This window comes from Onychomys torridus, chromosome 5, assembly GCF_903995425.1.
Source record: "Onychomys torridus chromosome 5, mOncTor1.1, whole genome shotgun sequence".
NCBI classification, from domain to species: domain Eukaryota; kingdom Metazoa; phylum Chordata; class Mammalia; order Rodentia; family Cricetidae; genus Onychomys; species Onychomys torridus.
Genome location: NC_050447.1, coordinates 7,162,588 through 7,306,766, shown reverse-complemented (window position 1 = coordinate 7,306,766; position 144,179 = coordinate 7,162,588). Strand labels below are relative to the sequence as shown.

Sequence of the window (144,179 nt, the reverse complement as noted above, 5' to 3'; positions counted from 1 at the left end):
GGCACACATATATACAAAACACTCATGCATATAAAATAAAAATTGAAAAAGAAAGGATACTGAGCTTTGTTAAATGTTTTTTCTTCATCAAATTTGGATGATCATGTGGATTTTCTTTTCCATTCTGATACTGTGATGCATCACGTCAACTTATTTGCATATTTTAAACCAGCCTTGCATGTCAGTGATTTGATCATTATGTATGCTCTTTGTGATATGGTACAAATACAGTTTAATATTTTATTGAGGATTTTTGCACCAATTATCATCAAAGAAATGTTTCTGAACAATCAATGGATCAAAGAAGAAGATATCTTGAAATAAGTGACTGTGGCAATATAACATATCAAAAAAAAAATCTATGGAATATAGTCAAGGATATTCTGAGACACTTTTAGCCATTAAAAGAGAAAAAGAGATGATCCTGGCACACAGTTACAATAAGAGCACTCAAGAGATACAGTGGGAATATTACAAGTTCAAACCCAGTTTCAATTACATAACAAAGTTAGGCCAGCCTGGGCTACAAGTGATTCTGTTCCCAAAGAACCAAAAGAAAAAAAAAAGTTCAAATAAATAGCCTAGGACTGTGCCTCTGGGACTATTAAAAGAAAATAGAAAACTAAAGCCAAAGTCAGAAGGAGGAAACAGTAACAATCATAACAAAAATAAATCAAACCAGAGAACCCACAGGGAAAACATCAATAAAGTGAGTTCTTTGAAAATAATAAATAAAATCAGCAATCCCATTGCTAAACTAAGAGGTGAAAAAGAGAAGAACCAAATAAATAAAATCAGAAATAAAGTGGAGACATTACAACAGATGCCTCAGAAATAAAATGGACCATAAGAGACTATTGTGAGCAATCATATGCCAATAAGTTGGATAACCAAGAGGAAACAGACACATTTCTAGAAAATGCTAACATTGGATTGGAAGAAACAGAAAACTTGAGGGGACAAGTAACAAATGAAGAGACTGAAGAAGTAATTAAAACCTTCCAGCACCACCAACAAAGCCCAGGGCCAGATGGCTTCATGGCTTTCATTCTAACAAACATACCAAGAATTATTACCAATACTTCTTAAAATTTTTCCAAAAAATATATAGCTAAAGGGAAGGCTTCCAAACACATTTTATTAAGCCATCATCTTGATGTCCAAGCCAGAGCAAGAAAAAAATTATAACTTATGTATTTAAAAATAGTTTAACATTTTTGTATTAGTATTTTGTGAGTGTAGCAAACAGAAGAACTACACATGGATCCAGTGCCTTTCAGTACTTCAAATAAGAATACATTGGGGGAAGTATTTAAAAATTATAAAAATCTGTCATTGAATGGCTACCACAATTACCACTTTGCTAAGGTCTGAAATATTAAGGATCTGCTTTTCTCTCTTCACCACATCTACTCAAGAATGGAGACCATTCTCAGCATTCAGACTGTCAACATTCCAGAAAATGTCCACAGCAAAGTTACTGTTCAGAACCCCAGGAGAACCCTCTGGAGAGACTTCAATCACATCAATGTAGAGCTGAGTCTCCTTGCAAAGAAAAAAAAAGAGGCCCCAGGTTGACAAATGATGTGGAAACAAAGAGACTGGGCCACTGTCTGCACCATCTGCAGCCATGTTCAGAACATGATTAAGGGTGTTATGCTGGGCTTTCATTACAAGATGGCACCTGTGTGAGCTCACTTCCCCATCAACATTGTTATTCAGGAGAATCGATCTTTGGTTGAAATTTAAAATTTCTTGGGTACAAAATACATCCACAGGGTTCAGATGAGAACAGGTGTTGCTTGATCTGTTTTCCAAGCCCAGAAGGATGAATTAATCCTTGAAAGAAATAATATTGAATGTGTTTCAAATTCAGCACCTTTGACATAGCAAACGACAACAATTAAAAATAAGGATGTGTCTTTAAAAGTAACAGTGCAGCAGGCTGATAAGTCAGATTTGAGTTACCCAGCTCCAGAAACAAGATCCTGGATTACAAGTACCATTTAGGATGTCCTTGGGTCCAATAAAAGACTTCTATTAAAAAAAATCTACTTTTCATTGTTTTGGGCAATAATATCTGTTGTGAGATTAGTTCCCAACAATAGAAGAATTGGATTGTTCAGATCCCCTCTGCAATGTTATTTCTACTTCACATGTTCTAATGAAAGTTGTTTAACTTTTTTTGCTTTGCTTTGTTTGCTATAATGCTGAAGTCATTCTTTTCAGTCTCACTAAGTCATATGAGGTTACACGCCCAAGAATTGATGTTAATTACAGTTAATAAGAATGGATAATATTTATTTTTAATAATGTCTTACTTGTAGCAACTGACTCTTGATATTTAATTTTAATGCTATTTTCTGTCCATCTAAATTTCAGAAACAATATGCACAATAAAATTAATTTTTTTAAAAACCCAGCTTCCCTATCTCCTTGATCACCATGTCCAGCCCAGGCCGCAGTTATTCTTTAATCAATACACACCAGTTATGTACAGTATGCCAGGCTCTATGCTAAGTTGTGAGAAAATAATATGTCATTCAACCAAATAGCCGCCAAGAATAATGGAGTTTATGGAGAAATATACAGACTATAGAGTCCTACAGTGGTAATTATTTGTTTATTTTGTTTATTCTTCTTTCATAATTTACAGAGGAAGATCACAATTTCCCCTCCCTCCACTACTCCCAGCCCTCTCTCCTCCACATCTTCCCTTCAGAAAACAGCAGGCCTCTCAGAGATGTTATCTGAACACAGCATATCAACTTACAATAAGACTAGATAGATATTTATGAGTACTAAGTACTAAGACTAGTTATATACCATGTTTGTCTTTCTGGATCTGGGTTAGCTCACTCAGGACAATCTTTTCTAGTTCCATACATTTGCCTGCAAATTTCATGACATCATTTTAAACAACTGAACAACACTTCATTGTATAAGTGTACCACATTGTCTTTATCTAGTCTTCTGTTGAGGGTTGTTCCAGTTTTCTGACCATTGTGAACAAAGCTGCTATGAACATGATTGAGCAAGTTTCCTTGTGATAAGATGGAGAGTCCTTTGGGTAAATACCCAAGACTGGTATAGCTAGGACTTGAGGTAGATCAATTCCCAATTTTCTGAGGAACCGCCATATTGTTTTCCATAATGGCTGTACAAGTTTGCACTCCCACTAACAATGGAGACGTGCTCCACATCCTCATCAGCATGAGTGATCACATGAGTTTTTAATCTTAGCCATGCTGATAGGAGTAAGATAGACTCTCAGAGTCCTTTTGATTTACATTTTCCTGACAGCTAGGAATGTTGAACATTTCTTCACTTCTTTAAGTGCTTCTCAGCCATTTGAGGTTTCTCTGTTGAGAATTCTCCCTTTGTATCTACATCCCTTTTTTAAAATTTGATTATTTAGTTTGTTGATGTCTAGTTTCTTTAGTTTTTTTAATATATATCTTGGATATTAGTCCTCTGCCAGATGTGAACATGGTAAAAATCTTTTCCTTTTGACCTACTGATGATGTGCTTTGCCTTAAGAAGCTTTTTGGTTTCATGAACTCCCATTTATTAACTGTCCATCTAAGTGCCTGTGTTATTGGTGTTCTGATCAGGAAGCTGTCTCCTGTCCCAATGAGTTCAAAGCTATTTCCCACTTTCTCTTCTATCAAGTTCAATGTGTCTGGTTCTATGTTGAAGTCTTTGATCCACTTGGACTTGAGTTTTGTGCAGGTTGATAGATGTGGATCTATTTGCTTTCTTCTACATACCAACATCCAGTTAGATCAGTACCATTTGTTGAAGATGCTTTGTTTTTTCCATTGTGTACTTCTGGATTCTTTATCAAAAAATAAGGTGTCTATAGGTGGTAGATTTACGTCTGGGTATTCTATTCCATTATAGTGATCATCAACCTGTCTGTTTTATGCCAGTACCATGCAGTTTTTATTGCTAAAGCTTTATAGCACAGCTTGAAATCAGGGATGGTGATAACTCTGGAAGTTCTTTTATTGGTCAGGATGGTTTTAGCTATCCTGGGTTTTTATTTTTCCATACGAAAATGAGAATTGTCTTTTCAAGGTCTGTAGAGAATTGTGTTGGAATTTTGATGGGAATTTCATTGAATTTGTAGATTTTTATTGATAGAATGGCCATTTTTACTGTGTTAGCCCCACCGATCCATGAGCATGGGAGATCTTTCCATCTTTTGATAGCTTCTTCAATTTTTTCTGTAAAGATTTGAAGTTTTGGTCATATAATACTTTCACGTGCTTGATTGGAGTTACCCCAAGATATTTATATTATTCATGGCTTATATGAAGGGTGTTATTAGCCTGATTTCTTCCTCAGCCTGTTTATCATTTGTATATAGGAGGGCTACTGATTTTTGTGAGTTAATCTTGTGTTCACATCACTGAACGTGTTTATTAGCTGTAGGAATTCTCTGAATTTTTGAGAATTTTTGAGACTGCTTATGGATACTGCAAATAATGAAACTTTGACTTCTTCCAATTTGCATCCCCTTGACCTCCTGCAGTTGTCTTATTGCTCTAGCTAGAACTTCAAGTACTATATTGAGTAGATAATGGAGAGGGTGGAAAGCCTTGTTTTATTCCTTGTTTCAGTGGAACTTCTTTGTATTTCTCTCCATTTAATTGATGTTGGCTATAGGCTTGTTGTAAATTGCCTTTATTGTGTTCAGATATGTCACTTTTATCCCTAATCTCTGTAAGACTTTCACCATGAAGGTGTGTTAGATTTTTGTCAAAGGCCTTTTCAGCATCTAATGATATGATCATGTTTTTTTTTTCTATTGGTTTGTTTATTTGGTGGATTACATAGACTGATTTTCATATGTTGAACCATTCCTGCATCTCTGGGATGAAGCCTACTTCATCATGGTGAATGATCTTTTTTATGTATTCTTGGATTCAGTTTTTGAGTATTTTACTGACTATTTTTGCATCTATGTTAATGAGGGAAATTGGTCTGTTCTCTTTCTTTATTGAGTCTTTGTGTGATTTGGGTATCAGGGTGACTGTGGCCTCCTAAAATGAATTTGGTAATTGTGGTATTTTGTTTATGCTCTCACAAATAAAGCTTGCCTAGAGATCAGAGTGTGGAGCTAGCCACTAGATAACCATAGAAGCCAGGCAGTGATGGCACACACCTTTAATCTCAGCACTTGAGAGGAGGAAGCAGGAAGATCAGGAGTTCAAGGCCACCCTGAGCTACACAAGAGCAATCCAGCCTAAAGGAGAAACAGAGCCAGGCAGTGGTGGCACACACCTTTGATCCCAGCACTTGACATCTCACACTTTAATCCCAGCACTGGGAAGGTAGAGACTGGAAGTGATTTGGCTGAGTGGAAAGAGGAATGTAAGGCAGGAGGAGACAGGACCTCAGCCTCCTTTCAGTCTGAGGATTCCTAGAGATAAGAAGTCTTTCTAGTGGCTGGCCGCTCTGTTTCTCTGATCTTTCAGCATTTACCCCAATATCTGACTCCAGGTTTTTATTATTAAGACCAGTTACAATTTGTGCTACAGGCAATGCTCCTTCTTTTTCTAGTTGTTGGAATAATTTGAGGAGTACTGGCATGAGCTCTTCTTTGAAAGTCTGATAGAATTCTACACTAAAACCATGTGGCCCTGGGCTTTTTTTTTTTTTTTTTGGTTGGGAGACTTTTAATTGTAGCAGGGTCCTATGCTGTTGTTCCCTTTGGGGGAGGGGTTCAAGTAGGCACAGAGTCAACAACACAGACTCTGGGAGAAAGTCAAAACAACAAGCTCAGTTTATTCAGGAAGAGGCAAGTCTTATATACCCTCCACACCATCCTGGGGGGAGGTCTGATGAATATGTATCTGCTGGTGTGACATGCTGCCTCTCATTGGTCCACATCATCTCTAGATCATGTCTCAACTGCTGTTGCTAAGGCCCTTAGGCAGACCCAGGTTGTCTCTCAGAGAGAAGCTTTTTTACTTGTTTGGGTCGGCTGGTCCTCAAGCCTGTTACGGATGAGTCATTCCACATTTAATGACTGTTTTTATTTTACGAGAGGTAAACATATGACCTTATGATTCTCTAGATTTCCTTGGTATCTGTTGTTATGCCCCCCCCTTTTGTCCCTGATTTTGTTAATTTGGATATTCTCTCTCTGCCTTTTAGTTAGTTTGCATAAAAGTTTGTCTATCTTATTGGTTTTCTCAAAGAACCAACTCTTTTGTTAATTAATTCTTTGTATTATTCTCTTTGTTTCTATTTTATTGATTTTAGCCTGGAGTTTGATTATTTCCTGCTGCCTGCTCCTCTTGGGTGTGTTTGCTTCTTATTGTTCTAGAGCTTTCAGGTGTGCTGTTAAGTTGCTAGTATGAGATCTCTCCAATTTCTTTATGTAGGTACTTAATGTTTTAACTTTCCTCTTAGGACTGCTTTCATTGTGTTTCCTAAGTTTGGGTATGTTGTGCATTCATTTTCATCGAATTATAGGAAGTCTTTAATTTCTTTCTTATTTCTGCTTTGACACAGTAGTCATTCAGTAGAGAGTTGTTCAGTTTCCATGAGTTTGTAAGCTTTCTGTGTTTCTGTTGATTTTGAAATCAAGCTTAAATCTATGGTGGTCTTATAGATGCAAAGGGTTGTTTCAAATTTCTTGTACCTAGTGAAGCTTGCTCTGTGACCAAGTATGTGGTCAGTTTTGGAGAAAATTCCAGGAGGTGCCGAGAAGAAGATATATTCTTTTGTGTTTGGATGAAATGTTCCATAGGTACCTGTTAGATCCGTTTGGTTCCTAACATCTGTTAGCTCCAGTATTTCTATGTTTAGTTTTTGTCAGAATGACAAAACTTTCCATTGGTAAGAGTTGAGTATTGAAGTCTCCCACTATTAATATATCAGGGTCAATGTGTATTTTAAGCTTTAGTAATGTTTCTTTTTACAAATGTGAGTGCTCTTGAATTTGGAGCACAGATGTTTAGAACTGAAACATCATCTTTGTGGATTTTTCCTTGGATGAGTAAGGAATGTTCTTCCCTGTCTCTTTTAATTAATTTTGGTTTGTTTGAAGTTTGCTTTGTTAGATATTAAAAAGGCTATACCAGCCTTCCTCTTAGGTTCTTTTGTTTTGAAAATAGTTTTCTAACCCTTTATTCTGAGGTAATGTCTATCTTTGATGTTGAGTTGTGTTTCTTGTATGCAACAGAAGGATGAATCCTGGTTTCACATCCATTCTGTTAGTCTGTGTCTTTTTATTGGAAAATTAAGTCCATTCATATTGAGAGGCATCAATGACCAATGATTGTTAATTCCTGTTATTTTGTTGGTAGTAGTAGAGGCAGTGTGTGTGTGTGTGTGTGTGTGTGTGTGTGTGTGTGTGTGTTTCTCTTCTTTTGGTTTTTTGCTGGTGTGAGATTATTTATTTCTGGTGATTTCATGGATGTAGTTAACCTCTTTTGCTTGGAGTTTTCTTTCTGGTACCTTACATAAGGGTGGATTTGTAGAAAGATATTGTTTGAATTTGACTTTATCATGGAATATTTTGTTTTCTCTATCATGGTGATCGAAACTTTTCTGGGTATAATGGTCTTGGCTGGCATCTGTGGCCTTTTTAAGTCTGTAGGAGATCTGTCTAAGCCCTTCTTCTAGTCTTTAGAGTTTCCACTGGAAAGTGAGGTATAATTCTAACAGGTCTGCCTTTCTACATTTTTCCCCCTTCTTGCTTTTTTCCCCCTTGCAGCTTCCAATATTTTTTCTTTGTTCTGTATGGTTATTGTTTTGATTATTACGTGGTGAGGGAACTTCCTTGTCTGGTTCAATATATTTGGTGTTCTATATGCTTCTTACACCCTTTTAGGCATCTCCTTTTTCTAGGTTAGGAAAATTTTCTTCTATGATCTTGTTGAAAATATTTTTTGAGCCTTTGAGCTGGCATCTTCTCTTTCTTCTATTCCTATTATTCTTAGGTTTTGTCTTTTCACAGTGTCTCAGGTTTCCTGTATGTGAGGAATTTTTCAGATTTAACGTTTTCTTTGACTGACATATCATTTTTTCTGTCATATCTTCAGTACCTGAGATTCTCTCTTCCGTCTCTAGCATTCTGTTCATGATTCTTATGTGTGTAATTCCTTTTCTCTTACCTATTTTTCCTTTTCCAGAATTCCCTCAGTTTGTGCTTTCTTTATTGCTTCTACTTCCATTTTCAGGTCTTGAAGAGGTTTATTTGTTTCTTTCAACTGTTTGTTTCTTCTTGGCTTTCTTGGGAGGATTAATTCATTTCCTTCAATGCTTTCCTCCATTTTTTAAGGGATTTATTCACTTCATCTTTAAGGACCTCTGTCATCTTATAAAGATGGTTTTAAGTTCTTTTTTTTTTTGTGCTTCAGCTGTGTTGGAATATTCAGGGCTTTCTGCAGTAGGATAGCTGGGCTCTCATGGTGATACATTGCCCTGGCTGTTGTTGATTGTGTTTTTATGTGGTGTCTAAGCAACTGGGTTTGGGTAATTATAGGTCTAGGTATCAATTTCTGAGTTTGTCTTTGCTGGGTGGGTGTTTTGATCCTTGGTATCTGTTGCCTCTCTGGTCTTCTGGTGAGTGTGGCTTTCACTTCAGTAGGAGATGTCTGGAGTTGGAGGCAGGGACATGACAGTGGGGGTGGGGCCTGGGGAGGGAAGTGGTGGCAGTGGGTTAGGTCTTTGGGAACTGAACCAAGGGAGGGGGAGAGTTCTATACACAGGCACCCTACCTGTTCTTCTGGCTGGTATGACTTCAGGAATCAATCTTGACTGCACCTTTTAAAAAAGCCTTTCCGGGGGAAATCAATACTTCAATTGAAACCTAATATTAATTTTCCTCTATGAATGATTTTTCTCCTTATTCCATGGCAATGGTTTTATCTCTATACATAGATACTTAGAATGAAGAGCCTCTTCTGGATTTATAGCTAAGTTAAATGACTAATGTCTGACCAATCAAAGGGGAGGCATGTGTGGGGCAGTAAAGAGGAAGAACCAAGAACAGGGTCTACTACCTGACTAGAAATGTGAGATGAGGGGCTGGGGAATGACTCACTTGGTAAAAAGCCTGTGTGGCAAGCGTGGGGGTCTCTGAGTTTGGATGCCCAGCACCATAAAAATCTAAGGGTGGGAGTACTAAGGATGCAGAGACAGGCTGATCCCTGGAGTTTGCTAGCCAGACAGTCAGCATGCTTGATATAGTCAGAAACCTTGTCCCAAAAAAGTAGTCAAAGGGGAAAAATGAGGAAGACACAATGTTACCCTCTGACCTCCACATGCATTAACATATGTTCATGCACATATCATGTACACAAGTAGAAAATAAAAGAAATATAGACTGATGAAAAGGGATTTTTCATCACTCATGTGTTTCTAGTTTGAGCAAAGCACCAAGAAATAAGAGTGTTGTCTATAGAGAGATAGCACATTCAAAAGTAGAGGTCTATGTACAGAAGATTCTCAATTCAGGTTTGAAGATGTTGAATATGAAGTGCTTGTGAAATATTAAAATAAAAATATCACAAAGGCAGCAGTGTGATGGTGGAGTTACATAAGAACCTGATCAGTAAGTGTCAATCTCAAATAATTCTAATAAAAGTCACACAAGAGTGAAGGGACTGGATAAAAAACACTCACTGTAAATGAGAAGATGAGAAGACTTGAGACAGAGCACAGGGGCATTGTGAGGCTTGATCGTTTAGTCGAATAGGCAAATGCAGCTAAGACAAGAAGCAGCAGACACAAGAACAGCAGCCTGCAGTGTGTCCTGATGTGATACAGAGTGGGAAAGAATATTTTAAGAAAAGAATGGTGTATTTGTTGATTATTATCTGCTACGATGGTTAGACATAGTAACCATTAGTAGGACTAGCAGAGGTCATTTCTGAAGAAAACTGGAGGAAAACCAGGGAAAGAAGGTACCAAACACTGTGCTACACACCTCCTCAGAAGTCAGGGTGTTGTAGAAAGAAAGAAGTGCTTTGCTACTGCTCCAAGGATCCTAGAATCCAGTCTATAAGGACAGTGAAAAGTAGATAGATATGATGCTGAAATATCACAGGAGCAAGGAGACCAGCAGCCCAGACAGATGAGATGCAAGAACAGTCAGGTGAAACAGTCACAGGAGGCTTGGAGGGCAGGAGTCAGGTGGACGTCAGTGCCTAACCTGTGGTGCTTACCTCCCAACATTCATCTATTTAGGATTCATAAGTGTGACAGCATTTAATGGGGTAGCAGAATAGGAAACAGGGTAGCTAAGACAATTGAGGAGTAGCAGCCAGAAGAATTGAAACCTGAATGTATGTTGACAAGGGAAAGATGGGAAAATAGCATTTTAAGAAAAGATTTCAAATTATTCTTTCAAGTGTGAGCAAGATCCACCCATGCCATATCACTTAATACAGTAGGAGTGATGATGTGCACACTGTTTATACACAGGTAAGAGGGATGATGTGCACACTGTTTACACACAGGTTATATAGAGTGATGATGTGTACATTGTTTACACACAGGTAGGAAGGATGATATGCATGCCATTTACACTCAGGTTATATGAGCTTAAAAGACCACCTTGAGCCCAGACTCTCTCTCTCCTTCTCTGCCTTTGACAACACAACTGCCATATTGCAAGCTTGCCTCTGACAAAGAATTAGAGAGCACTTGAGACAGAAGCCAACACATTCTTTTTATTTCGCGTTTTAAAATTAAAATATAATTACACAATTTTCTCTTCCCTCCTCCCTAACTCCTCCCATGCACACACCCCTTGCTCTCTCTCAAATTAATGGCCTTCTGGCTTCTTTTACTTTAACTCTTGTGCTATGTATATCCCTGAATATATAAATGCAATCTACTCAATCTGTAAAATGTACTTGAGCACATGATCTCAGAGCTGTCTGTTTTATCTTGGATAACTAACTGAGCACTCTCCCCTTGGAAAGACTGTTTCTCCTGCTCTCCCAATACAATCTTTAAGCTCATATTACCCAAAATACATGAACTTAAAGAGGCTTCTTACTCAGTCTGAGTTTAGTTGAAACACTCCAGCCTGCATCTCTAGAGCCTCTTCCAAAGACTCAGCACCAAGCCTGTTCTCTTAACCTATCAAAATGTGGGGAAATGAGCATACTTTGTTTTGTAGTTCTGCTGGGTTTGTGAAGATAATTCAGAGAAAGCATATATAACTAATGGAGAGAATATCCAGAGAGAGAAATGTCACCACATGGGATAATAAAAGACAGAACGTTCTTTCAACAATAGATGGGTACTGTAACATGAAGAAAGGGGTCGGGAGAAGATAGGGGCAACTTCAAAGCCATATTGTGTTGTCTCTTCTGCAGTGACGGAAGAGCAAAGAGTGGTAAATGCAAGCAAAGTCAGGCTTTAATGACACACTATCAAAAGCAAGAGCTGAAGATGAGTATATTCATATCTGCTGGAAGCTGTGGATTGAGCTGAATAACCAGAAAATAAGCAACATGGCTGCACATCTATATACAGAAAATAATCCCAGCTTGCCCCTTTGGAAGCATGGTCGTGGCCTGTGTCTGTGTTCATCAAAGCTCTGTGACTTTAGCAACCACATAACCATGAGAAATCTTGTTTCTTAAGTATAAAATTATTGAAGTCAGGCTGGCAGATACATTAGTTGGTAATGTGATTCAAAATTAAATCTCTAGAATCCATGAAAAAAAGCCACATGTGGCACTTTGCACTGGAACTCATGAAACTGGGAAGTGGGAGACAGGTAGACTCTGGCCAGCTAGTCTAGCCTAATGGAAAAGTTCCAGGCTAAGGAGAGACCCTGCCTCAAAAAACAAAAACAAACAAACAAAACCAAGATGAATGGCTCCTTAGGAACACTCAAAGTTGGCCTCTGGCCCCAACATGAATGAACAGACACATGCACTTGTACCCATACATATGTGTGCCCACAAGAATTCACAAAGACCACACACACACACACACACACACACACACCAAGAATGTGTTAATGCATTGCACGGTGGTTCAGTGAGATCATGGAAGCACAGCTCTCGCCACCATCAGAGCACCTTACATCAGAGAAGGCTTCAATGAAGTCTTCTTGTTACATGAACCCACTCTTGCAGGCTGAGGAGTTGGTGAGTTAAGAGTGGCTGATCTTTCAACTTTCACCCTGATGTCCAGCACCGAGGTTTCATTAAGACCAATTAGGATTCATGCAACATCTTCTGAGGACTCTTCACTGGAGAAACTTGTAGATTCAGAAACTAGACAAAAATGTCACATCTGAGCTCAAAGGTTGACAGCTTTTAGAAGAAACGGAAGTGAAAACAAAGCTCTTCAATGTGGTGATACTATATTTGTAAAATGTGATTTTATTTTTATGTTAATAAAGTTGCCTTGGGTTCAGAGCAAGCCATAGCAGAAGCTGGGTGGTGGTGGCACACGCCTTTAATCCCAGCACTTGGAAGGCAGAGCTAGGCAGGATCTCTGTGTGTTCAAGGACATAGCCAGCATGGAGACACATGCCTTTAACCTCAATACCAACCATAGAAGACCTGGAGGTCTGTATAGACAGGCAGTGACAAGGAGGTCATGTGGCTGGGTTTACAACCAATGAGAAAGCAGAACAGAAAGTCTATAAAAAGATAGGACACACAGAAGAAGCTCTCTTGCAGAGAGGAAAGATAGCAGAAGCAGTGAAGGGTAAGGTTTTCAGCTCTTGCTCTGAGCTCTTGGCTTTTAACTCTGCAATTGGATCTGTGTTTCTTATTTAACAAGACGGTTACATCTACACTTCAATATTCAATAACAGAAGGAACTGAGAAGTCCACTGTGCTTCAGTGAGAATAAAAAGGGAAATGGCCATTTGTAAAGTACACCAGGTTAGGCCTGGTTACAAACTTCTAGAACAAAACCCTAAGTTTTTTTTTTTTTTAATATGGTCTTGTTTTTCCCTTGAGTACTAAATTGACATCCATCCTCCAGGCAATCAATAGTGTGTGTGTGTGTGTGTGTGTGTGTGTGTGTGTGTGTGTGTGTGTGTCCATGCACACACCTGCATAGAGACCAGGGAAGACATTGGGTATCTTCCTCTGTCACACTCTTCCTTCTGTTCTCACAAAATTGAAGCTCACTATTTCTGCAAACCAGCTGGCTGGTTAACAAGGCTGGCTAACCAGCAAGGTCCTGGGGTCCATCTGTCTTTCCCTCCACCCTGATTCTGGGGTTAAGAAGCACATGTGGCCATGCCCGGATCTTTATGTGGGTGCTGGGGATTCAAACTCAGACTCTCACATTTACATAGCAAGTGCTCTTACCCTCCTAGCCACCTCCCCAGCCCTCCATCTACACATCGCTCAGGAGACGTTTCCTTACTCTTGAGTGAAGACTTAGAGGCTCTGCTGGATCTCCAGCTTCGGGGCTGAGCTCATGTGCAGGACGAGAATAAACCTATCCTGCTTTAGGGACTTAGTCTTACCGAGCTGTCCCTTTAAAGCAACAAACAAGGCAGCTGCCGTGGTTAAAGCAGAATTGTTTCTCACAGCAAAACAGTGAGAAACACAGTAAGTCTGGCACAGTAAGTTTTTAGATATGTTCTCACAAGAAAGAAAAACATAATTCTTCAATTCTTTAATCATGAGAAAAACTATATTTTAAAACTATATATGGAATCCTAGTATTATATAATTAACATTCGCAACTATAGAAATGTGTTTCAAGAATTAGTTGGTGTTTGAGAATATATACATATTTCATATTTTTAAATGAAAAGAATATTCTTTTCCAGTGCTGTGGTCCAAACCCAAGGCCTTGAGCAGTCTAGGTAAGTGCTGGACCACTGAGCTGTAGCCAGCCACTACCCCTGTCATACTTTAGGTAATGGGAACAAGCTCAAGCCCCAGAAAGCTGACTCTAATGGAACCCTGGGTCTCATGAAACACAAATAGATTTGGAACTTAGAAAGCATTCCCTTATATTCAACATTTATTCTAAGTTTACACATATGAAAACATCTGTAATGTCTACAAAATTCCCAGGTGTTTGAAACCATTAATAAATGAAAATGTTTGCAGAATTCCATGCCCTGGGGCAGGACATAAAATTTATGCTCATTTAAAAAAAAACTGAAGAATTTCTTTATAAGTAAGTCATACACTTTGAAAATAAAAGGATATGTACAATTCATGAATTGTGGAACAAAGCAGAATCTGTAATCTTGAACTACACCATTCAAATAATGCTTTAGCTTTATCACATGCTATTAAGTTGATTATTTTGTTGCTTTGAGTTTAATGAATATTTCTTTGATCCAAAAATTTTAAATGCTATGTTTTTGTGTTAGTTTATCAAAGCAGCATTTCAGCAATGTCTCTATCCTCTTCAGGGCTAAAGAGCCAAATGCTATTGTACACACACAGAAGCTACACTAAATATTCGTGTCATACAATATCTTCTTCAGGACAGTTATCTTTGGGAGATGTTTTAAATGGATGTTTTGACGTTTAAATGTTTTCTATCATATATTTAGATTTGAATTTAACCAGGTTTATAATACACTTATCTTTTATATTTTCAAAGAAAGGTTTTACTAGATTGTCCAATTACCAAAATTATATACAATTTAGGATTGTAGATGATTAATTCTGTATCATGACTAAAGTAGCTTGTTTTGAATAAATAAACTCTAATATATTTACATTACTATTTAATTAAAAACATCCTCAAATGAAGCATGTTTTCATCAATCAAAGGTTAAATGTTCATTTACGTATTTTTGTCTCAGTGGTTTAGCTACATGTTTAGCTAAATGATGAGTAGATATCCATTAAGGAATTAAATTTTGCTACAGGGTGGTCTTGATATGAGGCATAGCCAGGAAACTAGCTTAGTTTTCAAAACACCTAGTGCACACAAAGGAGTTAACTTGACAGCTGTGTGGGCTTCAGTTCTTGGAGCTTATCACATCTTTCATATTTTAGTAATTGTCCCCATAGTTAAGGAATTACATTTTCTCACATTGTATATATATATATATATATATATATATATATATATATGTGTGTGTGTGTGTGTGTGTGTGTGTGTGTGTGTGTGTGTGAAATTATTAAGGCCACTCCACATAGTTAAAAGGGAGGTTTATTTTGTGGGGTAACTTACAAATGAAGGGATAGGTTGTAGGGTCTAGCAAAGGTATGGCGCAGTCCGGCGGTGTTCTCTGGAGAACTCTGCTCAGTCTACCTCCTGTGTCCAGGGTCCCTGAACCAAGCGAGCGTGCGCCCCTCCTCTCTCTCTTGGGTCTTCCGCTTCCTCCTCCGCCCTGCCTTGTGGGCGTGACCATTACCGAAGCCTCAGTGGGGGTTGGAACTTCCAGGCCAATGCTGGGATGGCTATCCACTACATCTCCCCCTTTTGTCTAAATAAGAAAGTTCTAACCTAATACAAGACTGTATACAAAGAGATGGTTATCAAATATTGTCCAGGAGTAATGAGGGATAATGACCTAGATAAGTTGGAATTACAATAAGTGCAAACAATATCAAGCAAAAAACACATAATAAAATCCAGGGAAGTCTAGGGCATGGGTAGGTGGCATGTTACAAAGATCATTCCAAAAGGTGTTTTATCCTAAAGAACCTGAGTCTAATACTTAATATATCCTATCTAAGATATTATATATGTATATATACTAAGTTGTAACTATAACTGCTAATCTTCAACCTCATCAAAGACCTGAGTAGGAATATAATAATACCTAAGAAATGGGAGAAAGACACAAGTAACTTTCGGGAGTCTTGCAAGAATAGACAGAGACAGCTGGCAGCCTGGACAGTCACCTAATGTTTTTCAGCATCGTTGGTGCTTTCAAATTGGCTACAGGTCTAGAGTATCAGACAGACCATTTTCAGAAGCAGGAATTCTGAAAGATCATCTTACCCTGTCTTGGCAAAGTATAGTGGTCGCTTTCCTTGTGTCCCGCTTGTCCAGAAAGGACAGCATTTGTACTGTCAGTAATTGAGGCAAGGGCAGTTCTTTGCCCAGTAGGCCATTTTTTGCCAAGAAGACAAACTTCCAAATGGAAATGTCTTAGAAGCCCAACATTCTCTCGGGATCAAATTGGTGCTGCCAGGAGCAATCATGTCTCACGTCAACAGAATTCTAAGTTATTTAAATGCCATATTTTCTAGGTCCATGAAGTGTTTGAAGATTACCTGTCCATCTGACCTATGTATTTATAAATCTGGATAACCTAACTAACATAATTATAGAGATGACAAGCATAGGTGACAATAACTCTGTAAGTCTTATCTACCTAAACAACCTAAGGACTAAGGCTTCCTATAAATAAAGCAAACAGTCTGTAAGCAAATGTACAGTAAAAGGACAATGACTTTAAATTGTGACAATACACAAAATATCTTTAACAGAGGTAGGAATGTATAGTGCAATATGCAATATGATAATAATCCTAAATATATATCAGTATACAGAATATCTTAAACAGAAGTAGAACATACATACAGTATGACAGATATAAATTTACATTTGTATCAATATACAAATATTTCAAATAAGAGTAAAAATATGTGTACAATAATAACAAACATAGTTCTGTATTTGTATCAATATACAAATTATCTTAGATAGGAATATAAAAAGTTTATATTTGAATCAACATATAAGAATTCATAACAGTGCAAATTATCTAAGGCTGCTATTTTATTAAATTTGTTTACTAATGTATATGATAGTCTACCATAATATCTTATACCTATCCATTCCATTTCTTCTTTTCCCTTTTTTTTTTGAGACATATTTTCTTTCCTTAAGGAGAGTAGTGAGTTTAACAGTTTCTTCCATCCCCAACCCTAGAACCATTATCTATAACCCTAAGAAATATGAAACCTTAGGGATAAGGGGCGTCGTTTTCTTAGAATTGCTTCCTGCTGTTTAGGGGGCGATGGTATCTCTGTTGGGTATTGTGAGAAAGCTCAGATAGTTAAATCTCAGTTAGACTAACTGTAGAGTCTGCAGCAACTCTCAGAGTAATGGGTAAGATTGTCTGAAATTCTGGCAAGAAGTGTAGTATGATGATGAGTACCATGGCATCATTCTGGATCGGGTAGAGTTGTTGTTGTTGGGGCCCCATCTTCCTTCTGGAGACTTCAGAGATTGCTATTGGAAAAAAACTTATTTTTTATCAGAATGGAAGGTTTGGATTTAAACTTCCAGGCCAATGCTGGGATGGCTATCCACTACACACACACACACACACACACACACACACACACACACACATATATATATATATATATATATATATATATATATATATATATATATATATATATATAGAGAGAGAGAGAGAGAGAGAGAGAGAGAGAGAGATACAAACTGAGTTCCCTTAATCGATGTGATCATTAACTACTGAGTCATCTCTGCTTCAGTCATTCTGGTTGTGAGGTGATTTCATGATATAGACTGCTTTTCATTCTTTTATAATTAAGTGCCACTTCCATGCACCCTCTAGTCTCATTAGCTCACCCTTCCAATTGCATCAAATGAAGGAAAATGTATTAGCAAATTACAGCACCATGGCTAGTTCAGGTATCACAGGAAACTGACGTTACTACAGAAAAACCTCGCACATGTGCTATGAAAACCACAGTTTAAGTCACTGCCCCCAAATCAGGCCACCTCTTTTCAGTTAGTCTGAAAGACACTGAACCCCAGGAAGCCCACGGTCTTACAGATGGTGTCAAGTGTTCACTGACACTGACCCTAGGCAATGTGCACAGCAAGTCTGTTCAGCAGGGCATCAGCAGAGCCTTGGAGACTCAAAAACTCATACAAGGTAAGGCTGGATAGACGGGGGCGGGGGGAGGTCTGGTAGAATGGCAGGGCATGGCCCACGCAGCTGCATCATGATTCAGTCTTTAGGACCAGTGGAGGAACTCTGGCACATTCATGCAGTGCCATCTGCTAGCAGGTGCTGCCCTTCTAGGAACTGTACATGCAACAACATCTTTTGCAGGTGAATTTACTATAAATGGAATAAAAGAAAAACTGATCAATTAGAGAATTAAAATTAGTTTATGTGAATTAAATTGCAACCATTCACATCTACACAGTAACTTTAAGAGAAAGTGGCATGGGGATGAAGCTTGAAGACAGCAAAACCAACTGATCAGTGTACCATTTGGGCAATTTATTAACCATGCATTTTAAAATAAGTCTCTCTCCCATATCCTGCATTGTTCTCTGGGTTCCTTTTTTATGAAATCAATATGCTTTTCCTTAGACCCAAGCATGCCACATTTCCGTTGCTGATGTAGTCAAAGTTTTCTCTAGATGCTCTAGTGTTCTATGGTCTGTATATCATTGCTTTTTTAAAAAAATGGGCCTGACTTCTCCCCTGCCACCGAGTTGCACAGAGGTGGATGATTGGGTGCCTTCAAGATTTGGCCTCAGCCATAATCCACCCCATGGCCGAGGAAGGCATTGTTGCTGGAGGTGTAACGGATGTCAAAGGTGCTGTACAAAAGATGCTGAAGACTGCCCTCATCCACGATGTCATAACCCGCGGTGCAGGTACAGCTGCCAAAGCCTTTGACACGTGTCTAGCATGCCTTGATGTGCTTGCACCCCATTGCAATGAGCCTGTGGATGTCAAGATGGCTGAGGCGCCCTGTGCTGAGCATCAAGTCAACTTATTAAGGTTGATAACAACAAGACACTGGGGGAATGGGTAGGCCTCAACAATTGACCGAGAGGGGAAACTGTGCAAAGTGCTTGGTTGCAGTTGTGTAGTGGGTAAGGACTATGGCAAAGAATCGCAGGCCATGGATGTCATCGAAGAGTACTTCAAATGCAAGAAATGAATAAATAAGCCTTTTGGCTCACAAAATTAAATGTGCCTCATTCTTCAACTCCCACAAATGTACAATCAATATTTGTAACTTCTCTACTGTAAGAATTCTATTTCAGAAAATTTGCAACACTTACAAATGTGGAGCAAGGAACAGGTATGTCAGCGGGGAGCAGATGATAAATACTCATATTTTACGATAGAATTTGAATTTTATTTGGAATGAAAATTCACTGAAGATTTAAATGAAAGGAGTGACATAAAGTGGTTTGTGATATACAAAAATTAATTTAGTTGCCATGGACATAATGGAGTAGAATTGAGAAAAAGAAACCAAAAGCATGGACAATGTAAGAAGTTTTAAAGCTACTGAGAAAGGATAATCCAGGTTGGGCATACCTAAGCCATAGAGTGCCTGCTAAGTAAGCATAGGGATGTAAATTTGATCTGTAGATCTCACATAAAATGCTGGCAGTGGTGGTAGGAGCTTGTAGCCAAGAATTGGGGAGGTGGGAACAGGTGAATGCATGGAGCTCCCTGGCCAGCTAATCCAGATTAATTGGCAAGCCCTGGGTAATAATGAGGGAACTTGTTTCAAAAGAGCCAAGTAGACAGCTGTCCTGAGGAATGACATTCAAAGTTGATCTCTAGTCTACACACTGGGGCACACAAACACATGCATATCTGCACACATGTTCAATTGTATACACTTGAGCACACTCATGAACACAATGTAATAGATAGGTATAAGCACTCCCCTAATTATGTACCTAGACAGTGATCATCGACAGATGTTGAAACCACTGCAATTCAAAGAATTCGAAGGAATTCTTTTCAGTGAGTGAATTAGTATAACAGCAAAGCCACTAAAAAAAATCTTGGTTGGGGATTTAGCTCAGTGGTAGAGCGCCTGCCTAGCAAGCACAAGGCCCTGGGTTCGGCCCTCAGCTCTGGCAAAACAAAAAAATCTTTCCATTGCAAAAAAAAAAAAAAAAAAAATGGAACATTCATATGTTTTGTTACCTGATAATATAGGAACCAACCATGAAGCAGTCTTGCAAAAATTCATATCAAGGAGCCAAACAAGATGGCTCAGCTCATAAAGGCATTTTATTGCTAAGCCTGACAACCTGAATTTGATCACCAGGACCTATATCATGGAAAGAAAGAGCTGATATCCAAGAGTTGTCATCTAACCTCTACTCACACACAGACACACACACAGACACACACACACACACACACACACACACACACACACTTTTTAAAAAAGACAATGAAGACAGCTCCAAAGTTTCTGGACTGATGGAGTCTAGAATTACTATTCATGGAAGCTGACGTTGTCTGTGGAGGAGCAGGGCTGCAAAGGAGGATAGCAAGCTTAGTTTGGGCTAGGCTGGGCTTCAAAGACCAGCTGGCTCTCTGAATGGAAGTGTCCAGTCAGCATCCTAAGAAGAGAAGACAGTGCAGGGCAGAAAGCTGAGGTGTGAAAACACATAAAACTGAACAGAGAGAAAAGGGATAAGAAGAGGTCCCAGATACGTGAGAGACATGAGTTGCTGAAAGAAAGACACAATTTTCAAGGGATTGTGCCAGCGAAAGACTAAAACGAAAGCAGCGTTCATATACACATATGTGTATATGACATATATAATTTAGTATAGTATACGTCCCTAGCTAAAATTATGTTTTATATGAAATTATATTTACAATAAAATATAAAATGAATTTATATATAATATATAATAAAATTGATTATAAATTTATAAATATATATACCATTTAGCTATGGGTATATACTCCAGTGGAAGAGCATCCGCACTCAAAAAGAAATTCTTTATGTAGAGAAAGGAAGAATATTGAAGTTTACCCACTATTGTTCAGCACAAGTTCAGTATTACAAACTGAGCCCAGGGGTCCCTCTTCTCTTGTTCCTCAGATCCTCAGAGGAAGAGGTCAGCACAGAACAAAGAAATGAGGAGGGGAGTTTGTGCGTGGATGAGCTACATTGTTTCAGAAACTGGGGAGCAAGTGGAGTTTGAGGCAGAGTAGCAAAGGACACTCCAGAATAAACAGTTGTGTGGGCCACTCACAAGGAAGGAGAACTATGCCTCCTGGGACCAGGGCAGAGCCATCCACTCGAGAATGCAGGTACAACAGACAACGAAATATGAAGGACATTGAAAGGGCAGCTTTTTATTTGGGGCTGTTTGCTGGAGAGCTCCTCCAAACAATCAGAATATACGGCAAGGAGGCATAAAAATATTTTTTAGCAGAAAGACTTCTTTATTGTGTATTCTAAATAAATTCATAAACCATCTAGCACAAAAGAAGGAACCCTTGATGTTGAAGGACCAGGAAAAAAAAAAGACCCTGAGAGTCAGCCTCCTGGGGTTGAGGCAGAGGAGGGAAGAAGGAATCCTTTGGTCTGTGGGTGAACAGAACTAGAATGCTAAAGGTGTAAGATGGGGGCATGAGGTTAGGATCACTACTTATCATGAAGGGCAAAGGTGGAGAAGACTGAGATCAACTCACAGCGTCCCTTTGTGAGGATGCAGTCTGTGATGCGGTCTGAGTGTGGCACATGTCCCTGTGGGCTCACACCACACGGATGCAGTCTGTGATGCGGTCTGAGTGTGGCACATGTCCCTGTGGGCTCACACCACACGGATGCAGTCTGTGATGGGGTCTGAGTGTGGCACATGTCCCTGTGGGCTCACACCACACGGATGCAGTCTGTGATGGGGTCTGAGTGTGGCACATGTCCCTGTGGGCTCACACCACACGGATGCAGTCTGTGATGCGGTCTGAGTGTGGCACATGTCCCTGTGGGCTCACACCACACGGATGCAGTCTGTGATGTGGTCTGAGTGTGGCACATGTCCCTGTGGGCTCACACCACACGGATGCAGTCTGTGATGGGGTCTGAGTGTGGCACATGTCCCTATGGGCTCGCGTGTTTACGTTTTAACTCCCAGCTATCGTGATGCTGTTTTGGCAGGTTGTGAAACTTTCAGGAGATGGTGCTTCATTGGAGGAAGTAGGGTGCTGGAGGCAGGCCTGAAGGGCTGGCATCCCACCCCAGCTCCTGTTCACTCTGTTTCCTAAGTGTGGGTACACCACCTCATGCTCCTGCCAATGGGAGTTGTTTCCCTTCTCGATTACGTCAGAGAACGTTCCTGTCAAAGAAGCTGCCTGTGTTCTGCCTGTATTCTGAGAACCTGAATATGGCTGAATTAATAAAGAACGAGCTAGTTGAGTTGTTGAAGGAAATTTTCAAAACAGGATCACAATCAAGCTGAGCCATTACTGCTCACTGCTCTCTTCGAGGTCTACAGCAAGAGAGAACAGTAAGTGAAGCAGACCGCTGTGGAAAACGTATGCTTGGGCGAAGACGGGAACATGAATGGGCTCTGAGCTGTATGAAAGGAAGGTACGAAAACAACTGTGATTCTTAAAGAGAAACCTGGTGCCCCACACAGAGAGAGCAGGAGAGCTCCTCAAAGCAAGACTCCACCCACCCGTCAGAGGTGCCAACTCGCAAAAAAAAAAAAAAAAAAAAATGGAAGCACCTTTGAAAGAAGAGAGCCTAAACAGGGAATGCCACTGAGGAGGATCCCTGACCAACAACAACACAAGTGTCCCCACAGGGTCAGCACACAGGCCCATGAGCTAAGCTTTATGGGACCAGGCTCCCCCTCACGTAGGCCGCGGATCTTGGTAATATTGTCTCCCCAGTACTGGTGTTGCAGGCATGAAAGATGCAAGAGTGAGGGACTCCTGCTGGCTGGTATCAAGGTTGGAGAAAGCCTTTTAGATCGGGCAATATATAGCAGGGTCAGATTCCCTGCAAAGATGCCCTAAGATTTTTGAAGTTGGGAAAGTCTGTATTGCAATGGAGATCCAAGGTGCTGGAGATGGCAGAACCGTGGCTGGCTGCCGAGTAGAGTGAAGATGGCCCAGGAGAGAAGAAGCAATGCGCTGTGGGCAGTTGAGTTGGAGAGGTGGGACTGCCCAAGTCTGCTGCCGCTCAGATCATTCCATGAGGAGCCCACGATCCTGGGCTTCATGAAGACATGGAGCTTCAAGGCATGTGTTTTCCCTGCTCGATTTTGGTCTTGTTTTGGTCTCCTTGTTCTTCCAACATCCTTCCACTCTGTGGAATTCTACTCTGTGCTACTGTGTATTGAAAGTATGTAATTTGCTTTATGATTTTATAGGGATTCACAGCTAAAAACTTGTCATGTTTTCGGAAAGAACATTTTGGACTGTTAAGTGATGTTGGGATCATTAGAGACTCTGGGGACTTTTCAAAACAGTTTGGATGATGAGATGGCTAGAAACATCCAGAGGACAGAGGTAGAATGCTGGCTCAAATGGGAAGTGTCCCCACAGGCTTATGTGTTCGAACACTTGGTCCTGAGCTAGCGGTGCTGTTTGCAAAGTTGTGAAAGCTTCAGGTAGTGGACCAGCCCTATGGGAAGGAGGTAATAGAATATTCATAAAGGAAACAGAAGGAGCCACTCAGAAGGACCTTTGGGGGCCTTACATGGTCTCGGGAAAGTTCTGACTCCAGGGGACAACTTGGTGATAGAGAGAGTGTTTCGGAAGCAGATGACCTTTCAGAAGATAGGTCACACAACAAGTCTTGATGGGGAAAGCTGGAAATGCTCAGAATCAGCTTCATCTTCTTTGAGAAACAATAGTAAGTGCTGGGCTAGAGAGAGGGCGCCCTGGTTAATAGCACCCGTTGCTCTTTCAGAGGACAAATGTTCGATTCCCAGCACTTATATGGCTAACAGTAGGCTATAACTTGAGTTCCAACAGACCTGAGACACTCTTTTGCCCACTCAGGCACTGCATACATGTGGTACACAGACATAGATCAGGCAAAACATCTGTGTACATAAAATAACAATGACTCTTTTTTATTGAAATGAATCTGTGAACGGAGGCTTTGTAGCTCAGGATTATTACTGACTAGCTCTTAAACTTAAATTAATCCATAATTCTTATCTATGTTTAGCCATGTGGCTTGGTACCTTTTCTCAGTTCTGCCTTCACATCTTGCTTCCTCTGTGTCTGGCTGGTGACTCCTACTCTGCCCTTCTTCTTCCCAGCATCCTCCTAGTCTGGCTCTCCTGTTCAGTCTCTTCCTGGCCAGCCATTGGCCGGTCAGCTTCATTATTTACAATGAGCATAATCCACAGGATAAACCACTCACAGGCTTGGTGACTAGACCTGTTATATTACACACACACACACACACACACACACACACACACACACACACACGCGCGCGCGCGCGTGTGTGTGTGTGTGTGTGTGTGTGTGTGTGTGTGTGTGTGTTTAAATGACACAAGTAAAGAAAATTCAAACAATGTATTGGAATGGACTGTCTTAGTAGTAAAGAAAATAATCCTTCATTACAGATGATTCTGCATTCACCAGCAAAACTTAACAACATACTTAAGAGAACCAAACGGTCTCAACTGATATAACTATATAGCTGAAAAATGGCACTGACAATATTTGACTGTATAGTAACACAATGCCAAGCAGCCAACATCATAAAAGTACCGTTTGGAATCTGTCTTAATTACTTCAGCCACCCAAACAGCTGAAAGAACAATACTCTGTTTCCTGTAGTCCCAGAGGTTGGAAGTGCAAGGTTGGGGGTTCAGCATGGTCAGGTTCTGATGAGGGCCCTTTCCAGGATGCAGACAGCTACCCTTTCCTGGTCCCTTTAAGAGGAAAAAAAGTGAGAAAGCCCTCTGGTTCTCCCTCATTCAGGGAGATATTTTTTGTAATTTGCCATTATACTTTGTTAAGTTGTATTAATTCCTCAGTAAGTCAACGTTAATGCTTTAATATGGTACATCTGGATGCCTGCTTGATGTATGGTTTCTTCCTGTTTTGAAGGATTGTGGCCATAGTTCTTGTAGCAAAGTCTGAAGGTGATGATCTTATTTTCATCTCTTAAATGGCAAAAATTTATTTTATTTTGCCTTTAGTTTTGAGGTACTTTTCACTGGGTCTAGAGTCTTAGGTTGACAAGTTGTCTGTTTTTGCTTTCTTTCCTTTTAGACAGGTTCAGACATGGGGGAGTTGGAATTATGGTTTGTTTTGTTTTACTTTGTGGTGCTGTGAAACAGATACTCAGTAATATCTTTACTTTCAGTTATTGATACTCATCACTCCCTGAGGATATGGGGTGGCTTGACTCTTGAGATGCTGGGTAGTAGCAGTGAGCCACAACGACCGGGCATGAGATCTCCTGGGGAAACAGCTGATCTCTTCCATAAAAACTCGGGCTCAGTACCTAATGGCCTCAACAAAGGTCTCCCTCTAGATACTATACTACTCAGAGGTTGTGTGTGTGTGTGTGTGTGTGTGTGTCCATACATCTGTCTATCTGTCTTAATTAATGACTTAATGACTTGCAAACAGAAAGTCAGGATGTTCTAAACTAACAGAGTAATAGCTATAGAAAGCATACGAGGATTAAATGTCTTAAAACTACTGTAAAGGGAGCCTATGAGAAATAACAAGGGGAAAAGTTTCCATGTAAAATAAGTGAGCCATTTCTAGATGGGCAAATATAATTAAGAAGATGCAGGGAAGGAAGACAGGAGGGGTGTCTTACGAGTGTCCAAGGTGCCCCTCAATTTACATTCTAATAAACTATAGTAGGAATTGTAATAGGGAAAAAATGAACTCAACAAGGAACCAAAGCTCTAGTTTATACAGTGGACTCAGTGCACAAGACCCAGAAATCATTGCTGCAGTTATGTATTTCACATGTTCAAAAATGTAGAAGGAGGCCAGGCGATGGTGGTGCACACCTTTAATCTCAGCACTTGGAAGGCAGAGCCAGGCAGATCTCTGTGAGTTCGAGGCCAGCCTGGTCTACAGAGTGAGTTCCAGGAAAGGCGCAAAGCTACACAGAGAAACTCTGTCTTGAAAAAAAAAAAGAAGAAGAAGAATGTAGAAGATATATAGGAAGTAAAAAATTGCATCTCATGCACCTAACCTAGGATGGTCACTCTAAATATAAAGGCTCTAGCCATCTAGAGTCATAGAGAAATAGGTTGCCACATTGGAGGGAAAAATACGTAAAACCCAACCCTATGCAGCTTGCCAAAAGTTTTTGACAAGTTAACAAAATAGGTTAAAAGGAAAAGGATGAAAAAAGATACTTCATATCAATGGTAAACAAAAGTAATTCTGATCAGGGATAAAGGACTTCTGATCGCCTTCGTAATGACCAAAGTGTCCATTCAAGAGGTAAATTATAAACATTTATGCAAACAAGCTCAGAGCTTCAAACAATAAACGAGGTGTCAGCATGACATCAGTGGAAACCGGTAAGACAAGTCAGATCAATAAGAGAAGATCCAAATACTATGTAGCAAAGTGGCTGGACTTGCATTTAGACTGCACACTTCTCCACAGCAGAACACATATTCTCTTCTGCTGTACATGGAATGTTTGCCAAGATAGAACATTTTCCTGCCCACAGAAAAAACTCAAACATTTGCAAATTCAATTTGTCTTGAATATACTCTGACTACAATAAGATCAAGTTAGAATTACCAAAAAAAAGTTTTCAGAAAAAAATACTCTAAGTATTTGGAAATTAAATCAGACAGTTTTCAATAACTTCTGTTTCAAAGAGCTTGGGCAGTAGCTAGGGCAGGGAGGGGAAGTTAGAACATATTTTGAATGAAATGGAAAAGAAATCATATTATTTCAAAATCAGTGGATGTGGCCACAGCAGTAATAATGGCTAACTTATGAAATTTTCTGAAAAGCCGGAGGCCAAAGGAAGAGGCACAGGATGAGCCCTCTCCTCTGAGCTTTCTCTGTCTGTCTCCATCATGCACTTGTGACTGGGTCCTGTGTTATGCAAAGAACTATTTCTTCCAAAGGATTTTTCTCATTTTTATTATTTCTCAGAGAGGTCATACAATGTGTTTTGATCATATTCATCCCCCCTCAACTCCTCCCTACGCACCTAACTTTGTACCCTCTTTTTTTTTTTTTAATCCATCAAGTCCAAAGTATGCTGTCTGTATGTCCTTGGCTGTTTGACCTTCCAGTCTAAGATGGTCAGCTTTAAAGAAAACTAAATTAGTCAGTCTCTCTTTCTCCCCTTCCTCCTCTCTCTCCCAGCAACTATCACTTGCTCCTTAGCTAGAGTAGGACTTCCTGCCCACCTCTCCTCTCCATGCTGGGATTGTGTCTGGCTTGATCTTCAGCAGGTCTCATGTAGGCTGGCACAACTGCTGTGAGTTTAGATGTGCATGCGACCTTGTGTGTCTGGGAAACACTGTTTCTTTGGAGTCACACTGTAGTTAGTCATTTAATTTGAAAAGATCGTTTAATTCATTTGAAACCTTCAAAAAGTGTCAAGTAAGATGACCAAAGGGTAACATTTATTGAGAGTTGGTCACAGTAATATACATAAGGCCAAATTAGACTCAGCTGGGGTGATAGAAAAGAGAATTGTATAATGCCTGGATCTGGTGCTTATAGCTCATTCACACATGATAAAGTTTCTGACAGTCACCAACAATACATAGATGAAAGTAAGTACAGTATATGCATACTGCTTAAACAAGGTATAATGGCTAAAAATGATCCTTCTGACTCTGTGCAGGTGTGCAAATGGCTCTGATCCCCTGTTGCAACTTCCAAGGAGGCTTTACGCTTAGGAAATACCCTAGTATTGATCCTTGATTCCTACGAAATTAGATTTTTATAGAATATTATTTTAAGATCTTTTACATTCATTTATGCTGTGGAATGTTTGTTTAATAATGCAAAGACATATTACATTCTTTTATGTTGCATTTGTTTAACTCTTTGAAGCTGTGTTATTGTACCTGTCTAAAACACCTGATTGGTCTGATAAAGAGCTGAATGGCCAATAGCAAAGCAGGAGAAAGGATAAGCGGGACTGGCAAGCAGAGAGAATATATAGAAGGAGAAATCTGGGGGAAAGGAGATCAAGGAATGAGAAAAGGAGGAGAGGAGAACTTCAGGGGCCAGCCACCCAGCTACACAGTCAGCTTGTGGAGCTCCAGGAGTCCACATGAAGAGAGAGAGGAGGGATTATATAGGCCCTCTGCATGTGGGTGACAGTTGTGTAGCTTGGTCTGTTTGTGGGGTCCCTAGCAGTGGGACCAGGACCTGTCCCTGGTGCATGAGCTGGCTTTTTGGAACCTATTCTCTATGGTGAGATGCCTCCCTCAACCTTGATGCAGGGGGAAGGAGTTTGGTCCTCCCTCATCTTGATGTGCCATGTTTTGTTGACTCCCATGGGAGGCCTTACCCTTTCTGAGGAATGATTGGGGGTGGGTAGAAAGGAGGTTGAGGGAGGGAATGGGAGAGGAGGGAAGGGAAACTGTGGTTGGTATGTAAAACCTTTTTAAAAAGTAAAGAAAGGTATACAGAAGTAGAGAAAGGTAAAAGCCCAGAGGCAAAAAGTAGTCAGGATAATTTAAGAAAAGCTGGCTAGAAATAAGTCAAGCTAAGGCCAGGCATTCATAAGAAAGAATAAGCCTCCCTGTGATTTATTTGGGAGCTGGGTGGTGGGCCCCCAAAAGAACTAAGAGTGAAAAGAACCAGCTATATTAGATGGCTGATCTGCTATGGATAAAGTTTTTAATTTACCTATGGGGGAAAAAAATCAGAAGTTAGTCCACCTGTGAAACAAGAGTCAGGTACTATTTAGAAATTGTATAATGCTGTCCAGTGGTGGCACACACCTTTAGTCCCGGCACTCGGGAGGCAGAGGCAGGCAGAACTCTGTGAGTCTGTGGCTAGTCTGGTCTACAAAGTGAGTTCCAGGACATCCAAGGCTGTTACACAGAGAAACCCTGTCTCAAAAAATGACAACAACAACAAAACAAAACAAAAATAAAAACACCCTTCACCAAAAAAAGAAAAAAATTTTATCAGTGACCCAAGGAATGAGCTCAAGTACCCTATAAGGGATGTGATTCCTTGTCTTTCATGATGAATCACGCACGGATCAGGTCCAGTTGTATGTGTCAATATAGAATAAGGGAAGGGATGTAGCTCAGTGGGTAGGGTGTGTGCTTTGTGTGTATGAAGCCCAGGGATTATTTTTATTTTATTTTTTTCCCTCATACATCCTGATGACAGCTTCCCCTTCCTCTGTTCCTTTCAGTTCCCCCTCTCACCTCCCTCAGATTCACTTCCACACCCCATCACTGAACAGGGCACAGTGAGATACAACAAGACCAGGCACCAAACCTCATATCAAGGCTGGGCAAGGCAGCCCAGGAAGAGGAAAGGGGTCCCAAAAGCAGGCAAAAGAGTCAGGGACACCCCACACCCACTGTCAGGCGTCTCCCCAAACACCAAGCCAACAACCATAACATGTGCAGAGGACCTCGTGAAGACCCATGCCACTCTGCAGCTGTTGCTTTGGTGTCTGTGAGCCTCCATGAGCACTGTGAGTTAATTCCTACAATCCTTTCTCCCTCTCTTCTGCAGGGTTTCCTGAACTCCAAGGGGAGGGATCCAATGCAGACCTCCAAACTAGGCTCTCTCTTAGCCTAACACTGGCTGTGGGTCTGGGCATCTACCCAGAGTCATTGTGCAGAGGTGGCCTCTTGGACGATGCCTGAGGCATCAGCCTATGAATATAGCAGAACATCATTAGGAATCATTTCATTGGCGTTTTTTGTTTGGTTTTGATTTTTGGCCAGTCAGGTTTGGTTCTGTCCTAGTCTCTGGAAGCCCTGGGATTGTATTCTGAGCACTGGCTCCAGCAGGCATTATGGTCCTTGTTTGTAATCCTAACACTATGGAGGTGGATGCAGAAGGATCAGTAGTTCAAAGTCATCCTGTAAGTATAAGGCCAGCCTGAGATACATGAGATTTTATCCCAAAAAGACAAGTAGAAAATACTCTTGTCTGAATTTGATCATTTATAAGTGTTTGGCATCTTGGCATTTAGGATCATAGCTTATAATGGAAGCCTCATTTTGTAAAATTCAGTATTAATTTACTTTAGGTGACCTTACTCTGTGAGTACATAGCACAGGAAGGCCTGCCCCAACACTACTGACACCAATTTATCACTTAAGAGTGGGAGCTTCAATGAGTAAGATGTGATTTTAGAAGGATCTTCATTTTAGGAAAAGATATTAAAATTTAGGTATAAAGTCTTAAACACATTCTAGACAGGTTTCTGGGATCCGAATTACATGGAATTATGCCAGTGGCTTGATCATTATAGAATCCATCTCAAGAACTACTGAAGTGAGAGCTTTTAAAGTCTCAAAATCCTTAGTGTGATTTACTTTATAGTCATAGACTTCTAAGAAGGAAAACTGTTAGATAAACCACATGGGAACTAGAGTAGTGTTCACAATAACATGTACACAGTAGTGCATGATGGTGTCCCTGTACACAGTAGTGCATGACAGTGTCTAGAAGAAGGGTTAAGTTTGGCTCCAGGGCATTTGCTTTAGCTGAGGGATAGGCCAAATTTCTCAGTGGGCTTTAGGTTTATTCTAAAAGGTCACTTCTGTTGCTTAAAAACTCTAACTTCTCACATAAAAAGTAATTCAGAATCCAGGGTTGAAACGGACAGGCTCACCTAGCCACTAATACCACTTTCAAAGCAGTCAGTTACCAGCCTCAACCATCACCAACTTCCACGGGAGCTGGTGAAATCCGTGTCCAAATATGGTGAACATTCCTCTACTGCCAAAATGGGAAAAACAGCCTTATCTCCTCATCAAAAGCCATCCACCAGGAAATCAGCTTCACTGTTTAGTACCCAAATAGACGAAAAGCACATTTCATGTGCAGCTCCTGGGAGGCTTGTCCCAGTGCCAACTTGCGGACCTCCAGTAAACATGAAATCATAGCTCTTGATAATGTCAACATCTTTGTAGAACCTCTCTCGGTAGAACTTGCTCAGTTTGGGGGAAAGGTGATTTTATTCCTGCATATGGAGCTAAGGGGGGGCTTGTGCTTCTGCGCTTCATGTTGGAGACTGAATTCCTCCTCCTCTGTATTTCCACACCAGAAAGTTTGTGCACGAGTGTGTGTATGCTTGCACATGTCCTTTACAAATGCACACAGAGCTACAGGTGTCTCCTAGGCGACTTAGTCTGGGGTTACAGGTGGCCCTTCCAGGCTGTCTTGCCTAAGTCTGGAACACAATCGCCTGGAGAAGGACTCGGGTTTAGCCTGCTCTGGGATACCAACCCTACCATATGCGCGCGCGTGTCTCCATGCCACTACAGAAGCTCCAGAAACTTCAGCAAGGACCCGTGGGTGGCTCCTCAGCCAGCTTACACAAAAACCTGCCTCATCTGGGTTCCCCTCTTGTCTCTAAACCTCAGGGATCACTGTGGACCAGAGGTGTCTGTCATTGCTCCAGGATAGGGAAAGGAATGGACAGGCTCCCAGAGCCGGCTCCAGCCCACAGAATCCATCCCTTCCTGGGCTAGGTAACTAAACCCAGACCAGCGTGGGCGAAGCCAGGGCAAGATCCTCCCTTCTCACCTCGCGTGGTCCCTTTCTCACAGGGTCTGGGAGCCTCAGCCCAGTCGCCTTGAGCTGCAGCACTTTCGGCCCAGGCTGGGCATCCCGGCTGGGCCACCCCCACCCCGGCACGGTGGCGCTCTGGGTTCCGAGCCCCGGAGGCTGGCTCCGAGGGCTCCCCCCTCCCCCGTCCCCTGTCCTCCCTCCTTCTCTCCCTCTCCGTCCCCGCCCCGTCGCAGCCAGAGGCCACCCTGGGTCTAGGCAAGCGTTAGCTCCCGGGCCCGGCTGCCCCCTCCTCTCTCCCCCACTCCGGGCGGGGGCGCGCGAGCAGCGGTGACGTCAAGGGGCGCGCGGTGGCAGCACCTCCCCGCGCGCTAGTTAAAAAGAAGAAGAAAAGAGGGAGCGAAACATGAGAGGCTGTGTGAGAAGCAGCAGCCGCCGGCAGAGGAGACCTCAGCATCCTCGGGAGCCCAGCGCCGGCCCTGCCTCCGCCGGGCCCCCGGCCGCCGCCGCCGCCGCCCTTTCGGTTCCTGCTACTGTCTCACCTAAACAACTCCCATTGAGCGGACAAGCGAAGTTCCATGACTGTCTTCTTCTATCCTTCCTCCTCCTCTTCCAACTCCTTCTCCTCCCACTTCCCAGCCGCTGCGGAAAGCCCCTAACCCAACAGACGCTGGCAAGGCTGCGGACAGTGTCATCTGCACTTTAACTAGCTGCTCCGGCTGCCCTAAGGCAAAGTTGCGTCGCTCTGCATCTTTCTCCCCCCTGCCACCACCCTCTGCCTGGAGCGTCCCGCCGCCCCACAGCACTCTCCTGGAGCTGCGCCCTAGTGCCCCTGCTGGGCAGTGGCCACCCCCCACCCCCATCCTCCCGCGCCCTGCCACTGCCGCTCAGGGTAGACGATGCTGAAGATGCTCTCCTTTAAGCTGCTACTGCTGGCCGTGGCTCTGGGCTTCTTTGAAGGAGATGCCAAGTTTGGGGAAAGGAGCGAAGGGAGCGGAGCGAGGAGGAGAAGGTGCTTGAATGGGAACCCCCCGAAGCGCCTGAAAAGGAGAGACAGGCGGATGATGTCCCAGCTGGAGCTGCTGAGTGGAGGAGAGATTCTGTGTGGTGGCTTCTACCCACGAGTATCCTGCTGCCTTCAGAGTGACAGCCCTGGGTTGGGGCGTCTGGAGAACAAGGTAGGCACTCGCAGATGTGGCTGGCTGAGATGCTGGTAGCTGCAAGAGAGACCAAATTTATTTCGATAGTTCCTATAACTTTTCTAAGGTGGTTAGGTGTTTGGGGTGTGTGTTCCTCAGCGGTGTGCGGATAGCTCCCCTCCCCTAGAGTCCGTTGTGGGGATGTTGGTCAAACTTTGCCTGTCTCTAAAGAGACTTTTCTGTGGTACCCGCGCCCTGGGCTGGGTAAATATTTTTTTAAAAATCGGGATTAACAATATATTTTGGATCAAATGGTGCACTTGGTGAGGTGGAACTGTAAATTAGGGTAGCTGTGGTTTCCGGTTTATTTTTCTGGAGTAGAAAAGATTTGTTCCCGTTTCTCCACGTGCTCTAACTAGTGAGTGGATTGGATTCTAAAGGCTATCGAGGCACTGTTGGTTTATGATTCCAAGCCCAGGCTGAAGGGTCTAGCTTGCATGACAATGGTTAAACCAGCGGAAGGGAACTAACTCCTAGTACGTTAACAACTTGTAGATTTGTCTGGAGCCTCCTACTCAGTGGTTCCTCTGTCTTGTTGTAACCTTATAAACCCAGGTTTTCACCGGGACAGTGTTGTCTAGGAGGATTTTCTCTAGAAACTCATTTTTACGAGTGATGACATATGCATTTCCCATGAGTTGATTAGTTTAGCCAAGAAGTGTTGATTAGTTTAGCCAAGAAGTGTCTGCCCGGTGCAAGTCGTCCTGGGACTTGATTCTGCATGAGATTTTTTTCCTGGGGATACAGTGCTGTGTGCCGTCTGTGGGATCCTGTCATTAACAATCACTTCACGGGGGATAGACAATCAGGTGTCTCTGCTCCCCCTGTCTTTGCCCATTTTAGGTTTAATTAAGAATTCCTCTGTTACAGCCCTGCAGTTGTCAAGGTCTGAGAGACTCCGAAGACTTGTGCTCCACTCTTGCTGGCCCAGGCATTAAAAAAAAAAAAAAAAATGCCCAAGCTGAATCTAATTTTTATGCTCAGTTCACGGTAGATTTCACCCTATTATCATGTAAACAGCTCCTGCGAATCAACATATGTGTCTGGGTGGTACCTCTCACTTTGTTTTGTAACAAAAAGCCATATTGCATCATTTAATTTGCTCAAGTCATGCAAATAGGAAAAAAATCAATAGGACAAAAAGGGGTCGACTTATCCTCCTCCCCACTAAACTGCTGCCCACACACAGCGTCCTGTTGCTTATGGCCAAAGAATAACAACACCACCATTGTATTTGTTAGTTGGTTCACTAATGGGTGAAACTAGAGAACATCATTCTCTTTCAGTCCCCAGCTCTGTCCAAATGTTCATGCCTTTTGAGGGAGCGTTTGTCCGACTCGTTCTATTCCCAGATGAGTGAGGTCTGTCTTGCTGCGGGTTTCAGCTGCAGCTTGCTCTTTATTCTTCCCATATGCAGCAGCAGTCTGAGATGCGGGGACAGATCCTCCAGCGTTTTATTCACAACAATGTCATTAAGCCCCAGCCTCCTAATTGAATGAAGCTACAGAAACAGCTCAGTCAGAGCATCTTAAAGGCTTCCCCAGGAGTCCCCACCCCCATTCCCAAGGGGAAACTCAGAGAAAGGTGTAGAAATATTTACTCACCATGAAGTGCCCCTGTGTGTAGTGTATGTTGTGAATATAACGAGGATCCAGAGACCCCTGCAGTACTGACCTCTTCCAGAAACATGTGGAATGCAAACTTTGTTCTTACTAACTGTAGTGGGGAGAAGGGAGAGGGGCAGACTTAGGGGGTTTATAATCCTCAAGAGAAGATACATTAGAAAACAACTTGAAGAAAGTAATTCTTTAGGAAAGGTCTGCCATGTTAGCTGTGCACAGTCCTGTCAAGGCTCTTCCAATCTTCAACAAATTCTGATTCCTTTGGGAAATACTTGTGAGTCAAGTTGGGTGCTGCAGGCTTTGAGGCTCGGTTGCAAATGGTTTATAAGCAAACAATACCAAAAGTGTTCAAGGCAAGAGACTTGTTACACCATGCTCATGAATTCTTGATCTATGTTCTCAAATTTTAATAGTTTTAAAAGCATGTTATTTTATAATAAACGTAAGTATTTCCCTCTCCCTCACAGCCTTCCTAGATTCTAACATACGTTGGGGTATTATTTCATAAATGTGTATGAAAGAGAGGTGAGGGCTATTTGAAAGTCATTTGTTGTTTACAAAAACATCCCAGAAAATGTTTTTGCATTTCTGCAACTTTTCAAGAAAAGTACTACAGTAGCTTTTCATCAGGGAAGAAATTTCAAAGACAGATAGTAAGAAAAAAGTCAGAAGACTAAGCTTGCTCAGCTAAGCAGTTAAAGCCAGTTGCTAAGTTAATGAACTTTCTTTAGTGAACTAAAATTTAGTTCAATTCTGTAGACTCCATACTATGTTCTTATGCTTGAGCTTCTTGTAAGTTTTAATAATGTTATTGTAATACAACGAGATTGTTAACTATGATGAGACATAAGTGATACCAAAATTATTAGGTTATGTTCTCTTAGAAAAATTGCTGCAGATCCTAAATATAGCATGCTAAAAGGTTCTAATTCTCCTTAGCCAAATTGAATCTACAACCCACCCAAATACCCCATTTCTTAAATTTAACTTGTAGTCACAGAGGTGCGCTCTCTCTCTCTCTCTCTCTCTCTCTCTCTCTCTCTCCCTCCCTCCCTCCCTCCCTTCCTCCCTCCCTCTCTGTCTTGGTGGTTTCACAGCCAAAACTGTCAAGGAATGGGTGAAAAGTAATTGTTTTCAAGTGTGCCCTTTTACAATCATTTGTTTGCTCTGGCTCTTGCGGGGACAAAAGCTATTGTTGAGCACATCCAACTAAACAAATAACTCATCCTGGGGTCCCTTTAACAGCTGCCTCAGTACAATGATCTATTTACATATTAGGCTACAATTGAAACTGAACTCTTTAATGACATAATCCAGCACTATAGTCCAGAGGCGCGTGTGTTCTGCCCTACAGCTGAACAGTCTTGTAGACATATGATTTTTTCGAAATAGCTTTGTTGTGGACCAAGTCATCTTAAGGTGACATCTTAATATACTGTCATGTATTTTCTACTCTTATCCCTTCCTGGAGCCCATGTGGTGCCTCTTTACCCTCTTTGTTTAGTTATGTGATAAATAAAGAGAAATCTAGGGCGTCCTGCCCCGTGTTGGTGAGCTGTGGCTGTAGTTTTCTTCTGAACTCCAGCACTTACCTTCCTTCTTAGATTTCACTTTCACGTGAATGAAGATTTAAGGATGAGTTGCCAAATTTCAGCCACAGCTTCAGTCCTTCCCTGGCTGGCTGGAATCATGTTTGCAAGTTTTACACGATTTCCAAAGTATCTTTAGCTAAACTACTATAACTTGATGACTTTGTATTTGGCTTTTAAAAATCGAAACAGGAAATTAACTTAAATTTCTTCTTAGGATTCATGGTAATGTGAGGCATTAAGTTAAGAACCTGTGTGCCTGACATAGACATGTTGGAGGGGAGAAAGAAAAGACGGGGGTACCACCTCCCCAACACACACTAGCTCATCTGCCTAAACTAATGTTGTTGCTTGGGCTGAGTCAATTTAGTTGACTTCAGTAAGACTATTGGTTCATTGAAACCAAAGCCAGAATGATGGCTCTATCTATCTTCAAATAGGTGTTTACATTGCAGACCTCACACAGAGTAAAATGTTACCATCCTGCCGGGCCGGAACAGCATCAAACCTTAACAAGAATAATATTCTACTGGATTTCAGATAATTTATTGAATCCTATTTGTGAAACTTTTGATGAAGGGTCTTGTGGACAGGACACATTCCAAAAATTGTAAAAGACAAAATTCTGTAGGCAGTAAAAGCAAGCTCTTCCTGAAGAGCAGCTGGGAGAGAACATGGGATCATTCTGTGTCAGCTATTAGAAAAATTCTGTAGGCACTGAAAGCAAGCTCTTCCTGAAGAGCAGCTGGGAGAGAACATGGGATCATTTTGTGTCAGCTATTAAAAAATAAAGCACAAATAGTCTCCATAAAAGCAAAGGTAATTACAGCCCAGTTTTCAGACAGCAGAAGAGCTGGCTTCAGGTCCCTGCAGTTGTTTAGTTCTTGGAGGATTGCTGTATGTGAAATAAACAGAACCAAGCTGAACACTATTCATATTGAATAGATCTGGTGAGGTCTCCAGCCTGGACAATAAAAGACATTGAAAACATTCTTGGAATGCAGATCCTAAGTGTCTGCTGTATGTTTTCTTTTACAAAACTTGGACCATTTAAGCAATTGTCACTTAAACAAACTGATAAAAATTAAAATGTAAGTGCAACTATGATTAATAACTTTTGAATACTCTAAGTAGGTCTAATGTACACATCCTTATTTCTGAACTAGAGTTAGCCTCTTTAGACGGTTGAACACTCCGTGCAATTTGTTTTTAGGTGATCTTGTCCTTTAGATCGACAACTTTTATGACCCTGTGATATTATAATCCAGAAAAACAGAGGCTAGATTATTTCTTCAAATTAGCTCAACTTGTAAAAGAAATACTTGTTTTAAAGAACTAAAAATTTTCCAAAGTTTCAAACTTTTAATTTGAATGCATATTCTAGAGAAAATCTTAAGTAGTTGCCTAGATGAAAACAGTGCATGTTATGGCATTTTGTAGTGTGTGTGGGAGGGAAAATCAGTGGTTGATTTAGATTGCATTAATTTTATTTCCCAGATATTAGGTGCTCTCCTATACTTTTTGAAGGGCTCTTCAAGTCATGTTTCTAAGTGAATACTGATACTAAGATCTATTCTACCTACACGTAATTAACTTTAAGGAATCATCAAGTCCTCCAGAATCAAGCTTACTGAAATAAAGGACATACCATTGTAAGAATAATAAAAGTATTCGTTTTTATTAAAATTCACTACAGTATACAAAAGCACTTTCATTAAACTGTGTTTATTCATGTATATAAAATACCTAAGGAACTAGCTAGAAAGTTTTTCCTGGCTAAGATATAATGAATATTAAAAATGGGTCTTAAGCCCATTTGGTTCAGTTTTGGGTATTTTTATAGAACACGAAAGGCAGTGAAGAAACTTGTGTGGTACCATTTGCAGATTGGGAACGAGTAGAAATTCACCAAAATGTTATTTAAGTACAGTTTTGAAATCATGTTAGGGGCTTTCAGGAATTACATGGATTTATTTATTTATTTATTTTTACCCATGACACAACTAAGCCATGTTTTTAAATTATGCTTTGGACACAGTTGGATAAAAGTGCAGATTATTAAGGTAAATATGATTCAATATATGCTCTGGGGCAGAGTAAGTGAATCAGACATTCAACAGTCTATAAACATCTCAATTTTAACAGCAGAAGGACAGAGTCACACACTTGGATTTGCAAAGGCAAGAAGTGCTTCTGTGTGTGCCCTTCTGACCTGTCTTCCCGCCCTGGCCTAAACGTAGCATGTGTTCTTTTGAAAGACTCTACATTGTGACATTGCCCCTTTTTTCTGAATTAGACTTTTCTACCCACATGATTGAAAAGGGAGGAAGAAAACCGACAAGGCTCACTTTCCTCACGACTAACAAGACGTCTTTCTGATTTGTGGCTTACAGATCTTTTCTGCCACCAACAACACAGAATGTGGCAAATTACTGGAGGAGATCAAATGTGCTCCTTGCTCTCCACACTCCCAGAGCCTGTTCTACTCACCTGAGAGAGATGTCCTGGATGGAGATCTAGTACTTCCACTCCTCTGCAAGGACTACTGCAAAGAATTCTTTTATACTTGTCGGGGCCATATTCCAGGTAAAAGAAAAAAATGCATAAGTCAAAACATTGCCAAGCGTCCTTAAGATAACTGTTCCTAAAGGCTTATGTCCAAGACTCGTCAATTGTGTTCCTCCATCCTGCTTTACTTCATGGTGAACTTTTCCAAAGTCTGATGTTTTCATTGCTGTGGAATGGTATTACAGTGTCAGCTGACAAATGGTACGCTAACTTTATTCTAATGGCTTACATTTCTTGTTAAGAGAGTAATACAAGTGTTAAACTTTTTGTTCTTTGGGTTATCAGGATAACTTTATACATGCTGGGTTATTATTAGTAAAAACCTCCTTTTCTTTGTCTCACTCTGAATTATACCCTGGGACCAATAGATGTTTTCTTGCTGGATTTTTTTTTTAACCTACCGGCATCAATATCAAGGCCATTGCTTCTAATACATAGCAGATATGGGATAAGAGGGTGCCAGCTGGCTTTTAAGATACTTCTTTAGATAAAGTGTGACTAAGGATTCCCCAAAGGAACATCTAGCTAAGCATTTTCACATAAAATGACTAATTAGTACCCTAGAAACACCATGAAATGGATAGCCCAGCAAAGTCCTGGACAGAGGAGAAAAACTGAGCCCGGAGAAACTCTTCTGCTTTAACCAAAACCGTGGGAAGAGGAGACCGCAGTAGCTGCAGATGCCCTTCCTCGGGAGGCGTCCCAAGGACACCTGGTCACTGTCACATTTCAGACCCTAATAAACATGTAGAACTCAACAGGAGCTTCATCAACAGGTTATAACCCAGGGAGGGAAGGAAAGCTCCATTGCTAAAGTACCTGCCATACAATCATAAAGACCTGAGTTCACATCCCCAACACCAATGTGGAAAACATTTTTAAAAATGACAGGCATAGTCATGCACATGTTTGACCCAGGGCAGGGAGCTCAGGGACAGGCTGATCCTGGGAGCTCAACTCAGAGTCAATGTCTCCGTGGCCCACTGAGGGAGAGCGGCAAGGAAGGTAGCCAGTGTCAACCTCCGGCCATTACATTTATGCATTCACCCACATGCACACACACACACACACAGCAACAACAGACACACACATTTATAAATGGAGTAGTTGTCATTTTAATTAGAAAAATAAACATGGAGGGAGAACATAATTTAGCAAGACATATTATTTTTAGTTAGTCCAAGTTCACACCCAAATCACTACGGTGAACCATTTCTAAAACTAAATGGTATTTAAGAAAGAGGCAAGCCTTAAGTACAGTAGGATGTGGCTCAGATAATTCTTTGAAAGTTCTATATACATCTTAGAATTTTTTTGACCCACAAAAATGCAGAGAAAAAATTTTACTGGAAATTTCTTCTAAATTATAAACACTTTGGGTTTGCTTGCACCCTTTGCGTGTAGTGTGACACGTACCTAAACCATTTGGATGTGGAAATATTATTGTTTTTATAAACTGTTGCTGTGTTTCTGACTTTTCTTAAACTAGATGTTTTTTTCCCCTTTATCACATTCTTCAGTGCAAAGTGTAGCAGCTCCCAGTAGCCTCAGTGGCCCACAGAGACCAATAACAGGTTGGAGAGCATGGGGGTTAGCTGCAGTCTTCTGCCTTTACAACCCTTAGCAGAAAGTGATCCCAGCACTTGGCTTCTTCCCTTACTTTATCACTTCACAGAAAATGCAACATGCCAGGTTCACAGACTCCTTCACAGTGGGCTTTAGATCTTCGAAGCTATTTTAGCATCCAAAACAACAAAACAAGTCTACAAGATCAACTGAAAAGGCCCAGCAAACAGCTCAGAGCCTGAACAGCAAGCCCGTCACTTCCCAGATCAGCATATGTGGTGACGAATGACAAATTTATTTTTCTACAAAGTTTGTGTATATGTAAAACTGCTGAGGTGCATCAAGATGTCAAGTGCTCTTCGTGGCCACCCAGGCTGCCTGGAAAGATAACCACATGAAAGCTCCACTCCTGAGGTGGAAAGGGCAGGCAGGATGCTGCCTACAGACCCAGGGAGACTTTAGCAACAAGCGAAGGAACAGCCCTCCCTGGGTCACATGTCGATAATCATTTTAAATACTTGTGTCCGAAGTGAGCTGTAATAGCACACTCTTTGTGGCATTTATGTTCATTGATTTATTAGCCAGCTAGAGCACTGGAAGGTGGGCCACCTTTTCCTAAAGTGTGATGAACAGTGCAGGAGTCAGTCCATCAGCCTTGCCCCCAGCACAGAAGTGTGTCTAGACTTCTAGGGCACTGGGGCTTTAGAAATGATTGCAAGAACAACTGTGTAATCATTTCACCTTAAGTATGTTTTATGCTTTACTCTTCTCAGAAACTCAAACCTACAGGAAACATACTTTGAGATTCCATTTCATCTGGAAACTTGGTCAAGGTTATCTCAGCTGCTCCTACCAGTGCCCTCTACTCTCTACAGACCAAAATCCTGGAAGGAAGTGAGCTCGAGGGATGTGTTTTATAAAAAGAAGGAAAACTCTGAATGGGACCATAAATAAGAAGCAATTTCAGAAATCCCTTCCCTTGTCCTATACTGCTCAAAACATGAAAAAAAAATGTACATCATTGTCTTGGCTTTAAAAAAGTATGACCACTTCAGAGCATGCTTGGACACTGAAAGATAACTCATTTCTAGAAACTTAAATTCAGAAATGATCAGGTTCTACTTATTAGAAAAGAGATTCAAAAGCAGTAAAATTGAGTATACTCTCACTATTAATCAAAATGTTCTCTACTTGCGGACTTTCTGAGAAAGATAATTTCCTAAAGTTTCTCCCGTGCTCCAGTTGCTTCCCCTTATGGGTCTTTTCCTTTGGTCTGATTGAGCAGAGGGGATACTTTGTGTTCATTAAAGCTGGTATAATACACTCTACGAAAGGCACACTGGCATTGCTTTATACTTTGTACCTATTATCGTAGTGATTTTTATCACTTCTAGACAGTCATGTCCCAGCAGTATGTTCCAGTTGTGGGAAAGGTCTGCACCCAATTAGTTCAATTGGTTTAATCCTGTGGCTAATGAGGCCAAGGTCAAGGGTTTGAGTCCACTGAGGTTCTTCAACCCTGACTCCATCAGATACTTAACACATGTGTCTTATTAGTCCTAGGGAGGAGAAGCTAGAGAGAAAGGATGAATACGTCGAAAGCCTTCTTTCTAGGGACTCAGAAGTTCTTCCTCTTTTCCGTATCATGATGGATGAACAAAGCTTACAACTTCTCTAGAATACATTGTGAGAAATAAAGCTGGAACACACAATACACTTTGGGGGTATTTATTTTCCAAGTCAATATCCATCAGGCCTGGATTCACTATCTTGGAAAATGGCTACAGAACTGAATTCTTGATAAATAACCAAGAGTTTTACAAATACAGCAGCTGCAAAAATACTCTGCATAGCATGATGATCCATGCCGGGCTAAACACATTTCTCTAGTAAAAGGCTCTCCAGTGAAGTCTTAGAAGTACAAGGTGTGTGTTTGATCAAGAGTTAGTACACCTGGATACACAAAGTTTATGAAGATGCACTCTATCTTAAAGTTAAGATATTCTATTTGAAAATGAGTTCTCATTTCCTATTTATCCTCAGCTTACAGTGCTCTTAGAAGTGAAACCAGCCACAGTTCCATTCATTAATTTGCTTTAGAGATAGTCCTGGTTTGCAGATACGCCAGTCACTTTAAAGCAAACTTGAGTTTTCTTGTACTTATTTTTGCTCAAATGACTTGTTTTCAGCACTTTCAGTTTTCAGCTGTGTGCTTTGCCATTGAAGAATGAGAAAGGAAAGGTTATCTTTTGTGGTGAATTCCCAAAGAGGAGTCACTCTATGTTCCTTTCTGTTTGATGCTGGCAGATTTTCAAAGAAAGAAAATCTCCTTATTGCCCCTGCTACGGAAGATCCCCTGACTGTCATGCCTCCTTTCTCATGCTCTACACCCCTGTGTGCACACCCCCTGAGGGCACACACAGTACCCTCTACCCCTGTGTGCACACCCCCTGAGGGCACACACAGTACCCTCTACCCCTGTGTGCACAACTCCCTGAGGGTACACACAATACCCTGCATATCTGTGTACATAACTCCCTGAGGGCACACACAATACCCTGCATATCTATGTGCACACTGCCCTGAAGGCACACAGTACCTTGCATACCTATGTGCACACACTCCTGAGGGTACATATATTACTCTGTATACTATTGTACACATGCTCCTGAGGGCACATACAGTACCCTGCTTCCCTGTGTACACACACTCCTGAGGGCACACATTTTTCCTGGCCTTCTTCTCCAACTTAAGACATTTCCCAGCATCCTAGACAGAAATGGCTCTTGAAAAGTCTCTGTCAGCAATTTAAAGGTAGACATTTCACCCAAAAGTGAGGTCAAAATGTATCCCAAGGTTTATCATGTGGGACTCTTACACCCTCAGGGTGGTTTGTTTTGAGGTTTGGGCTGACCCAGGTTAAGCTCACTAGAAATGAGCTTTGAGTGTCTTGCAAACTCCATCGATAAGCCTCGCTTGGCTGAGCTCCAAATCTTGTTCTTAGAAACTTTTGCAAAACCTGAATATATTATATAATTTCCAAACTCCAACTAAGTTACTTGATACTTTTAACCCAAGACTAATAGGCAGAATGAAAAATTCAATTTGTTATATAAAAACCAGAACTTCACTCTGGTGAAGACAGGAGGTGAGAGGCACCCTTCCGTCTGGGTAAGCAAATGCTCTCTCCTGAGGTGACTCTGATAAAAACAGATCAAGCAAGGCTTTGTGCTGCGTGTATCTTGTTTGTTTGCAGTGTTAAAATCAGGCCTGGACGTTAAATTGCTGGACAAATAGGCCAGCAGTTATATCCTCTGCCCAGAGCCTGATAAAAACATACTTGGAAAGCAGAAGCCTTCAGAATACAGAAGCAGTCTTATTGACAAGTACAATAAAAACCAGAATTTTACTACCTCAAACTATAGGTTTCAAATTTTTCTATATTTTTCCTCCAGTCTAAAGCTTTTAATTTCAGATTCAAGGAGAGCTGTACTTTCAAAAAGTCTGTGTGGGACCAGGGAATGGCTCAGTCAGTGAAGGGTTTGCTGTACAAGCGTAAGGACCTGAGTTCAAATCCCAGTACCCATGTAAAAGCTGCACACAGAGAGTGGGCTTGTGCTCCAGTGGTGGGAAGAGGAGGCTCCTTGGGGCTCACTGGCCAGCCAGTGTGATGAAATCAGCGAGCTCCACATTCAAGGACACCTTGCCTCACAAACTAAGGAGGAAAACAGCAGGTGTTGGCTTCTGATTTACACACTTAATCTGTGTTCACACACACAGGCACAGGAACACACACACACACACACACACACACACACACACATTCACTTACATATACACACACACATGCACATGCACCAACAATTTTAACATGAAAGAGAAGAAAAATGATCTTTGTTTTATCACCTGTTCAGTAAATCCACCATGTAATTTTGTTTTGGTTCTGGGATGTGTCAGTTTTTCTTCTTAAGAAGATAGGAGATCATTTAAATATATTGTCCCTTAGAGAAAAAAGTACAGGAGAAAGGCTTCAAAGTATTTGAAATAAGAGGCTTGCTCTTAGCATCAATTCCTTGTTTAAAGATTGTACAATGGGTCATTAATTTTATGTGGATATATTTGTTATCTCCATTAATACATTGCATTAAGACAACTGGCAAACAATAGACTATGGCTTTTCTAGTTGTCATATGTTCTTTTTAGGAAAGTATTTAGTACTGTAGGAAAATTAGACTAATTAGTGATGAGGTAAGCTCGTAAATACAACCTGTAATCAGTGAGGCGGCTTGAGAAGAGTCAACACAGTGAGATTAACCCTGGGTTTTATAACGTGCGTTTCATATAACCTTTAAGTAGTAAGCACAGGGGCTGGAGAGATGGCTTAGTGGTGAAAATCCCTTGCTGCTCTTTCAGAAGGTCTGGGTTCAGTTCCCAGCACCCACATTGGCATCTCGCAACTGTCTGTACTCCAGTTCCAGGGGATCTGATGCACCTCTGGCTGCCTCAGACTCCTGCACACACAGTGCATGTAAACTCATGAAGGAACATACATACGCACCATACTAATGGATAAGTAAATCTTTTATAAGTACTCAGCACAAGATTACACTTTTATTGGAATTCTTGAATGTATTTAAAAAAGAAAAGGAAATCTCAACCCCTCCCCCATACCTTTTCATATTGTTGTAGTATGGTTTTCCTTTGTGAATATTCATATACTTTCTAAAATTCCTCTTTGGCCAGATGCCTAAATGAGCTGGTTTTGCTAGCACACTTCATGGTTCTAATGAGTCTTTCTCCACGTCTGTTTAAAGGTCTTCTTCAAACAACTGCTGATGAGTTTTGCTTTTACTATTCGAGAAAAGATGGCGGCCTGTGCTTTCCAGATTTCCCAAGAAAGCAAGTCAGAGGGCCAGCATCTAACTACTTGGACCAGATGGAAGAATACGAGAAGGTGGAGGAGCTAAGCAGGTCCATACAGTTTGACGCTCTTCTCCCCCCACCCCACCCTACCCTACCTCTCTCTGTCTCTCTGTCTCTCTCTCTGTTTCTCTGTCTCTGTCTCTCTGTCTCTCTCTCTTCTCTCTACTCTTTAAAAAAAAGTAACAAATCTGTGATTTGGACAGGACACACCTCTCCATGCTTATGCTCAGGAGCCATAGACCCCACACACATTAACTTATTTTTCCTCTCAGGGGTTTGCCCCTCTAAAATCAGCTTAAATGCACTGAATACTCAGACTCCTAATCCTATGTTATGAGCTTGGCTTCTCCATGACTCATGGGAATTTTATGGGCACAGTGTTCAACTTGAAGGATTGTTGTTAGCTTTATGGCACCATGGAAATATTCAACACATTTATTATTAGCAAATCAGTTTTTCTTTATATAAATGGATCTTAGAACTTTCTCCTTAAATGCCTTCTCATAAAGGCTCATTATTGTGATTAAAAGCAAATTTTAATTATAGTCACTGAAAGATGAGATAATGAGCTAGTGACATTTCGGAACAAACCATTTGTGGTCTCACTTCTCCTTTCTGAAAAAAGGATATCTTGTTATTTTTCATTGAAAAGATGATATGAATTAACAAAAAGAATCCCATTGGAGGCCGCCAGTGTGAGCAGCCCTTCCTGGTTTTCAAGACCATTGGTTCTTGGAGGAAATGAGTACATTTGGGGAGCTGTGCTGTGTGTCTGCTGCACCTCCGTCAGGAGGACTGACTGGTGTTCTCTGGTTTCTTTAGAAAACACAAACACAACTGCTTCTGTGTCCAGGAGGTTGTGAGTGGGCTGCGGCAGCCTGTGGGTGCTGTGCACAGTGGGGATGCCTCCCATCGCCTCTTCATTCTAGAGAAGGAAGGCTATGTGAAGATTCTAACCCCAGAAGGAGACGTTTTCAAGGAGCCTTACTTGGACATTCACAAACTTGTTCAAAGTGGAATAAAGGTTGGCGTTTTCTATTTCTTTATTTTGTTCTGGCTGTGTAGGCATGATCTTAAATGTCTTCTTCACTGGAGATTTGTTTTTGTAATAAAATAAAGAATATCTGCAAGGGGCAATAATGAGACCCCTGAGAGATGAACAGTCACAACTCAGAAGGACAGTGACATTTTGTTTGATTTACTGGCTGTGGAGAAATACAACCAGGGTGATATTTTGACATGCTTACCCTATGTAGTGTTCATATTTAAAATAACTTTTGCCTTTGGCTTTTCATCAATGAGCATAAAATTTTCTATTACATATTCACATTTCCGAGTAGAACAAAGATGTTATTTTGGAAATTGTAATTAATTCTTTTATCAAGCCTTTTATTTGTTTGGGCCATGAAAAAATATTTCTTGTACTATGACTTCTTTGTACAATGCTTTTACAAAGGTAAGTCAGACATTTTTGTCAATAATTAGTCATCTAGAATGTGTAAGCATACCGATCATTTCTTTCCCACTCACTCCTAATTTGACTTCTCCAGTCAAATAACCTAGGTAGGTAAATTAAGAGCCCTGAAGTTCACGTCGCATGATGCAGGTGATGGTGGCAGTGGGAGGCTGTATAGCAGCTGAGCACTCTGGAACTGAGACACACGCACCAACCAGTGACTGTGCAAGTAAAACAAAAGTCAGGAGCGTCAGGAAGGATTGGTTATCCTTCTCACTTTGTGACTGGAAGCAGAATAAGGGCCTCTACATCCTGAGACTTATAGATTTGTGTCCTGTTCTCAGTGGTGAGACAACCAAAATCAGAAGGGGCCAAAAAAAAAAAAAAAAAAAAGGTTGACTCCCAATATCTGTTCAGTAAATACTGGTTTAAAAAAATTAGAATGATTCAGTGAGAACACAGGTCAGTGGGATCACACTAATGCTGGGGTCAGTGAGAGCACACTAATGCTGGGGTCAGTGAGATCACACTAATGCTGGGGTCGGTGAGAGCACACTAATGCTGGGGTCAGTGAGAGCACACTAATGCTGGGGTCAGTGAGAGCACACTAATGCTGGGGTCGGTGAGAGCACACTAATGCTGGGGTCAGTGAGAGCACACTAATGCTGGGGTCGGTGAGAGCACACTAATGCTGGGGTCGGTGAGAACACACTAATGCTGGGGTCAGTGAGAACACACTATTGCTGGGGTCAGTGAGAGCACACTAATGCTGGGGTCAGTGAGAACACACTATTGCTGGGGTCAGTGGGAACACACTAATTCTGGGGTCAGTGAGAGCACACTAATGCTGGGGTCAGTGAGATCACACTAATGCTGGGCTCAGGGAGAGCACACTAATGCTGGGGTCAGTGAGAGCATAGGTAATTCTGGGGTCAGTGAGATCACACTAATGCTGGGGTCAGTGAGAGCACAGGTAATTCTGGGGTCAGTGAGATCACACTAATGCTGGGGTCAGTGAGATCACACTAATGCTGGGGTCAGTGAGAACACAGGAAATGCTGTACACATTGGAACCACATGGCCTTGTGAGGTACTGATGCATACTTCACAGAAGCAAACCTGGAGCTGGAATGTAGGTCGGTGGGAGTCTACTTGCTTAGCATGTGTGAAATCCTGGGTTCAATCTCCAAAACCACTAAAATGAAGCAAAACACAAGAGAAAAAACAAAATCACTTGTCCAGCAAGATGGCTCAGCAGGCAAAAATACTTGCCATGCGTACCTGCCCACCTGAGTTTGATCCTTGGACCCCACAATGGAAAGAGCAGACTCCTGGATACTATCCTCTGCCTCCCTGTCTGCACCAAGGAACATCCACATCCACAGCCATAAGGATACCCACAGACTAATAATAAATTTTATATATAATATATATTATACACATAGATATATCCTTTGGGACTGGGGATATAGCTCTGTATAGAGGGCTAACCTAGTGTGTATGAGCTCATTGGTTCAATCCTCAGTACTGGGGTAGGAGATTAAGCCTTTCCTTTGATACATACCTATGATCTCAGCCAAGGCAGGGAGATCATAAATTCAAGGCCAGTCTGCATTAGACAGTGAAATCCTGTTGTTGTTTGTCATTTTTATTATTTTTCAATTTCTCATTATTTTATGTGTAGGGGTGTTTTTTCACCTGCATGTATATCTGTGTACCACATGCGTGTCTGGTGTCTATGGAAGCCAGAAGAGGCCTGGCCTTAGAGATGGCTGTGAGCCACCACGTGGGTGCTAGGAATCTAACTTGGATCTTTTGGCAAAGTGACTATTGCTCTTAAAGGCTGAGCCACCTCTTCAGCAGCCACCCCCTCCCCCTTTATATATACATATCAGGAAGTGGGGGGAGGAGAAGGCTTTTGACAGGAAACAGCTTGGACACCAAGACAGATTATTTGGGTGAATCTATTGTTTGGACTTTGATAGTTTCAACTTTTCCCCCAAAAGAAACATCATTAGATTTTACAGCAGATAATCCAAAGCAAGCATTAGTGGGTTTCTATCTTGTGTTCAATAAATACTCTCTGAAATTGGTCTTGGGAAGTCTTTGTAGACTCACTGCAGATCAAAGATAAAGAGGGACAAGTGTGAGTGCTCCTGGCAGTGGTGGCTTCCTCCTGTGACAGTGACATGTGACTTGCAAGAGGACAACGGAGAAAACACCTTAAAACCATCCTTTGTGGTTCCGCTGATTAGAGACAACCACAGTTCAGTTTCCACACACCTCCTTCTGCTTTTTACATTAAAATGAAATCATCTCTTCCTTAGAAACAATTTTTAGCTTTTATCCTAAGCAATTTTTAAATAACAGTAAAACTAAATCTCTCTCTCTCTCTCACACACACACACACACACACACACACACACACACACACACACACATTTTCCTCTACTATATTCTGGGACTTTCCTAAGATTTGGAAACTTTTCTCAAAAACTTACTTTTGGGGGCTGGAGAGATAGCTCAGTGTTTCAAAAGCCCTTGTTGCTCCTTCAGAGAGCCCAAGTTTTGGTCCCATCAAGTCAGGTCTAAGTCCAGCTTCGGAGGATCTGAGGCCCACTCTGGCCTCCTTGGGCACCAACACACACACACACACACACACACACACACACACACACACACACTTCGTAAATTTCATTGAAAACTATCATTTAGATGTTCTCTTTCCTTCTTATTTGTCTTTTAGGAGGTTCCAACATCTAGTTTTCCCACTGTGAGCAGCGTCATGTATCACTCTTGTTTCTACCGCTTAACCTGGCTGGTGGACTCTTCTCTTAATATCCATTCATAAAAAGAATGTTTCTGAGTGGTGTATTTGTCATAAATATATGTTCTCAATTTGCTTTAAAACAGGCTTTGAGCTATTTAAGATTATAGTATAATTCTTTCTAATAATATTTCAGAAAAATGTTGGACTTAAAAAGACACATGCTTAAAAGTAGCTGTAAGAAAGGCCTCTGAACCCCAAAAATGTGTATATAAAGTAAGGAAAGTAATCATCTTATTTCTCCTTCAACCTAACTGCCTAAAGAACAGACGCCCCCTTTAAAGTCACAATGACTTTGAAGTCCTTCTATTTCAAATTACATGTGTTCATTGGGCTACTGAATGAAAGACCCAGTGGGCTGTTCTATTCTGTTCTGGCAGGGAAACATTTCATAATGCAATAAAATTGCCCAAGGCAGGACATCACAGTCTGGGGGACTGCAGTATGTTTGCACTGGAAGTCTCCAGGAATTTTGCAGAGCATGAGGAAGTCCTGTTGAATTTGGTATCCAGGTTTCCAGAAGAGCCCCAGAGCTTCTAGAGCTTTAACGTAAACCTCAGAATCCATTATTCCAGCTAATGGCTAGGACACATTTAAAGGGTGATGTTTTAAATTCTCTTAGGGTTTGACACTAATGATATCACTGAGATAGAAATCTGTCCCTTAGATATTTGAGTGTGTTTAGTGAGGAATGAGACCCTGATAAAGCAGTCTATGCAGCATGCACCTGTATCTCATTCTCTAGGGAACACTTGGACTGGACGTGCTCAGAGGAGGCTAGTGCCAGTGTACGGGGTGGATTCCATCACAGCCATGAAGGGATCAAGAATTACACCACTGCTTGTCTCTCAGAGACTTAGCAAACAAAGACCTCTCACAGATGTCTCTCAGGCCTCTTTGATAATAGAGGTGTTTTAGCAAGCTCATGTGTGAATTTTGTGTTTGTCTATAATTATTTTGTATAAATGATACAAGTGTGACTTTTCACAAGTCACTTTACATGCTATTTCTTTTCTGTTCTGTCAGTTTTAAAATCCTAAGTGGTGGCATAAAGCCATTTAACTACAACACGCAGATCACAGAATTAATAATACATTCTAACTCAGCCTCCACATGCCTAATTAAATGAAAATTATAGAAACTTCAGGGGAGAGCTAAGCCACATGACATCAATTAATGACCTGTGGGAGTAAATCAAATCAGACATAAAGAAGAATTACTGATTACAAGACTTTCTGAGAGCTAGTTCTTGCTACAAGAGTTCTGGAATGTTCTCTCTTCTAATTATCAATTTAGAATGGATAGTGATTTCTGGCCCATAATAAGGCAAGTTGAACTCAGTTGATCTTAAACTCCACCAGTCCTTGTAACTGTTTGTATCCAATGCCATCTACAATTAGTCAATAACTGAGATGCTTGGGCACAATTCTTCTCCACTTGGGTCCCCGTATGTGTGTGGTGTTTATGTGGTGTGTGTGTGATGTGTGTGTGTGGTGGGTGCATAATGTGTGTGGTGTGTGGAGTGTGTGCTATATGTGAGTGTGTACACTTGTGTTTGCGCAGGTGCATATGCACACTTGTGCGTATCCAGAGGCTAGACGTAGACATTGGATATCTTCCTTGATCACTTTCCACTTGTTTTTTGAGACCAAATCTCTCACTGAGCACAATGATCACTAATTTTCTAGACTTGCTGGCCAATGGGCTCTAGGGATCCACCTGTCTCTGTACCCACAGCATTAAGGTTACAGATGTGTGCCACTGTGCCTGGATTTTATGTGCTTGTGAGGTAGGAGCTTTGCTGATGGCAAGAGTGTGTTGCCTAAAATATAAGAGATCATAGTATCCTGGGGGGTTAACTATGTCCGGTTCACATGACAACAGTGATCTGTGAATAGAAAAAAGTTTTCTGTGGGAAATAATCCTGGAATTTACGATTAAAGAGTCCTTCTGAAATACAACTTATGAGTCCATCCACTACTAGTACTGATACTCAGGAGCTGGAGAACAGACACTGAACTCTGTATTGTCTGATTTTGTGCACACGTATTGTTACTGTTGATCTTCTGGACAAAGGGAACAAAACTGTACTCTCCAACTCCAAAAAAAAAGGTCTTTAGATGTCTGGCCTGTGACGTGTTCCAATTGGCTTCTCTCTGGGTTGAACCAGAGCTTCTGAAGTCCAAGAAGCAGCTTCCCCTGTCTGAACTCCTCAGAGGCCACAGACCAACAGTGTCAAGAATGGACGCTCATTTGTCATGCTCACCCAAGAGCTTTCAAAGTTCCAACCCCAAATCAGAATGAGTAGGATCAGGCTCAGATAGAATGCTTCCCCACATCATTTTAACGGCTGATCAGTTTCAAAGGGGGTAAGACTCATTTTCTCTGACTGGTCTATGCCCACGTGCCGTGTTCCCCAGGATCACTGAGAGCGAATGGCAGAGTACCAGTAGTCTTTCCCATGTGTCTTTTTTTACTTACTCACCCTGTGCATATGACTCACCCAGTTTGAGTGAGGAAATGTGTTAACAGTGGAGGTCTAAAACACTTGACATGGCATTTGGAAAAATAGTATTTTTTATAATTTTCATATGTGTGTGTGTATGTGTGTTCATGTGTGCATGTACACATGTACATATGCACACACATGTGTGGACATGTGGAACTTGCAGAAGTTAGTTCTTTCCTTCTACCATGTGGGTCCTGGAGATTGGGCTCAGGTCATCCATCAAGCTAGGCAGCAAGTGCCCTTGATCCACTGAACCGTCTCGAGGGGCTGACACCAAGCTTTGGAAATAGCACTTTAAAAAAGTACTATTTAAAAAAGAACCACTATGTTTTCATTTTTATTTATTTTCTCCAAGTTGGAATCTGGTGCTTGGCTAGTTGGCAAATTGTTACCGTTAGTAATCTTGTAGTTTGCTGTTGTTTCTGTAAATCCTACTTGCAAAAGACCTGGAACCCGGAAGGTACGCCAACATAATCTCACCAAAGTAACTTACATTTCTGGGGACCCAGAAGCCAGCCATGGCCTTGCAAATGTATAGAAGAAAGAAAGGAGCAGTCTGCATCTGACCCCTGCAGGGAACTGGCAGGCATCACTCACCATTTGGTTCTCATGAGAGATCAGCAGACAGAGAGGGTCACATCTTCAGCCCCCAGCTTGCAGCATGCATCAGAGCTGGAAGACTTGTCTGTCACTGGAGCAAGTGTCGCTGGACCCTTGTCCCTCTCTCTCTACTTGGACCCTCCCTTCAAAAGATGCTTTTGGAAGCAATCCCTTTATGGGGGGGTGGGGGAGAAGACATAAGGCTGAAAGCCGCTGATTGTCCGGGTGACTGAGTCCATTGAGGCAGGGCTCTTGAGAGACCCAGTCCTAGTGACTGGCAGTCCCAGGAACGTGTGGAGGATGACAGAGGGTGTTTGGGGCCAATCCTGCCTGCGCAGCTCCTGCCTTGTAATTCACACGCAGAATTACGAGCATTTAGAGTTTGCTGAAATCCAAGTTCTAGATTTCAGAATTTTTGTGTTTTCTGTTGTAGAGTCACAATCTTAGGGCAGCCCCTGAAATGTTGCTGTGTTACTGCTTGCATGGTAGGATTCAAAGCAGAGGAAAGAATCAATTTTCCTTTTCCAGTAGTGTTGTACGGCTGCACTACGTGTGTCCATGCAGAAGTGACTGGACCATGCGTAGAAAGCTTCCTCGAAGAAAAAGGGAGTACCTGGGCTTTCGTTTGAGAGAAAGCCCATCCTGTTGAAATAAAGCAGCAGATTGTATTTGTAAAACATTACAATGGGGACAACACCATTCTGAGAGGTTTAAAGGGTTTATATTTGCTTATATGTTTTTAAGATAGGGTCTCTGTAGCCCAAGCTAGCCTCAAATTTGTACCCTTCCTGCATCAGTGTTGGGATTAAAGATGTCAGTCAACACACCTGGCTTCATTTTAAGAATTTTTGCCATATCTGACAGCTGCCTATAAGTTATTAAACTGCACCTGAAAGAGATTTGCTATGATGACAGAAATGAACATATTTTTCACTCCTCTGAAAAGTATAAGACATTGTCTTCCCCAAACACAAACTTTTAAGCACCTTCTTTTTTGATTGTTTAGTAGTCCTGAACCAGTCAGTTAAAATGTAAACAAAGTGTTTTACTGCAGTGAGTTTTGGTTTTTTGGTTTTTTTGTTTTGTTTTGTTTTTATCAAGACAGTGTCTGTACCTTATTGGGTATTGTTGGTGCTTTGTATCAGAGTGCTCTGAACTTCATGAATACAACGTTATTTTCAATTTTTTAAGTGTTTAATCTCATTTTAAATCTAGTACCTAATTTTTTTCATAAAAAACGATCCTTGCTTCAAGTTGAATATCTCAAATCCAAAAATCTGAAATCCAAAATGGTTCAGAATCGGAGACCTTGTGAACTCTTACATGACACACTGGGAAGTCTCAGACTTTGAAGCTTTTTTCTGCACAAAATTATCACCTTTTACGAGGTGTTGTGGAGATAGTTCAGTGGATAAGCGCTCACTGTCCAAGCACAGAAACCTGAATTCACATACCAGAAGCCCCATGTAAAGCCGGACACATAGCACAAGCATCTCAAAGAACCTCTGTAGGGAATGAGAGGTGCAAAAGGACAGTCCCTGTGAGCTCGTAGGCCAACCTGGCATACAATGCAGAAAAATAGTGGAAAGCAAGAATTACTATCCTGTTGCTAAGATTGTTGTAACTAGTAGAAACATGTGTCAGGTTTATGACATGCTAAGTTGGTGTCATGTATAAATTCTCTCTCATCATGTATCCTGTCTTAAGCTAGAGTGACTCCCTTGGTGTTCTTAGACTGAGTAGGAGAGTTATGCTTTCTCTTATGTGTTAGGATCCAACGTCAGGGGAAGGTGAGGAAAGTTCCTACTTGAATATCTTTGTATTTACTCAAGATTTCAAGGGCAAAAGAAACTGTGAATCTGATAACTCTTGGGACAATCAGGTAAAATGAGGAAATTCCAAGAAATATGGACCCTAGAAACAGTCTCTGTCACCTTTGAAAGGCATCAGTCCTGGGGTGAAGTCCACTGTCTCCTTTAGGCTGCCGACCAGAAAGAGCAGAGCAGACCACTCAGGGTTGCTGGGTGACAGATGCCCCATGACCTATGATTTCATGAAGACACAACACTGGAAACCATTATAAATAGTGGGTGGTAGCATGCTATTCCCTTTTATAGATATTCAATGCATTTGTATGTTTAGTATGTGTGTGAGAGACCTAAGATCTACCCTTTCAGCAATTATTAAGTGCACAATGTAGTCCAACTCTGTAATCCTCAAGCAAGCCCTGATGTCTACAGAGATACTAAGCTCTTTCCTTTTAAGCACTTTTTTTCTAAGTCATTGCATAGATTACCTCTTCTGTCCCTAGAGGACCCCTGTGGGGAAGCTATTAATATGTCATCTCACAGATCAAGATGCTGGGGCCAGAAAGATGCTGTGTGAGATAACACAGCTACAGGCACCAGGGCCAGATTTCAGCAGCAGATTGTGTTCGAACCACGCCCCCAGGCTGCCTTCTTGATATTGATGAAAGACTGGAGCAGGTCTGCTGATGGTTGTTTGCATGGCTGAGGGCCTCAGACCTAGAATCAGGCAGATAGGTTTGACTTCTGGCTGCAGCACCTGCTCCGTCCTGTTAGTTAACCCCAGACAGGCTATCTACAACCTCGTTGGTTCAGTGTCTTCACCAGTTGAAGAAAGAAGTACCAGGGAACCGTTTACACACAGGCTCTCATATAAACATGAAGTGCTTTGGGAGCCTGAGCTAGTATAAGGATCTGCAATATTAACATGAAAAGAGGACCAGGAAGAAAGGAACAGCAGCCCCTGGCCTGACTTGGAGGCTCCAGGGACCACTAATAAGTCTGCTTTGTGGTTTTAAGACAATCCTCCCTTAAAAGATGCTCAAATGATACTTACAGAAAATTTCCAGTGGTATTATCATTTGTGTCAAAATCAGACTACAGTTCTATAGAAATAAAATTACACCGATACATGTGGAGTTTTCCTTGCCAAAAAACAATAAGCCTGGGATGTGCCTTTTTTATAAAAAATAATAATAATAATTTAAATGTGACTCCAGGAGCTGAAGGGATAGTTCAGTGCTTAAGAACACATGCTGCTCTTACAGAGGATTGGAGTTCAGATACGACCCCACTTTAGGTGGCTCACAGCAGTCTGACTCCAGCTCCAAGGAATATGACATGTGCTCTTTTGGACTCCATGGGCAGCTACACACATAGACACACTCATTCATACAAAATTAAAAATAGTTTCTGAAATTCAGAAGAAAATAAAGAAAAACAATACCTGCATTTCTCTAGCCTCCCCTTTGGACACTAGACAATGGTGATGCAGATCCCCCCCTCCATTCTGGAGTTCCTCTGAGTGTGCATGTGGTGGTGACAAAGCCCTGTGCAGCTGACCCAAGAGCTCGACCTTTCATCAGAATCTGCCTGCCTTTGTAGTAGTTTTTCTCAACCTGGATATTCTGGTAATGTGGGTCTTCTCTGTGTTTACTTTGGAACGTGCTTTGTGTCAATCTGCCATAGAGTCAATAAATCGTGGGATTTGCAAAGGAAATACACTGAGGCTGAAAACTAAGACCACACATATTTTTTGTCCATGAGCAGCTATTGCTCAAAGCACAGGTTTAGACTGTCAGAAAGGGTGGGGCCATTGGGTCAAATTACTTTAAGACTAACATATAATGTCATGTTACAGTGACTGTTTTATTCAACTGTTTTTTGTTTTTTGTTTTTTAAGCAGAGCAATAAAACCTTTAAAATAAGGTTTTTACAGCCAAGCAGTAGGGGCAAATATCAGTCAATGCAGTCAAAGGTGCTGGATGCCCATGGAAGAACGTACAAAAAGAATGGCCTCGGCTCTCCCTCTCAGACCTTGACCACAGAAGCGGCTATTCCTGTCACTTTCACTCAGTGTGTTAAGGGACACCTCCACATTCTGTAAACAAATTCACATTTGATTTGTTTCCACATTCCTATGATCATCTTCTGGGTTTGCGTCTATAGCAAGTGATTTTTCATAGTTCTCTGTGTGTGTATACACACACACACACACACACACACACACACACACACACACACACATATATGTTTATATACACATTCTATCAATGTATTTTTTATACATACCAAACATGTACAAAATATTTTTCAGTTACTACAATGATACCTTAGTGTAATTATTAATCTCTATCACTTGATATTTAGTTTTTTTAAGACTGTAAAATCTGCAATTATACCAAACTTTCATAATATTGAAATCCTCAGATGTGGGGACGTATCTGAAGTATTTTTAAAAACCAGATTATCAGTTAGAAATTAAAGTCATCTTTACTGTTTTCAGTCAAAACGTGCTTTGAGCATTCAGGTACCTGTTTATGAGGATTGTTTTATAGTTATAATCATGCAGAAGATTTGAGAAAACCTTTTCTGAGCCATGTCAACTATCCCCATCAGACTTTGTGAGTAAGGGACAGTGCATCTAGTTACAGTTGTGCTCAAAAGTATCACCAGAAAGGAGTTAAAATTTCAGTCCTCTTATCTAGCAAATTCCCTTTTTACTCTGCCTGGGCATGCTGCATCCAGTTTAATCATTAGCCTCATCTATGCACCTAATTAGTGTACAGACCTAAACTTCAAATCACAAAAAAAACTATTAAAAAGAATCTCAGGTAGTATTCATTTCCCTGTCCTCCCTATCCATGGCCATGCAAGGGTAGGATTGGACCTATGCTAATGGCTTCACTGCCAGAAATTAAAATTATTTAATTAGATGATAGAACTGAGTCTAGGAGGCTGAGGCTAACAGAAATAGTGCTGTGTCTAAAAGGACCATACAGCTCCATACACGGCTACAGAAGTTCTGAGAAAAGAGCATTCCTTTCAAATATTCAACTGTGGATAATGTTGTCTTTCTCTTAAAGATTAGCCAAATTATTTACTTTTTCTTTTTCTTCCTAATAAACTGTTTTTAAACCACCCTCTTAGCCTAAAGCACCTTTGATCCAAACAGGATCACAAACCTAAATCAGAGACATCTGTCCTCAGGCTACTTCTAGATAGGGACCACATCTGCACAGCAGCTCTGGAGCCAGCAGCCAGTGGGAAGCCACAGAACAATGTCTGAAGAGGGTTGGGGTTACATCCACAGAATGAGTGCAAGATACTCAAGGTTTGAAGTAAAATCAGAGTGCTGTTCTTCAGAGGAGTTAAAGATAGCTGAATTTCATTCCCATTAAATGCTAGACTTCCTGAGAACGATGTGAGAGGAGACAAGTATCTTTTGTGTGAACAAAAGTGTGAACACACCTGGTCAGGAAAAGTGAGGCAGAACCTGAGCCCACTTCTCCCCAGCCCCCAAGCATACACAGGTCACCAAACATCTGTCACAAGACATCAACAACTGTCCTGGACTGAATTCAGCCTGTGTCACAATCACAGCTTCTTTTTACATCTCCAGGAACTTGAAAGGTCAGATCACCCCAGGATGTTAATAATATATTTATACCCATCACCCTGGGGCTGACCTCAGGCTTCTGTGAGAGTTCCACCAAAGACTTTACCTAATAGTTGGGATAGTTCCTTAATTGCAGCCTACAAGGTGGCCTCTCTCAGTTTTTTTCCCCAGATTCCTGGCTTTGACTAAGTGTGTGTGTGTGTGTGTGTGTGTGTGTGTGTGTGTGTGTGTGTGTGTGTGTGTGTCTTCTGGCAAAATAATAGGTAAATGCAAAAAAAAAACAGTGACCTAGACATTTTATTCAGCTTTCCTTGGGAACAATTACTAGAACTTCTTCTAAGTAGATGCCTCAGTTGGTAAAGTGCTTGCCAAACAAGCAGAAGACCGGAATTGGATCCCCAGAATCCACATAAAAAAGCTAGTTTGTAGCCAGGCATGGTATGGTGACTCAGGCTTGTAAATCCCAATGCTGGGGAGGCAGAGACAAGGAGGCACCTGAAGCTCACTGGCTAGCCAGGCTGGCCAACAACATGATACCATAGATGCTTCTCAGCTCTAAAATTCTGTAAAGAAGAAAGCCATACAAGGTATAAGAGAATTATGATGAAGAGAAGTGGCCTGTGTGACTCATGTTTGCCTGGACTCAGGGAAGGTGGCCTTTGCTTTCTTCTTATTTAATGGTCCAGAAAAGAAACCGGAGGCAACCCTCCCTCAGGCAGAGCTCACTGGGCTCCTTAGACGCTGACAGATAGCACGCACCACCTTTCTGTGTGGTCAGCTCTGCTCAGGGTGGTTTTCAAAGCCCCACCTGAGGCTTCAGGTTTCAACTAACAACAGGGTCATGTCTTAAATGTTCAGGATAGCAACACAGCGAATGTCCAAACCTAGATTTGAAGGTGAAGACACTCAAGGACCTTTTATAGACAGTGTTTAGTGTGCTGGCAGAAGGGAAGCCTATGGCCATGTAGAGGTGGGGGGAGGCACAGCGAAGGAGTGTGCAGATCCCAGCAGCCATGGGCTGATGTGGTAGGAAGTACACTGTGGATCACTCTGAGTCTTACTGCAGAAGTCTTTGGCTGTTGACCACAGTGGAAAGGGGGATTGCTTCAGGGATTTAGAAGAATGACATGATCTGAACTAGGCGTTTTTCAAAGCAAGCTCAGTAACAAGCATGCTGGGAGTAGACAAGGAAGGGCAAGAGTGAAAAGGGGCCATGGGTCAAAGTCAAGCTTCGATCTCCTTCCAGCTCTGGTCTAATGCTTTGTGCGCGTGAGCCCGCCATCTTACCCTATTGCTGTGGATATCGCTCTGTATAAATGCAATGCTGTTTGGCCAGTGGCCAGGCAGGAAGCATAGGCGGGACAAGAGAGAAGAGAATTCTGGGAGGTGGAAGGCAGCGGGGAGACATCGCCAGCCCCTGCCATGACAAGGAAGATGTAAGGTACTGGTAAGCCACGAGCCACATGGCAAAGTATAGATTAATAGAAATGGGCAAAATGTAAGAGTAAGAGCTAGACAATGGTAGGCCTGAGCTAATGGCCAAGCAGTTTAAATAATATAAATGTCTGTGTATTTATTTTACAAGTGGGTTGTTGAACTAACAGGGCTTGGTGGGGGCTGGAGAGAAGGTCTCCAACTACACCATACCAGCCTCAATTATTTATCTACAGAACGAAGTCAATAATAACTACAGTTATTATCGTCAGTTTCTCCGGCTATAGGGTCAGTACTTGGAGAAATATTCAGATATTTTCCCTATTAAACATTTTATACAAGGGCATTTCCTGCATTTATACTTCATCCCTAAGACTTTTAAGAGGCAAGTTTTGAAAGTGCCTTAGCAACCTAAAATGTTTAATGGGGTCCAGGAAGAGGTTTTAAGTCACAGGGAAATATCAATTGGGGTAACGAAGGGAGCCATTTGTAAACAGCTCATAAAAACATCTATTGCTACCCAAAACTCATCAAGATACCTGTGCCCATGGTCCTCTGGGCTTCGAAGGTACAGTTAAAGACAGAAATGGGGCCCGAGCCCAGATTCACAGAAGATTAATGATAATGAGATCCAAAAGTATACATTTCTCATAAGAAAGATGCAAACAAGCTCTTGTGAGGAATTTGACTTTTTGAATTGTCCAGTAATGCAATTACTTCTAAAATACCTATAATTCACTCTCAAGAGTAGACTCTTTCCAAATATTCTCAGTAGACTCCCTCATCACTGGCATTTGGACAAATCATCTCAGCTTAACAAATCAGCTTTTCAAGCTGTCTGTTAAGCTACCAAGAGTAGTCTCTTCTCCTGCCTGCTTCTGTATCTACAGAAGTTAATTGGGCTGCGGACAGAGTAATGAGATGTGAAAAGCTGAATGGGGAGGAGAGTGGTGCTTGCTCATTTTCTTACACACTTAAGGGTTTTGGTGCTCAGCATTGCTTTGAGAGAATTCCCTTGGTGCCAATTGACCTGACTTATTCCCAAACAATTCTCTGTTTGGAAAGAATAATTTTCATTGTGGGTGTTCCTTGAAATTGTATGCCTTGTCCCCTGTTATTACAGAGATGTGTGCTGTGCGATTGAAAGTCCCAGGTTCATTTCCATGTCCTGTGTAGATTAGCACTCTATCCCACACACAGAGCCAAATAATCTGTCTTAATTTTATCCTATGCACATATAGTTTAAACAGTTTTTTTTATGTGTAAAATCCTTCTTTGCCTAATATTAAACCAAATTTTTCATATTGAAAGTATTAAAAAAAAAAAGGCAAGACACTTGTTTCAATCACAAAATAGCTTTTTGTTTACAATTTTTTTTAAAGTTGGCTTTCTTGGATTGGCTTAAATGGCATCTTCATGTTCCTTTGAAATCATGTGAATACATTTTTCCCTAGTGTGAGAGGGAAAAAGCTGGAAGAGGACAGTTCAAAAAGACTGTAATAAACTTAGTTGGTACATTCTTTTTATTAGGCAGTGGTGTCTGTTGGGGTTTCTGCAGTGTTTTTTTAAACCCCAATAAATCATTTAACCAATATTCATTCTAAGATTTAATTTGGTGAATAGAATATATGTGCTTTTCATCAGGGTGCACATCTTTTTAAGTCTGGAACTACCACACACAAAGAATTTAATTTTGACAGACATTTGTTCTCAGCATAAATACTTTGGGGCCAATTGTTGTCCCCCACTTAATCATGCCTCTTAAAAGTAAATTCCAGAACACTTAAAGCTCCCAGTGACCCCTGGTAAGGTGAGTTGTCAGTAAATTACTTTTATGATGTGCCCTAGGGACACAGGTCTGCCAGGACTTAGGGAGTGAGGAGTTCTTGCCTGGAGGGATTGGGCCCTTCTCTTTATCTGACCTTCCCACTACTAATTCCGCATTGCTGGTTGGCCATCAGCTGCAGTGTTGGTTATCATAGTAGAAGAGACCTCTACTCCTGGAGACCGTGTTCATGGCACATTTGTTATTTAACTTCCAGATGGAACTTGCTAGTGAGCATTTAATTTCTGTGATTAAATTTAAGTACTGAACATCTAATGATCTCAGAACAGATCGGGGTAAATTATGACTGCCTTGGGTGACAACAGGAACAGGCTGCATTCAAGTCTGCTCCTCTCATTTTGCTAATTTGAATTTTTGTGACATTCTAACATTTATGGGAACCAGGAGACATGTATGAAGATGCCATGTCAGAATTGTGTCCTCTTTTTGTTTTGATTTGGAGACAAATCATGGTAGTTTTATTTTTCTTCATCATAAGATGAAATGATGCCTTGGTGGCAAACACAGAAATTCATATTGTTTTAGATTATTTTAAATCAGACTAAAAGTATTACAAAATAATACTTTTATAGGATATAGAACACAAAATGTGGCTGGGCTGTGGTGGTGCACACCATTAATCCCAGCACTCAGAAGGCAGAGGCAGGCGGATCTTTGTGAGTTCGAGGCCAGCCTGATCTACAGAGCAAGATCCAGGAAAAGCACAAAGCTACACAGAGAAACGCTGTCTCAAAAAAACAAAAACAAACAAACAAACAAAAAGAACACAAAACGTTATTCATTTCCGGTTAATGGTTAAGGTATAACTTCTGTAGCCTTAGATGTCTGTCTCAATTTCATGAATATCTAATTTTCCTCTTGTCCCATTAGTTTTAGCTGGCATGGAAGGAACCATATCTCAAATTCTTTCATGCAGTCCTTTATAGCTTGGCTTTATTTTCTGTAAGTGTATCATATCATTAAGTGGTGTGTGTGTGTGTGTGTGTGTGTGTGTGTGTGTGTGTGTACATCTAAAACACTATGTGGTGGGATGAAATAGTAATGAAGGTAAGCATGGACTAAACGTAGACTATTTGTGTAACTGCTTTGGTTTATGCCCCAGACTATAGTATAAGTGAATCAGGTAGCTCAGGGTTTGCAGTTGATGTCAATCTTTTCAGGCAGACCAACAGTCCACAGTTAGAACAGCAAGTCGTAAGTACAATAGCTCTGCAGTGGGAAAGGGGAAATATCAGCCAATACTTTCCTATAATGGAAGTTTCTGGCTCAGGAGCAGATGTAAACAAAAAGGAAGCTTTCAACTTCTTTTACATGCCACACAGAATAACTCCCAAGTTATCAGTCCCAAATAGTTGTTACACTGGGTGCAGTCTTTAAATGATGGGAAAGCATTAAATTAATGACCTTATAAGTTTCCAAGCAGAGGGTCCCCCCCACAATATTAGCATCTGAGAGAGACAATAAGAGTAAAGAACAATGTAGAAATCACTCTCTGACAACACTGGACAGATTTTACTTGAGAAATTGGTAACCAAGCTCAAAGTCAGAAAGCAAATTTGCAAACAATAGTTAAAATAGATGTCTCATCAAGTTGCTGATGTCCAACCTTAGACTGTCTACTTGTCTTCATCCCGTCCAAAGTATTCATTTGTCATCACGTGCACTGCTGACGAGACAGTCAGCCAGATGTTTTGTGAGCTTGTTTTGTTGAAACTATCCAGATGATATGATCCAATACAGAGTGCTCCATGCTTTCATTCCTTGGAGATTTGCTGTTCATTTACCATTAAGACCTGGACCAGAGGTTGCATTAACACTGTGAGATGCCCAACAAAATGATCCATCTCTGAAACAATTTGTGGCCCATCCCAGAACCCAGGATCTGGAATCTGGAAGGCAGTTCCCCAGATGGAAATCTGGGGGCTTTTACCAAAAGAAAAGAGACAGAAAGTAAGTGTACACATGCACGCATGTGTGCGCGCACACACACACACACACACACACACACACACACACACACACACACACACACCAGGGAAATGAGAAACTCAAATATAAAGATAAAGAGGAAACAGAAACAGAACTCTGAAAATGATTGGTGTCTCCTAAAATCAAAGTGAAATCTGGGAGATGCCAGAGGAAAGAGCAGGTGTCTCCATCAGTCTGAGGATGACGGTGTCTTCCTTAGTAAGTTTGTCTTCAACAAACATAAGTAAATGAGGAGCCTTGGGTGTAGGAGACATGGGACAGATTGGAGACCAAACCACACATGGCAGCTAAGGCCAGAGAGGAGATGTATGATACATCTCACATGCTCTGCTGAGATTCTGAATGTCTTCAGTAGATAGCAAGAACAATATGGCCACCCCAGTGCAGTGTCTGGCCTGTGTGCCCACTTAGCTTTTGAAGCAAGGATCACTTTAACTGTGCTAATTGTTCCTCAGTCCATGAATGCAATTACATAGCTTTTCTTTGTCTGAAAGCAAGATAGGTTAAGGACTAAGTCAAAAACTGAATGCAGAGAGAATCCAAGGAGGAACTGAAATTCAACTCAAATGGGCTTAACTATAATAATTCCTGATTTTACATCCCCTGAACTTCACCTCTCCTAGTACACATCGTAGCAAGCTCACCTAAGAGTATAGAAAATCCTGGCTTTTCCTCTAGAGAACCAAGACAAGTCCAGGAAGGGATGCACTCCACACACACCTAAGGCACACCTTTCCTGTGCCACTTTGCATGTGTCTTGGTTACTTTCTATTGCTGCGACAAAACACTATGATCAAGACAACTTAGGAAAGAAAATATTTAATTTGTGTTTACATTTTAAGAGAGTTAGAGTCCATGATAGCAGAACAAGAATATGGGAGCAGGAGCAGCTGAGGGCTTACAACTCGATCTGCAAGTGGAAAGCAGAGAGAGAGAGAGACAGAGAGAGGCAGAGACAGAGAGAGAGACAGAGAGAGAGACAGAGAGACAGAGAGAGAGAGTCAGAGAGAGACAGAGACAGAGAGACAGAGACAGAGAGAGACAGAGACAGAGAGACAGAGAGACAGAGAGACAGAGACAGAGAGACAGAGACACACACACAGAGAGACAGAGAAAGCTCTGAGAATGACATACAAGTCCAACCCCAGGGATATGTGTCCTCCAACAAGGTTACATCTAATCCTTCCCAAACATTGCCACCAACTAGGGACCAATTATTCAGATATATGGGGGGATGCAAGGCATCCTCATTCAAACCACCAATGGTATGTACTACCAATGTTTGGCTGGGCCTGAGTCAATAATCCTTTCCTGGAGCCAGTGATAGAGCCTCTAAGCAAGGGTAAAAGAATTGTTCTAACTAAAACTGCAGTATCTTTAGGAGAGAAGAGGTTGGGATGCTGGGCAGCCTAAACCATGGCTTATTAAACCTTATCCACTTTCAACACCTGTTTGTTCAGGACATTTTTACACAGCTACTGATGTATTTAAAAAAAACTATACAAACCAAATGCCTATTAATAATCAACCAGAAAGAAAATTTATTTTAAGACAATTCTTTCTCATACAATTTTACCACTTATTAAAGACTAAAGCAAATTTGTGTACTAATACAATGGACATATTTATATATTTTTACATAAAAAAATCTTGTCTGAATCTTTGATACTACAGGATGATGAAGTAGGTCAAAGGTACTTCATCATCCTGTAGTATCAAAGATTCAGACAAGATTTTTTTATGTAAAAATATATAACTTTGACCTGTTTCAGAGTTGATTGATATTTTGATTTTATAATTATCAATACTGAGATCACAACTTCACATAAATACATAATACAAAATGGCAGAAGTATATCGTTTTAGAAGGGATATTTCAGAAACTGTTGGAGGAGATCTGTCCCAATCTCAACCCAAAACTCATTGAATGATTTTCCATGGAACTCAATTTGGCATCTCAAAAGGCAGTTTTTAAATAAAATATTCAAGTACAATACAAGCCAATGATGAAGTAATTTGATGCTTCCATGGGGAAGAGTGGCAGCAGGAAGATGGCAGAGGTTTTTATTTTCTGTAATTACAGCACTGTGCCTCTGTGAGAGAGAAAACTCTCCAGGTGGTTAGTGTTTGCTAGTACCTGGGAGTGTGCAGGCATGTGTAGGGCAGTCTGCAGCAAAGTCATGACTGTAAAACAAGCAAGCATTACCAGGAGCACTTCGCATCCATTCCTGGTGGGTTTTGTTTTTAAGATCTATTTACATGTGTCTGTGTAAGTGTCTGTGCACCTGTGGGTGCTGGTGTCCTCAGAGGCCTGCAGGGGATATTGGAGTCAGCCCTCTTTGGTTTTGAATTTGGTGTCATTGTGCATTCAAAAATCTTGCATTGTTACTAAGATTTGTCATGAACCTCAAATTCAGTTCCAGTCTAGTCTTGATTGTGACCCTAACAGTTTAAGCAGCTGGGATCTAAGATAGACACCTACTCATCAGGACCTGAGACTCTTGATAAGGTCCTGACTTTCTTCCTAGACATCTCAGCACTGAGCTCCTGAGCTTTCTTCTAAGGCTTGTCTCGGTACATCTGAGTGTTGCAAAGCAACCCATTAAAGTATTCAGTTGGTGCAGTGTGTCTGATTCAATGTTTTTTCAGTGTATGTGTATCCAGTACTCATTCTTCAACTACTTTTAATCTGTCTTCTGTTTAATATCATGTAGTGCACATGTCCACATTTTGTGCACCAATATAACATGCACAAGAAAGCATTGCTGAGTCTCTGGGTGCAATGCAGTAAAAATGACTGACTTTTCAGTTGTGGAAATGGGTCATCTCCAAAGTTGAGGTGGCTGAGGTTTGGATGACATGCATCTACACCACCAAGTTTTCTCAGTTTGAGAGGCTTTGGGGACATATCTAGTTTTCTTCTGTCTATTCATCATATTTATTAGTGAGTCACTATGGAGTTTGCAGCCAAACCTCCAGGAAAAATGTAAGTATGAAAAGAGCTGCCCCCAAAAGGCTTTCCTAGAGAATAAGAACCAACTAATGAAAAAAATGTAGTACTGTAACATAGTTTTGATAATTTTTGGTACCCTATGGTTTGAAGGCCCCCATTTTCTAAATAATGATACTGAGTTCCATCATGTGCAATTTAATTAACTTAGTTTGACACGTTTTAATTTGTCTTTAGTTGTAATGGTATGATTAATGTGCTGCAAACTACCCAGAGTGTAATGTGCTCATTATTTCTTTACATTTTGAAATCTGATGGGTGTTTCTGAATTTCCCCAGAGTCAGTTAGCATGCCTTTGCTAGACAGCTCATGCTCTTATTAAAATCTGTTCTTACTTATTCGGTTAAGTGGAAACAAGAGAAAGTTTGGAAGGCATGAATCCTGATTCTCTACCCAGGAGATGTGTGTTTTCATTTACTCTCTAACAATTAGAAAAATATTTAAATTATTCATTTGTTTATTTCAGTAACAGCCTTTGTCACATTTAAGCATGTTCTTGAAATTAATGCTAACTCTACTTAAAAAACAAAAAGCCATCAAAATCAAAAATATAGTTTCTTTTAGTGAAAACGATTTTCGTTTTAGGAAAAACCTTTTGTTTATTTAGTCTTTGTGTATATGTGTATATGGGTGTGTGCACATTCTTGTGTGTGAAAGTGGTCACATGTAAACCATAGTGTGTATGCAAAGGTCAGAGAACAACATTGGGTATCAGTTCTCACCTTGCACCTTTCTAATGTGGGGTCCCTGTTGTTCACTGCTGCACACAGACTACCCTGCCTGTGAGTGTCCAGGATGTCCCTGTCTCCACCCTTTCATCTCACTCAGGAAGACGAAGATCACAGGCACAGGTTACCACACCTGAATTTTGCTTGGGTTCTGGAGAATTCAACTTGTTTTCACACTTGGGCAGCACACACCTTATTCACTGAGGAATCTTCCCAGCCCTTATGTGGATGAGTTCTAAAAAGGACTACTGTTTTTTATGTCGGCAGCAGATTTTCTGTCTTTATAGCTATTTCTTCCTGAAAGCATGACTATGTTGTCAGGATGACTTAACGAAAGTATGTATCTATTTCCAGTAGCGCATATCATGTAAGTATCTGCCATGTTCTGTCCTTCTCAGAGTAATGATTAATTTGCTCCCGTGGAAAGCTGAAGTAACTTGACCTCGAGCTTCATTTTTAAAGCTGTGACTCCGTGTCATATTCTGTCCCCATGCTCATGTTAAATGATGGGATTATTTTTCTTTAAAATTGTCTTTCACCCATGGATTGTGTAGGTAAGATTCAGCCAGGGATTGTGTAGGTAAGATTCAGCCAGGAAATTGTCAGCAGAAGGTGGCTGCAAGGCCACTTTCTGTTTGAGCAAAACTCAACAAGAGCTGTGGCATTCAACGTAGTTTAATGGTATGTTTTCTGTAAGTTTCTGTATAAAGACTTACTAGATATTGTCCATGTGTTCTATAGCACTGCATAAAGTAACATGGAGCAGGGTTGCCACTCGGTGGTCCCCTGGTTTGTTCATTGATAGAGTCATTTGGTGAGCAACTGACTGATTCAGCATCTCCTAAATGAGCCAGTAAAACTGGGGAGAGCCCAGAAAATATGTCTTTATTTATGATACATTATGATAAAGTAGGTGTGAAAATTTGTGTGAAGATGTGAAGGGCAAGAGACAATGGGGCCATTTGGAGTTGTGTCTCAGGATTGCTTTATAAACAGGTGCAAGTGTCTCCCCATTTACCAGTTTCTTAAAGACAGCAAGACAGTCTCATTGTTTCCTGTATTAACTGGGAAGTAGTAATATACATAAAAATTCCAAGTACCTTTAAAAGTGGGAGCTTTTCATTAACTGAATGGTTTGATTAAAGCTGATAAGTTGAAAGATACATGATGAAAAGTGTCACAGTTTTGTGACAGTATCAGGAGATGTGCACATTATGTCCTGTGTGTCTTAGTTACTTTTTATTGCTATGATCAGACATCATGACCAAGGCAACTTACAAAAGAAAGAGTTTATTGGGACTTACAGTTGCAGAGAGTAAGTCCATACCCATCATTTGAGAGTGTGGCAGCAGGCAGGCAGACATGGTACTAGACCCCTAGTTGAGAGCTCACATCTGTGACAACAGCCATAAGGCAGAGAGAGCTAACTGGGAATGGTGTGGGTTTTTTGAAATTTCAAAGCCTGCACACAATGATACATCTCTTCCTTTTGTATACTTCTGAGGAATTTTTTAATTTAAAAGTTTGGGCTTTAAACCACTGATGTCAATTCTACTTTTCTTTTGCTCTAGGGATGGTCAAGAATTAATCAAATGTTGCCATGGTTACAATGGTTGGTTCTTAGAAATTAAGACTATAATCCAACAATTAAATAAGATTTGTCATAAAATATGCCAACTACTTCCACACATGTGGATATTATAGTGTGTGGACCAGTGTGAAGAATACTTCAGATGCAGTGTGTGACAAGGACTTTGATTAGGAGTTGACAGACTGCAGATGGAATCTGGTCCACAACTTGCTTTTGTAAATAAAGTTTCAATGTGACACTTACATGATACCTGTGGTGACTTCTGTACTCGACAACAAAGCTGAGTAGTTGCCATAGAGATTCAGTACCTTCTGAAAAAGTCCCCAAATCCTAAATATTCACTCTCTGGCCCTTTAAGGAAATACTCTCAAATACACTCGTCTTTGAAGTCATGTTGCCATGAATCTTTGAAGACACTAAAATAACATTTTAGGGTATTTGAACAAAATTATGAAAACTATAAAAATGTTAGCATTTCTCTACACATTTTAGAATGATCTGAAAGAATTCAAATTTCTTTAAAAACTGTATTCCTAGGGCTCTGAAATTTTTAGAACATAAGTACAGTTGAGTTTTTTAAAACATATAAGCAGTTGTAGTGATGTACTCCTTTAATCACAAAACTTGGGAGGCAGAGGCAGACAGATCTCGGTGAGTTCAAGACCAGCCTGATCTGCATGGTGAGTTACAGGACAGTCAGAGCTACACAGTGAGATTCTGTCTCAAAAAATTTAATGAATTCGTTTCTTTTGGTAGCACATACCATGGTGCATGTGTGAGGTCAGAGCACAACATGTGGGAGTTGGTTCTTTCCTTCCACCATGTGGGACCTGGGAATGAAACTCAGGTTGTCAGGACCTCTTCCCATCCCATATGACAGATTATAATGTTTTCTAGTGGAAAAGAAGATGACATAGATACTTGTAATGTGCTATGTAACTCTCAACTCTTAATGAGCTGGATATGATTTATATTAATACATATGTATATATTATGCACATATGTGTATATGTATACATATATATAGGGATATATATATGTAATATACATATAGTCCTCAGCTAGTTATCTTGGCTCCCTGGATATACCATTATGCTAATGGCAAAGAGTAGCTATATCGCCAAGAAGCCAACCATGTCAAAACAACATCTTCTCTATATTCTACAGCTTAAGGAACTATAGAAGATAGTGAAGAAGCTCTCCTCATCTCTGCATCATTCACCATGTCACTGAACACCCTGACCTGTCCCTTCACCTAAGGAAAGTGACTGTACCCATGCTTTACCTGCACATCATCCTTTAGCATCCTTGTTTTACAAAACTGACATTTTTATCTATAACAGTTTTGGAATTTCCTTCTCTGCATAAGCTCAACAATTGAGCATATGTTAAAGGGTTCTGCTTAGTTTATCTTTAAATTTAAAACTCTTGGGGACGCAGGAGAGTAGGAACAGTTTAACTGTTTATAAGCCAGAACCGAAGCTACACAAAACAGCACATATGTGACTCTAATTTTGGTAGATTGAAACATTATAATTCCTTGCCTATGACACATGACATCATTAAAGTGGCCTTGGTGGTGCCTAGAAAATGACTAGGACCAAAGTGGTTTTTAAATTGGGGATTTTAGATGACTAAAGCAGCACCATGGCTGAGCCATCTTTGCTCGCCTGCCCCCTTAGAGCTTCCTGCTCCATTTGTCATCAGGAAAATCAGGAGCGGGCCAGGAGAGAAGGCTCAGCAGTTCAGAGCATTTCCTGCTCTTCCAGAGGACCTCAGATTTGATTCCCAGAGCCCATGTCTTTCAGCTTACAACTGCCTGTAATTCCAGATCCAGGATCTGATGCCCCCTTCTGGCTTGCATGTGCACCCACACCCACATGGCATCTGTTCACACACACACACACACACACACACACACACACACACACACACACACACATGCAGAAGGAAGAGGGAGAGAGGGAGAGAGAAACTAGAAGGGATTGTATCAGAATTAGGAAGTACTATCTTGCACAAGGCATCCTGTTCCGATTTTCTTCCTCTGATCATCATGTTTTCGGCATCATGGGGCATGCATCGATCTCACAAGAAGCTTTACTTCTATGGTAAAATTTGAGTATGGCCTAAATTATGCAGTCCACTATATTAAGCCCAGACTTTCCAGTCCACCCAAAGTTTCCAGTAAGTTCTATCTGACCTTTATATAAAGGCCACCTTCACTAGGTGACTTATTTTTGCTGCCCTCTTGGGTGGTCAAGTGAGGTAGATTTCCCCATTGAATGCCAACTGAACTGAATTGCACTGGGATGTGGCTTGGAGGAGCATTGCCCAATGCCATCAACAGATGCTTTCTTGGACAGCCTGCTGCTGAAGTGTGGAGGTTGCTCTTGAGTCATGTATGGATTGGTTAAGGAAGTGAGTGTGGCTGACCCACCAAATTACAGTGGTCATGATGTAGTTAAGTTCAGTGTCCTCCCTAGGGACTTTAAACAGTATCATTATGACACCAAACCTAAAAAAGAGGAATTTCCAAGGGGAAATTAGTGAGAAATAGTCTTTGGGGGAAATGTTGCAAGGTTAGAAAATAATACTAATCAGCAAAAACACACTATAATTATTCAAAAATATAACCTGTTCAATACAAGTTTATTATCTGTCACCCTGAGTATATTTTAGCCAGTAATTTAAAAAAAACTAAGTGGGATGAAGGGATAGCTAGAAATTAATGATGCTATGGGAATTTGGGTAGAGGGTTAAAAACACGTTAAAAATTTTTAAATAAAGAGAAAACAAAAACACTTGTAAAGAAATGACTGAGTGGTCATTTGCTCTGTGATTAATTAAACTGTACTGAACAGTCACAGTAAAAACTTAGACTATCAAGTTATAGACAGTATAAACTACAAAAATACCATCTGAGGAATAAATGAGCATGCAGAGAGGTTGGAGGGGAGGAAGGAGAAGGGAGAGTGTCTCACCAGCCCCAACCAGTCAGAACCTTCACAGCAAAACCGCATGCATGTTTGCCAGCCTTCTGATATGACCCTAGTCTGAGTTTAACACTCAGGGACAAGGAGGCTTGGACATGCATGAAGGCTATGTGCTATCGGGGGATGCTTTGCTAGTATTTTGTCCCAGATGGTCGTTGTTCAAGGTCCTGCTCTTACCTCTTCAGCATCCCATGAGAAACTTTCTTAAAGGGACTTAACAAGTCTTCAGGTCAAAGGTAATTTATATTTTGGGTAATATGCAACAGCTTTGTTACTCTATGTGACAATCAGTCTGTGTCTCACTGCTTACAATGTCATAATGCAGGTAATAGCACTTACGTTTCACTGTCTAGTTTTCAGATATTACAGTCATGTGTGGGAAAGCTCCCAAGATAGCCTGTGTCCAGACCAGAAGCTACATTACAAAAACCATCATTCCCCAATAAGGAAAGGACCCTGGGTAGAAAAGGATGACCACTTGATATACAGGGTAGGACCCCATGGGTGGTTCTAATCCAGTATACTAAAAGACTATAGAGAAATCCAGCAAGATGGCTCACTGGGTAAAGGTATTTGCTGCCAAGCCTGACAACCTGAATTTGATCCCATTTATGAAAGAGAGAGAGAGAGAGAGAGAGAGAGAGAGAGAGAGAGAGAGAGATTTTTAAAACTTCAAAGTTGCCGGGCAGTGGTGGTGCACACCTTTAATTCCAGCACTCAGGAGGTAGAGGCAGGCCAGCCTGGGCTACAGAGTGAGTTCCAGGACAGGCTCCAAAGCTACACAGTGAAACCCTGTCTTGAAAAACCACACTAAAACAAAACAAAACAAAAAAACCCTCAAAGTCTGAATCATAGCACTTGGCAAATCCATCTTTATGCAGCCATTCCTCCACATTATATGGCCCAGGATAGCTCATGTTATATGCCATGTGAAATAAATGTACATATGCTCTTGCAACCTGTAGGCCACAGGGTGGACACTCCTGGTTTTAACATGTGGACCTGCAGTGTGGCCTAGAGAAGTGGGGAGAGCCTGCCTTAGAGCCTCCTTTCCAATGCTGTTCTCTTTTACACCCACCAACCTCCCAGAGGACATCCCAGCCCCTTCAAGAAGAGCTCAAGAGTACTTCACGGAGCCTCTGTGGAAAGATGCAATATCATCCAAGTCTCTGGAATTTGCTCTAGACCAGAGGTTCTCAAACTGTGGGTCTTGACACCTTTGGCAAATTTCCATCTCCAAAAAATATTCACATTACTATCATACTACTAGCAAAATTACAGTTGCAAAGTAGCAACACAATAATTGTACCGTTGGGGATCACTGCTGCAACGTGAGGACCTGTATTAAAGGGTTGCAGTGTTAGGAAGGTTGAGAACCTCTGGCCTAGATAAAGCAGATGCTCTCGGTCTTCTCACACAAGTAACTCCCACCCTCATTTGACCTGTGACATCCTTCTGCTGTTGGCCTATGCCAACATAGTGTTATCAGAGGTCAATCTAATACTTTACACTCTGCTTGTGTGTGTGTGTGTGTGTGTGTGTGTGTGTGTGTGTGTGTGTGTGTGTTTAATCTTTTGGCTTATCAAAGCCACATCAGATGAAGAATTGTTTTGGGCCACATATTAAACCCAGGAATGTCCAGCCTGCTGTGGCCTATAAGTTGTGAGAATATACCCTTTTTAATAGAAATGAATCCTCTTTTTTTTTTTTTTTTGTGAAGTTCCACTGTTTTCCAGAAACCTTCTAATACATCCTTCATTTCCTCCTTGCCATGGTCCTATTATCTAGGTTGTATCAACCCAACCCAGCTTTATAGACAAGGAAACTTGTGTTCAAAGAAGCTAAGAGATCTTCCTAGTGGTTCACATGATGTGGTAGACTAAGGTTAAACTCCTGCCAATTGGATGTCAATCATCAAATGCAATCCAGCCAATACCCACGTTGCATGCATTACCCAGCTGCATGCAGCCCCAAACACGTCGGAAGAAGTTTTACTCCAGAATCGGCATTGACTTCCAGTGTGTCTGTCTTCTAGGAACACTGTAGAAGGGAACACAAAGTGAGACATAAACCGTGACATCCCTGTGGCAAGCAGCCTCTGCCCCTCAAAGTGGTGGCTTGATCTCAGAACAAACAGCTCATTGCTGAGGCAGAAAAAAAGCTGCCCTTGATCTGGCATTGAGTGGCAATATGAATTGTTCAGGAAGTCAGTGTGGCTTGATGGAAAAGCCCCCAGCCCGGTGCTGGTTTGACAGGGTGGCCTTCGGCAGAATTAATTGGTTTGTTTTGTTTTGTTTTTTAACTCCCAAACAGCCCACAATTGAATTCATTCAAGGCTGGGTAGAAGTCTCACCTGTGCCCAGATAAGATTTTCCCATCCTGAATGAACACAGAGTTTGACATTTCTGCCAATTGGGAGGGGCAGTTGGATTATACCGCTTTTGAAATGTACTAGAAGAAATGGCTCTTTTGGTCTCTTGCTTTGTTGGTTTTAATATTTCAAAAGACTAATCATGAAGGGGTCGTTAAATGTCCAAGAAACTGTGGAAACTTAGTAGATGCTAGTGAACCTTGTCAGGTGAAACCATAGAGGATGGGAAACATCAGGAATGGATGGAGTACCATGCTAGGGTACAAGGGTTGAGAAGGTCTACACAAAACTCAGCTCCCCTGTGTCTACCATTCTACTTCCTTTACTGGTACGGATACAGTCAGTCTGTGGGTTTAAAGGGGGAGCATTCAAAACATGTCCCTGGAGTGCTCTTTTCTCCAAAGAGTATAAGTCACCCATGAGCCATGTCCTATCAGTGGGCACTTAAAGGTTGGTTTTTTTCACATACACAACTCATTTCTGTGATGGATAAATACCTTCCCAAGAATTTGAGCTGTGGAAGTTGGAGGGGAAAAGAAAACCTTTCATAAATTTCTGTATTGAGTCATATAATTACCTCTGTCCACTATGAATTTAAACCACACCTGTGCACGTGCAATTTGCAGAGATAGTTTGATTTCCCAGAGCTGTTAGTAAGGTGTTTGATTTCACACCAAACTGTTCTGTATAACCAACAGGAAACTCCACTAAGTTTAATCCAAGGTTTGAGCAATGGAAAGGCATATAGATGATGTCGTGCATTATAAATATTTTTTGTACTTGCTGGTTTATTTCTAAGGAAATTGTACCGATGACATCATAATGATGACTAACTTTTATTAGTGTTTTGCTCTAAAGCTCTGGACCAGTCTTTATAAAGAAAAACAGATTGTTGAGTGTTATCCCTTAATACTTTACATGATGTCTTCTGGAGACATTAATCTTGGGAAGTGTTTCTGGGATTGCTCTGCCCCATTAGCTCTCTTTATTATATTATCCTAAGATACAACACGGAGGCAAAACAAAACTTCATAAATTTCAGAGTGTGGAATGATGACTGTTGATTTTTGTCTGAACTGCTCACAGTTCCCTAAACATCAGTCTTCCACTGACATTTTCTGGTCACCACTATTCATTGTCAAAGAAAGGCATTTCACGAAGGTTTAGTACAATTTTAAATGTGAGGCTTCTACTGTCAGTCAGAAGGAATTGTTGACATTGTATTTTTACTAACTCCTTGCTTCAGTGTTTTTTCTAGATGAATTCTTTTGTTTTAATCATATTTACTCTAACTTCTCCCCCAACTTCTCCCAGATCCACCACCACCTTTACCCACCCTCAATTTTCTATCTTCTTTTTTCTTTAGCAACTCAGCTCCAGTTTATGCTGCTTATATACTCCTGGATGTGGGGCATCCCATAGAGCATGTTAACCTACCCAGAGCCACACCTTTAAAGAGAACTGACTGTCCCTCCCTCAGAAGCTACCCATAGTTCCTCAGTTAGGCATTGGGGACCCGTGAAGCTCTTCCTGTTCCATCTGGGAATGTTGTCTGATTCGGGCTTGTACAGCACCCACAGCTGCTATGTGAGCTCACAAGCACAAAGGCCCTGTCATGTCAGGAAGACACTGTTTTGCCCCAGTCCTCTGTGACTCCTCCTCCAATCGTCTACCTCCCTCCTGGATGGTTCCTCAGCCTTAGGGAAGATGTGAGATGTCCCGTTTATGGTTGAGACTCATTTTATGCACTTTGACCAGCTGTGAGTTATCCATTAACCACCATCCAGTACACTAGAAACTTCTCTAATGAGGTCTGAGAGCTACGCTATGGGTAAAGAGATAATGAAGTTAGAGGGCAGTTTGATATTATTCCTGGTTAGCAGAATAATAGCATGAGGCTCACCCCCCGAGGCCATGAGCTCCTTAACTATGGGTTCTTAGCCACATTTGCTGCGTGTGTTTTCTCTCTTAGTGATTGGTCAACCCCCATAACATCCATGCCTCTATCACATCTTGCCATGCTGGACATTTGTAGTTCACAGGGTTCACAGCTGTGTACAACTGCTGATTACGTTTTTTAACTAATAAATCTGATAAATCCTTTTAAATGATTTATTTGACATGGCTACATTTTAAAAGAAAAGTAAAAAATGGTATAAAATACATGTGTATAAAATAGAATTATAGATTGTGCTGCCTTTTATTCATTCATGTTATTAATATCTGAATGCCCAGAAGTTACAGCTAAGTTTTGGGGGTACAGTCATAGAATAATAAAATGCAGAAGACTCAAGAGCCTTTCTTCACATAGAAGGGAGACTGGTAAATACAATTAACACTACATGATGAGAGGTGAATGGGGTCTAAGGCATGTGTGGAACATACTAGAAAAAAAGAGAGACATGCAGAACACTTGCGTCTAGACTTAGCAGGGAAGTCTAGTTGACCCTTGAAACACCAGGGAATTCTTCTAGAGAAACCACAACTGAGAGGAGAGGCCTTCCTCCACTGGAGGGAAAAACCAACCCTAAGGCACAGGTGTTAAAGCTGACAGGGTGTCAAGTTGACTCTCTGGAAACACATAAACCTGGGGTAGAATGATCAAAGTTGGTTAGAAAAGGGAACCTTTTTGGTGCAGGAAGCCTCATGTGTTCTCTGAGAGATTATTTGGTCTTGTTTTGTAGATGATGTGAGTTAAAATTTTTCCTTGATTTTTATTTTAAGCAAATGGAGTAAAATAATCATGCTTTTTGTAAATCTATATGAAGGATGGAGAGGTGTCCCTACCCCACTACCATCAGATTATGGCCTAGCAGAGTGAAAACTCATACAACCAAAGAACAAGTTGCCTTTTCCTCTTGCCATGATGTTTTTCTTACCTCCATTTAGATTTATATTGGAAAAATGCTTGATTCAAAGCAAATAGCTTCATCTACTTTTAACCACCTCCATAGCAATAGCTGCAGTCTCTCCAGAATTAATAAGAGAGTTTTACCTCAGGCCACTTTCCCATTTATAGACCATTCTGAAGTGATGGACAATGTCACTAAAAATGCTATTTCATGGTGTGTTTGAGGCCTCTTGAGAATTCCTACATGTGTTTGTGGTACTCTCTCTTTAATTGTGGTAAGGGAAAGATTCTCAATATTCAATAGGAAAAATAACTTCCTCTGTCACTCTTACATTGTTTGTGGTCATAGCACTGACAGAATCAGTCAGTGGTGGATGTCATTATTCATAATCATGAACTTTCAATCCTCTGTGCAGTCAAAGATAACCAACCCTCCTGTAGCCCACTGTGATGGTCACATACAAACCCAACCCACACCTCTGAGAGGAAGAAAGCTGATTGGCTGACACTCAGCAAGCCAACAGAGTGCTAGGAGCTTCAACTTTTGCTTCCTACATTCTTCATTGTGTGGTGGGTGCCTTGTGAAAGGAACTTATAATGCCTATGCAATAGGAAAAATAAAAATCCAAAAGCTTAAGGGTGGGTTACCGTCCCATAGTCAAATATCCTGCAAGCCATAAGGCAAGAGTGAAGCCAGTACACTTCTGCTAGAACTCTGAATTCTCTCCACTGTGTTCACACACCCTCACAGCCCTGAGTTCAACACAACCAAGAGCAAGAGTGGGAGAATGCACATACTTCTGTGCCTTCTTTTCATTCCTCCTTTTCTAAAGAATGGTAAGGGTTCACAGATGGGTAAGACTGTTGTCTTTCTCCAGTTCCTCCCATGAGGTGCCTCTCTGGGAGAGGCTGTGTTTTCTCTCCTGGCAAGCTTCAATTTGCATGCACAATCCAGGCAGACCTTTCCTAAGCCCTTAGACTAAATTGATCTCCAACCCCCATGCTCTTTCCCACAATATCCTAAACTTTTCTTTTAGAATTCTCTCTAAAAGCCAATCACACATTTATTTGTAACCATCTTTCATTAAAATCTGGCTTCCCAACTAGAACACACTAGCCCAGGCCATAGCATGTGAGAATAATGTAGAGTAGTACTAGGCACCAAGAACTGTCAAAGCCATTCCTTGGTCTTTCTGTGAACTGCCTCACAGCGATCCAAGAGACAGAAAATGCTCTTGTTTATATGCTGAGAGTACAGGGGTTCTAAGAACCCCCAAATCCTAAGTGGAAAGCTGACTGTGAACTTTGGTGTCTGAACCCCAAGTTTATGCTCTTCAGTATGGTAATATGAAAGAACAAGGAATTTGGTGCCCCAGGCTGGAGAAAAAACTAGTTTACCTTATCACACTGATGACCGAGGTAAGGGCTGGACTCTGGGAGTGACAAGAATAAATGTGAATGAGGCCATGGGTATTGAAAACAGTGGAATGCTGTCTTTAGAAAAATGAACACTGTATTTGCACTGTGTTTGGTACCAGAATCTCTTCTCCCTCCCCATGGGATGCTGGGAATTAGCATGGGATGCTGGAAATTAGCAGGGGATGCTGGGTATTAGCAGGTTGCTGGGAATTAGCAGGGGATGCTGGGAATTAGCATGGGATGCCGGGAATTAGAATGCACAGCATCCATTTTCCTCACTTTTGTCCCAATTTTCTCATGTGTGAAATTATGAACATTCTAGAAACCATTATTTGTCTTTGACTAATTCTTCCCTTGGTTAATTGAGAGCACAGTCTCACATGATTTAAACATCAGAAATTCCTGCAAATTGGCTTTGTGGTACCATATCACATTGTCCCTAGTGATCTAAAGTTTCTGCTGAGAAACTATAGGAAACAACATTTATTTCCACTGAAAACTGGTGAACAGCAATCTTCTAATTCAGGTAAAGACTCTGTTCCTCCTGTTGTTTCTTTTAAAAACATGAAATCTAGGGGGTCGGCAAGACGGCTCAGGGAGTAAAAGAGGCTGCTACAAAAGCCTGGTGACCTGAGTTCAATCCCAGGGCTTCATGTAAAGATGTAAAAGGACAGAAAAACTCTACTAAGTTGTCCTCTGACTTCCACATGACAGTATGGCATGCTGTGCTCCTACATATAACCCTCTTTCTCTCTCCCCAACACACACACACACACACACACACACACACACACACACACACTCACACACACACACACACTAATAATAACAATAATGATGATGATGATGATGATGATGAAAACATCAAACCCTCCCTTTAGTCTTTCTTAATGAATCCTAATATGATTTTATAGTCTTTAATATAGACTTTATCCAAATTAATATACATATCATTCCCCCAATTATACTAAAGATACATTTATTCACAAATATTCTCTATTTCCTTCATCCAGAATTAGTATAAATACATAAATACTAAGCCAGGGTTGCTGATGTGCACAGCTGCAGCAGAAGGGGTTTAGCCTGGGCTGCACAGAGAGACTTGTCTCAAAAGAAAAGCCATAAAAAATAATTAATGTAAGTACATAAGATATAAAATATCAACCATATTTGCTCATCTTAGATATTGGGGGCACACAGTATTTTTTTCTAACTATTGATTATGGCTGATTTGTTGCAGTAAACCAGTAACATGACACTATGTAAGAATGAATGATTTGGTCCTTCTGAAGTGGCTGTCACTAGAACTCTGCATTTTGATCATTTCATAAAATGGTGCTTCATGATAATATCAAAGAGCCAAACAATTTGATTTTGCTACTTTGGTAAATTGCAAGTTTAATTGACACATAAATCATATTTGTTCAAACTCTAACTCAGAAAATAATTTTTAAAGTGCCATAATTTTTATGTGACCTTGAAGTTCCAGCAGTCTATTATATAACTTTTCAAGAGAGGTCACATGAAGGGAAACTCATATTTCCTTAAATTTATTAGTGTTCCTTGGTGGTCTAAACTGCTAGGGTTGTTTTCTTCAAGGCTCCCTTTTAAAGCAATAATCTTATTTAATTGCTTAGTTTTGTGCTCATGGAAGTCAGTCTGAGCTCTTGTTTAGAGTCGCAGAGGAAATCCACAATGGAAGAAAGCACAGAAACATGACTAGAAAAGTCAAGTGCACCAGCCTGAGATTTCCACATAACGATGTGAAGATAACGCTTTTAGCTGCATAATTACTGTATTAGCCACACATCATAAAATGCAAGCTTTATAAAACCAAAAAGTCAAATTCATTAAAAGCAATTTTATACCCTTTGCTAGAGTGAAGCATTTATCTTTTATATTGTGATTTTTTCTTTTTGCCTTTATTGAAAAAGCCCTAAATCTCCCCTTTTCTGGCAGAAAGAAAATTATTTTTCCAACTACACAGATATAAATCACATGGAACTACGAAGAAAATGTACTTTATAGTCCTGTGTCTAATGTTTAAAACCCAATAGGCAGACCTAATGCCTCAAAGATTCCAGAAGTGAATGAAACCTTACAACTCTACTTTATTTCATTAGTTTTTACTATAAAAATCGAATATTCCAAATAACTCATAAAATTGACTTTCATCCTTATGAAAGAACAGTCCTAATGCTTATGCATTCATTAAAAGTTTGTCTTTATTATAGACTAAGTCATTCCAAAGAAACTAGTTTCAAGTATTAAGACAATAGAATAATACTTGTCCATGAAGTAAAGTGAACTTGAACCTGGGCTTGTTCACTCACACAGCCCTTAGAAATCTGAGGCAGCAGAGTTGTGAGCACAGGAACAGTATGAACAACATAGCCAGTGACAAGCACCTCTGTGGTGCATAATGAAACTCTGCCCTAAATAAATCAATACATAAGCCAATACATAAATACACAAATGACAAATATGTAGAATTATGAGGAAGTCTGAAGAAGTTAATGTGTTTTCTAAATTTTCTCCTTTATCTGAAGGGAATTATTTATAAACAAGATTTGCTCAGTATGTGTGAACTGACAGGGTCTTATTACTCTAGCTGTCGTGAATTCACTGTTAACCAGAGATCCATTAACCTGCTTCTTTGTCCACAGTGTGGGGATTAAAGGCATCAGCCAACACACCTGGCTCAATCTAACAGCTTTTATTTAACTGCTAATACTTTTGAGAATGGTCCTAAGGGAGAGCCCTTGAGGGAAGGCAAAATTGATCCTGCCTAACCCAACCGTAACCAAGCAATGTCATTTCACTCTGCTACATGATCTAATATTCTGATACATGGATACTGTCAGTGGATAGCACCCCTGCCTAGAAGGATCTCACAGTCTTCTTCAGTTTATAATTGAATAGCCAACTTGAATCTAAATTTAGTAAGTGTGGAGTTTAAATAAGCGTGGGTTATACTGGTCAGCATCGTTCTAAAGTAATTTTCAGAGCCATAGGTCACATCAAAAGTATTTTTTCCATCACAAATCTTGGAAGCACCTTTTATGGAGGACTTGCTTGTAATGTAGAGGAGACACCACTGGGATTGGCTTTCAGTACACCCAGAGATCACAGCAATGTTGGGTTCATTTATTGCTTCAAATACTGTCTTTGTTTACTAAATAAATTCCTTTATGTTTAACTTCAGAATATACACCATTTTTAACTGACATTACTTTTTAAAACTCAACTAAATTCCTACAATGGCCCAGTGTATATGCTTGCAAGTCATTAATAAACCCACACCACCCAAATCTCCTGAGAGGAAAGATATGGATTTCTCAAAAGTGGGGGCCCTCTGCTGACTAGAAATCGAAATCTGTCTCCCCATGCCTCCAATTTTGTCAAGTCGAGATGTTGTTTGGATGGCTGCAAACAAGACAAGACTCCTTCCCCATAGCACACAGTTTCTTGTAAGACTGAAATGGAGGGTTTCACATTCTTCTCTTCAAAATCCCATTCTCCTATCTTAAAGTCTTATCTGTGGAACAACTGAATGTGCCATGGAGCCTGCCTTTCCGCCCTTGACTGCTGTGCTCAATTAAAGTATTGCTCTGGAGGTCAGTGGCCCACAGTCCTTACCCTCCCAAGTCTCTGAGCAACCTTGGATGGCTATTCCCAAAGAGATTCTACATGAACCCCTCGCCCCACAAAGCAACCAAGCAAATTCTACCATGAAATAATCTGTGGGTGTCATATTCCATTTTGGAGAGGAGGTGTAACTACTTTGTGTGAATGTTCCCATCTCCCTGCTGTGCTTAATGGGTTGTTTATGTAATCATATCAAACCTTTGGTTACTTCACAAAAGTGCTTCTGAAACGGTGAAGGAGTAGGATTTGAAGACGTGAATCACAGAAAGCACACAATGATGATGAAGGGCGAGTATGTCTAGGTCAGTGAGGTGTTCCACAGTGATGTCCACAGGTGTTGAAGAACTGACTGCCTACATATCTCCACACCACAACAGCCATGGCATCAAATAGCCCATCCTCACTTGGTTTTGGTAAGATTATTTGTAGCATACCACAGAAATTGATACAAGTCAGTACTTGTTTTTCTCTGATAGTTTCTTGATTAATATAATACTGCATTGTTAAAGTTTTTTTAAAAAATGACCATTGTGGTGAGGGGTGTCAAAGAAACTTAGTTTTATTGTAACAATACTTAGGAGGGGGTGATGAATATACATGAGACAAGTTCAGTTAAACTCGCCTGTACGTCTTTCTGTCTGCATCATTGTTCATATCCCTTTGGTGTGATAAAAATCAATAAGCTACATAAATATTGCTCATGTTTAATTCTGTCCATGCAGATAATTCTCCAGATAAATGCCTGACTCGTTTCTTCTATCTCAACAAAACTGACATTTTAGCTTCCTTCTTGTTACACTTATGAAGGTCTGTGTTTAAAAATAAATTACTATTTTTCCAGAGAGAAGAACATTTGAAAAGTTAACTAGACACATACATGACTGTGTAAGTTAAAAATAGCTGAGTTGTTTAAGGTCAACTACCACCTACTAGCTAAAATAACTAAGATACAGAGGTCACCATTTATCCCCTGTAGGACTGATAAAACCTAAGCCAGACTGTTTCAAACCCTCTCAGCTCCTGAGCTACACAGAGAAACCCTGTCTCAGAAAAAAAAAAAGGAAGGAAGGAAAGAAAGCTAACCCCACATGTCTCATTAGTTTTAGGAAATAGTTGGTCACAGACTGTGAAACACGTTTTAATTGTTTGTACTCCAACCAGAGATGAGCCCTGCACTGCTCTTTCTAATTATGCATTCTGAACAAATTCATTAAGCCCTTGTCCAAAAAGCCAGGAATACCAGTGAAATGGCACTAAGCCCTGGGATTACTACAGAGTTTAAACTAGCACTCACAAATTACTGAGCGAAGTCTGTGGGACATAGTAACTGAGCAGCACAGGCTACTGTCATGACAAGTCAAGTCTTCCCAGGGAGCTGAGGCTCACCTTCCAGATGTTTCCACCTCAGGGAGAATTGTTCTAATTCCTATTTTACATAACTGATATTCAGTTGTGTTTAACAATGTAACTACCCAATATTTCACCCTTTTACAGTTATCTTAAAAATGATGTGTGTGTGTGTGTGCCCATGCATTGTACACAGAGCCTTTTGTGCAGACTAAACACACATTCAATACCAAGCTGCTTCCTCATTCAGAAATACTTCACAACCTAAGGACCAACATGTGCTTAGCCTATAGGTCATAACAGAATAATTTATTAAACCATATTGCTTTGTCTTTAACAAAACAATTCTCACTCCCCCTACTTCTCAATCCCATGAAGTTCCTTTAGTTTGCTTTATACTTTCATTTGTTTTTATTTAGCCAAAATCACAGAGTAAGATCTTTACTTTCCCTAAATGGAACTGACATTTCTAAAATCTTTCTTCAGAAAAATTTGTGGCACTGTTTCTGAGAAGAGCTAACTTTTGTAAGCTTAATGTTTTGTTCCTTTATCATTACAAATATATGTTTCAAATAGCCTAACTGTATTGAAGTCTTTCATCTTTTGGAAATGTTTTAGCAAACTGAACTTCAGAGTGTCTCAAATTTATTACCACATGGCATACACTGAACCGAACATTCCTAGTGTTCAGGCCATTCCCTGATAACTTAAATTTCTCTGGCACATATATTAGCAGTACTATGACAGATGACCACTGCTTAAAAATGGTAAGGAGTGCAGTGAATCCATTTTTCCAAGAGGCTGTACTGTATCAAATGAAGCCTGGGGAAGACATGAGAGAATAAACATAGTTTAATTCTACTTGACAAGTAAGAATTTAACATAAAATAAATCACAAACACGGGGACAAAAAGTATTGTAATTATAAATTTTCAGTATGAAATGTGATAGAGACATGTGTCTATGGAGCAAGCAGGAGTTGTGAAGCCGGAAATTCGAGAAAGTGGGCTCTGTGGGTATGCCATGCCTTCCACGGAAGCATCACCTCCCCGACTCCATGGTTTGGGAGGGATTTTGGTTGTTTTGGTGTTTGAGCTGTGTCTGTATGATGGGAGGGAGGATATATGTGCGGGGGTGGGTGTGTATGTAGAGAACACAGGATAGCGTCAGATGTGAGCTCTGCCTTTTACCTTGTTCATGCAGGGTCTCTTACTGTGTGCTGGCCTGCAAACATTTGGGAATGCTGCTATCTCTCTTATTCTGAAACAGTAGCTCATGGACCACCTCTAGCTTTATGTGGACTCCAGAGATTAAACTCAGGTCTTCATACTTGCTCGGCAAATGATTTGAACTAGCTCCAAAGCCCAAGAGTTGTTAACGGAGATTTCATTACATAGACAGGATAGATTAAATTGCCAGCCATTGGTGACTGAATTGAGTTATCAACTCCTCTCTTGGGATGAGGGATGAGGAGGGCCGCCAGCTTCGATTCTCTGGACACGCGGTTGCCTTCTCTGGCCACTGGCTCACTCCTGTCCTGGGCCTCCAAAAGTCAGCCTATTAGCACGAGCTCAGATGTAGTTGAAAGAGGGCACTATAAATAAAATGACGTTCCTGTCACTCAGGAAGTTCCGAGAGGTTTTGGGGCTCGGGGCCAGGAACTAGAGACAAAGACAAATTGTGCTTTTTATTATGTGTGTATTCCTTCCCATAAGTTCTCTCAAGACCCTTATGGATTGGCTCTTCTTCAGGGGTTAAATTACACTTGAACTGTTGAAAGGCGGTACTTCTGACCTTTTCCCGAGGGTATTTAAAAAAAGTACCCTACAGCATATTTCAAAATTGCAAATAAAGAAAACTAGTATAGAATACAGTTTTATGTGCTTAAATTGCGAAGATTTCCCATCAGGCAGGCGTTCCCATGATCAGTAGTGTCTCCTGCATCATGAAGACCCACGCAGTTTGCACAGGAGTTTTGCTCTTGACTAATAGATACACCCAAATTTCACTTGCCCACTTTTTGTAAAACTGTCTTCTCTTTCTCCTTCACTCCTGATGACTGCTTTCACTCATTTTGAAGCCCATCAGGATTATTTCTATGGGGCAGCTACATTAACAGGTGTGCCATGATTGATTTTCCTTCTGTGCCTGTCAGTGACTGTAGGTACACTTCATCGCTAGAGGCTGTGGCCAAAAATACTCAAGTTTTAAATACTTAGGGTCAGACAGGTTAAACTACTCTTGTCTAATATGCCCAAAATATGTTCTTATTCTTATGATTTGTTACCTTAGCCATCAATGGAAATTAGGTTAAAGAAGGACTGAGAACTAAATTACACATAGCTGGGGAATCTAACCTGAGCAGGACATCTGGGCCCACTCTGGTACTCTGAAGGCAGAAAGGGAAGCTGGGAGGATGGGATTGATGATTGAGGATTCAACCTGCCATTGCTTTCTTTGAAGATGGAGAGAAGGATGAATAGACTAAGGAATGTAAGAAGCTGCTAAAATTGGAAAGTGGGGCAAAAGTATCTCCTGGAGACTAACTAGTAAAGAAGGCAGTTCTGCTGACAATCACTTTAACCCTTGAGACCCATGTTAAATCTTCATGCACAAACCAAGATCACAAATGTGTCTTGTTTCCAGCCGTGAGCTATGTGAAAATATAATCGGGTATTATGTTTGGAACGACAATTCTAAAAATAAACAAATAAATATGATTTTTTTTAAATCACTTGTTTTCTCATTTCTGGGTAGCAGAAAGTTCCAGACAAGAAGAAGCCATGTTGGTTGCCAAGTCTTCCTTTTCCTCTCATTCTGTGTACCAGCAAAGCAGACAAGTGAGTGACTCCTGGTAAAGGAAATGAGATAGTCAGCATGATAGTACAAGAATGCGTCTTATCGACAATCGAAAATGCCACTATTCTATTCATCTGTTAATTCTCAGAGATCCCTTTGGCATTAAGGGAACAACAGTTTTACCCAAGGATGTCCCTCCTACCTATGCCCTGGTGTCATGTAAGAAAATGGTCTTACTGTCTGTAGAAACTCACCTAATTCTTCAAGTAATTGAGCTGCTCAGAAGGCAAGTTCGTTCTTTTTGTTACTAAGTCTTGGAGTTGCTAAGTCTGTGGATATCTGAGAAAAGAAACCTTTGGTGAAAAGATACCCCAGCTATTTATGAACTCTCTGCTACTCCTGATGTTTGGAAAGGCCCATTTCTAATGATGGAGTACTGCTTCACCACTGAAAACATCAGCATCTCACAGGAGTGTTGTGGAATTGAGACACTTGAAAATTACAATGCATGCTTCCATGTTCTGTGAGGACCAGGTGTCCTTATCCTTACTGCCAAGCAAAACCTGACACCTAGTAGGTACTCAATAAACATCAGCTCAACTAATGTTAATTTCTAATTATCAATGCAGCAATAATTTCTTGGATATAGGACTGTTTTATGCTTCTTCACTGCTTAGTGTCATAGGTTCATGTTATGGAAGTCATGCTCAAGAAAGCTAAGTCTTATGTGCTTAGGATTCCTTTTCTTGTTTTTATTTTGTTTTGTTTTGTTTTAGAAACAGAGACACAGGTGACCCAAGCCAGTCTCAGACTCATTATATAATAGACACTGGCCTTGAATCCCTGGTCCTCCTGCCTTCATCTCCTAAGTGCTAGGATCACAGACATGTGCAACCACTCCTGTCTGTAGTAACCTTTTTAAAAACTAAGTGCTCATGCAGTAGGCATGATAACCTACACCAAAGGTACTCTTGTCCTGATCCCTAGACACTGTGACCACAGTAGACAGCAAGGGTTCCAAGAGAGGTAAGTCTGGACTTGAAATCAGTTAGTTAGTTATATATCAAGACCACTAAAGAAAAACTATGTACAATTAAGCAGTGGTGTTTCCAGCTTCCGGTTCCATGTTGCCCCTTCCAAAAATACTCAAGCCAGCATTTCCCAAAGGGGATGGAAGCAAATGCAAGAGAAAGGAAAACTCAGAATAAATTAAGTTGAGCCCATATTGAAAGTAGAGGGAGGGAGCTAGCGAGACGACGGCTCAGCAGAGAAAAGCACATGCTGCTCTTGCACAGGACCTGGGTTTGGTCCCCAGCACCCAGAGCTCACATCCATCCATAACTCCAGTTCCAGGGGATCCCGTGCCTTTTTCTGACCTCTGAGGGCACCAGGCATGTGCGTACATACATACATACATGCATGCAGAAACTCATACACATAAAATAAAGATAAGTCTAATAAATTTCTAAAGAGAATGTTTTCTTTAGATGGCATCACAATGAAAGACAAATACCTCAAAAGTTTCCTTGAAGAGAAAAAAATGGCCAGGCGGTAGTGGCGCACGCCTTTAATCCCAGCACTCGGGCGGCAGAGCCAAGTGGATCTGTGAGTTCGAGGCCAGGCTGGTCTACAGAGTGAGATCCAGGACAGGCACCAAAACTACACAGAGAAACCCTGTCTCAAAAAAACGAGAGGGGGGGTGTGTGTTTCTGTCTAATCATTTTATGTTTACCTCTTTTTCAATAGACATTTTTCTGGCAGGGGTGCTAGTCACTTATTCTGTGGATCCTGTGAGGCTACTCCCAAGACCTGAGTGACAGTTACTTTTCTTTTTAAAAGTCCTTGGAGAAGCTTTTCTGATGTACCTGGAACATAGGTCAATCTCAAGACTTTAAACAGTTTGAGGATATTGTTTTCAAATCATTCAACAATTATTTTGAGTATCCACTTGTGGTTGGTATGGAGCTGTCCAGACTACTGGGAAAGCTGAGGAAGGAGAAGAGGAGATGCCAGGCTCTAGTCAGAGTGGCAAGCTTGTCCAACCTGAAGCCTAACACGCTATCATGACCTTATGTAAAATGGTATGAGGGCTTTCTTGTAAACTTTTTCCTTCCTCCCTTCCCTCCTTCCTCCTTCCCTCTCTCCCTGCCTCCCTCCCTTCCTTTCTTCTTTAGCTTGAACTTTGCAGAAAATAACCCTGTTTTGCAATGTCAGAAGTGTCTTGCTCTGTTAGCTTCTGGTTTGAGTCTCAGGATACTGCACACACAGTCACTTGAAGCACAACTTACATACAAAGCATCCAGGAACTAATCACGAAGCCCAAAGTTCAATGTGAGGATGGGGGACGGGAATCACTGCCATTCACATGGGCCATGATCACTATTTTGAACATTGGCTAACAGATTTGAAAAGCATTGTGTCAGAAGCCATGCTTTTTGTGAATGGCAAAGCTCCCTGGACTATGAGTCCTTTCATGAGCCATTCAGTGAGCTCAGGTCAACTCAGCTCATCTTAACTCCTCATTCTCCTTAGATGCTCTTGGGATCAGTTTCTACCTCTAAGCATTTCTGGATGGAGTTCATAGTTTCCATTCCATAAACCCTGAGCCATAAAGCCATCCATCAGAGGGAAAGGATGAGAGGCGTTAGGAGGAACCTCTGTGAAGTTGACATAAGGGCTAGTTGATTCTTCCCGCTGAGCCTTTAAAACCAGCTTAGCAGAGTTTGCACCAGAGGGTAGGGAGATGAGGCTTTGGAACTGAAGGAGACAGAACGAGGCTGTGAGCACACAGCAGAGCTAGGGTGAAAAGGACATATGATCACAGAAGGAACAGAGATCTTAGAGACCTGTCGTTATCTGTCCCTCATACTGGGACAGTGTCTGTTACTGTCTAAAGCTGGAGCCATGTAAGGGGACCTGAGGCTTTAAATATCTGATGGTATCTCTGAAAAGGCCTCTGACTCTGCCGTAAAGTCAACTTTCAGTGGCAGTCAACATGTTTCTTCATGTAGACCTTGAAAACTGAGCCAGACCTCAAAGGCAGGTTTTCATTTGAGAGTTCAATCATGATTTGATCATAACATATTTTAAATAAATAGATAACATCACTGTGAAAGCTAGTTCAGGTGAATTGCCTATCAATATTTCAGTCTCCTGCTTCAGCAGGAGTTAATAGAACTTCCTAATATCTAAGCCTTGGCTATCATTAGAGACAGCTATGAGATTTATACAACACATGAAATTTTCTCACCAATATAGTTATGAAATTTTTTTCTCGGAAATGACTTTAGTAGTCAAGTTCTAAACCAATCAGATCACAACTTTATACCAGAAGGTTCTTTGAAAAGAGCAGATCCTATATCCTAAATTAATCAAATGTCATTTGTGTAACTTGAAAAATGTTGGAATTTTTACTTTTAAAAATATATATTATCTATTTTCTTCTCATTCACAACTCATTTCTTTTCTGAATTTGGCACTTTACTAAATGTCCATGATGCTCCTGGAATCATGGGTGTCAAGCCATGTGTTTCTAAAGTGAACAAAAGCCCACTCCCACTTGTGGATTTGTTTGTGGCTCCTTTCCATTTGCCTACTAATGATCATTCTTTTTATATCCCTAATTCCTGAAAAGCAACCAGCTCAGTTTGAACCATGTTGCTCTCCTCCTCAGGCTGTATTTCTGACTATTTGATGAGCAGCTACAGAGAACTGCTTTCAACTAAAGCTTCCTACAATGACCACAAGCACTTGTGAAGCAGGCACACAGCACTTAACCTGTCCCACAGTTTTAGCTAGAAGTATATTGGGGAGGAGAATTAATCACAGACAAAATCCCACCTGTGGGCTTTCTCATGCAATCTGTCAATGTGGTTTAAATGTGCAGACCCTCTACATTCAGATCTGAGTTACACATCATCTCAGCTTCTGGAGTTCTCTAAGATAGCCAAGGGGTATTTATCTCCTGATGATGTGAGAAGTGAGACACCAGCATAGAGGCTGTATTAAAACCATCATCACAAAACGGAGGCACATTCATAAATCATAGTCATTAGCATCTGACTCTAATGATTAAATTTAAAATCAGGCATATGGCAGTGTGCAAAAGGGTTAACACTTGAATAAATGATTCAGTAGTTCCCGGTTATTTCTAGCCAATGCATCATTTATACAGCATTCAACATCTGAATATTTCTACTTTGCCATGAAACAAATCAAACAAGGCTAATTAAAAATGAACTTTTATCCCTAAAATTTTATGCTCTCAGATTGCTGTATCATACAAATTGCACCCAGAACTGTTCTGTGCTGGTGACAGACACTGTGGAGTGGGATTCAATATGACAGTTGACCATTACTGACCATGACCCTGAAAAGAAGTTTTTATATTACTGATATTTTCCCCATTTAACACTCCAGAAGTTAAGTACTCATTGTATTTTGTCAAAATAGATGTGATGTTAAAGGCATAAATAGGGGATGAGCAACTGTAGATTTCAGTTTCTGTCATAGGATGTCACTGCTGTGGATAACTTGCCAGACTGCAGAGAAAATGTTCACTCATTTCCTAGAATACGGAACGTGTTCTGATCTACGTCATCTGAGACGCTTTCATTCCGGGACGGACACTCCTAGACTACCTGTGGGATACAGCAAATGCTAAGACCATATCGGATTTCCACAAGCTGAATTAGCAGAAAATGAAGATAAAATGCCTTTCTATTTCCGAACATGATGATGTTTTAATTGCTTTAGCATTTGGCATGTCTAATGTATACAGTCCTTGACGTTCCTACAATAACAAAGGAGAGCTGTCTGAGATCTTTATTTTATTTCCTAGCATCCCCTTTCTTTCTCATGTTTCTCCCACCCCCACTCTGGTCCTTTTCTTTGCTCTCCTCCCATCTCTTCATCCATCTATGCTCTGCAGAGTTAGGGTGCATGTAAAAATACCTCCTCTCTGTGTAGATGGCCTAGGCTGCTGTTTCCTAGCTGTGATGTACAGACCACCATCGCTGTGACAACTGATGTCGATGCCTCCGGGTGAAGCCAAGGTTTATACATTACACAAGCAATTTCACTGCTTTCTAAACATATTGCCAAGACAGTGGGAGCTGGCAGGCAGCGCTACGTTTAGATTCTGGTGACCTGGATTAGAAGCAAGCGTTGATTGTGAACTGTTTTATTTGTCTCCTGTGTGTTGCAAACAACCTTGTAACCCAGTAAAGAATTCCTCATAGCACTTAAATGGTTCTCCCCAGCTTCCCAAGGTGACATGCACAAATCTCTTGACCAAAGTGGCCTAAGAGTCTTGTGTACAGATAACTGCACAGACAATTGTCTTGTTCTAACCTTTAAAGAGAGCTACATAGAGAAATGTTTTATAATCCTTTTCTGTGCAATAGGAAAACAGAGAAAAGAAAAGAGATTGGGCAAAGATTACCCAGAAGAAATAAAGAGACTCTTTTTGGGGTTCCAGTTGAAACACAATAAAGAACACAATTAACCTCACAAATCTTTGTGTTTCTCATTTGACTGCAGGGAGGAGATGAAAGGGGCCTGCTAAGCCTTGCATTCCATCCCAATTACAAGAAAAATGGAAAGCTGTATGTGTCTTACACCACCAACCAAGAGCGATGGGCTATTGGGCCTCACGACCACATTCTTAGGGTTGTGGAATACACAGTGTCCAGGTATCACCAACTAACATTCATGGGAGTCTAGAAATTCTGCCATGATGTTTTCTCTTCTTTATCTCTTTACACACTACTTAGAAATGATCGTGATAAATTGGTAGTAATTAAAGCAGAATCTTCTCATGGCTTTAAACATGTGTATGTGTATGAATCTCTCTCTCTCTCTCTCTCTCTCTCTCTCTCTCTCTCTCTCTCTTTCTGTGTGTGTTTGTGTGTGTGTGTGTGTGTGTGTGTAAGGGAAAATATTGTAAAATAATGTCTTTGGTACTTTTCTTCAATTATTTTCAACTTCAATGACATTCCTAAAATGTAGAGATTAATGTAATTTTCCAGTAATTCTGATTAGCTCTGTTTCAAATGCGGTTCTATCTGTACACTGCTTCCTCCCTAATGGATTCATATTATGCCTGAAGACTCATGGTGCTTTTTCCCTCCATCTTGCAGAAAAAATCCCCATCAAGTTGACGTGAGAACAGCCAGGGTGTTTCTGGAAGTTGCTGAGCTCCACCGAAAGCATCTTGGAGGGCAGCTGCTCTTTGGTCCTGATGGCTTTTTATACATCATCCTCGGGGATGGTATGATCACGCTGGATGACATGGAGGAGATGGATGGGTTAAGGTAACAGGCTGCTTACCAAAAGAACTCTTTGACATTAACATTCTTTCAGTGCCAGGACACTCGGTCTGAGCTAGCAACTGGAAACCAGAGCTGATGATTGAACACATGGTTATCTTATGCTGAAGGGTTGCTTTGCTTTGTCATAAAACAGTTATTGCTACAGATGCTGCCCCCATAACACACAGCATTGGGGAGGGCACCTCTTCCTCTGGGCCCAGCAACTGGGTAGTAGACTCTCCCTGACCCCCATACATCCAGGCTGCTGCTCCACCCTCTGCCTAATGAACTAATGTCTTGGGAACATAAAACACAAGACTGGCAAAAATGAAAGAGGACAGATTTTTTTAAAAGCAAGGAGCACACCATGCCACATCCTTGACAGCCCTCCACTGCACCCAAACTGCCTCTGGTCTCACTTCTTGCCATATGGAATATGGAATGCAAGTAATTCTGTGTCAAAAGAGGGGACAGTTTCTTTCCTTCGGGCAGCTTTACCCCATGTATGCAGGTGGAACACACAACCTGGACATGAAATACTCACTCCCCTCCAATTTCTCAGTGATTTCACAGGCTCTGTGCTGAGGCTAGATGTGGACACCGACATGTGCAATGTGCCTTATTCCATACCACGGAGCAACCCCCACTTCAACAGCACCAACCAACCCCCAGAAGTATTTGCCCATGGGCTCCATGATCCAGGCAGGTGAGGACATCTGCCTATCTTGTCCCTACTTTCACAAAAAAAGACAGAATTTGAGATCTAGGAAGAGCAATGGGATGTGTGGCCACCACATAGCAAGGGATGTTTCCCCTCTGTACTTCGACAATACAGTGGGCTACTAACTGAGCAAGGCTCTAGCCCACTTCCTAGCACTCCTCTCTGATGAAGGTTAAAAAGAATTTAGACAAGGAAAATGCAAGTTCTTAGAGAAGACTGGAGGACTACTATTGGAGGTCGTTTGGCTTTCTTCCTTTAAACACCTGTAAATTTTATTTTCCTGTTGGCTTAGTCTGTTTTATACTGCTTTAACAGGATGCCACATACTGGGTAATTCATTACAATAGATGGTTTGGGGCTCACAGTTCTGGATGCTGGGCAATCCGAGGCCATATGCCAGCACTTGCTCAGCATCTGCTGGGAGCTTTCTTGCTTCCTCATCTCATGGTGGAAGATGAGAACAAAAGAAAGGGAGAGAGACAGAAAAGTTGCCAAAGTCATCCTCCTATGGGGAAATCACTCCTGGGATAACCAGCCCCTCTCTCCTGACCTTAGCACAATCCACTGGTGAGAGCAGTGTTCTCGTGATGCAATCAGCCCCTAAAGGTCCCATCTGCCCCACTGGCTGCAGCGGGGACGGGGTACTGGAATATGAGCTTTGCAGGGTATATTCAGACAATAATACATGTGTTAAACAGGAGTGGTAACGAGCGTGCTCTAAAGGCTCTGTCTGGACTATATAAAGAATCACAGATAAAGCACAGAGTGGTGCCTCGTGCCTCACACTGGGGCAGTTCTTACTGCCATGGTTTCATTTCATACTAGATGGTGTAGTGTTAATTTGCAAGGGATTGAGGTAAATGTTAATGTCTTTTATGCTTTAAAAACTTAAAAATACTAAAGGAATCCATGTTGGCAGTTTTCTGCTTATACTATAATGAACCATAAAGAACAGAAAACTAAGAAGTCTGTAGAATGCAGGGTTTCAGGCACACTTTAAAAATTCTATGAACTGTAACAGAAAATCTCTGATGAAAATCCCTTCCAGTCTGGTCTATCATTCAGACTAACAGGTATGTGGCCGCATTCGTTCATTTACTAGCTTAGTTATTATTGCTATTTAATGTTTATTAAGTGTTCACTATGTGCAAGGTGAATATTTCTCCAACTTTTTATTTTTATAATCCCTCATGCCCTTCATCTTCCCTCCATCAAAGCCCAAGTCACAGTTCATTTCCTTTTTGGCAATCCCCACAGATCTTAAAATCTGTTCAGCAGGGAATACTTAAGGTGGGGTCAGGATGTGGAGGAAACTGTCACATTCCATTCCTATAGCTCAGAACGCACAGACACCACAAAGCAGCACTTTGAAGTGCAGGGGCCTGAGTCACCATCCTCCCACCAGAGCATTCTTGCAACCTTCCTGGGGGTCCAAGCCTCAGTGTGAAAACACAGGATGAGGCGCTTTCCAGACCCTACGCATGGCAAGATGCCTGTGCCCAGAGCACTGCTTTCCCTGGTAGCCGAAGGCTAAAGAGAATGCCTGTGTATTCTGCTCCCTCACCGAGAATCTCAGACAGAGAAAGATCTCACAGAGAAAAAAGAAACTAAAACCATCACTGGCTAAAAGTAAAGGTGACCATCATTAAGCACCTTTCTGCAGGGTACTAGTAGACTAGGTACTCCTAGTGGTAGTGCTCTGAGGTAGTTGCCCATGCAGCACCTTTTAAACTTTGTGTGTGTGTGTGTGTGTGTGTGTGTGTGTGTGTGTGGTGTGTTTGCACACTCACACTTACACATGTAGAGGGATGTCTTCCTCTACCATTGGCCTTCCTCCTGTCCTTTGTTTTTAAAGACTGATGTGTTATTGAACCTGAGGCCCGATATTTCAGTGAGCCTGGCTGGTCAGCAGCTCTGTCTTTTCTCATACCTGACCCCACACACCCGACTTGTGCCCGAATCTCATGAGGATGATGGGGAATCAAACTCCGGTCCTCCTGCTTGCACAGCACGTTTTCTTACCCACTGGCTCATTTCCCTAGTTCAACATCTTTTTTAATTTCAAGGAAAAGGTTCACAGTAATGTGACCACAGGTACAAGGCCCAGTGGTAAGCCCTATGCCCACATTAACATAGCAAACCGCCCTCCCCCATCATCACCATCCCCAGCAGAAGGACTTTCAGTGACCAGCACAGGAGACAGAGTTGGCACATCAGTTACCAAGAGTCCCTGACTGATAGTAGCAGCCTCTGTGGGTGGTGCACACTCTGTGCTGCTTTTGGACAGATGGATGGAGACAGGTACCCACCATCTTAGCCTCACCTAGCTAGTCCACATCTGGCTGAAGGTCAGGGAACGGAGTGGAACTCACAGCCCCCAGCGGCCACTTCAGGGAAAGCTGGCCTCTGCTTCTTATTGGAAACAAATCAAATCTTTTTGTCATAAATTCTCCATCTTCAGAAAGAGGTTCTAGAAGAAATCCTTTCACCCGACGCCGTGTTGTGGGAACCACTGTTAGGACAGTGGGGTTCGTCTGTAGAACTGTCCCAGCTCCTGCTTCTTTGTCAGGAGGGGGCTGCTGGGAGCCCCAGTGGTTGTTTTATTTTAATAATTGCTAAATGGCTCTCCATCTCTGAAGGCCCTCCTCTCCATTTTTAAATATTTTTCATTTATTTAAAGCCAAGTGGTTTGGTTTATAAGTAATTAGTGTATTTTGTTCACCCAAACAGCAATTCTCAATGGAATGGTTTTGCCTCCAGGGGACATTTGACAATGTCTAGAGACATTGTTGATTTTCACAACTGGGATGAGAGGGGCTAAGGGCCGGGAAACACTACTGTCATTAGGGTCAAGGTCAAGGAGATTGCTAAGAATCATAAATCACAAAATGGTACCCCATCATCTCTTATTCACTTAAGCATCCCGGGAATACTGTGGCCTCTTAGACTTAGACCAGGTAAGAGGAATGCAGTGACCCTTGACCGCTGTGGAGCTCCACCAGTGGTTAGAACTACAGGAATATTCTGGTCTCCACATTAGGTATGAAGGACATGAAGACAGAGTGGAGGGAAAAGACCACCATACTCCACATGTGCACAGGCCAGCTGTGTTTCAGACCCTGGACTGGAACACATGTTTTATTTTGCTATAGCTCCCCGAGAATTAGAATGTAATCATTCAGGGACTAGTAAGATGGCTCAGGAGGTAAAGGCATTTGCCACCAAACATAACATCTGAGTTCAGTCCTCGAAACAGAAGAGAAAGAAGAAAGCTTCTACAGATTGTTCTCTGACCTCCACACAACGTACACCATGGTGCATGCACACATGCACACACACAGTAGATAAACGTATGTACTATTTTTTAAGTTAGCATTCCATGTAGGAAACACCACACTGGTTCTAAGGCTAACACATTACATGCATTGTGTGGCACAGATGAGTTGATGGTAGCACTGATTCATATTTCCAAACTCTGCCAATGTGTTATGCATGAGGTAATCCTTACCGATAGGCTAAACAAAGGGTTTTAAGACAATGAGAACATTCATTAGAAGAAAGATAGCCAGAAAAATTAAGAAACACACTCCTGAGGTCATTAGCTTCAGCAGGGTAAACAAACACATCAGATGTTTCCTTCAGTGGTTTCAAGAACATCGGAACTAAATTGCTCACAGGATCCTTGCCAGCCCACAGAGCGTTCCTTTCTATGTCAGGAAGAGACCCTGGCAGGAATTAATGAGTATCTGTCTCCTTTATTGTGTAGATGTGCCGTGGATCGACATCCCACTGATATAAACATCAACTTAACAATACTTTGCTCAGATTCCAATGGGAAAAACAGATCATCGGCCAGAATCCTACAGATAATAAAAGGGAAGGATTATGGTGAGTCAAGCCTACGGTAGATGGTTTAGGTGAAGATTGGTTTTAGTATATTAATTGGAGAAAAAGGGAGTTTGCATAATGAACCTTGAAAAGGCATAAAAACAGTGGCCTTTGTCAGGCCAGTGAGTAAATTGCTCCATTTTTAAAGGTTCAAGGACTCCTCAAAGCCCTGAGGGTTCCTCTGCTTAATTGCCTTTCCCAGGGATTGCATGGTTCCCTGTGTTCAAATAGTTTAATGGTCTCAAAAGTCAGTGGCTTGTGTTTTGCTCATCTGAGACTCAAAGTGAGGAACTTCTTCTTTTTACTCACTCTTACATGAGGGAATTTGTCTTAACAACTTACATGCAGAGAAATAAGTTTAAAGGTAAGAAATGGCTGAACATTCAACATGCAAGTCTCAGCAATTAGGAAAATAATGTTTCTAATAAAAATAATTTTAAAATGGGTCTCTTTTAGAGAGAACAAAGTAATTGACTTGTAAAAACAAGTCATGGGAATAAAATGTTTAAACATTATTTTTAATAACATGATTACTGAGTATTTACAGAGAACTTAAAAACATAAAGTTGGATAATGAAGTCCAAAACACTCAGTTATTTTCAATGCTCTAGTGCATACCCCTTCTGAAGGCCACAATATATTAGGCATTATTATGACTTAAGGAGCACAGTAGATTGAGCTTATTAAGTTGATTGCTCCATCTACTTACTCATTCAACAGAGGTATTTTAGCACTAAGAATGGACAGCTGTGTTAGTTCATGCAGTAGTAGGTTGATTTACTTTGTTTTTTTTCTAGATATTTCTCTCTCTCTCTGCCTCCCTCCTCCCTGCCTGCATCCTTCCCTCCCTCTCTTCCTCTGTGTGTGTGTGTGTGTGTGTGTGTGTGTGTGTGTGTGTGTATGTGTGTGTGTGTGTGTGTGTATAAAAAGCCATATCAAAGAATAGCGTTGTTTGGGGGAAAAATCTAACAGGTCACTAATTCAATGGATTTTGGCTATATCAGGAGATTAAGCTAAATTTTACTAATCACATTAACTTCTAGTCAAAACCAGTTAAAGTATTAACAGCCTTATATTTGCATATTTTCAAACACATCCCTAGCATACTCTGCTCCCACTGTGAACACACTCACAGAACCACTGTAGGTGACAGGCACTGTAATCGGCCCCATGGTACAGAGGGGAACACTGAGGTACAGAAAGGTTAGTTGTCAAACAAAATTGAACAGCAAAGGATGGATTTGAACTGCAGCAGCCTAACCCCAGTATTCAACCTTAGTCATCCACTCACACCTTCTGTCTGCGTTTGGAGTATTTAAAACTTGACTTTTCCAAGCTTTGCTTTATCGTGGTCGTGTGAGAAAAGTAGGGCCTTTAAAATGACTGTGTTACCACGAAAGTGCTTACAGAAGGTACTGTCTGTTGATTGTGACTCATTTGACATTAAATGCACAAGAAGTAATCCTCAGGTGAATTTGTCACTTGTAATTCAAAGGAACTCCTGAAGCCAGGTTTGTTAACCTTAAAACTCTATAGACAAACCATTACTGTGCCTTAAGCTGAGATATTACACGACTGTTGTTAGAGTTTTCCTGCCTGGCCCAGTCAGGACAAATCTCTCTTACCCGCCAGTCCCATAGTCGCTCAGACCCAACCAAGAAAGCACATGGAAACTTACATTGTTTACAAACTGTATGGCTGTGGCAGGCTTCTTGTTATCTACTTCTTCTATCTTAAATTAACCCATTTCTATTAGTCTATACTTTGCCACGTGGCTCATGGCTTACCAGTGTCTTTACATGTTGCTTCTCATGGCGGCGGCTGGCGGTGTCTCTCTCCAGTCTTCTACTTCCCAGAATTCTCTTTTCTCTTGTCCCGCCTATACTTCCTGCCCGGCCACTGGCCAATCAGAACTTTATTTACACAGAGCGATATCCACAGCAGTTTAACTCAACAGCTTCTATGATCAAATATTTTTTGTAGTTAAAAATCCCAAAGACAACATAAACCAGATTCTCTGTGTAGTATCCATCTTTGTAAGACTGAAGCGCCTCTGTGGCTGCTGGCTCCGCCCACCTCAGATTCCCAACATGGAGGTGGTACAGTTTACTGCCAGCTCTGGGTCTGGAGCCATGTGTACCATCAACTATCAGAAGCAGTTCTATCAAAGCAGTGCATAGCTCAGAAACCTTTTTTTTTTTTTTTAAACTGGCAAAGGCTAAATCTACCACACAGCAGAGTAAAGTGCCACTTGTAGACTCCTCATTCCTGCCATACTGCAGGTCAGACGCACATGCCAGGAACCTGCCATAGTAGCTCAAACCGGCAGGCTGTTGCTGTTCTGATTGGCCAGTGGCCAGGCAGGAAGTATAGGCGGGACAAGAGAAAAGAGAATTCTGGGAAGTGGAAGGCTGGGGAGACACCGCCAGCCGCCGCCATGAGAAGCAACATGTAAAGACACTGGTAAGGCACAAAGCCATGTGGTAAAGTATAGATAAGCAGAAATGGGTTAATTTAAGATAGAAAAAGTAGATAACAAGAAGCCTGCCACAGCCATACAGTTTGTAAACAATGTAAGTTTCCATGTGCTTTCTTGGTTGGGTCTGAGCGACTATGGGACTGGCGGGTAAGAGAGATTTGTCCTGACTGGGCCAGGCAGGAAAACTCTAACAACACACGACTGAGTGAATGTTTCTAAGAACACAGTAAATGTGGGCTTAAAGACCTTTTATGCACTATGCTTTTATTTTTCATTAAAGCATGAACTTTCAAAACACTTTAAACATGTTAAATTATTTGATAGGTCTGTTTTATTTGCTAAACGTAAGTAGAACCATTTTTACAGATTGCTTAAAACTTAAGTTTTATAGTATTTTGGCTTTATAGTAAATAACAATGATTTCAAAGTACTTGGATTTTAATTGTGTTGGAATCTTGGTGTATCCTGACTGATAACAATAGCAAGCTCCTGATGGGCATTTTCATTTCATTAAACTTACATTTTGGTGCTATTTGAACAGTTTCATTATTCTCATTGGTATATGTGAAAAGGACTTATGTCTTGCCTTTTGAAACACAACTTGGAATTAAATTATTGTAACACCCATTAACTGGTCTGTATCACTCTTGCTTCTGAACATGATTTATTTGCTCTAATGTTTGTTGTGTTGTTTTGTTTTCAGAAAGTGAACCATCACTTTTAGAATTCAAGCCGTTTAGTAACGGTCCTTTGGTTGGCGGATTCGTTTACAGAGGGTGCCAGTCTGAAAGATTGTATGGAAGCTATGTGTTTGGAGATCGTAATGGGTATGTTTCCTTATGCCAGTTTCTTGTATTGGTTGGCACACTACCAAAAACTATTCAAGTGGCTATCCCCCGCAAGCCACACGTTGGACACGCAAATGTTATTACTTCCTTGTGTTACACCACATCTGGAAGCTTAACTGAGGAGATGCTTCTAAAGAGAACCTTCAGTAGGCACAGTCATTTCTATGACGTTTAAAGGCAAAGAAGTCTTTGCGCTTATTTCAACTGTTCCCTTTATCCTCAACCTCATTCCAAAATGTGTTTTACAGGAGCTGTAAAAGCTGTTTTAGAACTACCCGGAAGACTAAGAATTTTGGTAGTGCCAAACTCTCAGGACTGGGTGCAGCAGGGTGTAATTCATCTACATAAATAGCTACCACAACATAAAAACTTAGCCTAAATTTTCAAGGTCTAACAGTGGGTAATTAGAAGGAGCTGACGAAACCCATACTGCTAGCACTCATGTCTGGGTTCTGCAAGAGATCGGGAATGACTGTACCTACATTGTGCTCCCCCCACCTGCATCTCACAATGGTTTCAACAGCACAGTTTACAGTTGAGACCTGCCTGCCTGGGAAGTACCCTCTCCTGGGTGGAGGGAGAAGAGGACCTTTTTCTTCCTTGGATTTTTCAGAACCCTCTCCAGACCCCATCTTACCTTTAGGTCCTTTATCCTCATCTGGCCTTTATAATGCTCTCATACAGGACAAAGCACATTCCTTTTCCCTTGAGAGGTGATGTCTTCCATGTAACAGTTCCTTGTTGTGATTTCTAGTTTAAAACATTTTAGAGTGTCCAGTAAGCCAAGGTATATTCACTGTAAGTCTGTGGTGTGTTTTGTTACAGGAATTTCTTAACCCTGCAGCAAAGTCCAGTGACAAAGCAATGGCAAGAAAAGCCACTCTGTCTGGGCAGCAGCGGTTCCTGTCGAGGCTACTTTACAGGCCACGTCTTGGGATTTGGAGAAGATGAATTAGGTACCATATCTATTACCCCATTAAGTTCTGATTTCACTCATTGCTTGGAAAACTTTGTTCTGCCCTATAGAATAACAGTCTCCTCTTCCATTTGTTGGAAATGTACCCACAGCAAAGGTGACCTCCATAGAATCTGAAGATGGTACAGTTAGGTTTTCTTTCTCAGAAACCTTCCCCAAGGATCTTTACGCCTTGGTTTGTATTTTGGAAATATTAAAGTAATAAAGCAGAAAAAAACAAGCATAAACAAGAAGAAATTAGGTCCCAAATGGAGAGCCTTTTCATACTGGTATTTTTCACTATGTACTATGATGGTCCTTTTGTTTTCTGTGTAAAAACAGTCCCACCTGCCCATGCTCCTTTAATAGATTTTAGAAGGGTGCAATCTGAACCTAATTTATTCTCTTTGTTGTTTACTTATTTATTTTGCCCATTGGAGAATAAAATTGGTGCAAGATAATCTGAGGGCTAAAGATCCTTTGCCAATAGAAGAGAAATTATCTTAGTGACCATCAGTGTAACACTATTTTTGGCATGTTTCTCAATGTACAGAGCCTATGTGTGTTGAAGGCCTCATCACTATGTTGTGGAGCTATTGGGAGGGGGTGGCACCTTAGCAGATGAGCCTCTCTGAGAGGAAATTGGTGCTCTTTAAAAGACACATTTTAGATTATTTTATTATTTCATATGTATGGTGTTTAGCCTGCATGTATGTGTGTATACCATGTACACACTCAATGCCTGAGGAAGTGAAGAGGGTGTCAGATCCTCAGGGACTAGAGTTATACGTGGTCATGAGCTGCCATGTGGGTGCTGGGAATTGAACCTAGGTCCTCTACAAGAGCACAAGCGCCCTTTACCTCAGGGCCTTCTCTCCAGCACCCCAACTAGTGTTCTTGAAGAGAGAGTTAGAACCTTGTTTTTCTCTGTATCTTTGCTCCCGGGCTGCTGTGAGGGCAAGAGGTGTTCTTTGCCATACACCCATGAGGTGATGTCTCCCAAGTAACAGAGACAGGATAACACATATTGCAGTCCCTAAAACCAGGAGCTAAAATAAAACTTTCCTCCATTGGAAAAAAATACTATGGAACCTAATGAGCAGAAGGAAGTTGGAACTGGAGTATGATTAATTGGAAAGTGAAGTTGTGTACTCTCCACTGTTTCAAATTACAGAGTGTAGCTTTTGTGGTATTTTACTTAACTACACCTTAACAAACCATGAGGACTATGATCCTTCAGCCTCAGAAATGAGTTTTAAGGCATAAAAGAAAAGAATGTTTCTTTCCTAAGTCAGAAAATATTCTCCCTATAATGAAAGTCCAGGCTGATTTTCTTTGTACATTAAATGAGGGAAATCAACAGAAATGCCATTCACTTAGGTTAATAAGGGACTCAGGCAACTCTCCCCAAAACACATAGGAAGTACTTGAGAAACATGGAGATATAATAATTAGGAAAGAGATTTGTCCGCTCTTGTTACAGCATGAAGCACCCCCTCCCCCCAGATGGGGATTCTCTGTGTATCCTTGGCTGTCCTAGAACTAGCTTTGTAGCCCAAGCTGGCCCCAAACTCACAGAGATTTACCTGTCTCTGCCTCCAGAGTGCTGGGATCAAAGGTGTATGCCACTGCCACCCAACATCCACAGTGAAAATATTTTATATCTGATTTTTTTCTCTTTGATGTGCTTCTACCCCACCCAAGAGAACCTTGTTCATATGCTCTGTAGAATAATTTAAATGTCAGGCTCCTATTTTGAGAATAACTCGGGCTATGGGTGGGCATCTGAGGTAGAGTGCTTGGCTAGAACACTCAAGGCTCTGAGTTTGCTTCTAGGCATCACAAGAAAAGAGAGAAGGAGAGGAAGAAGACAGAGAGGGAAGAACGGGAAGGAAGGAGGAGTGAAGGGAGGGAGGGAAGGAAGGAGGAGTGAAGGGAGGAAGGGGCTTATCCAGGCAGCTTCATGAGAAGGCAGGGAAATTCCACTTGACTTAGGCCATTTCACTCTTGAAAAGAATCACTGGGTAAGAATAAGACTACAGAACAAAGGCAGAGACCAGGATCCCAGGGAGGAGGCTGTGACCCAGGTGAAGAGCAATGTCCTCCTGAACAGGAGCAATCTGGGAAGGGGGAAGAGGTGACTCAAGGTATGCACAAAGGAGGACTTGGAAAGTGCAGTCACAGCCTGTAAGCACAGGGTCTTCCTACTTGGCTGTGATGGCATGCTCTGAATCACTCTATTGTTTCTCTTTTCAACAGGAGAAGTGTACATTTTATCAAGCAGTAAGAGCATGAGCCAGACTCACAATGGAAAACTGTACAAGATCATAGACCCGAAAAGGTAAAATTTTGTTTTCCTTCTGAGTCCATTCAATGCCCATCCTCCAGTTACTTTAGTTATAGAAGAGACACAGTTTGCAATGTGCTGGAGTGAGCATCCTGCCCTTCCCATGACAGAGGACTGCACTTGACCTTGAAAGACTTGAAAAGTTCATTCATATCTTCTTGTCCTCTCAGAGCTGGCCTGGACTTGTGGAATCAATGCTCACAGTTAAAAGTCAGGACGGGATCCTAACATGTAGGACAATGGGTTCAGCACTCAGGTTAGAAAAGGAACAAAACCTTTAGTTTTGAGAAAATGAGAAATGTTCTAGCAGAATCACCCTTCTTAGTATGATTTTTTGTTAGATAAGCAAGGTAAGTTATTTTAGCAGTTCAACAAATGAGCCTCATTTCAAAACTATCTGACAGTTCACAGTGTTCATGAAGATTGTTTGATCAAGCAAATGAAATAAACCTAAAGGGTTATTTTGTTATTTACTTCAGCAAAGGGAAGGTTTGGAGGGTTTTGTCCCTTAAAGAGTATATTTGATGGCTTAGTAGATCAAGTGTTGTCTAGAAAGCATAGAGCAAGAGTCCACATCCCCAGAACCCACACAAATGTGGAGTGGGCATGGTGGCTGCATACAATCCAGCACCCAGAGACAAGGCATCCCCAGCAGACTGTCCAGCTAGCCCAGCCAAATGAGTGAGCACCTGGTTCAGCCAGAGACCCTGTCTCAGGAAATGAAGTAGAAAATGATCTAGGAAGATACTCAATGTTAACATCTGGCCTACACACACACACACACACACACACACAGACAGAGAGAGAGAGAGAGAGAGAGAGAGAGAGAGAGAGAGAGAGAGAGAGACATGCTTAACACATCTCTCTCTCTCTGTGTGTGTGTGTGTGTGTGTGTGTGTGTGTGTGTGTGTGTGTGTGTTCCCTCTCTGTCTACCCATCTCAACACTGGTACACACAGATCTCTTGTCATTCCAATCATCATTCATCAAACTAACTAGTACTCTTTACTCACCTATACCATGCTGCAAACTTCAATCTTCTTTGAAGATTTTCTCAAGAGAATCAATTCTAGTGATTGGAAAGGTTAGCCAAAGGCATTGGCATCATTCAACTCTTAAAATACTGTTTGTAGGTTGTCAATTGTGTGTTTTCCCAGAAAAGCTATAAACTCGTGACTGGGCAGACCTACTCTTTCTATAACCAAAAACCATTTCCTTTCCTGAGAAAACTACAGGTTAGCGTTGGCTACTGCATCACAAAGAGGAGGACCCATGAGAAATGAGAAGCTATTTCTGTCCCCTGCTCACTGGGAGCATGGCCTTACTTCTTTTGTTAAAGACACAAGCTTGTTGTCACATATGTAGTTGCAGTGAGGTTTTCCCTCTTTATGTGTGAAATCAGTGTCTTCTTGGAGGAAAGAAAAGAAATGAAAAACTGTCAGACACTTCAGAGCGTGCTGAATCTGGCAACAGTAATAACACAAACCAAACTAGTGAGAACTAGTAACACAGAGCATTCTGATGGCCTGAAGTGCAGAGGTGGTGAGAACTGGTAACACAGAGTGTTCTGATGGCCTGCAGTGCAGGGGATGGGCTTTCCCTGGACCTGTGGCAATTAGTTTCAAAATGGTCCCTGTTGCTCCATTATACTGTCAAGATTGATCAACCTCTGAAGCTTTCCCATAAGAGGGTAATGAATTCTCTCCCCATCTCTACCCACCCCCACCTCACACAAAATCTTTCTTGATCTGGATTGTTTAGTCTGTTGGTGAGTAGAGGTGAATTTTACACCTTCAATCTATTATTAGGATCTAATTATCAGGGTTGCCATGAGTGACCTTGGCTTTGTGATCTTAGGGCCCCCTCTAGTAGGGTGGTCTCAGAGTGACATACCTGAAGGCCTGGCTTCTCATTATGGGGCTGTTTCTGGTGATTCATGTCATGTGTGGGGCCAGGGTTAAGATCTGTGTTTGCTTTGCAAAGGTGGGGGAAGTAATAGAATACCAAAGACCCATCCTCCTCCACAGGCATCAGCATATTCTAAATTAAACCGAGTGTAAGAAAGTTAATGTTTTCCTAAACGTTTGTTGGGAGCCTCTTACTGTTTTGATGTGAATGCCAGAAATTATTATTACCGTGTTTTTTTTTTCCAGGAGGGGCTGGTGCATGAGCAGACACTTCTGGACAGACAGCATTATTTGGGGCAACACAAGTTAATTGCTAGCATAGGCGCACTAAAGAGGTCAGGCAGAGTAGAAGTATTTTTCTAAAACTGAAGAAAGAACATCATCAAATTAAAGAATTCCTAAGTACGAATATATGGCTATTCCTTGTTATTTCAAAAACCTAATTCAAATTGAGTAGTTAAGTTCATTGTCTTTATATAAAGAAGCCCCTAGACTTGTTAGAATATTTTCAAAATAGCTTTCATATGTCAGTTGCTTTATGATCCTGCGAGAGAAAAGTACTAACTTGCAATTTGTTATATTTTTATATAAGTAAGTACATAGAAATTATGTACTTACCATAGTATTCATACTACATTTTCTTACACACACACACACACACACACACAATGAACTTAGAAATAAAATGTAATAACTCCTAATCAAATTTGGCAGAACATATGAGGTCCCAATATTGTCACTCCAATCTGTAAGGACAATTTGGTCTATGGCTGTAAACTGCAGAATCATTTATATAAGTTTTAAATTATTTACAGTGAAACAGTTCCCTTAGAAGGTCTTTTAGAAAAAGTAAAGGTCATTGAATTTTAATTAATTAACTTTTAAGTTAGTGTATAAAATAATGGGGCTTCTTGTCCATTTCATACTCACATTATCTTTGTATGTCGCTCCTCTCACTGCCCATCACCCTTCTTCCCTCCCCTTCCCCTCTCCAGCTGGCCATTATCTATAATGAAAATTTGAAAATGAAAGATGACCAGCTTTCCTAGGTTATTTAGGGAAAAGCCTTACCTGGGGAGACAACACAAGAATGGATTTGTCTTAAGCCAAAACACTAAACATTTCAAGGACATCTTCAGAGTTGGGAGGTGTTAGAATGGAGTTGGGATTCAATTTTGGGTTCCCAATCTCCCTTGTACTCTGTTCAATGTGCCCAGAGATCTGCCCTTGGAGACCCCATCAACTGACATTCCTGGGGACGGGTGTAGATGCACTGAGCATACAATTTGGGCAGTGGATCTGATTTCACTCACTGGGGCTGAGTTTTCTCTGAGCCTTCCTTGAAACCAAACAGCACACAGGTTGTTAATGTGCTGTGCCCTTGGTCCACCAGGAATAAGTACATGGCCATTGCCTCTTGCCTCTGAACTGCATGGGGCTCTGAAGTGAGCTCAAAAATGTATTTAAAGTGCGTTCTAATCTCCAGTCTTGTCAGGCCTCATTCTTTGAATTCCATAATTATTTTCAGGTGATTTCTCAACTTTTAAGTTTCTCTCACTTCCAAAATTAGGATGCAGGTGTCCACGGAGCTTAGAAAAGCTGAACAAATACTTTCAGGTAGCCATTCCTCACGTGCTTGCTCTTTATTAACTCTTTTCAGACTTGATCAAATGTTTAGTGGGGGTGTGAGATGGCTCAGCAGCCAAAGACACTTGCAGCATAAGTCTGATACCTGAGTTCGTGTCCCATCATCTAAAGATAGAGGGAGAGAAGCCAGTCTACAAAATTGTTCTCTGAACTCCAAATAAGAAACCCACACACACTCAAATAAGTGAATGAATGAATGAATGAATGAATGAATGAATGAATATAATTTAAAAGAATTGGGATCAAATGCTCTCTGGAAATGGTGGAAACTTCAAAGTTCTGACAGTTACGTGACTTCGAAGTTTTATCTCTATAGAGCACAAGACTCTAGTTTTGTTTCAGGTTAACTGAAACCAAAACGTCTTTGTTTTGACTTTGAGATGTTCCTGCCTGGTTAATTCTCCAGGAATGTGGAAGACAAAGCTATCCCTGTTGTTTTCCCTCCTGGAAACCTACTCTTCCTGTATTTCAACACCTTGCTTAGCACTTCTCCAACTAACCTTTCCTGTAAGAGGTCTATAAATTAACAGTGCAGATTCCAGGCTTGAGAGGTCATTCTGCAGAAATGCTACGTCCCTGAACTCCTCTGTGACCAGGATCAAAACCTGCCCTTCTGCACTCCTATCAGGTGCCACTTACTGCCCTTGTTTTGATTTTTTTTCTTAATCATTTCATCCTACTCCTCATTATACAGGATGCTAAAATATTGCTTTAAAAAAAATCATTTCACAAGGGTAAGTCAGTCCTATTTATCGTTTGTGTATGTCTGGAAACCCACAGACCGCTCTGACATCCTAAAGAAACTTATACATAATAGAGCGACTTTCATCCAATAAGCCAGTGGAGTCCCAATTCATCAGTCAAAGTTTTATGCAAGTGGCCCCCCGAAGTTGATAAATTCCCACAGTGCCTGTTGACCCAGCTGCCAAGAGCTCTTGCGGCAGGTGGTGTTTCCATGGCCACCCTGACAGTAATACAAACTGTTTAGCGGCTCCATTGACCTTGTAGCTATTAACTGGGATACAGGCTCCACAAGGGACTAGTTCTCAAACAGGACAGAATTTCTTAACACTAGGGGTCATGAACAAGTATATGCCCTATAAAAATCCATCCAGCATGGTCAATTTGAACTCTAAAAGACAAGCAAGCATTTGCCACATTTTTGCTATTATTTTTATTATGTAAATTCAAAAACCAAAAATGTGAGCACATTTATCTCCCTGCATTTGTTTTCATTAATGATAAAGTTCATTTCATGTGTAGTTTTTTAAAAAATGTCCTTTTGGCTAACAAATCTTTCTAAGCTGCTACAGATCATCTGAAACTTTAACGGTGTTTTATTTTTAAAAATAGGTAAAATCAAGACCAAAACTTGTAATGAATGGATTATCATGGTTACATAATCTATTGTAACAACTTTGATATAACTAAACTTTCCTCAGACTTTGACAAGATTTGCGTTTACAGGCATACTTAGACATGTGTGATATCTGCAGTGTTGTACAGAACCTTTACCTACTTCAAAACAAAGTCTCACATAACCAATGAAAAACTAACATGTCCATGTTATTCTAAATACTTTTTGTGTCCTTTTTTTTGAAAATGATCATGCCTTTATTCTTGGAACATTCACTGATTTTTGTATTCCATCGCAATGAATCTAAACTGTTTTCCCTAGATGCTTTAGGGCGTAATTAATTGACCAACCAGAATTGTAGATGTTTACAGTGTACACACCCCCAAGCCTTACCATTTGGGGATTTGTTTCAAGAACTCTACTGGGTGTCTGTAATTGCAAATAGCACCTAACCCTGTGTACACTTTCCTCCAATACACACCCATGATAAAGTTTAACATAGAAATTAGGAACAAGAAGAGTCACAGCAACAATTAACAGTAAAGTAGAAAAGTTTGACAATATGCTATAATGACATATTTTAAAGTATTACTACTTCGTTTCTGGAATTTTCCATTAACATTTTTGGACCACTATGAACAACAACAACAAAAAAAAAACCCACAGAAAGCTGTAAGGATAACTTGATTTTCAATAGTTATGTGAATAATGTGAAATTATTAAGTCAAGCTAATTAGCATATCCATTAGCTCACATACTGACTTTTTATGGTGAGAACACATATAAATATTTTTATATGTATTTCCTAATTTCTGTAGATTCGATATATAAACAAATAAAATGAATTTTCCATTTTATTCAATTATAGTCTTTCTTCATCTATCAATTTTGAATGCTGGACCATTAGCGCCCGTACAGGCTGCCATGAGATTTTGATCAAATTGCCACCTACAAATGGCATCTATTTGCAAATATATAAAATGGAGAGTATAAATAATGAAAAAATATCCTTCAAAATTAGATTCATTTATTAAGAGTTCAAGATTCTTAAAGGCATTTCTAAAATCCACATGTCTTCTTTCACGTACCAGCTTCCTCTGGCTCAGTGCTAGAACCAGATAGTATTCAATCCCCTAAAGAGCTTACATTTTTTATTTTTATTACATTATCATTAGATGTTGCCTTTATGATCAGATGAAAATAAAGTTCGGGTTTCCCACCCCTATGGAGACCCTGGCTTGGCCATTTGATTTTTTCCTCCCTCTTGAGCTGAGAGTTTCACTTCATCAATGTTTGGTTTGGTGAGTTTCTAAAGTCCCCAGAGGCGGCAGGCAAGAGCAGCTTCTCCCCAGAGGTGGCAGGCTAGCTTCCAGCTACGGTTGCATTGCAAACTGTCTCCCAGTCTCCAGTCCTATGATAAATCTGTGGCTGTCGCTTAAGCTTCCTAGATAATTTGTTATAATATCACAATATGATAAAAATGGGAAAGTCTGGTTGGGTTGAAGCGCTAACCAAGACAAAATGCCTTGGAGACAGATTTTTTTCAGGCACATGAAACTTTGAATTATTATTATTATTTTTTTACATTCAGCACTAATAATGATAGTAGATGAGTTTCCAGAGTCAGGAGGCTGCAAATGTATCAAATATCTGAGGTTATATGATAAGCTTGTCTTTCTATTGAAAAGCAAATGACATTAGCATTCAGTTTTAACTGCTTTGCCTAGATTAAGAAATGTTATATTCTTTTCCTTTTGGTTTTTCAAAAGTGAGTTTCTCTGTGTAGTTTTGACTGTCCTGGAACTTACTTTGTAGACCAGGCACAGAAATCTACCTGTCTCTGCCTCCCAAAGAGTATTGGGATTAAAGATGTATGCCACCACACCTGGAAAAAAAAACTCGAAATTTTTACCTCCTGATTTTCCTATGGAAATAGAGAGATGGATGTAAGCTGATAAGTTTTAGTGTGAGAGATTCACACACCATTTTAGATATTTGTAGGTTGAGGTGGTGACTGGACCATCACCACATTAGTAGTTGTTAGTGCCACTCAGCCCTCTCTGTGAACATGTCAGGTAAGCTGGTGAGTCCACTTTGTGAGGGAGAAGACCCCAGGAGCCCTCAGAATGGACACAGTCAGAGAAGAATGCCCATTTTGTTTGATGTGTTTCAGAGCAGAAGTTTCTAGCTACTGTTTAGAAATAACATAGGACATTGACCCTATCTATATAAATTATAGCTTTAGGAAACACAGTATAAACTAAAAACTTACAATGTGATTGTGTATAATATGACCTGTACAAAATTGCAGTTGTTCTTAAATGGAAATCTGCCCTCCCCTTTGGGGTGCATGTCAGTTACTCAGGAATTGCTAGAAACCTGAATAGACTCCACACCTCAAAAATCATTCAGTATCTCATTATGCTCCAAAGAGAAGAGCACCATTAAAAACACCTCTTCCAATTCACATGGACTCCATGTCCGAAGAAGACAGCTGTTTCCTGGTCACACAGGAAGAGTCTGTCTTTCAGTTCTGCCTGGAATATGATTGTGCTCCAGATGTCAAGGTGAACTTCAAACTTATGCAGTGGTCAGTCCTTTGCACTCTGGAATTCTATCCCCATGAGTAAGTACCCTGTAAAAGAAAAATGCTACCTTGACTAACAAGACTAAAGACCGTTATGAGAAAGAAAAGCAACTGATTTATGTATTGACCTTGGAAAATGACACAAAAACAAGATTTTTACAAGATAACATAGCACCCAGGGATCATTTCTCTGCTTTGACTTAGACAAATGGATAACAGTCAGATCTACACCATCAAAAGCAGTTTCTGCCCCCTAGTCCTCTTGAAGTGTAAGAGTTGAAGCTGCCTTCAGACACAGTGAGTGGTAAGGGTGATGGCAGAGTATCACACTGTTGGAGAATTCACTAAGCCATAGGATCAGTTGCTGTGATCAGCAAGATGGCTACCTCTTCTGTTGAGAACAGATGCCACCCAATTACAAGATCCCAAAGCTTTCTGTACAGAAGTTCCCAAACACACTAACTAATGACTGAATTAGTTGCTCCTGGTTAGGAAATGCCCCCGATGAGAATGGTGTTTGAATTCATTAGGTCTGACTCTGCCCATCATCCTGCTCGTTGTCATCTGATACTAGGCTGCGAGCAACAAAGCTTTAAACGACTGATCTCTCTTAACTGTTGAGAACTGAAAAGATGGGGAAGAAACAGTTTCCAAAGTGTGACAGGAGCTAGGAGATACTTTTCCATGAGCTCCAAAGTGATTGTGGGTAAAGAAGTGAGACAGTTATGTCACCCCCCCCTCAGGAAGTCACTAAGACCTACATTATTTTATAAATAAGTAGCATTTAAGATCCACATGTCTGGTTTTACAACAGAATGAATTTGAATCGTGTATACCTTTGGAAAAATGAGAATGAACTTTGGTTGGTGAAGTACAAAGTGGATGTCAACACTACTCATTCAGAACAGGATTCTTCACAGTGTTTCAACAGAAGCTGACAGATGTTTCATCTATTAATTTAGTTGTTCATTGATTAAATTAAATGCCATTAAATTAAAACCAGCCAGACTCCCACTACCCAGAGACAGCCCTGCTGGCCTTTTCTAGTCACAGAAAGTCAATATAGACGATGTGTGTTGTAAAAAACCCATGTTTCCCACTGTCCCTCCTCATTTCAAAGAAGGATCGAAACCTGTGCACCACTACACAAAGCTAGCCAAAGTGAGTTTCTAAGAAAACGTCTTATCTTTCTGAAAACAACATTTTCTATATTAAAGAATGTTGGACAATTCTCTGTGATAGCCCCTCAGTGTTTCATTATTTGTCATGTGAGGAGATGAAGAAATATGTTTTTCTGATTCAAATTAAGCTTAAGGGCTGTGGCAATAGCTGTCAACACATAGGCTCAATATATTTTTTTATTGCAAACCCAAACACCCTGTTGGCTACATTTTCTATTTTGAAAGTTACTTCTGAGTCCATTCAGTAAAACTCAGAGTCCAGAGGCTTAAAAAAAAAAAAAAAAAAAAAAAAAAAGATTGTTTAAAAGAACAAAACTATCCCAATGATTCTAATTAGATTATATACTAAACATGATTTTCTAGCCCAATGAAAATAAGTATTAAAATTAGTTAACAATGAATGCAAATATACTATTTTTGCTAAGCTGTCACCTAGGTATGGCTAGGTAGTATTCATGCACTACCTTGCCCCTCCTCTTCTTCAGCCTATATAAAGGATCCTGTTTATTTTACTGGAAAGGAGGCTGTAATAGCAAACATGTGGGGAGGGGAAGGAATGCTTGACTTTACCAAAGACCTTTGTCATACTTTATCAAATATCTTCCTAGAGAAATGAATTTCAATACATTGATGCATTTCCTCTCTGGACAAAGAAACAAATCCCTGTCTTCAGGACATGCTGACCTTGACATCTTAGCCTTTAATGTACTAATATTGTAGTTAACATAAAAACATCATTTGTAATCATTGTAACAATACCATAAGTAAGAATTGTTAGGCAATAAAAAATGCAGCAAATGTTTTTGAGTTTTACAGTGATGATATGAAAATATATCAGCTTGGTCGAGTGTGGAGGTACACACCCTTAATCCCAGGACTAAGGAAAGGGAAGTGGGCAAGACTCTGTGACTCTAAAGCCAGTGAGCTCCAGACTACCCAGGGCTAGATAATGAGACCCTCCGTAGCCCATATATTCCTAATATCTCTACTCAGTAGCATGGGAAAAGACACACTTTCAAACACCCAGTCTATTAAACTCATCCAGATTTCATTAAACATTTCCATGGGCCACATGTTCTTCTATGTCCTTATGGGCTACCAAGAAGGAAAAGTTTGTCTTCATGGAGTTCATTTGAAAAAGCTACATTTAGTGTATATAACACATTCTGTTTAATAATGAGCTTCAAGTCTCCTGAAACTTGCTTTGTTGGTGATCAGAAACACCATTGCCTCACAAATAAAGTAAGAGTTTTGTACAAGAAAGAAACAGAGAGAACGTTGGGTGTTTGACTCTAGCCTAGTAGGACTTTATTGATGAAAGGAGGTAAAGAAGTTTCTACACATCTTCAGCATTTGAAATTTTAACACATGATTTTAGATCATTACAGAAAGCCCCCAAATTTGATCACTGTTCCTTTTGGCAGGAGGAGATAACTAATATTAAGAAAACAGAATCTCACTGTGCAGCAGTGGTGGCACATGCCTTTAATCCCAGCACTCAGGAAGCAGAGACTGGTGGATCTCTGAGTTCGAGGCCAACCTAGTCTACAGAGCAAGTTCTGGGACAATTAGGGTTACACAGAGAAACCCTGTCTCAAAAAAAAAAAAAAAAAAAAATCTCCAAGGCCTAATTCTTTATCTGTCTAGGAAACTAAATTAGTTTTTGTGGCTAACCTAGACTTTGGCAGCACATGCTAGTCTAATGACATTTCTGTAGACTCTTTACTGGAAGGTCCTTCTGTGGTAACGTGGATACCAGTGAGGATAGGACACTCCAGGAGAGGAACATGAATACTTTCCACCTAAATATTAGGTCATAAACATTTGAAACTATGATGCCAGCTTGATCTTGTTTGAATGACAGCATTAGACAAGCAGAGAATCATTAAAAACCTTTGATGGCTTAGTTTTCTCTATAAATGACAGTAGTATAAAACAATTAATACGAAGTACATAAAGTTTCACATTGCAAATGATATACTTGTGCTTACTATTATTAATGTTCTTTCTCTTCATAACAGGGGCCAATAAAATTATTAAATAACAATAAAATAATCTGACTATATAATTCATAAAATCTCCATCCTATACATGTCTTTCTTTGCATTAATAGTTTAGATATTTATTCAGTAATGTAAACACTCACCTGCATATTAGGATGTCTTTCAAGGAGAAGAAATTGGAAGACTGTTATCTCAAAATGAATGTAAATGATCTGGGTGCAGTGCCACACAGCTGGAATCCTGGCAATTGAGAGGCCAAAGAAAGAGGCTTTCCAGTTCAAGTCCAACCTACTAAACAAAGCTGAGGGCAGCCTGAGCTACACAGTGAGACCCTCCCCAAAAAGAAAGAGAGACAGAGAGATAGGGAGACCCTGCCCTGAAAGGAGAGAAAGAGAGAGAGAGTGACTAGGAGACCCTGCCCCAAAAGATAAGGTTGTGGGGAGCAGACAGGAGGGTAAGCAGCAGCTTAGCAGCAGAGCTCACACCTAATGTGTTCAAAGCCCTGTGTTTGACCAGAAGCGCCATTAAAAAAGAAAGAAGAGAGAAGAGAAGGGCAGAACAGAAGGAATACATTCCCGTTTGTTAGGCAGCCAGTGTTCACTGTGACGGATGTAACAGGCCCTGTGGGATTGCCAGCTAGCCCACTAACAAGAGCAACTCCCAAGTACCATCCCAGAAGTGTTTGTGGGTCTGGGTGGAAGGAAGCTTCAAACTATGCATGCCCTTCGATTTTTAAAATTGCAGTTTGAGGGCCAGCAAGAAGGCTTGTGAGTAAAAGCATCTGCTGAGCAAGCCTAGTGGTGCAGATTCCATCCCCAGAACCCATGGAAAGGTGAAAAGAGAGAGCTGACATCACAGGTTGACCTCTGACCTACACACAAGAATGGGGCACACACACACACACACACACACACACACACACACACACACACACACACGGCAAAGATACATGCCATCAAATCAAAATTTTAAATTACAGTTTCTAGAATTGTAGTTAACAAATACAAAAGAGCTGTGTTAGTCTTCTATTTTTTTAAAGGAGAATTTTTATAAAGTTTCTTGGGCTATCCCACATCACTGGTATATTTTTCTGTTCTTCCAAAGTTGTGAGTTGACTGTGTCACTTGCAAAACAGATCTCTTTTGAAAGCAGCAGACAACCTTTGTAAGCTATAAGACGACTAAATTTCATCATACTAATTTTCAACTGACATGCAATGTCAACTCTTGTTTTCGGGTGAAGACCTTTAATGCCTGAGGAATGCAGAGTCACAGTTCAACCTGCACAGACCTTGACCTCGGATTGCTCTCGTCTCTGTCGGAATGGCTACTACACCCCCACGGGCAAGTGCTGCTGCAGTCCAGGCTGGGAAGGAGACTTTTGCAGAGTTGGTTAGTATTTCTGCTATCACCCAGAACACTGAAAACAGCCTTTGGGTGATTGAGAAACTAGCATCCCCGTTTTTCTAGAACCATCTAGTATGCAAGTGGCTAGCTAGCACTTTACAATATCTCTTTCGGAAGTTACAAATGAAATCTTTCCTGTTTTAATATAGGATGTTTATATATTTAAGTTAATCATAAGCATAAAAGATCTTTAAATGAATGAATCCTTTCAAAAAAGAAGAAGAATATAAAAACAGCACACCACAGCCGTGCATTTGGAGCATTCACACCCACCAAAGACTGTCAAACCCCAGCCAACTGCAAGCATTTTCCAGACACCCCATCAATGCCCGCTCTGGCTTTGCTGCTTACATTGTGCTGTGATTTTCAGTGGGTATTACTAACTGAAAGGGGAGAGCGCAGTTATCTAGATACATACAAGACTTTTCTATTCTGATCTTTTCCCTTATAACCTGTCATGAAGGTGTGTAGCTGCTCAGAGAGAGTGAAGCACATTTTTTCGGGTTATTCTAGCCCTTCATGTGAGATTTCCTCAGTTTTGTGCTATGTTAAATCCTAATTGGTATGACAGTAAGAAAAATGAATCAGGGCTGGAGAGATGGCTTGGTGACTAAGAACACTGGTCACTCCTCCAGAGGTCCTGAGTTCAATTCCCAGCAACCATATCATGGCTCACAACCATCTGTAATTAGATTTGGTACCCTCTTCTGTCCTGCAGATCTACAGGAAGACATAGCACTCATATACATAAATAAATAAAAAAGAAAAATGAATGAATTTAGAAATGTAAGAGTTTAAGATTGAGTTTGAAATACAAATTCAACAAGGAATGTTCATGGCATTAATCAGAAATGATTTTGATCTCTACTAATTCACACATTAAAACCAAAATCCAAATTAATATTTAATATTTCTCTTGGCTCATAAATACTGTTTTTTATTCTAAAGGTGTATTTGTTTCAAAATATATTATAATCATGACTTGTCTAGCTTGTATATAGCTTAACAAAAATAGTCAGTGCTTAGGAGTCACATGGACAGGACATATTTTAAGCTTAAATCACTTCTGCCCTTTACTAACATTACTAACATATGATTAGAACTAGAGCTACAAATCCAGGTGAGAGATACTTAACTGCAGCTCAGCAGAATCTAGGTACTTATTCAGAACAAGAACATCCACTCTACTGATCAATTCCATCTCCCTCTTGGTTGATTGAGCCCAAAATTAAGAATCAATGTACAAATGTGCTAATAGTCATATACCTAAGTACTATTTCTCCACTTCTTTTGGTGTTTGATACTATGGACTCCTCTTAACTCCTTGATTCTTCATATAGCAACCAGTTCTGTTGGATTGTTTGTGCTTTGCCTAACTATTATGTCAGCTCAAACAGATGTAGGTTAAAAATATTTTCTTAGTGCCTTCTCTGGACAGCACGCTGAAGTGAAGGTGAACAGATTGTTTTAAGTGCTGATAGTCACAATAAGAGAAATGTGTTAATTTTGGTTAACTTCGCTTAACATTTGCTTTGTTTCTATAAAATCTTCTCAATTAAGATTTTTTTCTGATTAAATCTAAATATTTCCAATAAATGTGAAAAAACAATTTATAAAAGTAATCTTGGATATCTTCATGAAGAATTTTATTTACATACCTATGTGGTTCAGACATCTCCAAAAATTTGAAAGAGAAAATGCTTTTCATTTTTTTCTTATATTTTCTTTTCCATGGGTCAGTCCCAGAGCCATGAATTTTGAATATTGTATCTGAAAATACAAAAGTGATCCTGAATCTGACAAGGAAATATATTCAAAGAATTTTATTGTGTCTGTAATGACTCCACCCCCAGACTTATCAATAAGTGACAATTCATGAATATACCAAACTGTGTCTCTCCATACCTTTTTGGTAGTAAATCTTCATGTTCTCTTCCTAGATGGTAGTAGAAAAATGATTTAATAGAGACTATGCTATAAAATAGCCCTAAAGAGCATTGTTCAGAATGTCCTCTGCCAGTCTCTTGTACTCCCAGGATGGGACTTCAGGCATAATCAGAGAGCAACGTGTCCCGAGCATCCATCCCCTGTCTTAGCATGGAAAAGCAGGAATGCCAGGGAGACCAGATGCCAGATATTGCATGAAACTCCCGCCCCAAACTGACCTTATTTCAGTGCCACACTGGAACTGCTCCAGCCAATGGCGCCTTTCTCAAGGCCACCCTTTTTCCCTTGAGGTCCTACCCTGAAGGAATGGAGTTGCTGTTGGCTGAAATGCCCTGTGGAGCAGGAGCTGAAAGGGCCAACATTGCTGTTAGTGTCAGTTCTGTAAATGATGGGGATAGTTTCTCAGGAGCTCGGCTTCTTGGTGTGCCTACATCTGGACCGTTAGCTCAGGTCCTGCCCAAAAAGAAACTCGTGTCTGGAAACTGTCCTGCTTGTGTACCCTTCCCCAATCACTTTGTGACTGTCTTCCAGCTTCTTTTATCACCTTTCCTTATTCGTCAAGTACCTGATCTCATACATGACATGGCTTCTCACATGAAGATTAAGAATACCATGGTGTTTTCTTTCTTGCAGCCAAATGTGAGCCAGCATGTCGTCACGGAGGTGTCTGCGTCAGACCCAACAAGTGCCTCTGTAAGAAAGGCTATCTTGGTCCTCAGTGTGAACAAGTGGACAGAAGCATCCGCAGAGTTGCCAGGGCAGGTATTCTGGATCAGATCATTGACATGACATCTTATTTGCTGGATCTCACAAGTTACATTGTATAGTTTCTGGGACAGTTTGAATATTCCTTCCCGGTGGGCATTTATTTTGATCTTGTCATTAAAAAGAGAGACTATCCTCCCGCTACACACTCCTGTGAGTTCATTTTCTTTTAGTAATTTAAAAGCAATTTCCAGAAATGTGCAGATTTCAGTGTGTATGTTGGCACATTCGTTCACATACACGCACCCACACGGGCACTCACTATCCCCAAACTCAAGGTTGTATAACAGATGTTTTTTGTTTTGTTTTGTTTTGTTTTTTAATATCTACTTCCTGGTGTGGAGTACTTCATAAAGAAGTTCCACTGTGAATTATCACAGAGTTTTTATGGCATCAGAAGATATTCTTTTAGTTCCGGGGAAATTTCTGTCTGTAATTACTAAAGATGACCATAGTAGTGTTTTGAAATGTTATTGTGCAATGTGGTGGAAATATTTTTATATTAAAGGTCTATAATAAGAGAGCATGTTTCCAAACTCCTTGGTGAATTTCTGAACAAGCAGTGTGCTGTAAGATTGTAACCTGCATTTCTGTTGATGTATCTTGTTACAGAATGTTGCACACTTACCTTTTTATTTGGCAGAGCAATCTGGTTACTTCAGCTTAATCTCAAGACGGTTTTCAAATGTTTTACGATTAAATCAGAACAACCTACCTGAAAAAGCAATCTTCCTGAATGGACTGCTTCTAGCGTACATTTTGTGTAACAATAAGCACTGGGTTTGTGTTACATATTTATATTTTTTATTTTATTTTTATACTATAGACATCACCTAGATGAACCACCTTTACCCTGTCCTTTAGAATACTAAAGTTACACTTTCACCAACTTAATTGGAAAGAATGAGAGTGAGTAAGCCTTTAATGTGGGTGGATCTAATCTAGTGTCCTTGTGCCAACATGTAACCACGTTGGTTGAGCGATAAACAAGACAAGAGCCAGTCCTTACAGAATCCCAGCTTTGTACACTTGTAACATGCTCTCACCATAGCAAGACTGTCAGAGTCTGTGGGATTAGAAGGTTCCAGAGTGCTCTCTGAATCCACCCTCCATGGAGGAGAGCTTGCTCATTCACAGCCAACGCAGGCTGTGTGTAAGCTGCCAAATACACAGATTCTTAAGAGCTTCATTCTTGGCAAATCCAACTTCTACCACATATGTTCCTTTAGGACACTGTGATAATACCCTTTAGTTCTTGCCTCAATAAATTTTCTACAAATGTTCTGTTCAGATTTTCTTAAAGAAACAATGTACTCTAAATTCAAGAGTCTGACAGACATTTTTTAAGTGGTTTTCCATTTGCCGTTCTCTCCATGTTTGAATTTTAACAACATATAAGGGATTTTGTACTACTGACCATGATAAGCACACACCCTCTACTACAACATCCATTTCTCTGCAATCCGAATTGTAGACTCACTGAAGTGCTCAGTGCTGGCTGCTCTTCCTCACCTTCGGAAGAGTCTTAATTACAAAACAACAACAGCCCCCCAGCTAGTATTCCTCTGTTGTTTTAAGAGAGAGAGCTGCAATTACATTGTGGAGTCTAAGGAATTCTAAGAAACCCACACCATGGAACAATTTGTTGGCTCCACTGCCCCTGTCTTCCATATATGATTGCTTGGGTTTCCAGTGACCTCATATCAATGGAAATGGGTTAAGAAATCTTGGTGCTTAGTGAACAATAGCCTGCATTAAAAAGTGCATGCATAATTTTGCACAATTTAGGTTCAATTGAGAGACTATTCAAAGAAGTCTTGGGACTAAATGAGCATGGAGACCCAATTGCCCTCTTACCCCAGGAAAGGGGTGGTCTCTCTGGTCTCAGCAGCACTTCATTGGCCCACCACTGTGACAGATCTTGCAATGAACCATGCAGTAGCCTGCATCTGCTGCATCTGCAGGTTAATAGCAATCTTTTGTCTCCATTGCTTTCTCTTCATAGTCCTTTACTGGATTCCATCATGGGAAGTTTGACAATTTCAAAAAAAGGAAAACTGCCCTGACAACCTTACTATCAAATCATCCCTTATTCAATGTGGTGACACTGGCAGAATGTGAACATCTTGTGAAGGAGCCAGCTGTCTAAATCTGTCAAATCGTACAGTTTTATTACACATACCCCTGTTCATAGTTTGAGCAAAAACAAGAAGGATACCCCTGGAAAGCCAGCCAAGTCTCAAAGCCCAAGTGCTTCTTTTACATCTTAAAGAAAAGATGTTCCATTGTGAGCCTTCTACTCAAACAACCTAGATGAAGCTGGCCAGCCCAGAGCTGTTTTACGTATAACCCTTTCTCAAGTAACTTAGAGATCATGATGTAGCCTAGATGTTATTGCCTTTTCTATAATGAGATATTCAGATGAAATACCAAATTTTCTTTAAAGAAGATAGTAAGATCCATGGATATTTAACCCAAGCAAAGAAAGTCCCTAGACTCCTTTCTTTCTGTCCTTAGGAGAAAAGTAGACAGCAATGATTGATGGATTTGACTGTGTGTTTTAGACTATGTGACCAATTCCAAAATTTTCTTTGACCTATTTCTTGAAGTTGATTTTTAAATGTATGACTGGGGATTATCACAAATGATTTGTGAGAGATAGATGGGAGTTGGTTAAAAAAGTGTGAGCTAAGAAAAATAAATGTTTAATCATTTAAAAGTCAAAATCTACCCATCTAACAAAGTACACAGTCTAAAATGGAAGAATGATGTCATGAATGCTAATGTGTATGGCAAGGAAGAAATAAACAGTTACTATTATTCCCTGCCCATCCTAGATCTTAAGCTTTGAGTACCAGGCGAATGTGAAATAACCTTCCTACCAGTATCGTTGCCAAACGTTTGCCCTGATTCAAAGCATATAAAAGCAATGTTAAGAAAACTAAATTGGCATATAATAAAGTCAAAAGGAAGGACATTTAAGAAAGTTCAGTGATGACAAAAATCTTTCTGTCTATACCTTTTCATCTTAAAATCTTACTTAAGGTATTGGAAAATATTTCACAAGCTTTACTCAGAAGTTTCTACAATTTAACTGATCAATTTCATGAAGGATGGGCAAAGAAATATATGCATTTCTATAAAACCCAGCTAGAAAACTATTTCCTTGCATGCCTCTGAATAGTCATGACTTTCCTGTTGACTGTCTTGAGATAACATACTGCTATTTAGTACATTTGTTTCTGACTTTTGTTTTACTATCTGAACCACAAAGTAGCTAACAAATCTACTCAAGGTGAGAAATGAGCTGAGACACTGGGCTGAGGTCTTCCCTAGCTCACGCAAATGTGTTAGGAGTTTCTCCACTGTCTCTTGGCACATGGAAGAAGTCCAGTTTAAGTTGGTGAGGGGAGGAAGTGTACAATCAGACTATAGGAGGTGCATCAGCTTACTTCCTTACTTCTGTCTAGAACATTACCTAAGGTCTCTCTCTATCTCTCTCATCCTTCTCTACTCTCCCACCCATATCTCTCTATCCATCTCTCTTTGAATCTCTTCTTCCTTCACTTTCCTGCATTTTATGTTGGTTTTCACTAAACAGACATATCATGAGTGCCCATGATGAATTTGTCCTGGGACAGATACCTATACATTTTTGCGGAGTTTGTTTTCCTTTGTTTTCTCTCCTGGAGTCAACGTTGACTTCAATTCAGTATCATTGAGAAGAGTAGAGAACCAGCATGCCAGGTTAGTCTACTACAGTCATGAAAGGGATGAGGAAAAGCGCACATTCACCAGTGGAGATGCCCCATTTCAGTCCTCTAGCAAGATCAGAGGGAAAATGAGGAGCGCCACCCTAGCAGAGAGCTTGAGCTGGCAGGAGGGACATTCCTAGTTCTACCAAAGTGACAACTATCTCCACAGAGTCTGCTTTGACGATAACCATTCCAAGTCCATGTGAAAGGAAGCTAGCTAGTGGCCTAGTGAGGATGACCTCAGACACTCATCCTCCCTGTCGTGAGGTCCTTATGTCACCTGGAAAATGAATGTATTTTCATTCCCTGAGGAAACTGGTGGCACTGGTTCTGGGAATGCTGATGGATTCCCATCAGAAAGTTCCTCTTTCCATATTTGAGACATGCATTTGCTCTCTTTCTTTGTCATGCCAGCACAAATTGGTCACATATCTGATTGGTAATATGACATGAAATAAGATAGGAAGCCCAAGAGTAGACACATATAGATGTTGAAAACATGTTCTTGGAGCCTGTCAGATGCAGGTCTCAGCTAAGTTCTGCCTATCTTCCATGTTGCCGGTCTCCTCTGAGTAACTTCTGGAATGGGCTTGAGGTTGTCTTCTAGGGGAGTGCAAAGGATTCATGGGAAAATGAAGGGTAGTTAGCTGCTTGATTCCCACAATTCTAGTAGCCTTGGAGAGATTCATTTATTTATGAGATTGCATTTTCTTAAGTTCTATTAAGTATGAAGCCAAGATCTACCCATCATTTATACCTTGTTTTCCCATACAATTTACGTAGGGCATGTATCAGCCAGTTGAAAAGATGCAACTAAGTAATACCTTCCTCGCATCAATAAAAAGCCTTATACCTAAAACTTCTCATTTGTTTTTGTCAGTCAACAGCAAAATTTTTTAAAAAATGGCACCAATTCAACATTCATTCTAAAGTAATCTTTCATGCACACCACAAAGTAAGATGTCATTGTTTATTCAGGGTTTTCTTTTTTGAATATGTATTCTTTATAGATTTGAAATACATATATCCATATCCTGGCAAGTGAACATACCTATATATAGTATATTATCTCAGTTGGCTATCATCTTTTAAGTAAAAAGAATAACATTTTATCTTCTAATATATATGTAATCTAATGTATATATTTAAATTTTCTCTATAGTCTATGTATATTATATCTCAATAATATATATACACTATATATTGTAATGGGAAATTCACAGTGGCCAAATATAATATAAGCTTTTTCTTCACAGTTAGAAGTTCAATCTTGATCATTTCTGTCTGTACTGAAAATAACTACTCAGTAGTTTCCATTCACATGAAGAAGGTATGATTAGGCTTGGTATGGTCTGTGCCAGAATAAACATTGGATGTTTCTTTACTCCATAATCTTAAAATCTGAGCATGAATTTTTTGGAATGAACTAAGAATCCATGTTCAGAAGGTTCATTTCACAATATTATTTTTGAGAAACTGAACTGACAGCCTCATGAGATATCAGATATCCCCCATATCTTATTTTAGCCAGCGGATGTGTGTGGATGTGTGTGTCACTAAGAACCATGGAGTAACAGTAATACTGAAGTACTGCAGAATTTTGGGAACTTGATTCCCTGGGACATTCTACAACAGACTATGACTTAAAATATATGTCTAATTACAATGAAAAAATCATTGAATCCTGACCATAAGCATAAAGGAATTCTAATAGGAAAACCTTGTGTCCTCCTTGGGTTTATCTGTGATAGATTTTGTTAAGTGTTAGGGGTGGTTTTGTGTCCATTCCTCTCACATGTTTTGATGTTCTGAGTTGTCTATTTCCTTCAGGCTATTGACAGTTAAAGCAATCTGTCCATAATCTTACAGGACATTTCAGAATCAATCCATCCTTGGATTTCTGTTAATAAGAGGCAGCAGACAGTAGGAACAATGAGTAAACCCAGATGCAAGCTGAAAGGATCAGGGCTAGCATAGGAACTATTCTGATTTCTAGGATGTTTTAAAAATTAATATGCATAGTTACTTGTTCACATGATCCCCAGAGTGTGAACAAGTCTGGTTCACTAAATCAGTTTGTAAAAATATGCATTGTTCCTTGATTGATCTTCTACTATTCAGTCCCCCATCTATTTATTAATGTAGTATAAAGCTGAAGTTCAGAGAAGGCAAGGGCACCCTCCAGCCCAGGGCTATATGTTCCCTGAGATGGTTATCATGTGTGAAGCGAAAGAGAATCTCACATCCAATTAGCTCCAGTTTGGCTCAGCCTCAGACTCTAGCAGTAGTACAGACAGACAGATGGCCTCAAGTACATCTGTGTGTACCTGTGCATGAGCACACACCCATGTATATATATATATATATTTATCTATCTGTACAAACACTACATATGTATACACACTATCTATGTAATATATGATATATGTATAATGCATATAAATTCTAACAAGTGTATTTGTGTTATCTTTAAAATAGAACAACTGTATCTTGAAGAAGTGGTAAATGCAGAGAATTGGCTTTATTGTTGATCTATGGATTTAATGTTTTTTAGGTGAAAGGATGTTCTAAGTGTATAATTTCTTTTCTTAATTTAATATATTTATGTAAATGCATGCCTGAAATTTGATTAGATTGGCTGTGTTTTGTGTCTTAACATGATCAAATGTATTAAAATTTATCTTATAACTTCATGCTATCTGCCCTTTCAAAATTTGTTTTTATTTTAAAATTTTAAAAAGTTCCCCCTAAATTTTCAGACTGATTATGCAAACACTGTTATTGAAATATTCTATATTCAAGCTACTTATAAATACTGTCTCTTATCATTATTTATGATCTAATTTTAATATTTCCCACCCAAATTAGAGCTAATGTCGGGTCAATTTCATTGCATAGACATATTAGGCAACCATAAAGATAGTTTATCAGTTTACATTTGTTCTAAGTTACAAGTGACTTAAACATAATCCTTCTAAGTATGAACTAGTGGTCAAGTTAAAGCTAAGACATAAAGAATGTAGAAAATCTGTGACACTAAGTACCCTAAGAACAGGAGAAGCATGTGGGGACATGGAAAAGAGAGGGAGGCAGACACCCCACTCTTTGTGGCCTTGTTATTTGGCCTTTACCTTAATTGAAGCAAAAATTTTTGTCAAAAGTCTGATCAATAGAGCCAGAGAGATGGCTCAGTGGTTGAGAGCCCTGACCCGAGGTCGGTTCCCAGGCCCCATAGAGCTGCTCACAACCATGTGTGACCTCAGGACCATGGGCTCCAACGCCTTCTTTTGATTTTCATAGGCACCAGGCATGCATGTTGTGCATACAGGCACATCCGGCAGATAATCACACATACATGTCTTTTAAAAGACTGATAGTAGGCTGGGTGGCGGTGGCTCACGCCTTTAATCCCAGCACTCGGCAGGCAGAGCCAGGCAGATCTCTGTGAGTTCAAGGCCAGCCTGGTCTACAGCTCGAGATTCAGGACAGGCACCAAACTATGCAGAAAAACTGATCAGTGAATCTGAACTTAGATTAGAAGAGCAATCTGCTTCCCTCTCAAAGCTTGTCCTCCTGCCCTTTGTTCCTAAATAAACACAGCTTACTCGCTTCCTGGGAGAAAAGACAGCTTCTGTAAAAGGTTATTTCTAAGAGAATAAAACGTGCGGCAAGATCCACTCACAAAGCAGCTAGAACTTAGGTTGCTTCCTAGAAGCTCAGGCAAAATGACATCAGGAAAACGTCCTTTAGCTGGTTCCCATAGGGACCCAGGAAGCACCAGAGACATCCTTCAGTCTTCCCTTCCTGCTGTTAGAGCACATCCCCCTGCCTCAGCCCACAGAGTATGTGATGCCTGCATATGTCTGCCACATTTTGAATCCCTGACAGGCCTTGAGGACTTGCTACACAAGTCAAACAAAACTGCACCTACACAGCTAGAGATGGAAGCATTCCTGCTTTCACTGAGCTCTCTGGGTTCCTCCTCGGTCCCTCCTTTGGCTTCTCAGCTCTGCCATCACTGGTTAAATCAATTTCTTGTTTGAAATTCCGTAAGTTATGAACATCTGAAGTTGCCTCCATGCCCATTTTTAAACTCTCAATTAAAACATACATTAACATGTGTGCTTTAGAGAGGGGTGAGGGAAGAGATGGTGCAGCAGGGCAGGGGTATGGCTAAGCAGCAGGGTGCTTGCCCAGCATGCTCAAGCCCCAAGCCCTGGCTGAGTTCCATCCCCAGCACCACAAAAAGATGAGTAGAATAAACAAATGAAAAGTCAAAGGAGAAGACAGAGGAGGAGGAGTAACAGGAGGAGGAGGAGGAGGAGGAAAGGCATGGTGGAATATTCTCTGGGATACCTTAAGAATCTGCTCTCTTGGACACCAGTATGAGCACAGTAAAATGAGGTTAGGAAAATATGGAACCTGGACATTTCCAAAGTCTCTACTTCGGGTAAAGACCCCAGGAGCCATCACTGAGGAGTATTTGCAGAGGTCATATTTGTATGCCTGCCAGCTGAAGTTTTCTCTGGGCGTCAGTCAACATGACAGGTATTTCTATGCACTGGCCTCTTTACACTTGTGCTTTGAGAGAGAGAGAGAGAGAGAGAGAGAGAGAGAGAGAGAGAGAGAGAGAAGAGGACAGCTGGGGAGTTGGCTCAGTGGTGACTTGAAATAGGATCCTAGTACCTTCATAAAAAGCCAGGACATGACTACACATGCCTGTAACCCCAGCACTGGAGGAGGCTAAGACACGGATCTCATGAGCTAGCCAGCCTATTTGAAAAGGTGAACACTGGGTACAGAGAGAGACCTTATCTCAAAAAATAAGGTAGGGAATGAATGATAGAAGATGCCTCCAAGTTAACCTCTGGATTCCACACTTGTATGTGCATGAGTACACAGAACACACACACACACACACACACACACACACACACACACTCACTCACTCACTCATACAAAGACACATCTACACACACTCACTCATACAAACATGCTCACTCATACATACATACAGACATACTCATATACACATACTTACTCATACAAACACTCAAACACACACATTCATTCATACACACATGTGCTCACACACATGTACACACGCATACACTCACACATACACACAAAGAAAATTTGAAACTATGTCCTATTTCCTGGGAAATATAATTTAAAATATCAGCCACAAGTTAGAGTCTCATTTAAAATTTGTTTTTTTTTTTCTATTTAGCACTCAAAGAGGTGTCTCTAGAGATTAAATTGTACCATCCTTCAAAGAAATGAAAGGAAAAAATAAGGCAAACACTCTGAATGAAGTATTTCTAATGTGTTTTCATAATTTGACTTATAGTTCATTCCTATGCACTATTTCTTATAATTAACAGAATTTAAAAGGGAAGCGGCACAGGGAAAGGTGCGAAAGGCGGTGACATAAGACTCCTCTGGGGACTGTGCTAGCATCAGAAGCAACTTGAGCTCAGGTTTGTAATTTAATAAGGTGCTATCAGACCTCTTTGACATATTCACAGCCTTGTAATTAAGACCCCTTGATACAAAATCCATCTGCTTCATAGAAAGCAACATAGCTTATCATAGACGTTGATCTCCAGCTACCAGAAGCCACACATGCCAGGTACACTGCAAGGCCCCCGGGGGAGGCTGTGAGGTGCAGCTACCAGGCCTGGATCTCTAATGGATTCCCTGGTCAGTATACATACACTTCTCACTACACTGGGGAATCGTCTTTCTTCTGTTAAAAAGAAGAAAACTAGGTTCCTTCCAAGCTGGGGCTGGGGAGATACCTCAGTAGGTAAGGTGCCTGCTTGCTCAAGCATGAAAACCTGAGTTTGGATCCCCAGCACCATATACAAAAGCTCAGCACTGCAGGTTATGCCTCTTATTCCAGTGGGGGACCCCTGATCATGGCCAGCAACTCCAAACAAAATGGGCAAATCACCAAGCCCCAGGTTTAATGAGAGACCCTGTTTCAATAAGTAAAGTGGAAAGATAGTTGAAGACACTGGATGTCAACATGGCCTCACAGTCAAGCACACACACACACACACACACACACACACACACACACACACACACACAAACACACTGGAGGGGAGTGGAATCAATCAATCAATTGATCGATCAATATTATTTAAGTAAATATAGTAAAATAGTAAAAAGTAATGGTATTTAGTATGGCAAATATGTCTGAAGAATCAAAAGGTGTCAAGAAAGCACACTTTGAAGGGGATGCAGACTTCCTCCAGATATTGATTGTAGAATTAGGATTTGATCACAGGCAATCTGGCTCTAGAGAAGCATTGTTCCTTGGAAATAGCATTTGAGATGTACACATGACTACTAGTAGGCTTAAATGTGTATGTACATGCATTTGTATGTGTGATGTGTATGTGTGTTTGTGTGTGTGTGTGTGTGTGTGTGTGTGTGTGTAGTTAAACCTTCTATTAAATATATTTCAAAAGTAAAAAGAAACATATGAAAAATTTAATGGTTCATTTTCTATAATTCACTACACATCTAGTATTTCAGCATACACTCAATATAAAAACTATTAATACAACAGCTTACATTTGTATTGTAAATAAGTTCTCGAAAACAATTGCATATTCTATATTTACAGCCCATCTCAATTTGGACACAAAAATTTCATCAGTAATAATTGATTGCTATCTAATTGGAAAGTTTTTCATTGAAAAAAATAGATTCACATACCCATGTTACTCCAATCATACCCAAAAGTTCCAATTGATTATGGAATCAACTGTTTCTTTTATAGTTAAACTATTAAAAATTAAGTCATTTAAGTATTCTATTTAGAGCCAGAGTAGCCTCATTCCCAGTGTCTAATAACCACATGTGAATAGTGGTTTCCAAATCAGACGGCGTAGCTCTAGAGCAGTGGTTCTCAACCATAAGATTATTTTCATTGTTACTTCATAACTGTAATTTTGCTACTGTTATGAATCATAATTTAAATATTTTTGCAGATAGAAGTTTGCCAAGGGAGTCATGACCCACAAGATGAGAACTGCTGCTCCAGAACCTGGGCACACATCTCTGGTCACCTGCCTCCCAAGGAAAGAACATGGAAAACACCCATAATTCAAACGCAATTCTTCATTTTCCCATCACTTCACAGAGCCACAGTTGCTTATTTTAATATGTCTGCCACTGAGGGGTATGGACAGAAATACAGTCATATTGGAAGTTCACAGTCTAGGCTCACATTCAATCTGACCCATGTTCCATTATTTCTTGTCCCTTCTTGGATGTGTGACCATAAATATATTTCCTGGCCTTCCTAAACTCTCATTTAGGAAGAGTCATAATAAATAGTGGCCAAAAGCTAAAATAAGTCAATTCATTTAAGAAGCCTAGTACAGTGTCTGCATATAGTTCGTGATAAATACCTGTTAGTCATTATTGGTAAGTGGAATACATTTAACTTAGATGATCAAACATATATACTCCATCTTCAAGACGGCATTTCTTTTCCCTAGAGGGGGCTTACCCACTTATCTGTGTAACCCAATATCTCCCTCTAGTGCCAAAACCCTCAAACAGCAGGTCTCGCTACAGCTAGAGAACACACACTGAACTCCCTTACTTCCTCAACCTCAGATACCATTACAAGTTCCCTTAACAAGTATTCATTTTAAATCAGTACTTCTCAGAGCTCATCTTCACCAACCCATTAACTAGGGGTCATATTAAAATGCAATTTATGATGCTCCCAGGACAAAGTAATATGACTCTCTTAAATTCTTGGGTGATCTACATTACCACAGATCTCCCTCTGAGTAGCAATGTTTTAGTCAATTCTATTTATCATCCAAGCTCTTTATAAAGAAACTACTAGACTGTTAGACTAAGGAATTGCAAAGCTAAGTGATATGCTGTCATCTTTTTCCCTGAGAACACGTGATTCAAAGAAAAGGCCCAAAGAATTACATAAACTAAGATACACTTGAACTTTAAAAAAGATGGCATCAAAGAGAACCAGCTCTTCTAGAACATGTTTTCAGCAAGAAATAACAAGAGTATGTGGAATAGCATGGCAATTCTTCCACGCTCTTGACCTCATAATGGAATCCAAAGTCAAATGTTAGACTTGACCTAATGTCATCTTAAGTTACTTTGTGCCCATAGTTTTTCTCACCATGGCCTGATGATATGGCAGGAAGACCCATGACCAGTAGTGAAAGAAGTCAAGTTAGTTTCTGAGCATGCCTGGATTGGTGGACTTTCTGGTGTCTTTATGTTCAAGAGACATTGAAACACCAGTGTCCAGAAGACAACATTATCTGTGCTTCACCTCATTTTTGACAGAATGAATATAACAATAACTCTCACATTTTTGCCAACGTCAAATAAAATAACACAATGAAGGCATTCTGAAAACAGCACTCTGTCCACACAAACATGATTTGCTAAAAGTCTGATAAATCCAACTGGCCTAGATTCTTATAGGCAGAAGAACTAACATCAGCTCTTCCTGGTTAGGATAAAAAGGAGATAGTGTTCTAAAGTTTATTTAAATATATCCAATTAGTATTTCCTAAGCTAATTAAGGCCACAATGACTTAATTACTCAAAATTCCTGGATATCTGTGTTGCCTCCTATAATGAAATTGCCAAGTTAATGACAATATTTATTTTCATCTTTTTTCAAGTATTTATTTCTGGTGATGAGTTTAATATACAGGCACAGTTCATCAGGAAGTTTGCCCTTATCTTGTTAAACTCACTGCATTCCCAACTTTGGTGAAAAACAGAGTCCATAAATCATGCTGAGTATCAAACAGCAGTCATGTGGAGGCTCTACTGCATTTATCTCACAAAGCATTGTGATATTGTTTGGGCAAGAGCTTAAAGTTTTAAATTCATTTTCAATATCTTCGTTCATGGGTATGTGCAAAGTCCAGCCTTTACCCTTTGTTTCACAGTAAGAAACAACTTAATTTGCCTCTTTTTGTTTCTTATAAGGTTGTTTTTATTTTTTTTAAGTAGAATCTAAAAAAAAAAAAGATTTATTTTAAAATTATGTGAGTGTGAAAGGTAGGGTATGAGCATTGAGTGTGAAGGGTAGGGTATGAGAATGTGAGTGTGAAGGGTAGGGTATGACTATGTGAGTGTGAAGGGTAGAGTGTAAACATGTGAGTATGAATGGTAGGGTATGAGAATGTGTGTGTGAAGGGTAGGGTGTGAACATGTGAGTGTGAAGGGTAGAGTGTGAACATGTGAGTGTGAAGGGTAGAGTGTGAACATGTGAGTGTGAAGGGTAGGGTATGAGAATGTGAGTATGAAGAGTAGGGTATGAGAATGTGAGTGTGAAGGGTAGGGTGTGAACATGTGAATATGAAGGGTAGGGTGTGAACATGTGAGTGTGAAGGGTAGGGTATGAGAATGTGAGTGTGAAGGGTAGGGTATGAGAATGTGAGTGTGAAGGGTAGGGTGTGAACATGTGAGTGTGAAGGGTAGGGTATGAACATGTGAGTGTGAAGGGCAGGGTATGAGCATTGAGTGTAGGTGCCTGTGGAGGCCAGAGAGCACGTCAGATTTCCTGATGTGTGTGTTGGGAACCAAACTCTACAAAAGTAGCAAAAAGCTGTTCACTATCTCCTCAGCCCCTTAGAAGCATCATTTAAAGTACTTTTCTTCAACTTGTTTTGTCTTAGAATATCATAGTAATGGGTCCCACTAATTGATCATCCTCTCTATAACATCACAGGTTTTTGCATATGTGTGTTTGTCTGGTGCAGAATCCATGTGTATTTGTGTGTGTGCGTGCACGTGTGTGTGCATGCACATTGGAGGCAGGGTCTCTTGCTGAACCTTCAGCTCATCTTGGCTAGTCTGACTATCCAGCTTGTTCTGGGGTTCTCCTGTCCCTAATCCCGTATGCTGGGATTACAGGTAGGATGCTATACCTACCCTGCTTTCTTCTAGGAATCTGAACTCTGTCCTCACGCTTGCATAGAAGAAACTTTACCCATTGCAGCAGTTCTCCCACCTCCTGTAACACTCCATTTAAAGAAAAACACTGACCTGGATGCATTATGATCACTACACATGTAAAGGGAGTTTGGGAGAAAACAAATGCAAAACAAACACAGTCTACATTTCTAAATGAAAGAAAAAAAAGGAAGAAAAGGATAGGGAGAAAGGAAGATGTTTCCAGGTTGTTTCTCACAGACTTTGTCTTTCCCTTTACACAATAACACCTAGTATTGGGGCCAGGAAACACTGATTTCATTGCAGTCATGTGAAGAATACTTACACAATCCACCACTCAATTGATAGATGATTACTATAGACCAGAGTAGCCTTATCAGGAAGATAAAGACACATAAGGCAGGCTCTTTGGTCTCACAATGCTTAGCATCCAAGAGGAGAAACAATACCCAGACATGTAAAGAAAACATTACTAGTGTCTAAAAGTACTTAGCAGGCAAAGTGAAAATTTTGGCTTATATCCAGTCCACTTTGGTTATTTATGTAAGTCCTGTGTTTGGGTCCTGGGTCAAGAAAAAAGGGTGAGATCTTACTTATGTCATGGTTTAGACTGCAGGTGAGATTTTTCCTTTAGTCCATTAGATGAGCCAATCATAATTTGTCAGTCTGGGTGTTGTTAAGATTCTCTGCTATCGTCCTATGCCATGGCCAGCCTGCTGCAGTCCTGGGCCAGGCAAGCAACACCTTCTTACCTCCTCCAAACTCCTAACTCCGTCTCTTTGTCTGTTTACCTGGAGTCCGTTAACACTGCTTCTCTTTGGCTGTTTGTGGCAGGAACTACTTTGCTGAGATTTAGGCAAGTTGCAGATAGGTAGCCTGGACCAGCAACCACATGCCTTCAGCACTCTATTGAAATATAATGCATTCAACCAACTTACTCTAAAGTCAACTTTTCTGGTGAAAAGACACATGTGAATGTTGCTGCAGATGAGAAACTGGAATGTGTATTTTCTCAAGATCAGCACTTTATTCCGCCAGGCTGACTTCATGGTCCAATTAGTTCCTATCCTGAGTGTGGAAGAAAAGCCGCAGTTCTGGAAGAATCCTCACCTGGAAGCTCCCACCCGAGATGCATCATCACTGCCCTTAGTGAGATGATCCAAGTGCAGCTAGTACAGCATCTCTGTGAGGAGTTCATCACACTCCTCACTGGCATTTCGAAAGTGCACCTGGACAATTTTGTCTAAAGTCATTCATATCACATTTCACTTGTTGAACAAAACACTTGTGGCAAATGTGGTAGAAAGTCAAGTAAAGAATGGAAAAGAAGTCAGAACATGTTCATAAAGTTTCTCCTTACCCAATACCTAAAAAATTAGAAGGTAGTGTAACTAGTAGTTAGGTAATCAATAACCAATAATCCTCAGATTAAGTATCGGTAGCAGAGAATTTCTTTCACTTGCTCATTGCCCTGAACTGGAGAACTTGGAGAAGGAGACTGGAGGAAGCAGGCCAGAGGGGAGTACTTACATGCAGAGCAGGTAACTCTAAGAGGCAGGACAGTGGCATAGGCTTCTGAGCCTTAGAAAGCCTGTGTCTTTCAAAGGAAGATAGAACATCTTCAAAGATCTAAAACTGGCCTAAAGACCATGAGATCACAAGAGAGAGATTTCTTAGAGTCAGCCCTGACTCTATTCCTTCCCCTATATACTTGAGCCAGTAGAAGATCAGGAATGTTGGTAAGTGGCTTTCCTGGCTGGGTCAAAAAGATAATGCAATGTCTGCATTTCGCCCACAGTTGGAGACTTCAGTTATCATGTACGTTGCTGGACTGCCCTACAGCCATGAAACTATGAAGATTCTAAAGCTAGTCCACTTGGAGAGACCATGCCATTGAAAACACAAGGTGTCTAGCCTGCTTAAATGTCCCAATCTCAAATTATTTTAGCTCCACTCATTTCCACTGAAATTTTGTGGGAGACCTGAGTGAAGCCACATAACCACACCTTCAATTCCTGTCCCAACAGATGGAATGTGAGCTGGGAATCAAACTACTGCTTTTGATTTAAACAACTCCATTTGAAAGTGCTTTTTTTCTTGCATGGGGATTGGCAAAAAAAAAAAAAAAAAAAAAAAAAAACAGTTAAGAAGGAAATGAACACAGCGATAATGGATAGTTGCTGGGAGCAAAAATCACTTGAGACAAAATGCCACAGAAATCACATCCTAGGAGAAAGATAAGAGGAATGGAAGGAAATGCATCTTAGGCAGAAGTGAAACCAAGCCCCAAAGGGAGAAAAAAAATATGCAGGGGTCTGGTCCCAGAATAGCTCAGTATTGGCAGTGAAAGGAAGAATGTAGATGGAGATGTAGACAGGAGGCAATTACACAAGACAAGACCTCTTGGAATTGATAAGGAGTCTGGGCTTCATCTTAAGTGTACGGGGATGCCCTTGGACGGTCTAAAGGCCCCAAAACACTTAAGTTCACACTCATTACTCCAGATGCTTTGGGTCCCTCATCCTTTCTGCACCTCTCTTGATGTGTGGTAGCCAAAGAAGAAGCTTCCAAAATGAAATAAAATGGGGTGACAGCCGGAGAAAGTATACACATAACCCTATTCACCATTTTCTGCCCACACCTCAGGTCAATACCTCAGCGATGAGAAATTCTATCCTTCACGGGGTCTCCTGATCACCAAGATAGCTTCTGTAGTCTTTCAACATCGCTCTCTGTGCTTTTATTTTCTATAATCTTCCTTCCCAAGGAGTTTCACCTTATACTTCCCATGGTCTTAGGCCTTGGTGACTGAAAAAGTACAAACAGCAAAAGGCATGCCAATTTTTTGATTAGTCAAAAAATGTATACATTTAGTAAACTGTAATCTAACCTCACCCTTCACTGTGAATCTTGATGGGTCCTTCAAGATGACACCTTTGGCTTTAGAATCTTCATTTAATCAGACCCTGTCTCAGTTGGTTTTTTGTTTGTTTGTTGTTTTTTAAACAGCATTTACAAGTCCAAAGATACTCCAAAGTCTTCCAGCTCTATGTTTGAAGAAAGAGGTAGTACAAAGGTGTGTGTGTGTGTGGTGGAGGTGAGGTGGGGGGGGGGGGAGGAGGCTGGGAAGGATGGACTGGGTGGTCGACTGGTTCTTATCATAACTGTTTAAATTTCATTTACATTTTTCTCTGGGTTGCTCAGGTCCAAGACAGTGTTATTTGATGTTGAACACCTGCCTCCCCACCCAGCACTGCATCCAGCTCTGCCAAGAGCAGTATTGACATTTCTGCGGCATAGAATTTAGAGAACTGTACAGTGAGGCCAAAATGTGGCCACCTTAGGCTCCATATGGTTCACAGGATTCTGGCTCACAAAGAGTCACAGCATGCTGTCCCCTAGGGCTTTGGGGCTTCTGGGCTGAAGCAAGCTTCTCAGTGTTCATAAGCCATTTGTGCCCTCTAACCATTCTGGGCCCCAGTTCACGGACAGACAAAACGTCAGGGAGATGAGTGAGGCCTGTCCTCAACAGCACTAAGCTTTGGTCATTGGCCACACTGTCAGAGTTGTCTAAGTGATATGGCTCAAACATTCCCATCTGGAATCTGAAACAACTCACAGGTTGCGTAAGAAATATGCAGGAGACTTTAGAGTGGTACTTTTCAACTTCAGAGTCTAGACTGATCACCTGGTATTGTGGAAAATGCCAATTCCAGTACAGTATGTTGAGAATGGAACATAAGGCTGCATTATGTGATGATGGGAATGTCCTGGACCAGACTTGGTCAGACTCAGATTCTCCAACCCATAGTCTGAGCACAGGAATTCACAGAGTAGTTGCCGGGGCTGCTGAGATGACTCAGCATGAGGACCTCAGGTTGGATCCCCAGCACCTATGTAAAATGCCAGGTACATAGGAGCACTGGAGAGGTGAAGAGAGCTAGATCCTTGACAAGTCAGTCAACTAGTGAGTCCAGGTTCAGCGAGAGACTGTCAAAAATAAAGTGAGCAACAATTGAGGAAGATACCCAACAATGACCTCTGGCCTCCACAAGCATCTGCATGAGTGCGTGCATGCGCATACACATACACACACACACACACACACACACACACACACACACACACACACGTGTGCATGTGTGTGTGTGTGTGTGTGTGTGTGTGTGTGTGTGTGAGAGAGAGAGAGAGAGAGAGAGAGAGAGAGGGAATTTCAGTTCCAGTATCATCAACTTTACCCAGAAACTTGTTCTAATTGCAAACCACTGGACCCCACACTAAATCTACAGAATCCAGAGGAAAAGCCTGGGGATCGCTTTCTAATGGACTCTGCAGAGGGTGCTGACTCATGATTACTGACATTCAACAACAAAGATACAACCAGAATGCCAAGACAGGGATCAAGGAAGTTTAGCCGTTGTCTCCAAGCTTTCCTCTAATACTCAATAGCTTTGGGGTCAGACTGTTTCAGATACAGAGATTTAAACTCTACATCTAGAGTTGAGTCCTCACCACAGGACAATGGCTACATAAAATTCCTCAGCAATTGTTTCCATCTAGAAGATGAGTCCAGAGCCAGCAGGATGGCTCAGCTGCTAAAGGAACTTGCCTCCCAGCCTGACAATCTGAGTTCAATCACTGAAACCCACTTGATGGAAAGAGAGAACCGATTTCAACAAGTTGTTCTCTGACCTCCACCTGAGCACTAGTGTGTGTGTGTGGGGGGGGGAGGGGTGTGGGTGTGTGTGGGGTGTGTGTGTGTGTGTGTGTGGGTGTGGGTGTGGGTGTGGGTGTGGGTGTGTGTCACACATACTATAAATAAATGAAAATGTAATAAAAAAAGATAACTTTCTTCAACCTTCATTCAAAAACCTTGTACAATAATATGAGCATAAGGCAAGTCATCAAAGCTGAAGTCCTGGTGTCAAAGGATGCTGGAGCTGTTGACGTCTGGCCCATCTCTGAGTGGTCCCAGTGGCCTGTGCTCACCTCACTTCCACAGGGAAATGGTACAAAAGATCAGTATTGTGCCAGACTGAAACTGCATACTCAGGAATCAATTTCTTTTGCTCAGATAGAGCCAGTCTAATGTATAGCCTGCTAAAGTGATTGGCATTTTAGGTCAATAAGGCTAGGAATAATTATGCTGCCTTCCCAGCATCGGCTGGAAAAACATCTCAGACCTCAGACTTTTAGTATAATTTCCAGAGCCAAGAGCACGTTAACTGCCTATCACCTCTGAAAGTGCAGAAGGGCAGGTTATCCCACAGGTCACCGGAGAAGGTGGAACCTGGAGCTTGTCCAGGCCACAGCACACCACCTGGGACGCCTGTGAGCAGGCGTGGAGCGTTCATTTCTATGCTGGTTTCAACTTTCACAACAGGGCCACTTTGCAGTTTCGGCTTTAAGAGTAATCTTGGAGAAATCCATAAACCCCCGACTAATGCCTTCTTGACTGTGGCTGTGAGTAGAAGACCGGGCTGCAGTGTAAATAACACTGACTAGTATGCTAGGCGACTGCAACTCTTTTCATCTGAGGTCCTCAAAGCACTCTGCTCAGATGACCTCACTTGAGCCTTATAACAACTTCTGAGCAATAAATGGAAATATTATCATCTCCATTTCTCCAGAGGAAAAAGAAAGCAGGGTGAATGACCGGGGTGTCACTCTCAACTCACAATGAGGCTCATGGCTCACCAAGAGCAGTGGGAAAGGTTCTGGGTGTTAAGGGTCTCCAGGAGAATGGAGAGGATGAAGGAAGGAACAAGAGAAGTTAATGACAAGAGCAACATTGACCGTGCAAACCACAGAGTTACTAAGAAATAGAACTGCCTTTTAGATGACGTGCTGGGGGTTGATGAGTGAATTTGAGGTTTCCCCATTTTATCTCAGAAGACACGTTTTGCAGCCCCGTGGTTTGTACTTCTGGCTGTGGAGGAACCGGGTGCCCCTTTGCTTCCTTCTTTCACCCCAGTTCTCCTTGTGAAGTTCCACTCCCAGGTGGCAGCTAAGCTTCTACTTAAAATCTTCACCCACTGCTTCCTTGTGGTCCTTTGACTCCAACTTTTCTCCAATGTTGCCTTTGAAATCTGCATTTTTATTTACTCAGTAATTACAAAAACTTCCCCAGGAGGTCATTGAGGATATTATCAAAAATACCTCAGAGACCCTGAGATGGTAGGTTAACAGTTAAAATTACTAAATCCTGTAATTACCCTCTTCCTCCTCTTCCTCCTCTTCCCCCACCCCCCTTCTCTTCCATCTCCTGCACCACTTCCTCCTCTTCCGCCTCCACCTCTTCTTCTTCCTCCTCTTCCTCCTCTTCCCTCTCTTCCTCCTCTTCCTCCTCCTCCACCTCTACCTTCTCCTCCTCTTCCTCCTCTTCCCTCTCTTCCTCCTCTTCCTCCTCCTCCACCTTTACCTCCTCCTCCTCCTCTTCCTCCTCTTCCCCCTCTTCCTCCTCCTCCCCCCTCTTTCCCATTTGAAAATGTCAGAGGCTTCTCACCATGCTCTGGCCACGGCCACGGAACACATTTTCTCATTAGGTTAATTAATGGCTCTGCTTGGGTGGCATAATTCGGTGTAAGTTTCCTTTTAGAATTCTGTCATAACTAAAAAGGATCTTATTTTTGTTATGTTTTGTGGTGTCTTTAAATTTTTATGACTTCTACTTTGTTTAGTCTGTGTGTAATCCTTCTTTTGAAACCTAATGTCCTAGAAAATTTACAGTTTTCTCTCAAAACCATCACTTTCTTACATTTTACAGTGGTTCCTGTTTCTTTGGTTCCCACTAGAACTTCATTTAAGTCTTTAAGGTGTGAGTCAAAGCTCAGGGAATTTATGATTACATCGGCAGAGTAAACTCCCCAGGTGCAATGTGTTAAACTTGACAAGATGCTCTTCATTAATCTTTGAAATCTAGCCAGGTGTGATGTAGTGAAGGGAGGCTTCCAACTCAGAGCAGCTAAAAAGGGCCAAGCTGCCCCACTGGAGAGGATTCCTTCCTACAGCTGCCAAGGCCGCTTGGGTGGGGATGGGGAGAGCCAAAGATCTTTTCTTTGCCAACCATGGTGTTCCCTGTCTCTGCTGGCACTGCTACAGCTCTGCTGCTTTTCTCATCTTTCCACACATTTGATGATTCAACAAATGTTTACTGAGAGCCTACTATGTGCCAGGAACCAGGTGGGCTTGGAAAAGTAACATGGCAAAGCAGACCCCATTTCTCATGCTATGGGGCTTGTTACTGGTCTCACTATGAACAGAGGTGTCAATGTGCCCCTCCTCAGTACCACCCCTACTATGCCTATGTGCCTGTATGAAGCTTTGATGCCAGCTGAGAAGGCAGTTCTGCTTGCTGAACCCACAGCTAGATGTTGGCCAATGACACCATCAAGAGGAACAGGCAAATGTGGCTGTGGGCAACCAACCACTTCTCAGTCAGAAGAACAATGTCCAGATAAAAGATGATACCTCTTTAAGGGAATATGTAGGTCCTTCCCCAGGCCCTCTGTTTGCCTTTATAGAGTAGTGGACTAATTCGATGTGGAATTCCAGACTGAGCCCAGGAACAGAAAAATGACATGAATGAAAAAGAATTTCTTTACTACAAATATCAGCAGTGGTGCCATTGTGACTGCCTTAGATGTCACCAAGTGCTGTTGTAAAGTCGGTGTTAAATCAGGAAGAGCAGGGGAGGGTCATTTAGTTCTCTACTGTCTTTGGAACTTTTCTGAAATTACTCCAAAGTTTTTAAAAAATGTTTAAAACAATTGCTTATAAAATAGTATTCATGAAAGTATTTTTGTTTATTGTTTTCATTTTGTGTGTAATAATGTTTGCCTGCATGTGTATGTAATGTGCCTGGTGCCCACAGAGGCCAGAAGAGGGTATCAGATCCCCCAGAACTGGAGTGATAGACATTAGCTGCCGTGTGGGATACTGGAAACCAAACCTAGAACCTCTGCAAGAGCAGCATGTGGTTTTAACTACTGAATGAAGCATTGCTCCAGCTTCCAAAGTATGAATTTGTTTTGTTTTTGTTTTTTGAGAAAGGGTTTCTTTGTGTAGCTCTGGCTGTCCTGAAACTTGCTCTGTAGACCAGACTGGCCTTGAATTCATAAAGATTAGCCTGCCTCTGCCTCCCAAGTGCTAGGAATAAAGGCGTGCACCACCACCACCTGGCCAAAGAATGAATTCTTACAACTACTAAAGTTCCCCCACACAAAAGAAAAGCAAATGGTGTGCATAAGAAAATGATATTGCCCCTGGTGACAAGCTACACATCTTACACCTCTTTCTAGTAACTCTGGAACCATGAATCTGGAAACCAGAAGCCCCAAACTAATATTTCACAAATGACAATATTCTCTCAGGGCTTCCCTCTCCTGGTCTTCCACACCACATGCAGTTTGCCACATCAGTTTTAAGATTTCCTGTATATGAAAAAAGGCCATGGAGAGAAGATCCATCATTCTCAAGTTAAAGAAGAAATGCCTGTCAAAGAACATTTTTGGTTTTGTTTTGTTTTTGTTTTTCGAGACAGGGTTTCTCTATAGCTTTGGAGCCTGTCCTGGACTAGCTCTGTAGACCAGGCTGGCCTCAAACTCACAGAGATCCACCTGCCTCTGCCTCCCCAGTGCTGGGATTACAGGCGTGTGCCACCACCACCCTTTTTTTTTCTTTCGAGACAGGGTTTCTCTGTGTAGCTTTGTGCCTTTTCCTGGAACTCACTCTGTAGCCCAGGCTGGCCTTGAACTCACAAAGATCTGCCTGCCTTTTCAAAGAATTTCTTAATTCTCTTGTTCTAAGACCACTGCCTCCCTTCCCCCACCTCTCCTCTGCTCTCTTACACATACACTACCTACCAGTGGGATATCCACAATGATGACTAAAATACAGCCCACTGCTCTCCCTGTCTGCACAGTCACTCCTGTTCTGTTCAGAGTAACAGAAGCACTTACAGGTGCAGATTGCCGCTACTCCTGGTTAGAGTTCCACTCAAGAAGACTTGGCTTACAGAGCCCAACCATGATTCTTGTTAGACTGGTTCTGCTGTGAGGTATGATACAACACAACACAACACAACACACACACACACACACACACACACACACACACACACACACACAATCTTTTCAAGGAGAATTTTCTGTTTTATAATAGTAATGGTGGTGTTGAAAACACTGTTTTCATAGCTAGCTGAATGCTTGAAAAGATAGGGCTCTGAAAACCAAGTGTAAACCTCTAAACAAACTATTGGCTACAATAAGGACTCCATCAAAGAACAGAATTAGCTTTCAACATCCAAATGGGGCTTTGTTTAGGATGAAAATTTATGCCCATCTAGGGAAATGGGTCACAGAATTAGTTAGACCACTAGAACTGAGAGGATTCATAGTGATCGTCGAAGTCGTTTTATTTTATTACAGATGGAAGGGGGAAATGAAGCTGGGGTTTGTGCCTTGTTCAAGACTTACTGGCTAAGCTCAGAGGCAGGTGCCAGATGCCAGGCCGCCTATCCCCTCCCTCAACTACAATGACTCACCTCCTGCAACCTAGGTCCTGGAGATTTGAATATGACTGCTACAAAGTTTGCATTTGGTCTGAAGAAATGGCTCAGCAGTTAAGAGCACTTGATGCTCTTGCAGAGGACCTACATCAGATGGCTCACAATTTCCTGTTACTCCAACTCTAGGGAGTCTGACACCCCTTTCTTGCCCCCATACACATGCATGCATGTGTTTGTACACACAAAGAGATACACAGATACATGCAAATAAAAATAAACTGGCTGTTCTTCCAGAGGTCCTGAGTTCAATTCCCAGCAACCATATGATGGCTCACAACCATCTACAATGAGAGATCTGGTGCCCTCTTCTGACCTGCAGGCTGAATACTCACTGTATACATAATAAATAAATAAATCTTTCAAAAAAAAGTTTATAAAAACAAAAAGAAGGGTGTGTGCAAACTTCACCTCTGCCCTGAACCGAAGGTGGTTTCCACATGCCAGCAACTGTACAGTGTTTTATCCTTTCTGGTTCCACTGCTTTCTCCTGGGGTGCTCTGTTCTCTTCAAGAATCTGCTTTTGAAGATTCTTTTCCTTCTTTGGGTCTCACTCTCTTTTGAAAATATATACCAGCCAACAAGGAGGACTCACTAAAGAACAGAGCGCAGGCTGTAGAAAGGCTCTGGAAATGGGCAGTGAAACCACACCACCTGAGCACGGGCCAAGAGCAACAGACCCGGCCAGCCTCAGCACCCTCTTGACGTCGTCAGCACTAATGCTTCTCATTTCTCTCTTTCCTTGCAAAGGAAAATGCGGGGGTAGGGGGTGCCAGGCACATCAGACCATGGGAAAAATAACACCTTCAAACTCAAGGCAAAATTCTCATTGCCAGTCTGTGCTGCAGATGGCCTATCCAGTATTGTTTGGCAGCAAACACAGCTCTTGGAATAAAACAGGTTGGAGAGAAGATGTTGGCCAGAGACGGTTTGTGATTTTTTTTTTTTTTAATTTGTACTGGTACAGCCTAAGAAATATCAATGTGATTAGGTTTTCTGCAGTAATCCAAGCATTTCCTCAAATGACTTCAAGAAATGGATCTTTCCCAATTCAGTTGGTACATATCATTAACTGATAGAAAAATGGCAAACTCAAGATTCAGTATTTCAGTTTTTGTCCCAGGGAGAAATTGCAGAACAGGGGTGTCCCAGGCTTGAAAGACCATTCTTGGTTGTGTTCCTAATTCCTACTTGGTATTCCCTCTCTTCCTAATCAGAAGGAGAGCACTGGAGGATAAGAAAAGGCAAAATCACACCTTCCTGAGGATGTTGGCTTTCAACCTTCTTGTCAGCCAAAAGCAGAAACTGAGAGAGAAAAAGTAAATCCCCCTGATGAAAGAGACATTTGGATTCAAGTCAAGAGACTCGAGCTTTCATCTGTGCTCTACTGTGAGCTTAGTGTGTGTCATCTCTGGGCAATCAAGCTCCTTGTGGCCTCCGACATGCTCTTTTAATAAATATGGACAACCTTTTCCAGGCTTACCATTCTGACTTTATTATTGCTGACATTAGATTTTTATCAAGTAGGCAGTAGTACCTTCAAAAATAGCTGTCACACGTGCAGAGAAAATACAAGCTTATATGTCAAGAGATGGGTGCTGCAGTGGTTTGAATAAGAATGGCCCCCACAGTCTCATAAATGTGCATGCTTAGTCATCAGGGAGTGGCACTATTTGAGAAGGATTAGGAGGTGTGGCCTTGTTGGGGGAAGTATGTCACTTGGGGTGGGCTTTGAGGTTTTAAAAGCCCAAGCCAGGCTCGCTCGCTCTCTCTCTCTCTCTCTCTCTCTCTCTCTCTCTCTCTCTCTCTCTCTGTCCCTCTCTTCATTTCTATCTCTCTCCCCTCTCTCAATATCTCAGTCTCTCTCTCTCTCTCTCTCTCTCTCTCTCTCTCTCTCTCTCTCAATAGTTCTCTCCTCTCTCACTCTCTCTGCCTACAGATCCAGATGTAAAACTCTCAACTACTTCTCCAGCACCATGCCTGCCTGTGTGCTACAATGCTCACTGCCATGACCATCACTGACTAAACCTCTGAAAAGCTATGAGCAAGCCCCAGCTAAATGCTTTCTCTTGGAAGAGTTGCCTTGGTATCTCTGCATCTCTGCACAGCAACAGGACAGCGAACAAGAGAGGTGCTAGGAGTGGGAGGACCTAGGGCCAAAGGAAAGCAGTCTTCCTGATTAGAACATCACTTACATTTCTAGGACTTTCCACTCACAACATTGTCTCCACTGCTGCTTTTTGTACTCCATGGTTTCTCCAAGGAAAGAGTGACATCAGGAAAAAACTCTAACATCCCCAGAAATGTATCAGCATTGACTGAGAATGAATCAAGAGGATAACGTTTGGAAATACTGCCTTGTAGCTAATCCTTGTTTGGAAAGATGCTGCCCCTGTGGGAGGAAGGGGGCAGCAAGCAGTGAGCCCACACTCTGCATCTGAGTGACCGCCCCTTGTTTAACCCTCCCCCACTCATCTGGTCACGTGGCACCAAATGACAGATGCTACTCACCCCCTTTGACACATATGAAAAACAAGGCACAAAGGCATTTAATAACTTGTCCAAATTCACATACTGGGACAAATTTAAAGCAACTGTGCCCAGTTCCAAAGCCTTTCCTCCACATGTCATTGTATTTTCAATCCTTTCTCTGGTCAGAGTGCTTACAGAGTCATGTACATGCAACCATTGTTTTAAACTACCAGGCAAAGACTATTTGGTTTGGTGAGTACCAACAAAGTCAAAATAAGAGACGAGAATATTCGTGTGTGTGTGTGTGTGTGTGTGTGTGTGTGTGTGTGTGTATACTATACAAGTCTGTGTGCAGGTGC

At 40.9% G+C, this 144,179-nt stretch overlaps 1 protein-coding gene and 2 pseudogenes across 1 annotated transcript; all 3 read left to right on the top strand.

The window, feature by feature from the left end:
- The first annotated feature begins 1,419 nt into the window (after positions 1–1,419).
- Positions 1,420–2,010, top strand: LOC118583854 (annotated as a pseudogene).
- A 16,469-nt stretch (positions 2,011–18,479) lies between these two features.
- Positions 18,480–18,875, top strand: LOC118583434 (annotated as a pseudogene).
- Positions 18,876–31,713: 12,838 nt separating this feature from the next.
- LOC118583612 (hedgehog interacting protein) lies at positions 31,714–118,577 on the top strand. The gene is made up of 13 exons (XM_036187078.1): positions 31,714–32,577; positions 38,203–38,395; positions 44,758–44,914; positions 45,689–45,890; positions 91,250–91,401; positions 91,849–92,022; positions 92,582–92,725; positions 96,507–96,628; positions 99,811–99,934; positions 100,781–100,911; positions 103,170–103,251; positions 115,181–115,329; positions 117,925–118,577. The coding sequence occupies exons 1-13, from the start codon at positions 32,299–32,301 to the stop codon at positions 118,116–118,118; spliced, it is 2,103 nt and encodes a 700-aa protein (XP_036042971.1). The 5' UTR covers positions 31,714–32,298; the 3' UTR covers positions 118,119–118,577.
- Positions 118,578–144,179: the final 25,602 nt, after the last annotated feature.

Coding starts and splice junctions, on each gene's coding strand:
- LOC118583612 (XM_036187078.1), top strand. CDS start 32,299: ATGCTGAAGATGCTCTCCTTTAAGCTGCTACTGCTGGCCGTGGCTCTG. Junction 91,402..91,848: donor GTGGAATACACAGTGTCCAG/GTATCACCAACT, acceptor TCCATCTTGCAG/AAAAAATCCCCATCAAGTTG. Junction 96,629..99,810: donor AATAAAAGGGAAGGATTATG/GTGAGTCAAGCC, acceptor TTTTGTTTTCAG/AAAGTGAACCATCACTTTTA.